The sequence below is a fragment of the Chamaea fasciata genome, unplaced genomic scaffold, assembly GCF_029207755.1.
Source record: "Chamaea fasciata isolate MVZ Bird 193981 ecotype frontalis unplaced genomic scaffold, bChaFas1.0.hap1 SCAF_10, whole genome shotgun sequence".
NCBI classification, from domain to species: Eukaryota; Metazoa; Chordata; class Aves; order Passeriformes; family Sylviidae; genus Chamaea; species Chamaea fasciata.
The window spans coordinates 26,555,243-26,677,138 of record NW_027094095.1 but is presented as its reverse complement, the minus strand read 5'-3'; the positions used below and the strand labels follow the sequence as shown (position 1 = coordinate 26,677,138).

The following is a 121,896-nucleotide window of genomic DNA, read 5'->3' as shown; positions in this document are numbered from 1 at the left end:
CCTTCCACAAGGCTCCTTTCTTTTGTTAATCTCTTCGGAACTGTTATCCCCGTAACCCTGAAGCTGCCTGATCGATGCGATCATAATATAGATAATGGCCAAAGTAATGCAATTCTTTTTTTCGGTATTGTGTATTTTATTCACAATATCAGTGGGTTTGGTTTTAGTTAATGGAAGAGGCAAGTAAATATTTATTTTGTTTATGAATTTTATGTTAATGAGCAAATTAAAGAATTTAATTATTTAGATCTAATTACTTACTTATGTGATTTGGTCAGAACCTGGCTCCTCTGAGGTGTGAGCCCTGTGGGCTGTTACTACTGTGGTACAACTCGCTGATCCCTGTGCTGGGGGTAGACGGCTGCACCCTGGCAAACCCTGCCTTGGCAGCAGGTGGAGAGTGCAGCTAATTGAAAACTTGGCGAGATATAAATTATGTTTTCCTCATCTTTTTTTTTTTTTTTTTTTTTTTTCCTCGAGAGGAATTAATGACTCCAATTCCAGCACACAGAAGCGATGCCCGCGCTCCTCTCGGCCGTTCCCGGAGCCTTTGGCGCCGGTGCGGAGCGACACGCCCGGGACCCGCCCGAGCGCTGCGGTGGGACCGTAACCCCGGGGCATCATCCCGTTCCACCCCATCCCATTCGCATCCCCACCGCCGGCGGAGGGCGGGCGCTGCCGCAGCCGCTCACCTGCGGGGGCGGCCCCTCCGCCCGGCCCGGCCCGGCCCGGCCCTGCCCGAACATGCGCCGAGGCTCCGGCTGCCGCCGCTCCGCACACACCATGCGAGGTGGCTGCGGCGGCCGCCGGGGAGCAGCAGCAGCAGCAGCAGCGCCAGCCCTGCCCGCCGCCCTCCCGCCCTCCCCTCAGCCGCTGCCCGTCGCGACGCCTCCATGGACGCCCGCCCGGCCGGCAACGCCGGCGCCCGGTACGGGGCTGGGGCGGGCCGGGGGGCCGGGCCGGGGGTCGCCGGGGCAGCGCCGCCTCCGCCGGGCTCTGGGGACGCTCCGTCCCGGGCGGGAGGACGGGCCGGGAGCGCCCGTCGGGGCGCCGGGCGGAGCAGAGGGGACGGTGTGAGGGCGGTGGGCTCCGGGCGAGCCGCCCTCCGGGCGCCGCAGCCGCTGAGGGCAGCTCGGGCCCCGACGGGCACTCGGGGCTGGGGCCGGAGCCGCCCGCGGCCCGTGGGCGGGGGCCACCCGTGCCGGGGCCACCCGTGCCGGGGCCACCCGTGCCGGGGCCACCCGTGCCGGGACCGGGCCGCCCCGCAGACCGCCCCGGCCACCGGCCTGACCCTGCTGCGGGCGGGGGCTGTGCCCGCCTGTGCCGGCTGAGCCACCCCAGAGCAGCCACTGCGCGGGCACAAACTGGTTCCTGCACTTTGAGGGGGTTTTCTTTTTTCTTAGACAAGAGCATTTAGCTTGAGCTAATTACATACCTGCGCAGCAGCCCTTCAGTAGTTATATGCAAATTGCCTTCGGGCTTCAAAGGGTTGCTGAAGAGCGTGTCATGTCTGTGGAAGAGTGTGGAAGACCAGGTCCTTTTGCTTAAGCTCCTGTTTGTGCAGCTTGCAACGCACCTTGACAGCGAAACGCTGGCGTTCGTGACTCTGTAATTCAATACCTTCCTGCTCACCCTCAAGAACGAGCTGCTGGTGGATAACTTTCTCCATTCCAGGTGTGCATTCCCACTGCCCCTAAAATACATAAACTTCCATTTGTGTGCTCGTGAGAGAGTTGTTTCTTCAAAAGCTGAATCAGTCTGCAAATAACATTCTTCCCCCGTGATGACGGCGTGTTAAATTTTTAGACGTGGCTGCGTTAAAGGTCAGCTTGTGGATTCTCTATTTGACATAAGACATTTATAATAATCTGCTTTATAATCTGTGCAGGAGTAGAAGCTTTTAAGAGTGCAGTTGTTGGAGAGGTCAGCAAGCTGTTGCTTACAAAAGTGGTAATGGCTCTGTTCATTGTTCTTCATTAAGTATTTGGAGCAGTGGTGTGCTCTCTCTCTCTCTGGCTGCACACTTTCCCTTTATCTTAAAGCTGAAAACAGCAAACATTTACCTGAGATTTTATTTCTGCTGAAGAAACCGTGCTGGAAAAAAACATTTCCTGAATTTTAGATTACATAAGCTGTACAATAGTGCTCTTTTTTGGTGGCATTGATATTAATGTTAAAGTTATTACAGAGACCAAAGGAGGTGGTCTATTGGCATTTAAAGCAACAAAGTCCTGTGGGATTTAAAAATCCAGAGTGCTAGACTTGCTAATGATCAAAAATGACCTGTCTATTAGTATTTATACATATATATATATATATATATATATATATATATATATATATATATATATATATATATATATATATATATAACCTCTACCTGGAAGCACTCAGGGCCAGGTTGGATGGGGCTCTGAGCAACTTTGTGTAGTGGAAGGTGTGTCTGCCCACAGCACAGGTTTGAAATGGGATAATGTTCAAGGTCCTTTCCAGCCCTGACCATTCTGTGATTTTTAAGAGCTTTATATAATTTTGTTGCCATGCTCTGTCTTGATCATTTTTTAATGGATAGCCCAGCAATTTTAAAAATATTTTTTAACTCCAGGCAGGAAAGGTGGGCTGTGTGTTTGTAATAATGTTGTTAAATTATATCATTAAATGACTTCCAAGGGCTCTGTTTAGCACTGACAATAGCAGCAGGCTCAGGGACTGTGGTTGCGTTGTGCTTCAGGAACATTGTATGTGAAAATATTTAGGAGCAGGAAGGAGCTGGGTGAATTTTGCCAGGTTGGGCAGGTAGCTCCGAAAGTCTGTGTTACTGAGGCTGCTGGAGCACTTGGTGCTGGCTCCTCATCGCCTTTCTGGAGCTCCATCTGCTGGAACCCGCTCTCCCATTCCAGGGTGACACTGCCCTGGGAGCTAAAGGGATTCAGGTGTTTCCAGTACTGCGCTACAAAGTGTTGAGAAGCATACATCAGGATTTGGGCTGTTTGTGGGAAAATATTGCTATTTCCTCATTGTAGTTCACATTTTACTCTAAGCACTCCTTTAAAACCCTGATGAAGCTCCCAGACAGTGTTTCCACAGATCTGAATTTGTGGTTTCTTTAGGTATCATGTATGTTTTGGGAATAAATTGAGATTATCAGATCACAGTTGGAGGAAAAACGATCTAGTGGAAGGATTGGAACTGAAAAGTAAACAGATTTTTGAGTGAGGGTGATGAAAAATGACCTCCCATTTTAGAAATTTTCAGCTGTTGTCTTCAACTTGATAATAAAACTTTCAGTCATCTGTTGTGAAAAAGCAATTGTCAGAAGAAAGTCTTAACCTTAGGGTGGTCATTCAGACATACTTGAATTAATGGCTGGAACCTCAGATGTATATCAAACAGAATGCAGTGCTGAATTGGATGTCATTTTCCATTTCTTTCTAACTAAAACTGCCATCCTGAACTGATGAAATCTTCTCACTGCATCTGCATTAAAGCTTTTACTTTTTACCAATCCTTGTTTCCTGTCAGAAAGGGAAAATTGACAGAAAGATCCCAGCCTAACTGAATCCAAGTTCAACATCAACCTCACTTGGTTTGGTTTTGTATTTGTTTTTTCTCCTCGGGTAGCTTGCTTAGTTGTTTTTGCAGTCTGAAGTGGGGAGGATTATAACTATTTTCTTCTTGAAGCCACTGTGCCAAAGGATAACTCTTCAGAATGGCTTTGGTGATGCTGAGTGCCAAGACAACTTTCTACTGGTACTTCTTTTTCTGTTCTTGAGTACTGATTCAGTGGGCAGGTTCAAGAGAGCTGTAAAGGTGTATTGATGTGCCATGCTTGAATTTTTATTTAATTGGAGAGAAAGTGGCATTGTTGTCGGTCAAGGTACTGTGAAGTATGCTTTGCAGACGACTTCTGAAGGATAAAGTCAGGTTGTTGGAAGCTCTCAGGGAAACAGTCTGGAATGTCATGTAAAGCAATGATTAAAGACAAAGCAACAATCCCCTATTTGTTCAAGTATTTTGTGTCATTCCTATATATTGTTTTTATGGGAGCCTAAGATACTGTTCAGCAGTGGAATGATAACAAAAGCATTTTTTTTAAAAGTTGCAACAAAACATGTCACAGAGTAATTTATTTTGAAAGTGCTTTGCTTAAATTTAATGAAAAAAAGGAAAACCAAACAAAAAAAAAAAAACCCAACCAGATGAAATAAAACCAAAGAAACCAGCTGAAGAAACATGCCCAGGTAACTCTCTTGTTACCTACCATGCAGCCTTTATCACTGCTGGGAAGTGCAGAATCCAGCCAAAAGGGGGAATTGCCTGACATCCCTCCCTAAATTCTCACTGAGTCTGATTTCAGAAGTAATACAGATCTCCACCCTGACCTTGCAGTCCTTAGGAAAACAAACCTCACGGATTTTCTCTGGCTTCTCACCATGAAACAGGGCAGAGTGAGTTTGCATTTTGCTTCATGCTGTATTTGTTTGTTTGCTGGGTACCTAAATATGCTCAGTACCATTGCATGACAGTGGTCTAGTGCAGCTCTTGCTGATTTTTTTTTCTCATTAGTTTAAGTGAAACGAGAATTAGACCTTTAAAAATTGAGAGTAACTATGTCAGAAGTGTAGGTGGACCAGAGGCAGTAAAACTGAAAAGTCAGAGGACTTGGAAAAAACAGCAAGTTGGTATTATAGGGTTGTCTAAAGACACTTAAAAACCCCAAAAGGAACAATATCAATCACACATGACCTTCAAAGTGACAGAGATTGTAGATCATCTGTATTAAAAAAGAAGAGCTATTAAAGCTTGCTAAATAGCTTAATAGCTAATAAAGCCTGTGTTCTGATTTATGATGAAAATTTACCCCTAATTGCAGCAATCCTGTTAATTTCTGTAATGCTGAATATATTTGTTTTATTTCAGCGTTGATCCTGTGTGAGGTAACCTTTTCTTTGTACATTCCAATGGATCACTGCTGTTGCAGGATGTTTGGGATTATTTTTGTAATATGCCAGACTGGATTGTGTGTCTTTATATATAATTTTCGTTCTCTCTGATGCAGGCAGTTCTGCTGGCAGGGAGTGCTCACCCTCAGTGGTGCTTTTCGCCCTCTGAGCAGCCATGGCAGCACAACAAGGAAAGGGAGCAGTAGAAATGACACCAGCACATTTTATTTGTCTGAACAAACCTATCTTAATGAATTTATTGCATTGTTTGCCCATTCAAATACAGGATGAGAACTGCGAGCCTAATGCAAACTAGATCCTGCTTGGTCCAAGTTAAACATGGTGGGACCAAGGGCAGAACATGAGTCTGCCAGTTCCCTGGTCTTTGTGCTGCTCACTGGGCTGGATTTGCCACATCCCTTTGATTTGTGAGCCTTTGCTGGAACAGAAAGGCTTTTTAAAAGACCTTTGACATTGCTGAGGTATCAATAACTCAGTGATTTGAGGGCTGAATCAACCTCAGAAATAAATGATGTCATACTCCATGTACAATTTGAAATATTATGATATCCTGAATTCCAGAATTGTATGACTGTTGTGTCTCTATGCAGAATATTTGGAGAACAGGAATATTGAAACCTTTCCAGTTCCTTTGCTGTTGAAGTAATGGCATTTCTGCAGCACCAGCCTTAGACATGGGCCAGAAAACTGTTCAAGAATACAGAAAGATAAATGCTGAGGTATTAACAGCTTGGCACTTAGAACAGGAAGAGATATGGGAGAATTAATTTTCTTGCATTAACTTGTTTGCTTTTGAATTATGAAGACATTTCTCTATTGTCTGAAAACTGAATAGTAACAAATTGTTGTGAGAACTGCTTATTTGTTCTTTTCATCCGAGATTATTTCTGATCTCTTGTGGATTTGGAAATGCTTGCAGAAGAAAAGAATTCTTCCCAAGTGATGTGCTTTTTTTTTTCTTTGAATGTAGAGATTTTTTTTTCAGGCTCACAACTTGTAATGCAGTGTTGCTCAAAGAAGTCAACTATTTAGAAAAGTAGTAGCGGATTTAAGAGTGACTTGGAGAACTGCAAAAGACTAAAGGAAGTAACCCCAGGTGTACCCTGTTATCTCCTAATGTCCCTGTGATTATCCAGCATTAGGAGAACAGAAAATGGTGCCATGGCAAGAATTTCCATGTTTCTATATCTTTTTGAAAACAGGCAGTGGGAAGGGCATCCTCATGTCACTGAGGTACCATGGGATGTGAGCTGCTGACCCTTTGCACAACAAAGGGCACAGGGAAGGACACCCGGGGACACAGCAGGGGCTGAAGACCCCCAGACTTTTTCCTGTTTAGACTGTGAGGGGATAAAACCCAGGGGTTCCCTTGTTTGGAGTCCCTCCTCGGAGGCACCAGCTCAAGCTGTTAGCTTGTTATTGCATCGAGATGAAGTAAGTTTAAGGACTGGGACATCTGAGACTCTGTTATGGGAAACCTGAGGCCGAGTCTGTCTCACTGAGACTGTGGGATGTGCAGCTGTGAAGGGGCTTCAGTCCCAGCTCAGGTGATGGGGGTGTGACTCCAGTGGCTCCTGGGTGGTCATACAGGGAAGTTTCCTTAACACTGAAATTGAGACCTTTGGGAGGCTCCTCACATCTGTGAATGGTTTAAGTGTTAGCACTGGTGAAGCTTAAATGGTGTTTGATTCTTTGTGTTTTATTCTCCTCCTCCAAGGGAAGTTACCCATGCACACAGCCTCAGCTGACTTATGCAGATAAGGTAGATTTGGCAGAGAAATGCATCCATATTTTAGGATATGACTGATTTAACTTGCTTTTAGTGTTTCACAGTACTGAAGGAGCTCTTGAGTTACTATTAAAAGCATTATTACAAAGGCACAAACCTCAGACTTACCTTTTTTGTAAAGTTCTGATAATTACTGAGGTTGAGTATTTTAGCATTTTGCACAGCATATGGTTCAAGATTTTTTTTTTTAATTGAAGAAATCTGTAAAACCCAATGACAAATCACAAAGCTTATGCACTACAAAGTCGTAGTAAGAAACCAGTCAACATCATGCACACAGTGAAATAAAATTATGCGTAATTAGGTAACTCCCATGCTCAGAAATCATGTGCCTTTCCTTTTGACCATAGAAAATATAGGGGTTTTTTTAATATGCTTTACTCTTTATTAATATTCTAGATTTTAGTTTTATTTATTTCTGCTTATTCATTTTGTTTGGTGCTGCTGTTGACATAGAAAAATCTGATGCTGAAGTAAAAGGGGCATTGCCTGGGATATTCCAAGGAACTGTGTCTCCAGCTAGAGACAATGGGGATGCAGTGGAGTAAGAAGAGCAGTACTTACTGCAACTCCCAGGATATACTGTGGTTGTGATTTGTGAAGCAACCCTACTCGTGGTCCCTGGGGCAGAGAACAAGGATTTCATAAATAACAAAACCACAAGGAGAATCATATGACTGTCCTTGCAAAACCTGCTGCCCAAAAGCAAAAAAAGGAAAGAACCTTGTAAAACCAGCGGGGAAATGGCCTAAATGTGGAAATGCTTCAGATCTGAGTTATTTACATTTGTTTTCTCTAGTTAAAAGAAAACATACACATATATGGGGAAGGAGAGGTTGCGTGTGGAAGGTTGTCTGAGCATATAATTGTTTCCAGAGAAATGGTATTCAAATAAAAATGTGGCAAATCAAGTCTTGAAGAACTTTGCAGGGACAGCCAGAGCCTTCACTATGCAGGACTTTAAGAACTATTTGGAGAATACAGTATTAATTAGAAATTGTACAAACAGTTAGTAAGAACAATGAAAAAACTTTTCAAAGTAGCCCATAATCCTGCCTTGGAAGCAGCCAGTTAATTTTAAGTTAATTTTAAGAACCAGTAGTTATTCCCAACTAGGGGGAAAAACCAGTAATGTTTTTTATCTCCTGCTGTGGCCCAGGTACACAGTGCTGTTAGGAACATATAGTGGAGTCATTATTGGGGTAGCCGGTGGATCTATTACAGTAATTTTTGTACCAAATGCAGCACAGGCCTTTCCTGTACAGGATGCCATAAAACCAGCAAGAGATTTAATCCGATATGTTAATGGATTCGGAGTATCTTCCTGGAGTTGTCCTTTGCTGGTTTATCATTTTTGGGTCTTCCTTCAGCAGTGTATGTCTGGTATTGGTGTATATTGGTATTTGTGTGATCTAGCAAACTGATAATTTCTGACATTAGATGCTCTTGGAGAAATTAATTTATGTAAGTAGATCATGGCTGATCAACTTCCACAGTGCAGCTCTCATAATGAGTGGAAGGACTGGTAATGCTGCTTGTAGTTGTGTACAGGGCTGGTACAGCTGATGTGCCAGCAAAGCAGTTCAGGGGAATACTCTGTTTCATTTTGGGCAAAACCAGCCAGATGAGCTCACTGCACTGATTAAATTGTTAGTGCCAACTCGCCTCATTTTCCATGGCATTAAAGAGAGATTGTTACAAAGAGCGTGTAAAGTCTCAGTTCCTCCCAAAGGTACAGGAACTGACAAAAAGCAGCAGTTTGGCTGCTGGATTGGAGCCTGTTGTGTGGAGAATCCTTGCTGGGAAGAAGCACTTGCTTGTGTCTCTCGCCTGTGCTTCTCACATTTGCAGCAATTACTGCCTGAGTGCCGCCTGTCAGCTGCTCTCGTTTGGCTCTCCGTTCTGGTTCGCAGGTTTCTGTTGTGGGCCACTGCCACATGCAGTAATTCTTGTTGTTTCAGGTCTGTAATTACAAGGGTGTTTGGCTTCTGCCTGGTCTGGACAGAAGAGAAGGTGGCTGATGCTGCTGCTCACTCCAGACAGGTCTGTAGATCAGAGCTGGGCTGGCAGCCGCCAGCCCCTCCTCCATTGGAGGTATCCTGCTGCGTTTGGACCCAGTGGCACACGAAGCTGGTGTGCCACGGGCTGGCTCCAAGGGGCCGGTCTGTAGGATGTGTCGGTGAATTAGCCATGCTCCCGTTCCAATCGCAGTGGTGCCAATCGCGGGGTGGTGCCGCAGGCGGGCGCTGCCCTGCGCTCCCACCGGCGCTGGCACTCGCAGCTGGCTCAGGAGCACCGGGTGCTGCTGATGTTCGAGCCTAAAAGCTGAGTGGGCTTACAATGACTATGTCAGAACACGCAGGAGACTCAGCAGAGAGGTGAGTAGCAGCACACAGCATTTTGCATTTGGCTTAGAGGCAGTCCTGATCCTGCTGTTGGAAGCAGGAGGGAATATGCATCCCACTGAAGCATGACTAATCAGTTTGCTGAAATGCTCAGCACCCTCGAGTTTAAAGTATTTCTGCCCAGTTGTTAACAGCGACAAGTGATGGTTTGTAGCATTTATGTGAGGTGTGTATTTTGCCCAGGTCTCAAACCCTTGACTTGGGAGCTTCATCCTGTGGCAGGTTTCCTTGGAGGATGAGGGAAGAATGCAGTTTGTGTTGCTGCTGCTGCTGCTGTGGGTAGCACTGTGTCGTTAATTGTTATTCCAGAAAAGATGCCAAGTAATTATTGTATCTTATTTCTGCTTTGAGCTTTCAGCAGTGGCTTTATTCTTTGTCATCTTTCTGTTTCAAAGGAATATTTTGAAAAGGTTTATTTGTTTTGATTTGGGTAATTCTCCTGGATGACAAGAAATGAACAAACAAAAAAACCCAGGTAAAATGCTAGTAGTCTAAATGTTTTAAAACAGGTGAAGATGTGCTTTATTCTTGTTAAAGATGTTACTTGATTCAGGGCCACAGATTAAAAAACAGGAAGGTAGGAGTTTTAACGCAATAAGCAATAATGGACCAAGTTTAAATTATTAAGCAGGGCTCAGAATAGCTCAGAATAGGCAGACACGATATTGCATTTTGTATGAGACAGATGCCAAAACTTGGTTAATCAATGCTTGCAAAGCACTTGCAGAGTGTCTTGAGTGCAAAAGGATTTGCAGTGGATCTGAAGTTGTGATGACAAAGCCACCAGGAAACAGTGTCGTGTAATGTTTCTCTCAAATTTAAAGTCCTGCTTTTTGTAAATATGATTATACTCTTTATTTCTTTCCAGTCATTATTTCTAAAACCAAAACCAAACCACTGCTGCAGTGGGTGGTTATTACTGATGCTATCTGCTTGTACTGTGCTCCCCTGCCTTTTCATTAAGATGTTATCAGGACTTTGCTTTCTGGTTTTCCTTTCAGCATTCTATGTTGTGCGTCTTTTTAAGGAACTGACAGGATTTCTAAGTCACAAGATAGATCACATTAGTTAGAGCTGTTCAGAATCAGGAACATGGTGAGGATTTGTTTATATTTTGTTGGAGGATGTTTTGTACATGCTTGTATACAATACATTAGTGCAGTGTAGCTCTTTGATCATTAGATGCAGATATTTCGACTGTCCTAACACTGGCTAGGTGACCTTAACTTCATCAGTGCAAGGCTTTATTGTTTCTTTTGTGGAGTTTTTTTTTTGTCCACCAGTTCTGGTAGTGATGAACTCGGGCCAAACTAACTCAGCTGGTCTGTATTATCCTGCTGCCAGTAACCTAAAGACCAGCTGAGAAGCCTTGTGACAGGTCAGGCTGACATCTGAATGTTGTAAAGGGGGAAAGTACAGCCAGAGTAAATCGCTGAGTCTTCTGACTGAGATACTGCAGTAGTTTTTTTGAGTGCAGTAGCACTCCTCAGGGACAGTGATGTTCCCAGGAACATGCACAATGGGAAATTTTAACCCACCTGTGAGTTTGTAGTGATTCCTGTGAGTTTGTAGTGATTCGTTGCTCAGGCACCACTCTGAACATGAGCTGAATGAAAGCAGATGTTCCAGCAGCAGTTGGTGTTATATTCTGATGCAGATTGACAGTGTCTCATCCTCAAAGTGATAACATGGTCATGATGTCACCAGCTGGAGTCTGGCAGCACTACAATGAGATGTGCATCGTCACCCAGTGCTTCTGTGCTCCTGGTACCTGAGCTCATCAAATTGCTGTGCTCTCACGTGGTAAATTCTGCACATCCAGGTTCTTGCATAAAGTATGTGCAGTTTGTCTTTTTTTTTTTTTTTTTTTTCAGGAAATAAAATACTTCAGTTGCTTTTTAACACGTTACTTGGTGAAAGCACAGTTAAAAAAAACCCCAAAAACCCAAATCCACAAACATGATAGGAGTGACTTTCACATTTTGCAAACACTAGAGATAAGACAGCAGGTTATGCAAGGGAATAAATCTGGAATTGAGAAAGGGGGGTTCAAATGCAGCAGTAATGCACTGGTAGAAGGAGAACAGATGTGCTGAGTTTATTATCTCTTCTGGCAGGTCATCCACATCAGACCTCAACGTGGCACTGCGTGAATGTATGGCAGCTCTGGATTTGTTTCTTAACAACAAGTTCTCGGATGCCTTGGCTTCTCTACAAGCAAAGTAAGTTGATAAGACTTCCTACTTTTTCTGTTTATTTTCCTTTGCTTTACCATCTCTCAGGAGATCTTGACCAGACAGCTGGGTCTCTTAATTATTGATAAGTCTGTATGGTTTTGGTTCAGAAGGGAGTGGTAAGTTAATGTGTTAAGTTTTGGGGAAGATGGATAAGTGCTCTACACTTGTGTGAGTAAATAAAATCTTCTTATTTACTCATACAAGTGTAAAGCACTTAATCTGTCTTCTAAAATTCTGGTATTGATGTCCAAAGAAATAACTCCTCAGCTATACCACAGTATGTGAGGTTCTTCCTCCTGGAAAAGTAAAAAACATCTTCTATCACATTTTATTTTTGTCTCCTTTCCCATATTTTTCTGCACACTGTGAATAATTATAGTTTTGTGTCTAAATGAGCAACTGACCATGAATTGAAGGCTTGAAAAACATTAGGTATGAACTCTTTCTTTGTTGTTGTAACCACTTGCAGAAACTTTCTCGTAGCTTATTTTGCAATTCAGTGTTATGGTCATGCACCCTGTTTCCTAATTATGTTGCAGCCCAACTTGTAATGAGTGGCCCAGATGCAAGCAGTGAGGTCAGGAAATAGTTCCTAAAAATTGTTTTGTCTTTGCCATGTCTGTGATCTGTCATTCCCTGTCCTGAAGTTACCTATGTTCTTGGCTTGTTAAAGTCTGTGGTTAACTTAAATTTCTTCCCCACCCACTCAATTTTCTCCATTTATTTTTGAGCCACCAGAAATTTGCATCATGCCTTCTTTTAGGACACTGGAATATGAAACAAGTAAAATTCATAGTGTGTATTTCATATGCGTCAGGGGTAACTACAATGAATACTACATATCTCCTTTGTGAGGTATCAGCCTCATATTTGATGCCAGGATCTGTAGCTTAGCCACGTAAGTACACTCTGGGAAAGAGATTAATGATAAACTGTAGCATCAGCTGTATTAATAATGCTGGGTTTATTCACAGCAAAGTTGTTTAGTGTTTCTATATCATCAGAAGATATAATAAAAATGGTAAGAAGAATAACTGTGTTTTCTTTAAATCCTGACAGTAAAGCCCCTGTGCCTCTCTGGGAAGGCTCACTCAGTGCTTAGCATAAAATAAGGGATATTTTATTGCAGCAGGTTTCCAAAACACTGCAAAAGCTAGTGAGGCTATGGGTAGGTTGGGTTTTTTTGGGGGTTTTTTGGGGGGTTTTTTTGGGGGTTTTTTTGTAAATCCGTTTTTTTTCTGTTGCGTATGGTTTTCATTCAGCTTTTGTTGGGCTCTGCAGAACATATTTCATGAGCTGTTACTCTGTTTTTGTACCTGACTCTATTCCACACTGGAAAACTATTTTGAAACTAATTTTTCATGTTAGCCTGTTGTTATGAGAAAGCCCTGATTCCTGTTGCCTTTGGCAGTGATGGAAATAGAGACTTATGATCTTTGTGAGTGCAATGAAGAAACAGGATGCTGAATTTCCCCACAGATGAAATCCATTATGGACACACTCCATCTCTTTAGGAATGAGCAGAGTTGTAGAGTGGGCACATGTGGTAGTAACTGAGTTATTTCTTTCAGAGCCTCAGTGTTCCCTTTTGGTGTGCTGAGATTTGAAATTAGTTTTCACAGTCCATAAACATACCATCACTGTTTAGAGAAGTACTTTTCAGTCTTTACATGCTTGTGAAGAATTTAATATCTTAGATTTTTGTGGCTTTAATGCTTCTGGTGTAGGAGATACTCTGCTCTGTATTACGTTAATGCAGATTCACTAAATTACTCACATTTGGCTTCCACAATAAGTGTATTTTCAACTAATTTGTACCATGTGAAACTGACAGCAGATTTGGCACAATGTGTGAGGCTTAAAATCTGAAGATATTCCTAGCAGCTTAAAAATAAATATCTGAGGATGGTGTCTAGACTTGTATTGAGGTAAAGCTCTTTTTTTCCTGTTAGAAAAGCAAATCCATCATAAAGAAAAGCAAACCCATTATAAAGAAGAGATCTCATTTCATAGAAAAAATGAATCCAGTGGTTTTGCCTCATGTTACATGACTTTTCTTGTTTCTTGAACTACCTTTTAGCGTCAGTTTTCATTATTATTAGCAATCATTGTACAATAGTGGGTTCTGATTATCTTGTGCCTTCTGCAGCAAGTTTAATTGAATTTATCTTTTATATGGAGTGCTCACACTGTAACTAAGAACTCTTGAGAAATTCCTAAAATTCAGTCATCGAGCCTGTGCTTGGGATTTTCAATACGTAATGAGTTAACTGTTAACATGCATAACACTGAAACTGTCCAATCACTGGAGCAGGGAAAAAAAATCTCATCTTCCTTCTCAGCCCTGAGACATGCAGTAAATCCATTAAATGCTGACTGGATTTTGGCCCTTGTGTAATTGCAAACAGACAATAATAAATTAAGGGTTGATTTTGGTGAGATGTCCCCTTCCCAAGACAAATGCTTAATATTTAAATAATTATCCTGAAGGAAAACATAGCATAATCACCTGATAGCTTGCTGATATCAGATCTGTTTGGAGAATAGTAAATTAGATAAATTCATGACAGAATTATCTGGACCATTGGATGAGGTGCACCACATGTGTTGCTGCTTGGAAGGAATTATTCCTTGCTTAAAGGAATAATAAGACAATGATTTGTTCCAGGCAGTTGACTTTATCCTGAAAATAGACTCCAAAAAGCACTTGGTGTTGTTTGGTGGAATATTAATTCTAGAGTGACTGTGCTTTTAAAGTTTTCCCTGGGAACTGATCTCCCAAAGATCAGGTGTGATTGACAAATGGAGAGTGGTGAAAGAATAGGGGGAAGCACACCCAGGTGGAGTGGAGCTCTAGATGGTGCATGGATAAATATGTTTCTCAAAGCTTGGGCTAGCTATTATTGTAAGGAATGTCATAACAAGAGCAAGGTTGTTATTTCTAGGGGACTTATCTTTTTATACCTGAGGTCTGGAAGAATGCAACCTTAATAGTCTTTGTAAATAAATTAATTGCAACCAAAACCTAACTAACTGTTAGTTTCTCCTCTGCTGGAAGAATTTAGCAGATTCTGAATTTTGGAAATGGCTTTGATTAAAAAGGCTCAGGGATTCTCTTCTTGAAGCACAGCCTTTGGTCTTGGGCCATCCTGATGGCTTGTGGTAGCAAGGGAGCTGTTATGGAGAGGTGGCTGACTGGAGAGGTTGTTGCTAGTTAACTTATTGCTGCTGGGGAGTCTTGAAGGAAAAGGGTTTTTATCAGAAAATGTCAGTTCAACAAATTTGAGCATTTCTGTGAAAGCCTCTGCTATAGGTCTGGTGGGTTGTTCGGACATTGGGTGGCGTCAAACATGAGGAAAGCCTTCAGGCCTCCTGTGACCATTCTGATGCAGGTTTGATTTGGGCATTGATCTCCCACTCTTGACTCCTCCTGAACGAACAGACTGGTCACTGGTCTGTGAAGGGTCTTTCCCTACTCTGTGCTGCTGGATTTAAGTGTTGGAAGCATCTTGATACAAAACCAACATATGGATTTGAACCTGAGGTTTCTGTAATTTAGGAATGCATGTCCTGTCTGCTGGATTACTTTAAAGGATCTACAGAAAAGATTTTGAGTGCTATTTTTCACAAAAGATTACGAGCCCTGGATTAATTCTGAGGTCAAACCAAGCCAAGATTTTTGATTTTCATACTTCAACTGGAAAGCTGTGACTGTCCTCACTTCAGCAGTGGTTTTAGAGCAGGAATAAAAGTTCTCCGGCAGCTCCAAGAAAGGGCAGTGCTGCAAGGTGATAATGATTGCACCATAGTTGGAGAAGAGGCATGTGGCAAAACTCCATAAGTGCCTAAAGATATTACTTATAATCCTCTTATTCAGTCATGTGATACCAACTACTGGGATAAGTCATTAATCACAATATTAGTTGCATTCATGTCATACGGACTTGTTAACTTCAACAATGTCCTGAGGAAAATGCTGCTGAGGAATCAAAAGAAGAAAAGTAAAAAGATACCAAGTTGCATTCTGTATCCATCCATATGAAACCCAGGCCTTAAAACCCATGGTAATTTGCCAGGATACAACTGGCAACTTAATTTGAATGGTTAATAGACATAGCATAGATAAATTGCATTTCTGCCAGCATCCCCACCCCTGAAATAAAAAGAACAAATTTGAATGTTGCTAAATACCAGTTGGCTAATGATAGACATTAATTATTCTCTCTTTTAAATATTAGAAGTAAAATAGATGAAACCATTGATTAGGGAGGGGTGGCTTGGTTTCAGAAACAAGTTACTAGAGGGGGAAATCCCTCTTCACCACATATATGTGAAAAGTACCAATTTTCCTTTTAGTGCAGTGAATTCAGTATTTATCTGCTTTGCTTTAGAAAGCAAATTTCTATAATTTTGAAAGGGCACTATTTCAGTCACTTCCCTGTGCTTTGCATTTGAGCCTCTGGAAGGGTTTTAGTTTAGTAAATACAAGATGAAGTGTATTTTTCTGTGCCCAGTGAGGCTGATGAATAATCTAATGAACAGAAACACTTCATCAGGCTGGCATTTTAGTGTGTTCATTTTTTTCTACTTTACATTATCAGTCTACTGAATGAATCATGATCTACAAGGCCAAGAAAGAGCTGTCCTAACTCCACTAGATTTTAAACTAATTTCTCTCTTCTCTGTCTGTTCTTCTTAGCCTGCAAATGAGATGGATGGTAGCATAGTCTGGAGGTTATAGCACTTATGGCATCAGGATATTTCCCAAAACAGCTTTTCAACTAGATTGATTTAGATGGTGAAGGCAAGTAGGAATTAAGGACAGCCACAGAGCACAGACTGCAGTGAAGTTTAAAAATATGCACTGCAAATTCTTTCAATGCAGCCATCCTGCTTTGTGCTCTGTGTGCTGGAAAAAGAAGCTCTTTGTTGTCAGTGTGAGGGTTGGGAAGCACCAGGCCCAAATCACCACAGTGAATTTTCAGATCATTGAGTAATGTAGGGTGATCTGAAATGATCCATTAAATTTTCTTTCAATTCAGTCCAGATACCAAAACTTAGGGAGGCAAGTGTATTTCTGGGGTGAGAAATTACATGGATTCTGGTGTCTTTAAAGCCTGGCTTTACTCCTTAAAAACCCCCACAGAAAAAGAGATGAGATTGGAAGGCACCTCAGAAAGTCACGTCGTCAAGCAGGGCCATTTTGAAAGTCTCCAAGGATACAGACTCTACAACTTTTCTGGGTGATGTGTGCCACTGCATGGTCACCCTGATGGTAAAAACGTGTTTCCTGGTGTTCAGCCAGAGCCTCCTGTGCTTCATGTTGTGCCCATTGCCTGTGATCCTGTCCCTGGGCACCAGTGAAAAGAGCCTGGCTCTGTCCTCTCTGCTTCTTCCCCTCAGGTGTTTCTATAGATTATAGGAACTCCCTGAGCTTTCTCTTCTCCAGCCAGAACGCTCCCAGCTCTCTTGGCCTTTCCTCATAGGAGAGAGTTCCGGTCCCTTAGTCATCCTCGCCACCCTGCTCTTGAGTGTGTCCATGCACTGAGGAGCCCAGAGCTGGGCACAGCTCTCCAGGTGGGGCCTCACCAGTGCTGTGCAGAGGGGGAGGAACCCCTTGAAAGAAAAAGAAAGTGAAGAAACACCTGAAGTAAACACATTGAGAACAGGTGTGCTGAGGGTGGAGATTTTGAAAGGATATCCTTGTTTGACTGCAAGTATTTTTGAATATTCCCTGCCATATAGAGCTATCTGATCTGTTCTAGAGTGCAAACAACTGAAATAACAATTGTTGCTCCTTGACAATATTTGTCTTAAGCTGTGCTATTTGTCAGGGGTGGATTAGCAATGTCTACAGAGAGTTTCTGTGTCAGGAATTTATCTGAGCTTGCCCTTCAACATATTTCTCAAGTCATCCTTATTAGACCTCTATGCCTGAAGATATTTTGATTGACTTGCAGAGAATTACACCAGACACAGGTGAATGCTGTAAATGTCTGCAATATGTAAACTCCTTTCCTGTCAGAGGAAAGGTGCCAGCAATGGCTGCACATAGGAATTAATTGTTTTCCTTGCACTAATGTCGAAGTTTTTTACTTTCTGCCAACGTGGCACTGTCTGAAACCCTATAGAATAATATTTAAGTTGATTGGGTTGGGGTGGAGGGTTGGCAGAAAGGGAGAGGAGAAAAAACTGCATTTTTTTTGATACAGACTAGTGCTTCTAGTGGAAAGATCTCTTTCAAGGAGATTCTATTTTGGCCATGGTTGTGGTATTGTGTTACTTGTCTCCTTGAGCCTGTACTGAGTAACTGTCCCAAATTAGAAGAATATCAGCTGGATTTGTGTCATGTGTTTTAGCATTCATTAGATAATAAAAAAACCCCACCATGATTCTATTGTTTCTGGATGGTGAGCCATGTGGTTAATTCCTGTGCTTTATGCTTGTTAAATATCTCTCCACAGCTCAGAAATTATATATTTTAGCAGAGTATGTAGAACTGTAGACATGATTTCTTATACAAATCTCAATCTATTACTGTTTCTTGATTATTTTGCATGTCCTTTGTGTTCGATTTCTAGCTCATTTAGACCTTGTTCCCATGAGGCTGATACATTTCTAGAATTGGATTTGTATTTGCTTTTTAAAAGCAATAACACAATCAAATCAGCTGCGCTTTGCACCTTGTGTTTTCTTGCAGAACTAAAGACAGCATGTATCATGCCCTGACTTATGCCACCATACTGGAGATGCAAGCTATGATGACATTTGATCCTCAGGACATACTGAATGCAGGGAACACAATGAAGGAAGCTCAAGCCACCTGTCAAAGGTAAGACTGGAGCAAGCCAGTCAGTAAATAGTTCCTTCTTGGGAAAGTTTTGAAAGATTACTGGATACTAAAGGAAATGTGATTGTACAGAAATCACAGGAAAACTGAGTTTGGAAGGGGCATCAGGAAATCATCTAGTCCAGCCTCCTGCTGAGAGGAGGGTCATAGCCCACAAATGAGGGTGTTCAGCAGTCTAGTCTTGAAAACTTCAGTTTACTCCAATATCTGATTTTTCTTGTCTCTTAGAATTTGTCCTACCTGTAGTCCCAGTTCTGCAGTGTCTGGAAGTTGTTTACACTGTTCAAACACTGCAGAATATTCCCATGGGTGATGGTTATACTGCAGTTGTCTGTCTGAGTCAACTGTGCTCCTACTTTTGTACCCACAGTCACCCATACACACACAAAATAAATCAAAACACCCCCTTATCCCTCACCTTCATCAAGACAGATTTCTGTGCATGAAGGGTAAGGGACAGATCCCGGGAGACCATGTTGGCCAAGTTCTCTATGGACTGTGCTGAAGTTTGTGAGTGTGGTGAGATGACAGGGCTGGTGAGCACTGGAGGTTAGTGGCTGTATTAGTGGCCAGCTGAAAGATACAGCTCTCTGTTGTTGATGCTCCTTCTTCAGAATGACCAAACTGACTTTTTGCAGATTTAGGAAGAAATCTACTGTAGCTGATTCTATCAACAACCTTGTGCATAGGCAAAGCCTTGAACATTTCACTGAAGGTAACATCTTTCAAATGCGTAATGTTTTCCTTTTTTTATTTATGCAGTTTGAATCCTGTAGAATTGTTCTCTCAATATGTGCTTGCAAATTGTGAATTCACTGACAAAATCACTGGTTTGGCATTTGCTGGACCAAATGTGAGTGTTTTGGCCATTGCCGTGTAACCAATCCAAAAATCACTCATCTTGTTGCTTTCTGACTCAGCACTCCCAAAAATTGCTGGGTAAAGAAATATCAGAAAGAAGCATTGAAATGCCTGTAAAGGCTCTAGATCTGGGAATTTATGGAAAGCACCAGAAAAATTCCTGCAATGTTTCTGTAACTGCATGTCATTTCTGTTTGGAGTTATATCAGAACAGAAATGAACTGAAACACTACAGTAAATTTGGAAAATATTTTTTCTCAGTTTGAACTCTGTGATCTTATTCCTACATTAATGGGCTAAGTGTTTTTTAATTACTTTTTGACTGATTGGTTTGTTTTCTTCTCTCTGTGTGATGTTAGAGGAAATCCATGCAGAAATTTGTTATGCTGAATGTTTACTTCAGAGAGCAGCACTCACATTCCTCCAGGTATGGATTTCCTGCATGGCTCCTGGGGGAAAAATACCATACAGGTTTCTTTTCCTAAATGAGCTGGTAGAAGACTATAGTTTGACCGAATGGGTCTTTCATCTGGATCAAGTCTGGATTTTATCTGGACTATATAACGAGATATTAGAGTAGTTAATTTTCCCTCATGATTATTAAAAAATACTTACCACACTTATTCCCCACTCCTTTTTGGATGTGTGAAATGCAACTGCAGCAAGCACCAATTTTCAAATGATTGAAATTGAATCAAACTTTTAAGATTTGAAGAAAAAAAAAAAAAAGATGAGATGGTCATTAAAGCTGTGCTGGAATACAAACAAGGCTTTTGTTTGAGTCTGGCTGGTGTTTGCTTTCCCAAGGCTGCTTTCTCACTGGTTTGTTCTTGAACAGCAATTATGGTCTGCATAGCTGTTAGGCTCCACACATGCTTTCTCCTTAACAGTGCTGTCTGTCTTTAACAAAGGGGAGCTCTTCCTCTTCTTAGGATTTTATCTGTCTGTCCTAATGAAGCTTGATTTGTTTGATGGAGCAACATTAGCAGTACTTATTAGGGCTCCAGCGTGCAATTTAAATTGTTACTCACAGTTGAAATAACTGATTTTTCTTCTTGGTTTGGCTGTACTTGCTGTATGAAAGTGGGCCTCTTCATCTACCAAGGGGATAATAAAAACCACAGTCAGAAAAAAGGCTGCTGCTTCTTGGCTCAAGGTGCTGATAGGAAATGGAATGCAGGTGGTGGTTTTATAGTGTTTGGGAGTTGCCAGGTGGGCTCTGATTTATGTTGCTTACAACGGTTTATGAACCATGTAACCTTTTCAGCCATCTGCTGAGTCCCTCTGCTAGAAACTATTGCTTCATAGCAACACCCATAATCAGAGGAGCTTCTAGTAATTTCTAGAGTGCTGATCATGGACTTTGAAATGACCCAGGTGTAGCTAGCTGTTTCCATTTTCTTTTGGGATGAGTACCCTGTAGCACTGGGGGCAGTTTGGGTGAGATCTGAAACTATGGAAGGAAGACTTTTGAGAACTTCTCTGTTATGTCTGTAGGAAAGGAGTGTTTTAAAGCAGTGTCTCTTGGTTTTAAGAACTATTTTTACAAATATCTGTTTATGAAAATGGTTATAGAAACATGAGATTTAAGAGCATTAAAACAATTTCTTGTCCTCTTTTGGAAAGGTCTCTTTGCTTCCTGTTCTCTTCTGCGTTTAATTTTTCATGAACACATGAACTAGTTTGAAAAATTAAACAGAGGCACTTGGTTCCAACAGCTACTGAAGTGGATTAGTTTTGATGCTTAGTAAAAATTACCAAATCCTGTTGAAAACACAAAATGTAGTCTCAGCATTTTTCAAGGACTGAAGATTTCTCACGTTGGCTGTCTCTGTTGTTGGTATCATTCTGACTGTAAACATTTTAAAACCGTCTTCCTCCTTGTTTCCAAAGGAAAATATAACTGAACCTTTACACATGGCTGAGTGTGCTGCACCCCTCAATATGCTGTACTTAGTACACCTAATTAATTCATCTAATCCATGTTCTTTTCTCCACAATGCCCTTTTATGATTTTTTTGTGATGGCATCTTCTGTTAAAACACATGGAAACTCTCTGTCTTGAAGTAACAGCAGACATCAAAACAAACCGGAATGACAGATTATATAAGTGAGGCAAGAAAGTGCCTCCAAAAAGTTATGAATCTAAAGACGCTCTAACTAATGGTTCCCCAGATACTTTGCTGTAATTTCTCAGTTTGTTATAGCTTATGATGTAACGTATTATTTTACCAGTATGGATCTCATATATATATATATTCATTCATATCATTCATATATATATGAATATTCAAACCAGAAGGTATCCTACATAATTTTACTGACCCTGCTTCACTCTTAGGATATGAAACTGCATTCTGCAGACTCTTGAAGACAGGCAGTTTACTTATGAACATTTCCTGGCTCAGCCCCAGATATATCTTAACTACACTCATGGGCAAATGAGAGAAAGCCATTTTTTGAAAGAGCCCCAAATGCATGGATCTTAGGTGACATCTATTAGCTGAGTCCTTGTGTTCGTTAATGCAAATTCAGATGGTTCAAACGTGACAAGGGCTAAATTGATCACAGAAAATATTAAAATAAAATGCCTGTATCTAAACAGAGTAAAAAATATTTTAATATAGAAAAGGAAATCCTAAATCCGTGTATTATGTCTTAGAGGCTTATATTGTCTGTGTCATGGTGGTTATGTTCTGGGTGTGTATTCATCTTAGGAAGACAAAAGCCCTTTATAATGCTTACAAATTCATACTGCTAATGTGTTTCCATTCCAACAGGATGAGAATATGGTGAGCTTCATAAAAGGAGGCATCAAAGTCCGAAACAGTTACCAAACCTACAGGTGAGTCAGAGTGATGATGTCATTAAGTGCACTCTATCAGTAAAAAGTGCTGCTGGTGAAATGATCTAATTCACAAATTCATTACTGTTGTATTTATTGAGTCTTTATTACGGGCCTCATGTCTACAGATTTTCTCAGCCCATACAGATTCTTCCTTTGCATAACAGAGGACATTAACATTATGGTTGATTTGTGGACCCTAGCTCTGTTAACTCCCAAGGTTTGCCTACTTCAAGTACTAAATCCCTGAAATTATGTCAAAAAATAACTGTTCTAAATGATGTGCTGTTCATTGTGTCTGCATAGCACAATTTGCAGGTATTGCAGGCATTAGGCATAATGAAATGGCATTTCCTTATAGTTCCAGCTGCAGCTTTTTGGAGCGTTTAATACCGGTAGCTGAAGCACAGTAAAAAGTGAAGGCTAAATATGCATCATATTTTATTTATTTTAGAATTCTAAATTTTGATTCAGAGTGGGCACAAAATGTCTTGTGTCCAGCAGACACAAAACAGCATCAAGTCCAGGTTCTCCAGAAGTCCACTGGAAGGGAGAGAGATGACAATGTCCATGTTTGTGTGGGTTGAAGGTGACTCTAAATCCAGGTGCATAAGACTGCATTACAGGGAATAGTGCTGAGTCTGTTGGCAACAACCAATCAATAAAAACATGACAGCCTGAACACAAATACATGCTTCCCTTAGAACTATGTTTTTCTTCTCCTAATAATTAACAAAATAAACTAAAACGGTAGTGTTAAAACCACATAGCTATAGAAAGCTTGGAGGCAAATTGATTTCAAACTGAGCTGGATTATGTGGGAAATAAAGTGACACTACAAAGCTGAGACCTTTAAAAATTGGAAAAATGAGTGAAAGTAATTTCTGATACATCTGGCCATTTTAGAATATTTATTACAGTTGTCTTTTCCTATACAAAACAGAATATTCTTTTGAACATGCACTTAATCCAGGGATTAGTGAAACCCAGGTCAAATTTGTGAATTTAAATTTAAGTTTTGTGCACTGCCCCATCATCTCTTTTTGCAGTAGCAGAGTTTGTGAGGCTCCCAACAGCCATCCTTGAAACATTTTCAGGCTGAAATGTGGTTGAATATTGACTGTGTCTGTTTGACAGGAATTCCTCTCCAGGATTCCATGGTAATGTGACAGAAATGATTTGTTGATAAATCCAACAAAATGTAGATGATGTTCACTTGAGTGAGATGACAAATTGGCCTTTTTTAAACTACTCTGTAGTTCAAGGTAATGGGGTTGCTTTCTTACTGAATTATAATCAATCATGCTATTTACTGACGTTGTAACAGAATCTTGTACGTTTCCAGGGAGTTGGACAGTCTCATACAGTCCCCACATTATGTCAAAGGAGAGAACCATCTTCATTTTGAGGGAGGTGTAAAACTTGGAGTTGGAGCATTTAACCTGGTATGTACCAACACTCTTACCCTGATCTGGTGTCCTGCTGCCTCCTGAAAATGACCCTAACTTGAATTCCTGAGAAGTTCTACTGATCATGTGGTTAAAATTAGGTGTGTGCTCTGAGAGTGCAGGGTCCCAGTGTCTGGTCTATTCAGAAATAAAGAGATTGCTGCCTGCAACGTGTTGTGGGGGCCAGGAGAAGCCTTGCCAAGGAGTTGCCTGTGCCTGTTGAATTCTACTTACTCTTTACCTGACACTTGGAAAAGTACCAGGATCTAGGCTGTTAGCAGGGCAGTTGGAAGGGGTGGGGTACATGAATGAAGTTTGGGGTGCTGCTCCAGCCACTGCTGGCTGTTGTTTCTTGTGTTCTGGCCAAAAAGCAGGTGAGCAAATGGTGCAGGATGGTTCCTAGGGAGGAACGGACCCTGAGATGGTGAGGGGTGATGTGGCGGTTCAGGGCAAGGGCTGCAGAAAGTGCCTGGAGCTTCCTCTTGCCTGCATTGCTTTGCCCAAATATTAGATTTACTGCACAAAGAATAGTGTGGTATGAACCCAGCATTTCTGAAACATCCAAGAAGTACTGGAGTTACTAAGCCTGTGCTGTGTAAACCTATTTCTGTCTAGAGCATCCTGGAGACACAGGGTGCCCACATTATTCTGTTTAAATTGTATGTGAAATATTGCAGGTGTGTCCGTTTACCCTGAAAATTGTCATATAGAGATGATTTTAGGAATTTTATTAATTTTGTCTCGTGCTTGGAAAATTGTAGGAGGCAATTGGTAGCTGAAAAGCAGAAAGCCTGTTACTGCATAACTCTTACATTTTTCTCTGTAGACATTGTCCATGTTTCCTGCACGGATTCTGAGATTACTGGAGTTTGTTGGATTTTCTGGGAATAAGGTAAATGTGAACTAAATATTATTGGTACATTCCCCTCACTCTTAAATTAAAAAACAGAGACAGTAGTTTCTGACTTCTTTCTCACATTAGCTGTAACCCTCTGGTATCACACATGTGCACTGTGGCACTGATGCTTTCATGCAGCTCAGTTTTGCTTTTTATTTCATCTGAACTATTGCACTTCAAAGGTTTTCATACCACTGTTCAGTGTTGAAACAGTTGTGAAACATGGTAAAGGAAATTACTAGTACAGGGATGTCACCATATTTAGGTTTTTAGTTACTGGTCTTTTGATGTAAGCTTGTGCTCAGAAATCTGTAGCCAAAAGTGTATTCCTAGCCTTTAGTAAATTTATAGAGCTTCCTTGGTGTAGTTACTGTCATTATGGGGTCTGAATGTTCCTGACAGGTTCTTGCATGATGGAGAAAAAAATCCATTTCATTTCTGCTTTAATAGCAACTGGAAATTTGAGTGTGGCACCTAAATTCTCCTGCCTAAGGAGTAAGTGCTTTTTTGCCTGTAGAGTCACCAGTCTGACCTATGTTGTTTGACCAAGATGTTTAAGGAAAGAAGTTCAGTAATGGAGCAGCAGAAAACTCACATGATGATGAGAAAGAGCTGTGCTACTGCTTTATGGATCTGTTGTTTCAAAAGAATACTATATTGGTGGGAGGATCTTGGCCTTGCTGCCTTGTACCTGCCCTTGTGTCTCTACGAGCAGAATATGAGATTCACTCAAAGCAGGGCTCCTGGGTTAAGAAAACGTGATGCAGAACATGATCCCTTTAACCTAAACCAATAGTCACATTTTTCATGAATGCTGGGTAGGATAAGTGTCTGATGCAAGCACTAGAAAAGCCATGAGAACTAGTTAAGTTTTAACACTTTTATAATACTTTCTATTTACAAAACAAGTTTTAAGGAGAAAAGTGTCTTTTTTTATCAGAGCTGAAGCCTTACATGGCAGGTGAGTGACTGTTATCACCATTTTATTGGTTTACAGGAAGGATCTTATATCTGAAAATAAAATGTCTTATTTAAAAGCAAGGAACAGAGTGTAGATTATAATGTAGAAATTTCCAGGGGCTGTCCAGGAGCTATTTCACGGCAGTAAAAGCAAAAATCAAGTATTTCTACCTGTCAGTTTCAACAATAGAGCATTTAAAGGAAAATATTCTCTTAGAAATGTAAAGGCAATTCAGGTACCAGCAGAGTTCTGAGAATACTTTGGTGAACACTCATCTTACTCCTGCAGATGAAAATTGTCCCTCCAATGGAGTTTTTATTTGGCCCTGGGATTTCTTGCATGGCTGTGAGTGGGCTGATATTTGTGTTGATGAGTCAGCTCCTATTACAGTTCCTTAATAACTCACTGAAGCATGATCTAGATTACCATAAATTTGAGCAAAACTCTGTTGTTTGCACACCATACAAAGGAGTATTTTAAACATGTTTTTCGAAGGTCATTGATGGCCATTTATTTTAACATCCTAAAAAAGTCTTTCCACATTTAGCATTTGTGAGTCAGGTGCCTTAAAGCCAAAAGCAAAATTGCAATTGCATGTGCAGTCCTTTCTAGTGGTGGTTTTCTGAAGTTTGCAACAAGACGGTAGACAAGAGTCTAGAGGGTGAAAGAAACAGTGACAGAGGAGGGGAGGAAAGTTTGTTCATCTGTGCTGCACTGGTCCAGGAGTTTTTCATACACCTGTGCTTGATGCTGCAGTCTTTTCCTTTAAATGCTTACTCTGAGTGTCAGATTGTGCAGCACAGTCATGGTTAGTGCCTTGAGCTGTTTGCAGATTACCTGGAAGAGATATAGTGCACTGCAGAACAGCTTGGTTTTGGTATGGGTCATGTGTTTATTAAAACTGCATATAAATTTGCATTGTATGATCCTCCACGATACCAACCTGCCTGAAAGCCAGCAGGTTTGCCCCTGGGGACTCTCCTTGTCTCTGAGTCATCTCATGGGGAACAGCAAATGAGGACATGCCCAAAGCTCCAGTACTTCTTAAGCCATTTGCAGGCACTGTGGACATCATGATCAACTTAACAGCAGTCTGGACTCTAAAAATATTAGGTGGGATAAGATCAACAAAATATAAAAAGTAGCCTGAAGCCATGGTTGTTCCCTTCCAGTCCAAGATGTGCCAGCTGTGCCCTTCTCACTGTTTAAGCTCCTTTCCCTTGCATCATCAGTCAAATCATGGGCTTGTTTGTGTGTGGTAGCACAGGCCCCACATTTGGGCAGGGAAGTTCAGTGCAGTTTTGCCCAGTTTTGAGAGAAGTGCCTCGTGGGCAGAGGCGTGTCAGGCACCCTGTGCTGGGGAGCACAGCAGCCTCACTGGGCAGTAGGTGGAGTGTGTGTCCCATCTGCACTGGGGTGTTTAACCGTGACTAACCTGTGATGTCAGAGCAGGAGACTCCTTGCAGTGTCTCCCTGGAAGCCTGAACCCTCCTCACTGGCTCCTCTGCCAGGTCTCAGGCTAATATTTACACTTGTGCTTATTTTATTGGTGATTACAAATGCTGTGCTGCTAAACTGTAGAACAGTTTGACATGAGCCTACCATATGTTAACTGCAATTTGTTGGGGGGTCAGATGACAGCTTGATTTCACGAGAAGGCAGGAAAACTGTCAGATAGAACCAATTTCTTTCAAATTATACTTTTTTTTTTTAATGTGGGAGGACATTTTTCCCAAAACTGAAGAATATTCTTGATGTGTCAATTTCTAATAAATTGAATTCCAGTTTCTGACTAAGTATCTTTTTTGAATTGCATTTTGGTCTCTTCAAATTTTAAATGAAGCTGAAATCTTATATTATTTAATGGGATACATCCAAATGCCCTGTCTATCACCTTAGTCTTTGTAAAGCTGTTATTAGTATCCATCCTCCTTGCTAAACCTGCAGCAATGTGATCAGGCCAAGGGACATGAGCAATGACCTTGTTTTGCTTTCATTGTCAAGATCCCTAATTAAAAGAATGGTTTAAAAATAACATCCAAGAACTTTTGCTTCAGGAAAGTTGATGGATTTTAGCCAGTAACAGCTGAAATAAATATGAACCACTCTCAGTGTTGTCTGATAATGATTTTGAGCATTGTCCTTGTTCATCCTGCAATTACTCTGGGAGTCTCTAGTGCTCACGTGGGGAGTCCTGAATGACAGAGCATTGGATGTCTTGGGACAAGAATTGAATCAATGAGATACTGATATAATATAATGTACTGACAGTCTTGGGAATTAGATTGCGGGATGTCATGAGGAACTTGAACAGAATTCTGAGTTACCACACTGGATCACGTCTGCTCTGTGCTCTAGCTTATATCCTTCAGGGTAGCTAATGTTTTGTGTGAAAATAAAACTGAAATGTGTTAGTGTCAATTAGGGAAATTACAAAAATGTCTTTCTGGAAAAATTACGAACACTTACTGCCTTGACATCTGCTTCATATTGTCGCAAAGTGCCCTCTAATAGACTTTGTTTGGAGGCTCATTCCTGGTGTTCTGGGTTTGCTTCTATCAGTTGTGACATAGGTGTGGGAGATAGTTATGGGTCATTTATGGTTAGAAGGTGTGTCTTGGCAATTAAATATAATGTACTCACTGGTGCCAGTCCCTAAGTGAGTGCAGTGTGTTTGCAGAGTTACTCCTTAGGCTCAAGTAGCTGCTTGTGATTTGGTTCCCAGATCCTCCATCTGATCCAGGAGAGCCTTACATTGCCCAGCTCCTGGCACTCCCTTGGCTGATGGGGATTGTTGGCTAATCCCTGTAGGCTCCCAGCTGAGTAAGGGTGGTGCTTGAAAAGGTGATTCGTGTGTCTGCTCCAGGCTGCTGTGCCAAAATGTTCCTTGGAGAAGAACCTCTGCTTCAGCCAGGCACAGAGGAAGCCTTGGGAGGCCAGCTAGGGAGTGTGGGATGTAAAACATGATTCCCAGTAACACCCTTCAAATTGCTATTTTCTGGGTATCCCATTGTAAGAGAAGCAGTTTGCAAGAGGTTTTTTGAGGAGAAGCATCTTTGCTGCAGTGTATTCTACAAGCATTATAATACTAATAACAACTACCTCTAGATTTCTTTTATTTGGGCTGTATCTTCTACTGATTGTTATTACTTTAAGACAGAAAGTTTGGGATATTCAGGTGGCAGAGTGAAAAGTAAACAGCATTTAATACCTCTGCTGGACTAGATAGGCTTATGGACATTCCACAGAGTGAACTAACTTGCTCAGTGAGCTTCTCATGCCTGTGTAACTACTCAGTTCAAGAATTTAGAATTAAGGGTGTCAGATTTGCAGTCCTCTTCTGATGAATGGGCAATATTCTTAATCCAGTTACTGCTATCCAGGATGCAGTCCTTTGTAAGGTGGGCGTGGGTTCATTCCTTGTCCATACAGATTATAACTTCGTGTTTGGCTGCACTCAAATATGCTTTTGAGACTAAATCATAATGGAGATCAACTTGACAAAGGTTACGTTATTTTATGTGACAAAGTCTGTTTGAATCATTCTTAGTGCTATTCACATTCATTTTATATATATTTTTATATAATACAAAAGATAACCAAATGCTGGAAGGCCTAGTGTCAGTAAAGGTTCAGTGAAATATCAAGCCTGAAGATTTTTCATGGCAAAAAAATGTACTTTGGAAAAATACTTTGGAATTTTTTTTTTTTGCCAAAATTCATTCCACACAACGTTTTGTTTTACTGCTACCTGGAAGTGCTACTTTTTAAAAGTACAAATATTTGTGGGTTTCATCTAGGCAGTTTGAAGAAGCTGAATATATCACATTTTGTTAATTATTTGTATCAGTCAAACTTTTCCTCTCAGCAGAAAATGAAACTGGTTTTATTTTGCTAAGTACTTGGTTTCCATTGAGTCACTGATTTTCTGTAATGGTTTCACTATCTTTTAATTTCTTTTGTAGTGAAATACAAGTCAGTATTTTCATTCTTTTGTCCCAACCAGATGTTATAAAAATTGATCTGCAAATATGAGTAATATTTATCCTTGTAGCAGTAATTGATGAAATACATTGAGTTTTAAAAATAAAAACAAAGAGAAGCAAAATCACAACCCCCCCCGTATTTAAGTGAAGACAATTAACTGCACTATTAAGTGCAAAAATAGATGTCTGAAGAAAATGAGAATATGATTACAGGCTTCAGTGTTACACAGTAAGCAATAAAGGCGTGGTGGTGTAACACCCCTCCCTCAAGGACACACAGGAGATGTAAATCTGTGCTGGGATCGTGCTCTGAGGGATCTCCCCAATGCCTTTCCTGGTGCCTCTGATAGACATCCCTCAGGGTTCCTATTTATAGTGGAGCTGGTTTGAAAGTGTGTCCTTGGAGTCACACACATCATGTTCCAGTGACCTTCCAGTGCAGTGATGGAGTAACTTTTAAACAGATTTTGTCCCAGCACACAATGGCTGTCTTACTGTGCATATTTACAAGTAGGCAGATCTCTTGTTTGATACATTTGCATATTTATATTCTTGCAGGTGATACTGTGGAACTAATCCTAGAATGGGCTGATAAACGCTCTTGCCTCAGGAACTTGAATCCCTAAAGTTGGTTATCCATCATGCTGTCATTGACTATGAACACAGTGTTATACTTGATTGCTTCAGTTCTTGCCAAAGGGAACAGAAATACTCTTCTTTTCATCGTATTTTTCCGCTGGTAGTAGTGGGCCAACATCACTGCAAAGCTCCTTTTGTTCTTGGCGTACTTGAAAATGTCTTTTTGCCCTTACATCTTTTGTTCTGCTTGTTGCAGACTTTATTTTCTTGATACCTTTAACTCTTCAGTGCAGTGAACTACAGCAAAAAAGAATATGTTGTACAATGGTGATGTGTGGGTTTTGTCTTGCTTTTCAAAACCCGCGTTTTGTTTCTGGAATACTGTTTAGCAGCACTTGGATCACAGTGATAGGTTGTCTCTTGTTTTCTTATGTTAACCATGTAATGGATCCCAAGTTGCTGCTCTGTCACCAGGTGTTTTCCAGGCTAAGCAGTAACTCCATGAAAAACTATTAGAGAAACGAATAGGTGTGTTTTTATCTTTAATCGCTGCGTAAGCAATCAGAGCCTTTTGAGGGATTTATCAGTGCCTTTTGGGGAATTTGGTGAGTGAGCCATCTGTAGCTGACCCTGCAGAAGTTAAGCCAGCAAAACACAGCCCTGGTCCTTTTCCAACACCTTGTCCCCCTCCCTCTGTTTGCACAGGAACATGGTCTGCTGCAGCTTCAAGAAGGAGCATCATCGTACAGCTTTAGGTCGGTGCTGTGTACCATGCTGTTGCTTTGCTATCATACTTTCATGACCTTTGTGTTAGGTAAGACTGTTTATAATAACTCTTGGATTTGATTCGTTCTTGTGGGACAGAAAGGGGAAAAAGATGATTCCGTCACCTGTTTGTTGGTGAATTGTTTGTTTGTAACCAGATTAGATGTAGCTCATTTGTGGGTCATTTTACAGTAATGATCACAACTGAAGAGCATGTTTTAATTTTCAAGATGGAAGTTAGTTTGACTCGTGAGAAGGGAGATACTGGGGATGGCCAAGAAACTTGTGAGAACTAAACCTGTTTTAGCCAGGTGCATTATTGGGGAGGTTGAAATAATGGCTGTAAGTGATAATTGCTTTGTTGACATCGGATTTTCTTTGGGAGGTGACAGCTTCCCGCTAATGTGTACTTTGGTGTTCTCCTGCTTAATCATTCTACAAAATATGTTTGTCTGTGTCTGAGTTTTCAAGTCAGGAAGCACAATGTTTTCAGGGCTTCCTGCTGCTGCCTTAGTGCAGTACCATCCTGTATTTATGCCTTACTTAGTGGAGAGAGGAACCAACATGTTGGCCAATTGAGGATGGAAAATCAGTACCTTGCGTTCCTGTTTGTTTTTTGGTTTTGTTTTGTTTTCTAACTATTTTTATCACTTGCATTTTTACACATTCTAGGGACAGGAAAAGGAAATGTTGAGGAGGCAGAAAAACTACTTAAGCCTTACTTGGCACGCTATCCAAAGGTAAAATGAATCATAATTTATTTGGTGTGATCCTTTATTGGTTTTGTGCCAAAAATCAAAGATCTAGACTGTATGGTCAGATTGAAAACTGTTATAGAATACTTGTATTTTTATTATTATTTATTACAGGGAGCCATATTCCTGTTTTTTGCAGGCAGGATAGAAACACTAAAGGGTAATATTGATGCGGTAAGTAATCATTTTGCTCTTGAGAAAATAAATTTCAAAAGCTTTGGAAAAATTCCTCCAGGAATGTTATTTCCTTTTTGGCTAATGCTTCCTCTGGCTTTAGCCTATATGTAATTCATAGTTTATTGAATTACGAATGAGAATTTTGTAAACTATTTTGACTAACTTGTTTCTCCACCTCATTTTGCTACCCTTCTCAATTTCCGGTGATAATCTAGTCCACCAGGATTAATGACACAGTTTTATCATTGTCTTTCCCATCCTGCAGCAGATTGCGTCCTTAATGAGACCCAGTGGTAATCCTGTGCCTTCAGTGTGAACAGAGAGTCATAAAAGACTTGAAAAATTTATTAAGATGAAGAATGCATGTCCAAAATACTCTGAGACAGAGTATCAGCTGGTGTGCAGGGCAGTAGCTCCCTTGAAATCCATTGAAGTGCAGCAATAAATGTCAGCTGAACATCTGTCCCCTGCCTTCAGTTTCCTAATTTCCTGAGACACAAACATTCATTTTGAGTATGCTTAGAAACATAACTTTCAGGAATGGGGAGCTCTGTGGCAGGGTAAACTTGCTAACACCAGCGTGACTGTGTAGCCAAGAACCTCTTGTGTGAAGCCAACAGATGTGATTTTGGGAAACACTGAGTTGTCAATAGCAGAAGCCATGCAGGTAGATCCTGGAGCCCCTGTGTGTGTTACAGCTCCTGTGTCTGTGCATTTACACCTGACTGAGGCAGTGTTTGGAAATCTCTGTGTGCAGGCAGTCAATAGGTACGAGGAATGCTGCGAAGCTCAGCAGTACTGGAAGCAGTTTCATCACATGTGCTACTGGGAGCTGATGTGGTGCTTCACCTACAAGCGCCAGTGGAAGATGGCTTTTTTCTATGCAGACCTGCTGAGCAAGGAAAACACTTGGTCAAAGGTAAGTTCAGGAGGGCAGGAGGCCCTGCAGTATCTATTGACTTTCAAGCAAATTGAGTTGACTTTTTGTAGCTTTGAAGGTGCAGACTGTAAAGTAAAACCTGGCCTGCTGTGACTGCTACAGAATGATGTGAATTGCAAACATTCAAATCTGAACAGATGGTGGGCAAGCAAAAATCTTTTGGGCCCAACTGGTAGATGAAGAGCAGCTTGTTTAAGATGCTTTGTATTGACTGGTTGTGTCATCAGATGTTGCAATTTGATGCAACGATGCAAGTTGCCATTTCTTTCATTATGCTATGGATAAAAGCTCTTCTCTGATGAGTGAGGTTAGCCATGGTGGTGCCTCCAGGGTAATAAATACAATTAGAAGTGGTGCCTATCCCTGTGCATCTGGAAGGGAGAAGCTCTTCAATCCAGAACCCTGGTAGCCTTCCTCCCTTTCTCTTCCCTTTTTACCTTTTTAAAAATGGGGGTTATATTTCCCCTATTCCAGTTAGTGGGAATTTTCCTGGACTGGCTTGACTTCACAGATATGATGGGCAGTGAGTTAGCAATGTCATTCACCAGTTCCCTTGGGATCCATGAATTTGTGCACCTTCAGGTTTGTTAGATGGTCTTGAACCCAAACTTCTGCCCTGGGCAGTTCATCTCACATTCTTGGCCTTTATTTCTGTGGCTTGGGCAGGGAGGCTGGGGCTCTTGGTGGTGAAGACTGAGGAAAGAAAGTCAGAGCTCCTCAGCCTTCTCCAGATCCTGGGTAACCTTGTCTCCTGTTTTTTTCCAGAGAGGGCCCACATTTTCTCGAGTCTTCCTTTTATCACCAACATACCTATGGGGTCTGTCCTTGTTGCTCTTTCCATCCCTGGCCAGACATCATTCCTTTAGTTTTCCTAACCTGATCCCTGGCTGTTCAGGCAATTTCTCTGTATTCTTCCCAGGCCACCTGTCCTTCTCTTCACCCTCTCTGTAGGTTTCCTTTTTGTGTCTTGAGTTTGTCCAGGAGATCCTTTTTCAGCCACATGGGCCTCCAGGAGTTTTTGCCTGACTTCCTCTTTTTTTGGGATGCATTGCTCCTCAGTTTAGAGGGAGGTGATCCTTGAGTATTAACCAGATTTCATGGGCCCCTCTTCCCTCCAGGGCTTTATCTCGTGGTACTCTACCACACAGGTCCCTGAAGGGGCCAAAGTCTGCTCTCCTGAGCTCCAGGGAGCGACTGTTTTCTAGAACCTACTATTTGGGATGTGTTACCAAGTTGTTATGGGACGCAGAGACTGTTTAATACTAGTTTTTTTTCTCTGAGCATGACCTTATCTTAGGTTTTTTAGCATGTGTTCCTAAGAGTATTAAAAACTTACTTTACTCAAGCGTGAGATTTGTTCTTGGAATTTGGACACAAACTATCAGCTGATACATACTAAGCAAACACATACATGATTTTAAAACAATATTCTGTACTCACTTTCTAAAATACTTATCTCTTACTTAAATTTTTATAAGACTGTAAGTAAAAGCAGCAACTTCTTCCTTTTGTGTTGCTGTTTTGTGCTTTACATGAATAAAAGTGATGCTGTAAATTCATTTTTCTGTATAGATATTCTTCATTGCATTTTCAGGCTACTTACATTTACATGAAAGCTGCTTATCTCAGTATGTTTGGACCAGAAGACTGCAGTCCTTTTGGAGACAGCGAAGTTGAGTTATTTAGGTAAAATTTGCAAACTCACAGTTACAAACATTTACTATCTTTTCGTGTCACGGTGTTGGGGGAAGAGAGGCAAAATTATTCATTGTGCAGATTTGAAGAATTGTGCAAATAGCATTGGATTGGTAAGAAACTGCAGAGTTAAACACCTTTAGACTAAAGTGGACCCTGAGTTCAGACAGCAGATTACTCCTGGCCATGCAGTGGCTGCTGCTGTTCCATGTAATACATTCTTTTTCAGTTGCTTCCTTTAATCAAAATGGAATGTAAGATGTGTGCCTTCAATGGATTGTGCTGCAAGATGTGTTCTTCCTTAGTGGGAACATCAGCTCAACTTGATTCTTGGGTTCTGAGTCTCAGAGAAGTATGAAATAATTAAATGTGCAAGTGAATCTGTGCATTATAAACACAGTGAGATAACCTCACTGTGTTAATGTAATGTTTAAACTCAAAAAGGCTTGCTGGGGCAAAGAAAATTTGGTTACTTTAGGGTTTACAATTTTTATATGAAATCTAATTTTTTTTAATGTGATTACATTATTTTTTTTAAGTTTTCTCTGTCTTTTGTAATCATTATAAACAGATTTCACTGGAGTCCATTATGAAGTGAATAGTTTTAGTCTTTGGGAGAATGGGAAGACAAAAGCTAGTTTGCCTCTTAGTCTGTGAAGAGAGATGAGCCCTTTATAAGTCAGGTGCATCATCTAATTTAATCTTTCAGTGGGGAAGAGTCCCTCTCCTCCTGCTTGATTAAAGAGGAAGCCTAGAGATAAACGTGCCCTGCATAAAGACAGCTTTTGTGAGTATGTATTGCTCAGCTTCCCCGAGGTAGCAGTAGCCCAGTGTGTAACAGCTTTTTTAAGTTCTCCTTGGTTTGATTTTTTTTTTTTTTTAAGTTTGAGTGTCTCCATCTCAGGGGTTCACGGGGGAAAAATTCCTTACATTTTCCTTTAAACTTTCAGGATTGTTCCCAGTCTGAAACTGAAAATTGCAGGGAAATCTCTGCCCACAGAAAAGTTTGCAATTCGGAAAGCACGACGGTATCTTTCTTCAAACCCCGTTCCTTTGCCTGTCCCACCTTTGGTAAGTTAGAAATATCCACACCCCCCCCCTCCCCTTTCAACATTTTTGTAACTTAGAGAAATAAACCCAGGATAATTGGAATAGTATCTTTCCGTGTTTCTAAGGTAAAACCTCTGCAGGAGACTGGAATGTTCCCAAAGTGAAGCCAGATGAATGCGAGGAATGCTGTAAAACTGGGGCATGCACCAGCCACGGGGAACTCAGCCAGCTGTTTGTGACACGTAAATGTGTTGCATGTGTAACTCATTATTGCAGCTCTAGAGTAGCGTGCTCCCAACAGCTTTCTTTTGGTTCCCTTTGGAGGAACTTTGCCCTGGGTCTCTTCTACCCTGTCACTTGCTAACAGAGAACTATAAGGTACAAGGAGGGGTGGTGTCAAGGAAACAATGGGAAGGTTTGGGGACTGCGTGTAAGGAGCTGTTTGATGTGCCCCTGAATGTTTGCAGTTTGGTGCTCTCCTGAGCAGCTCATGGGTGCTAGGATGAAACAACTGACTCCTTTGGCCACCCCAGAAAACCACTGTCACTGCTGGGGTTTTGTTTAATTTTTTTTTCTTTGTAATGCTGGCTTGTTCCCTGTGGCCAGTTGCATGAGGCACCCCAAAAAAAACCCAAAATAAAACCTGTCTACAAAGAACATGTCAAAAAGAACATAAAAGGGTTTTAAGTCCAGGGATTTGCCAAGTGCAGTGCTGTTAACACTTGCAGTGCTTTGAGCTGTTGTGTTTTTAAGAAAGGGATGGATAATTAGTAAATACTCTTTAAGGAAATGCCAGAACAAGGAGAGCCTCTTGGAGACCACTCCCCAGCCCACCAGGGGTGTGTGACACTGTGCCTCTTGAAATAGTTGTTACAGCAGAGCATGGGTATTCACCAGGGGCCCCGTTCCTCTAGTAGGACTGAAGTGAGAGAAATAATTAGGTTACTTTGATGTGCCTTTCAGGTTTCAGAGAGGAAGAAACGTACACACCTGGGGTTTGGTGGGGCTGTCCTGATGGGATTTTGGCAGAGCAGGTTTCTGTACCAGGAGTTCTCTGGCCAGGCACCACGTTCTTGGCTGCTGTGCAGTTGCATTTTCGAGGCAGCAGATGCCGCAGCTGAACAGATAAAAATACTTCATGGATGTGGAACTGAGGACAGGATCTCATCTGCAGGATTTTTCTTTTCATTATCAGGAGACTTGCTGGAAAGAGTGAGTCCTCAAGCAAGTCTTAGCTCAGAGATTTAGCTTGAAAAAATGTGGTTTGAATACTTCTGCTTGAAAACCATGTTAATGAATCTGCACTAGGTCCAGTAAGCTCAGCACAGGTTTTCCAGTCAACAGAGACCAGATGGTGAAAGTTAACATGCTGTTTCAGCTATTCTAGCCTGACAGCTTTTTGTGCCATTGTTCCACAATTCAGTTGTTCTATATAGAAATTTTATCCAAATGCTTTTAATTATCACGTACAGATAAGGTCATGTAAATAAATAGAATAAATATATCAGACACTGATCTCTTCTCTCTGGTGATCAGTGACAGGGCCTGAGGGAATGACATGAAGCTGTGTCAGGGAAGGTTTAGGTCGGGTATTAGGCAAAGGTTCTTCACCGAGAGGGTGGTTGGGCACTGAATAGGCTCCCCAGGGAATGGTCACAGCACCAGCCTGACAAAGCTCAAGAAGTTTTTAGACAACACTTTCAGGCACAAGGTGGGGTTCTTGGGGTGCTATTGGGCTGGACTCAATGACCCTGGTGGGTCCCTTCCAACTCAAGATGTTCTGTGATTTTATGATTAAATAATATGTCATGAAGGCTAGCTGTAAGTCTGTATAATATTTTTGTCTTTCACTTTGTGATTGGTAGGAGCAATGGGCACATTTGGTGATACACTCTGAGAATCCTGATAGCAAATAGGAATTCAGCCAATAGTTTTTAATAAAACTTACTTCACGGACAGTTGAATAATAAAGAAGCTACTTTCTCTGGGAACATCAAACAAACCTGAGGAATGTAAGAGGTTTACAGTTCAGATTTTAAATTCTGTCAGTTTGTTTAAAACCTGGCTTAAAGGTTAGAGGGTTTGGTTTTCTTTTTAGTTTGTTTTTCTGTCCTGAGATTTCATACTTTTTCTCTGGAAGCAGTACATTGCAGTTGTTTATGGGTATTACTGCATTTGCTAGGATGGAACTAAAAACCAGGAGGAGACCTTAATGAAGGGACAATTAGCTTTATGCTGTGAATGTTCTGTTTTGTTGGTACTTGCCTTCTTCTATAGTTGAGAATGTTTTTGCTTTCTGTTCAAGCAATCTCCTTTACATTGTGTGTAATAAGTGGCTCTTGAGGTGTCTTCCAGGGCTAATTTGTTCTGAAAACCAGTGTAACAAGTTTTCAGTTCCAATGAAAATACATTTTGACTAACTGACTTTATTTAAGGAACCTGTAACTTTTTCATCATGCAGAGATAAACTGAAGTACTTGACAAGTACATTTATCCAGTAATTAATGGTGCTGTCATTTCTCCCTGACCCCAGGAAATGATGTATATCTGGAATGGCTACGCTGTGATTGGGAAATGTCCCAACTTAACAGAAGGCATGTTAGAGACTTTAAATGAAGCAGAAGAAGCATTGGCAAGAAGTTCAGGTAAACCAGTGGTAGGATTTAAGCAGTTATTTTGCACTGCAATAGCTAGAGATATTATTTGTGAGTAGAGACACACTCATTAGTAAAGTTAATTAGGTCACAGGAGGAACATAGATAATGAAACCATAAACTGCTTATGCAGATGGGAATATTTTTTATTTTTAATGCAGCAATAACTCACAATAATCGTGAGTGATTTTCCATCCACAGGTGTGTGTTAGGAATGGTTTATGACATGTGATAAAGGCCTGTTTATTTTGCTAGATCAAAATCAGCAAATGCATTGACTTGATTACTTGGATCCTGAACCTTTGTTATCCTCAGATTTTGTTATCCTCAATTTTGAAGGATAAATAGGAGAGGAGTTGGTTTTTTGTTTTGAAAGTGCTGTCAGTTTGTGACATGACCTTTGGGCTGAATGTTCCGGTGTCACCAGTGTGCTGCAGAAATCCAGGACACCAGGGATGGCCTTCCTGTCAATGAGCACAATACGGGATTGAACTGAAACAGGCTCTGCCACCGCATTTTCTGTCCGTCTCTTAATTAGCTATCCATGAGAAAATTGAACTGGTGTTTATTTCTTGTCAGAATTTCCCAGTTCCTGTGGGAATGCAAGCAGTCTGCACAGCATTTCTCAGAGTTTTGCCTTGACCAATATTTGATCTTATTACTATTACATACAACCTTCTTGCAAAAGGATCAAGCCCCTGTTGACAAAGGAATATAGGCTAAAACGCTGCATTGCAGTCTTTTCTAGGGCCTTGGACTTCTGTGCAGTGAGTTACACAGGATTTGAAAGGGTTGCCTGAAAGACTGGCTAAAACTATCTCTTTTTAATTAATTGAAAAAGAGAATGGGAAAATATTTTCAGTGAAGGTGATATCTTAGAAAAAGGCCTCTGACCTTTTCCCCTTCTTTTTGTCACCCATTTTGTTTCATAATTTTAAATAAGTGAAGTATTTCCCTGTTCCCTTTTTTCTTAGATGGTGAATTGTGACTAAGGCTGCATTTTGCAGGGGTTTGTAGCAGTTTTGTAGAACACTATGAGGACATGTAATTGAAAAGTGGGATATATTTTAAACATGTCAACAATTTAAAGTGTTGTCTGTTCCAAATATTGACTTGATGTTTTCAGGCAGATTTAATAAATTGGAAATGAGCAACCAAGCTGAAGATTTTGCCTGTAAACTTTTAAGAGTAAGCTGCCTATATGGATTGGCTATGAAAAATCCAGAAATTTTCTTTGATAGGTATCATGCAGAAATTTTCTGATGGAGAAAGAGTGTTGATAGTAAGGGTTTTGAACTGGAGGAAGCTGGTAAGGCTCTGAGCTCTTAGAAATATAAACTCCAAAGAAGGTATGTTAAGATGTGAGATACAAGTAGCAAAGTTTCACATATTTTTATTTAGCCGAATGAAGGTAGAGAATTGACAAAATTCTTGCCCATGAATAGGCCATGTGACTACAGGTCAGGAAGCAGAAGAGCTGTACAGGGCAATGAAGGCAAAGGGTTGAGAGATTGTAAATTGGACTTCAGTATTTACAAAATGGACACCTTAAATTAGTTTTCAGTAAGACTGTGGAATTTTCTAAAATGTGCCATTTACTTCCTCCTGCAGCTACAGAACTACTGGCAGATGACCAGTGTGTGATAAAGCTGTTAAAGGGATTATGCTTCAAGCATTTGGGCAAGATCTCAGAAGCAGAAGACCATTTTAATTACATCTATTTAAAGTAAGTTTTCATACCTGGCATATAGGAGAGCTCTAGTTTCAAGTAAGAGGAGATGCAACCATGATATGAATAGAAGGGAGAGGACTGCAATATCTTTAGTGTTTGCTTCAAGGTATTTCAATTTTAATTTCCACTGTTATTAGCCATGTGTTGAAGAATTTCAAATCTTCCGTTTTTATTTTAAAATATTTTTATGGAGGTATTTTATCCTTTTTGGGGTGGACTGTAGGTGCACAAACTTTTTCAGATACCACTTGGTTTTTATTACCCCCTTCCTCTTCCCAGTCATGAGGAAACTGTACCCAAAAAGCCAAATGTACTCTGCAGAGACAGGTGGGAGCATGATTACCTTGGGAACTTCTGCACATCATGTGGTGAATGGCACCTCTTTTTGTCGGCTCACATGGATAGAGCTCATGATATTGCCTTCTTTTCTAACACTTCCCTGATAATAAAGGCATTATTTTCCAATCCTGAGATTATATATACTGTGTAGGATGCTAATGCAAAATACACATATAATAACCCAGAAGGGAGCTTTGGATAGAGAACATGACAAGTGTCATAATAGAGATTGCTCCTTCTGATCTTAGCTAGTCTCCTGTTTATTTGTATTTGGAGCTGTTAAGTGAGGGAAACAATATATCATTTCAAGGTCTCTAGGCTGTTTCTTTTCCAATGCAGTGAGAAGAAGATAAAATATGATCATTATCTAATTCCAAACGCCTTGCTGGAGCTGGCAATACTGTATCTGGACCAGGATAGAAGAGAAGAAGCAATAAAACTTCTGGAAAAAGCAAAGTAAGTGAAAAGCCGGTGTTGGTGTCTGATGGATCAGTTTGGTGTTTTACTGGTTAGCAGGAAGCAGAATAATTTCATTAATATCATGGAAACTCATTTCGTTTTTCCAATGGGAATGTTCATGCCTTAGTTTTGGTTTGGGCCTTTCCAGTGGTAGATGTTACATTTGCTCAGTCTTGGACTTGCAAAAAGAGCCAACAAAATTAAGTATCTCAATAGGAATGTCAAAAGCTTCCCTAAGAAATAATCCATGTGTAACAAAATGTAATAATCTTTGTAGTCTACTTGCTTATTCATATAAAAGATGTATTAAATTAAATCAAAGCTCTGTGTTATGGCTAAAATAGCATTAGCTGAATTGATGGCCAGCAGTGCCTGTTTCTTTCCTTGAAATACATTTAAGGTAATTCTTCAAGTTACATTTGGTATCTTTGTGTTGTTTCATCTGCAATAAGGCAACTAAAACACTTGTTTTTACTGTTTAATTGTGATTGATTTTTCTAGCTTTATAGGAAGTAGGACTTCATCATGTGTGTTCTTTATTATAAAATTAACAAAATATGGGGGTTGCCGCTGTTTGAACCTTTATTTCTCTGCTGGGCCAAAATTTTGGCAGTGACGGGGAGGGAGGAAATCCAACCCAAACAACTCTCTCCCTCTTCAAGCCTCCAGCAGCAGCAGGGTAGTTCACCTCTGCCTGGATCCTGAATGAGTCCAGATGTGCAGTCACTGCCACAGGTGTGAGCAGCTACAAAACTGATGCCTGCCCCTGGGTCCGAGAGGTCAGATAGAGTTTTTATGTTGCTTTTTGTCCAAGTCAGGCAACTCTGCAAGTCAGAGTAGCAAATCAAACCAAAGATTGTGCCAAAAGCCTGTCAACACAAAAATTTAAAATATTGCAATCCTTAATGTCCTGTGCTTCTGGGCCTGGTTCTCTGTAGGCTCGTGGAAGATATTAGGGGCAACAAAAATTGCATTAGCAAAGTGCAGTGGAAAGTGTTTCAATTGGCTTCATGTTCCTCAAAACACGCCCCTCCTGTCCTCATTTCCTTTGTTCAAATCTCTCTTAACAAGAGATCTAGAAATTAATGATTTGGAGGATTCCAGCTGGAACTTCTGTCATTGCTGCTTGGTCGCTGCACCTTTTTCTGGCAGCTCTGAGTGTCACAGGTCTCCTCAGGAGAAGATGTTTGGCTTAACAGACAGCAGCTCTGAAAAATGTGCTGTGCCCAGTGTATGAAAGCTGCTACTCAGATTTGCTGTGCTTGAAAACTGTAATGACCTGCAGAAAAAAACCAAACCAAACCAACAACAAAAAAACAACACGCAAACAAAACCACCCTCGTTACAAACCCCCTTGTTTCAGTCAGCCATAAATAACCATGCAGCTCTTACATTTCCACCTGTGGCATTAAAATGCTCTGGGTTGATGAGCTTTCAGCTACAAACACTGAATGTCTGAGCAGCCACGAGAGGGAGAGCAGAGGGTTGGTGGGGTTGGGGCTGCAGGACTCAGTTTGCAGTTGGCAGGAGAGCGCTTGGCTGGTGCACGACGCTTGATTTGCCTGACCTAAATCCATGTCCTGCTGCTGGCTTGGATCCTCAGCTCTGGGAGAAAGAGTGGGACGAGATGATAAACAGTTTTGGCTTGGTCATGCATGGAGATATTTCTATTTGTATGACTGTAAACTACAAACAAGAATATCAGTGTACTCATGAGAAATACGGGCTTGGCATGACAAAATCGGTTTCATTTAAAGGAAAAACTCCAAGGGATTTCAGATCAGCACACAGCAGAACCTGGCCACCTCCTTTTCTCAGTCAGCCCCTTGGGTGTTGTATACATAAAATTATAAGCTGGTGTAGGATGGGCATGGAATTCCTTGTTTTCATCAAGAGACTGGCACTGCCACAAACAGATACCACGCTGCCATGCTTGGTTTGAATTGTGAATTTAGAACTGAAATGCTGTTAAGATACACAGAGTTTAATACTTAATGTTATGTTTCTGTAAAGATGACAAATATCTTCTACTAGAAAATTAGCATGGTCTAATCCTCTTTTGTATCTGGATTCTGTATCCATCCTGTAGGAGCTGACATGTTAATTCCTACTAAGTAGGATCTGCAATTTCTATGCGGTCCTGGGGCAAAATTTCTTTTTTTAATATAAGCTTTTCCATGAAAATACAGGTTCTTCCAGTAACTCTTTAGAGCATGACAGAACAACTGGAAACGATAGGCAGATGACAGTGCAGAGCTAGGCACTAGATGTGTGTGGTGGAAACCCTGCCAGTCTTTCCCTGGGATGGTGAATTGCTTCTCAAAAGCCGATATGGAATCTGGTGTGTGCCCTCTTTCTCTTTCCAAGCTCTGGAGCAGCAAATTGTCTGCCTTCATATCCTACACACAGCATTCACATTGTTGGCAACCATAGGATGGAGATGGGGTGTTTCCCTCCCCTGGATCAGGACAGCTTCCCTTCTCTCTCTCTTTTTTTTCCCCCCTCCTCTTTACTTTCTTGAAATGAGTCTGCCTTATTAAAATGATTTTTTTAAATGCTGAAAATATTTGTATTCAAATCTGTCAGTTACACTTTGAGAGGGGGAAAAAATTTCCTCCTTTCTAAATGCAAACTTAGTGGATGTTACAGATAATTAATATGGACTCAATATTTTGATTGAGTGGACCAGATTCAATTTCTTACTAAGCTATATTTTTCTGGTAATTGCGAGACAGTGGAACTGGAAATAAAGAACAAAGAGCTGCATTGTTTGGCCAGGAACACATGCCTTGTATTTTAGAGTAGGCAACAAAGGAGCTTGTGAAGAAAAGATTTTTTTGCTGTCTACTGTTGTTTTGCTTAAAGCAGTAATACAAAGATAACTTAGAAATGTTTTAAAAATATATATTCATCGGAGTGGATCTTCTTTTGTTTCAGACAAAACTACAAGAATTACTCCATGGAAACAAGGACACATTTCAGAATTCAAGCTGCCCTGCACCAAGCCAAATCCGCCCCAGAAAATGGAATGCACTGTGGAGCCTCGGCAGTGTCGTAACTTTTTCTTCTTTGATGTTCTGTTTGTTGCAAACTTTGGTGCAGAAAATTACTGACACTTTAGAATTATTTTTCCTTCTCTTTCAAGTCAGTGAAAAACCAAATAACTTAAAATTTCAAAGGTGATGCATAAAACATTAATCTAGTGTAATAACATGGCAAAAAATCTCTCAAACCAACCATAACCCTGAAAAATATTGTTTTTCCAACAGTGACTTTTTGAATACTTACATCTGTGTAATTCATTTTTCAATCATGTGCCTTTTTCTTGCGTTCGCAACATTATGTTGTAGCTTGCTTAGTGAAAGGGGAACATTTGAAAAAAACCAAACAGCAAAACTTTAAGATTTCGAGATTTAATCTCAGTTAGCTCTAAAGGTTTGTTTGGATCCATGCTGCTAGCAGCTCAGAAGGAAGCATTGCTTTTTCCCAGTACCTGCTTAGGTGTGAGAAAATCTCACAGCAGGGAGGAGATCTGGATCCTGGGCATTTCTAGTTGTGCACAGGAAGCTTCTCTTTCACCAGCTTCTACCGGTCACATTTTTGCTTCTGTAAGAAACCTGCTGGTGAAAATAATGGTCTCTCTTATGCAAGTACCTTGACTTTTTCTTTAGTTTGGTTTTCCTGTCAAGTCTGCTGCTTGTAGCAGCTGAATTAATTTACTGAGGATTGCAGGGGGAAAGGTGGTGACAGCATAAAACTGCATCACTTCTTTGACAATGGGAGGTTCTTAGGAAATGCCTTTTGTCAGAATGAACATGATCTGAAGCTTATGTCAAATTGGAAGCACAAGCCTTTGATGGTCATTTAGGAAAAGGTAACACTGCATTCTGTGGCTGGAGCGATACAGGAGTTACTGTGACCGTCCAGCCCTTCCTACAGTGACTGCTCTCAGGATTCCCGAGCTGAGACATCCCCATTGCACAAGGCTGATGTTCCCTGTGGGAGGAGGCTGGGGCTGGAGCAGGCTCCCTGAGCACAAAGGACAACACTTTATCTTTCTGCTCTTTACTGATCTTTCGGGAGATTTTCTGTTTAAGGGGCTTTGAGAATAGAGCAATGAGCTGGGTCTTCTTTCCAATGCTGCCATGGAATGCCTGCTTTGCTGGAAGACTGCTGAAGTCAGTCGTATCACAGCTTTGCCTCGTGTTTGCTGTTCTCCAGGCTAGCTCCATGTCTGAATGCCTCTGGGGTTTTGGGGCACACTTCTACCTCCCTTTTGAAAGAGCTTCTTCCCCATTACCCATTCTGATGGGTGGAGATGGGAGGTCTTCTGACAGCCCTTTTTCTCCAATGGAGATGTTTGTCAGGAAGATTCATATCTATGTTCCTCACAGTGAATATCCTTTCTAAAGTGATTGTTCCCAGCAGAAGAGAAAATTGACAGTTTATAGCTCTGCTTTTGCCTCCTTAAAGGAAATAAAATTGTTTTATAACTGTAGATTAATATGCAAGGAGACAGAACCACCAGTTCCTCAACAAGGAGAACTTGCATTGTCTTAAAAATAGATACCCTTTATAAAAGTCTTTGCAAGTTAAAAATCACAGATGAAGAATGCATTTTTTAAAAGTGACTTTCTCAGATAAATTCAGTTCTGATAAATTTCTCGATTCAGATAAAGTTCAGTATAAACAGTTATGCTATTTACATGCTGCACATCAAAACTTCAGTGTAAAAATTCAGTCATTCTTTGTATAGAATAAAAAAAGTTTCTTGTTCTACTTCATGCATATAACGCCTCTTCTTCCAGTTGTGTCCTTTTCAAATATTTTGGCAGCTTTAGCATCTTTTAAGCAAGCAATGCCATGTGAAAATTAGCATAAATTGTACTTTGCAGAAAGTGAACAATCCTTCTGAGTGTAGATTCATTTCTCATCTTTGAAATTTCACCCACAACTCAGTTTTGCCTGGTCTTACATACATCACACAAAGGATGTACTGTGTGATATTCAGCCAGCTTCCCTGATGCTTTGCAGCAATGAAAATCCCAAGATTTTCCTAAGGTTTTCATAACCTTCCTAAGATTTTCATTGTCATCTTTACTCAAATGCCAGAAGCAGTCACACTGTGGACCTGATCCCCAGCTTCCGCTGAGTGCTTTGTAGTTCACTGTGATATTTCACTCTGGCTCCTTGGCTCCCAAGCTATAGCAAATAATCACCTTCCTTACGCAATGAGGATTTATGGACTCTAATAGCATGGATTCACTTGAGGAGAAGATGAATGTAAGGTCTGCTGCACTGTCACTGTGTAAGGTTTTTTATGTGCTACATTTGCAATTGCCTAACATGACTCTGCTCATCAGTTCCTTCATTTTGGTGCTCCTCTGTGGCAGGGATCCAAACCCTGCGGGGTCAGTCTGGGCTGGAAGGTTGATGCTGGGCTGGTTTTTCCATTGCTCCTCCAGAAGCTGCTGCACGGTGCCTGGAGCAGCTCTGCAGGACAGTAAATTGCTTCATCAGTCTGGAGTCCCAAATGCAATGAATCAGGGGAAGCACAAATGTGTGAGTTCTCACCTCAGGGTACTCACTTAGCAGAAAATAGCAGATGTTGTCATTGAATTGCACATCAGAGACTGAAGCATGGCCCAAGATTCAGGAAATGGAAGTATGACTGCAGATGGATATAGTCCACACCTCAACTGCAAAAGGAGCAGTTCCTTCAGCGTTTGAACAGTGAACTGTCTGAGCAATGCTTGAGAAACCTACTCTGTACAACAGCTTTAGCCAACAACTGCTGCAGTCAGCTCTTCCCCATCCTCAGCAAAGCCAGAGATGTTACCCAAAGACAAAAACTGGTAACTCAGCAGAAAAGTTTTCTGCACTTGGTTGGACCTTTATCATCAAACCTACAAACTTTATTTCTTTTTCTATGTATTTTTTTAAACTAGTGTGCGTTTTCCTGCCGGTAACTGAGGAGGGGTAGAAATTCCTTCTCAGTTTCCTGGATGTCTGCAGCAGCAGCTGTGGTGCCCCATGGGATAATGCTGCCACCTGAAAGTGGTGCTGGCAGGAAGGGCAAGGTGGTAAAAGGGGCATCCCTTTAATCATGAGCTCTGTTAGGTGGAATCCCTGTGTGCAGCTGAGGGAGGAGAGGGGTTGAAGAGCCAGCAGCTCCTGCTGAGGTCTGATCAGGTGCAACTGCATCAGCTCCCAGCTCCTGTAAGTAACACGAGATGAGACACAAACTGTTGGGTGAAGGATGTCGGGCTGGAGCTGAACCTGGGCACAGCTTTTCTAGATGGTCCAAAGACAACTTGATGTCACAAACATGATACAGAACTACTGTGATCTGGAAACACACACTTAGGATTGCTCAACTCCACCTGTGCCATAGGAGCCTGCTTTGCTTACTGGCATGCAGTTCAATTGCCATCCACAGCTCACACGTGCCATCAAGGGATGGATGGTTTAAGGACCGTCCCCTTCTGACTGTGCCTGGCCTCAGGCTGTTTACACCTCAAAACTTGGCTTAGGAAACAGCATTTTATGAAATACAGCAGCGTAGAACAGGATCATATCAAACATTTCCTCCCATTTCACACTGGTTTTGGCATTAAATTCTGTATTGAGTGCTTTAGTATTTTTAGTTATCTGTGGCCTGGGTCCAAGACTAAAAGCTCACTAAAAGCTCACGGGCTGACAGCTTTTGTGCCTCCAGCCCATCAGAGGCATCAAGTAATGCTTCTCCATGTGAGAAAAGGCTTTCCTACAGGTCAGTCCCAGACTGCAAAAAGCACTCCCAGGAGTTTAAATACAACACTAAGCCTCCACCTGCAAGATGCATTTCCTTCCCTTCTCAAGCATAAAAACACAGCAGCAAAGCAAATGTACATGAAATGACCAAAAGAACGCATTCAACGCCATTCCCCCTCTGGGAGGAAGAGGAGAAGATAAAGAGGTGAGTCATGTTGTTTACTGCTCTACAGGAAAATGGGTAATGGTTGGCAACATCGCTGATGAATGAGACTGGGCAACCTGAACAGACTAGAAATGAACTTGCTTCTTTTTTCATTATGTTCTGCAAATACGTTCTGGTGGCAGATTATGTGCAAGGCGTGTACCAGCAAGTGTCGTAATTGAATGATTTGTCATCATAGAATATTTTTTAAAGATGCTATCTAGGTTTGCATCAGGTGTTTTGAAAAAAAAAAATCCAAGTACTTTCTTTTAAGGACATGCCCAGTCAATCCCTGTCTCCAAGATTTATGAATAGCAACAGAGCTAATAAATACCTGCATTGCACTGTGGTAAAGTTCTGCACAGTATTTGCTCAAATTCAAGCATGACTGTAGGACTGGGCTGTCCTCCATTATCTTCTGTGGGTTTTTTTAAGCCTCAGGACCTACTTATTTTTATTGCTGGCTAAGCATAGGCAAGATGTTTATTTAGAATTATGAATTGCAGGGAAATCTACTTGCTTTCTCTCTCCTTGGCTATTTTACAGAAAGAATACAAAATACAGCAGTCATAACCCCCTGCACGCTCTTTTTATGGGCTGATTCAATTTTAAAAAAGGCAAAGAAAATTTTATCTTGTGCTAGTGAAGTACAGGAATGGCAGTTTCAGGCCTGTGGCCTAAATGTAATGTGGTGATGTGGTGGAAAGAGAAGTTAGGCAAAAGCTGCAAAACTCTGGACAGTTTTCCTCTTTCCATCCCTTTTGTCCTGCAGTACACAGGGCGTGAAAGTAAGATCATCCTTGGTGCTGGAGCTGTGTGGGATGTTTGTCTGCATTGCTGGAGCCCTGGGGCCAGGCTTGGTGTCAGTTTTGTCACAGGGGCAGTCCCAAGAGGAGCTGGTGCTTTGTGAATGTGGGGCTTTCCCTGATGTTCTGGGAAAGGTGCTGGTGTGAGATGCCTGCAGCTGCCTCTGCTCTGCAGATATGGAACTGTATCTCGGTGGAGTTCAGTAAATCATTCTGGGAAGTGAAGCAAGGCTGTTAACTCCAAAGGATCCTAGAATTTACACGGCTCATGTTCAATGTCATCTTCATCTGGGTTCAGTACCCAGCACTGCTCCCACCACCACTAAGGTTGTGCAGCTGTAGAGGTTTTTAGATGCCAACATCAGGGCCAGTTACAGTTTTGATATTTCATTCATAACATCAGGTTGGAAGGGACCTCAAGGATCATCTGATCCAACCTTTCTTGCCAAAAGCAAAGGCTAGGCAAGGTGGCACTGCACCCTGCCCAGCTGAATCTTAGATGTGTCCAGTGTTGAGAGCTCTAACATTGCCTGGGGAGAATATTTCAGTGACTGATGCAATTGTGAAAATTTTAGTTTGCCTTTCATTCTTATGGCTTGTGTCAAACCCAAGTCAGGTTTCCATTCTGTCATGCTGGCTGAGCTCACCACTGATGCAAAAAAATGTTGGTATTTCTAAGGAACAGCAGGAATTCCATGCATAGTGCCTTTGCTGCAGCTCTGTTGTTGTCTGATCTGTCTCACACACACACATAAAGAAAAGCATATATAAATACACATAAAACATCTACGTATGTATGTATACTCACACACAGTGGTAACAGGTTCTGGAGCCAAAGCTTTTTGAAAAGTTATCAGAACTGCTTGAATTATATATTAAATTCAGAACTTTAAAAAGGCAAGATACTTTAAAAAGAAAAGAAAGCTTTGGTGATGGCTGAGGAAAGGCCTTTACTAATGGTTTGCAGAAGGATCACACTGCAGGACTGTGCAGTTTGCATCCTTCTAGAAGAAATCCCAAGGCAAACAGGCAATGTAGCAAGAGCCCTTTAGTGAGATAACCTCACAAAAACGCAGTTTTATGCTCCAGATTTGAAGGGCATCAGTTTTCACTCTGGACTAGCAGAGCTCTGTCTCAGTGGGACAGTGCCTGGGACGGCTCTGTCCTGCTCAGAAAACAGTTTTGGAGTGATTCATCCTTTCTCCCCTTGAATTCTCGCCTTGTCTGCCTCCCTCAATCTGCTTCCCCAGCGTGAATCCTGGATTACACAGGCAGCTCCTGCTAACGTGGCAGAAGCGTGGGCAAAAGATGCTGAAAAGGTGAAGTTTGTCTCTCATGGTGCAGTGAGAACCCTGGCAGAAGTGCAGCGAGGGAGCAAAGCGAGGCTGGGAAAGTGCTCGGTGTGGGCAGCCAGGGCACACGTGGTGTGTGTGGCGACTCCAGTGTTTACTGCTGTGTGCAGAGCTCTTGAAATGCCTTCTTGGAAAGAAAGGCAAATGTTTTGGAGGGGTTGGTGCTGCAAAGAGCAGGTTTATGAAGCTTCTGCTGCTTGTTTTGCAGCTGAGAGGACAGAGGAGGGCTGGGGGCTCTCTGTGCACGCTCCGTGTGGCTGGGCCCCTCTTGCTGAGTAAGCAAATACCTCGCTGCTGTGGGAACAGACAGGGCTTTGCACAAAGGATTTCTTCGTTATAAACTCCTCTCTGCAGCTTTTACTTAGCAAAGTGTCAGAGCAGAGTGGATGTTGTAATGAATCAGTTGCTAGCCTGAAAATACAGTTATTTCTTTTGCTTAAATCAAAAAGATGCTTTAGCAGAGTACATTTCGAGTGTTCTCTTTATCACAAAGCATTAACTTTGCATTTCATACCATGAATTCCAAAGCCCCGAACTCTTATCCCAGAGCAGGTTTAAATGCAAGATAATCTGCAAAGGATGGTTAGCATAAATTATATTCTTCAAAGTTAAATGCTATATAAAAGGAAAAGTTAATCCTTGAAGCTAATTTTTATTCTGGGTATTAAGTCAAGAAGGGTTCCTCTGAACAGATTTTATTCATGTGTTTTATAGGTTATCAACTAGAATGTATGTTTTTAATAAAAATGTGGTATCTGTAACAAACTGTGTTTGTAATCAGCCAGCATCCACATTTTTTCTGAGTCCTTTTAATCCAGGATTTAACTGCTCAGAGACCCTGTACGTTCAGTTTCAGCCATCTTGTTATTTATTGCACCGGCAGTCTGACTCAAAAGAATTTTCATCTTTACCAAGATTGCACAAGGACAGGAAATGTCGACGTCCTGAAACTGTGGCAACTGAAGTAAGTTCAGGTATTTCATAATCCCTCAGCCCTCAAGGGTACAGAAATGTACCTTTCTGCCACTGGAAAGGGAGACTGTCAGCCTTCCAAACACAGAATTGCTTTCAGCCCTGGGAAGCTGCAAGACCATAGGAGCTTTTAAACCCTTATGTGGCTCATGCTCCTTGGAAAGAAATGCTCTGGGCTGGGTTTGTTTGTTTATGTATGATTTTTTCCCCAGATTTACATAATGAACTGGCAACAAGTAATAAGGGTTACCGTCCTTAGATGTAAAATGATTAAAGTGGTAATTCCTGCAGCATGCAAGAATTTTTAAGCATGAAGGTCTGTACAGAGCTGAGTATTCCTTACTTGTCACTACATCTCTGGTTTCAGGTTTGTGGGAGGTTTGTCTCCTCCCTCTCATGCAGGAGACAAAATCCATTTCCTACTCTAATGTGCAAGTGAAACCCAAGCACACCTTTGCTGTGCCTCCTGCGTGCAGGCCCTGCCCTCCCTCCCTGCACTTTCTGTTGCAGCTCTGGCTGTGGAGGGGACAGCAGTGATGTGGTGGCACTGACCTGGGCCCCGTGGGTTTCACACTCAGTGCTCCCTTGTGCTGCTGAAGTGGAGCCTGGTGATCCCTCAGCCCTGCTGGGTCTGTGCCAGGGCTGCTGTGCCACTTCCAGCTCCAAATTACAAATGCCACCGCTGCACTCAGTGTTTTCACCACACTGCACAGGCCCCATGAAAATGCTTCAAAGCGACAGCTCTTGAGGGCTGTCGAGCACCTCCCAGCTCAGGTACTTGCACAGTGGCTCTAAGAGGCTTGTTTGTTTGTTTGTTTGTTTGTTTGTTTGTTTTTTCCCTTCAAATTGCTTTGCAGACATTTTTCTATGGGCCTGCCCACCCTGGCATGAGAAGGGCTTTGGGTGAACAGGTCCAGGTGAGTCAGAGCCAACTCTTTCCCCTCACTCAGCTGCAGGAGACTCCAGCTGGGAACAGCTGTGCTCTGCTGGACTGTCTTAATGCGTTTGAAGTGCAAGTAATTTGTTAGACACTTCTAAGACAGGAGGTAAATATATCTTCATCTTATAGATCATAGAAATAAGGCATAGATCTGGTTCCACAGTTAGCTAAAATTCAGGTTATACATTACTTTGCATTTAATTTAGATCAATTCTTCTTTGAATTAGAAATCACCCAGAACAGTATTGTACCTAAAAACTTGAAAAATAATTTGATTTATTTGTTATATTTACACATTTGTTTTTAAGTTAAAATTTCAACCTTTTTTGGAATGTTCTTTTGTCATCAGCTCCATTTTTAGCCCTTCACACCTTTTTGCTATTTAGCAAGTGTTTTAATAAAAGTAATTTCTTCCCTTAGCCCAGTCAGTATCAGCGTTAAAAGTTCAGCTGCTCAGGTGTCAGCTGCCTAGGAAAGCATTCATCTCAGTAACCCATCACTTCCTACTTCTTTTAAATCTTTCTTAATCAAGTCTTGTAATAAATAAAGACTAATACCACCATGACAACACTGTTTTTTTCAAATTGTTCATTTGCCAGTTTTAACAAGATAAAGAAATGAATACTTAATGTGGACATTGTTTTACCAAAAAAAAAAAAAAAAAAGGAAAAAAAAAAAAGAATCCAACCCCTGAAACAAACAGACAAAAAGGAAGACACAAAGGAACACACATGGAATGATGAAAAAGGAACAATGATATTGCACAACTTCAGGTCTCTCTTCCCAGATTGTGATCCATGTAATTAGGTATGTATATGAATTCAGCAAAACGTTGTGTCCAGATAAATGTCTGGCCATTTGAGTGAATCTAGAACTGCAGAGTGTTTTCAGTTCCTTTTGACTGCTCCTTGGAGTTCTTCTCTAAGGGAGCAGGGTGCTGTCAGCTGCAGGAATAACAAACACACGTTGACTCTCTATTGTGCTGACCAGTTATCCATAACCCACAGAATTACAATTCTCCTCTACTGTAAATGCACTAAGTCCTCAAAGGACCTGGGTCTTCAAACACAACTTGTTGTATCAAGAACTCAAACTATAGCTGAAACACAATCAAAGAATATCCCCCAGTTTGCTGTGGTTAACTTGAGATTGTGTTCCATTTCATGAGACCAGGGCTTCTCACTGTGTCAGGGTGGCACTGAATGCACAGAAGTCACAGTAGGTACATTAAGGGAGTGGGGGAGAAGAAAAAAGGAAAAAATCATGCTAAGTGGAAAAAGGTCTTTACAGCTACAGTCTTTGCTGGAGCCTCTCTTAACAAGCACATACTGTTTGCTACAGAAATCAGGGAATTGTGTCATTCTGGCTATAGCAAGACTGTTTGCCCCTCCACTGCTACACTGACACTCTGTGTTTATATAAACTTTGCATTTATGTGCAGAACAAAGTCTATTTTTCTCCTCTCTGCATTCATTCCTGTTTGGTGGACTGATGTGTCAGCCAGCAGGGCTCAACAGATACATTTAATACAGGAGACTGAGATACAGTATGTTTATTCTTAACTTCTGATAACCTAAGAACTACAAGAACGAGAGATGCAGTATCCATTTACTATGATCCAAGACAACCATTTTTAGGGAGAAAAAAGTAGAATAAGTGATCAGTGCTAACACTACATTAGTTCCAATTTTTTTTTTTTCAGTTATGGCAGCTTAACTATTTATTGTTCATCCGGCCCACTTTTAATCTGATCAAGTTAAAGGTCACATATTAAAGTTTAAGGACTGTTATTTCATCAAAGCCAAAGGAAGTTATAAAAAAACCCCATGAAACCACAGTTTCACTGTAGGACTTGTGTCATATCTTCATAATCTGCATCACTTGTAGAAAAGGGATAATGCATCTCAGTTTGCTTACAAGCTAGGAGATCACTTTGAAGTCTGCATATTCCTAACTGCAAACAAAATATAGCACTTTTAACAGGTTATAAATAAACTGGTTTTCAAGCATAGAGCCAGCCCAACAATAACAATACACTATTAAAAAGACCTAAGGCAATGAATTCCATCTCCAATGGAAAAAAAAAAAAAAAGAAAAAAGAAAAAGAACTGTGCAAACAAGCTTAAAACTATTTCTTTGTGCCAGTGTTATAAAATGTAGATTTCAATAAAGCCTTGACCCAAATGCCAGGACTTGTGAAAAGAATCAGAACAAAACTGGTTACTTTATTTAGGAAAAAAATACTCTTATCTTGCTGCTAATAAAATTGGATACACGCAGTTTAAACATTTACAGTTGCTGTAACACTTTACACAATTCCTATATATGGGTGTAAGAACAAACATTAAAAGACAATGGTGGGTCAAGGCTTTACATTAAAAATAACAACCTACTTTTCTATAGTCTCTAAAATACTATGTTTTCCAATATTTGCAGCCATTCAGGAATAATTTTTTATTTATTTATTAGGAAATGTATACTTTGTGCATGATCTTAATTCCTAATTCCTGGCTCTTTGGGCTGAATGACAAAAGGATCAAACCCATTGAAGTGGATGGTCTCCTTGAAGGTTCAGTAGAGAAACCCTGGCTCAGTTAGTCTCATATGATGAAAGCAGTGCTGCATCCACTGGCTCCATGCAGGATGGACAGGTAAAGGATCTCATCAACCAGTCATCTATACAGTCCAGGTGGTAAATGTGCATGCACGGCAGAAATCGGATAGGGTCCCCATAAACAAAGTCCATCATACAAATGACACATCTGGGGGGGAAAAATAAAATATTTAAGCAGTTGTTACCAACCTGGAAATTAAAAACAGTGTAATATCTACTCCCGGATGCTTTTAGTATTTGTAGGTACTGTGAGGAGTACCCTTGTGTAAGATAAAGGAAAGAGCCTCAGATGCACGGAGCGGTTTGGGTTAAAGGGACCTTGGAGCCCTCGGCAGGGATGCTGCTCACCACCTCAGCCTTCTGCAGGGCTTTATTTTTTAAAAAAAAGCTACATTCAATTACAGTCCCTGAAAATAAGGCAAACCCAGGATGACAAGGTCAGGTTTCCCAGAGCAGCATCCCAAAGCAAAGCGACAGCCACACCCCATCCATCCAGTGCCCGGCACTTACTCTCGGATCTTCTTCTCGGAGCCGTCTCTGCCGGGGTCGTAGACTCCTTTGGGAAGGTGCTGGATGAGGCCGATGCGCTGCGCGATCCGGATCTGCTCCTCCTCCGTCAGCTGCGTGGCCAGGCGAGTCTGGCTCGGCGTGGGGTGATACACAGGGACAGGCACCTGCTCCTGAAAGCAAAACATTTCTGTTAAAAACCACCTCAGAGGCTTTCCTGGCCTTCCGCCGCGCAGTACAATTCACAGTCCTACAAATATTTGTATGAACTCCCACTCCTACTTGGCAGTTTTGGGGCTATAATTACAATGAGAACCTGAGAGAGAATTGAGGGCAGTATTTGAGCAAGGAGCTGTTCATGGTTGTTCTCTGCAAAAGCTTTTGATCTCCAGGAATTGTTCACACAGGAGACACATGGACAAAAGACTCCACAAGCCAGCAGGCAAATAAACCTTCCAGGCACCTGCTGAAGTGCTAAGCTACAGAATGGAGCAGTGTAAGGGCTCAGGGAGATCCCCCAGTATCTGCAACTGAAAGTATATCCCATGATTTTTATCTTCTTTTTACATTTAGGAAGAATTCTTTGGAAAGATGAGGACACTGCTTACTCTAAAAATTTTTAGAGAGGAAGGTTTTTTACTTATTCTGCAATAGTTAAAATTTATGTCAACTCTTTTGGGCCGCACAAGCTTAAATCTAGAACTGCATATTTCATTTTCATTTGTTAAAATAATGTTACCTGGAAAGCACAAACAACAGCTTAAGTAAATAACCCAAGTTTTATGTTTCTTCTCACACACTAATATAACTTTACAAGTTCTCTCAAGCTGGATTCAACTATGGATATGTTTAAAGTATATATTAAAAAAAAAAAAAAGCTATAAAGCAATTCTTCCTCAACCACATTCTGAGAAGCTTCTTTTGAATATTGATGAACTTTAGACCAGATATTTTCACTAACATTTATATTAACATGGTATTTAATTTATTTGCTTTTAAAGCATTTCTTGGTACATAAATACCAATTTTGAACAGGATGCACTATTAGGACAGTATTGGCCTGTAGTCATAAATCTGTTATTAACAGGGAGGCAATTTCTTGCAAGAGACCCATTTTAATAGTTCTTCTTAAACAGCAGAAAAAATTCAACTTATAGATGTGTCTGAAAATAAACCTGCTGCATCAGACACACAATGCACCGAATCATCTGTTTGGCAAATGCCAAATTTGCAGTTTCAGAGGACACTGGTGCAAGCTGAGCCCAGGGCAGGTGTGTGCGGCTGAGGCAGCACAGGTCACCTCCCACATGTAACACTGCATTTGTCAAACCCAATAAAGCCCTTCTCCTTTCACTGCCAGGAATCACAGCAAGTGGACAGCCAGCCAGGACTCCTGGAAGGCCAGAAGAAAGCTGTCCCAGGGGTGAGCAGCCTCTCGCTGGTGCCACGCAGCAGCAGAAGGCCTTGCTCGGGAGAAATGCTAATTACAGATAGAAGGCTGCCTGGCAACTCTTCACTGAACACAGTGCCTACCACTGGCTATTCAGCTGTGGGGTAAAATTCACAGTCATCTCTTAATATAGCTACCCTAGGATTTTCCCCTCTGATTTCCTGGCAGAACTCAGAGGAATTATAAGAAGGTTCAAAAGACAGAACGCCAGGGGTTCTCCAAGTGATTAATTTCCTGACTACTCTGAACCATATTTCACAGAATCACACAATTCTTTTGGATCAGCAGCCTTTTAGCGTTTTAAATTATCTAAAGTATTCTCTAATCATCATTTGGACAGAGAAAAGCACCAGCTGAACCTAGGGCTGGCCTGTCAGATATAACAGTATTCCGAAAGTAACTGCAGCCTTTGGTGCCAGCAAAATAAAGCCCTTTCCCCTGACAAATGCTGCACAGCCTCTCCACTGAACACTTCAGCTCAAGGCGGAGCCTGGTCCTGGTTTTATGTTTCAAGAACTGAGCACCACAAACTACCAGTAACTTTTTTTTTCCCCCCAGGGCTTTGCTGTACTTCTTTGAACAGGTTATTAAAGCACTAGCAGGACATTACTGCTACCTCCTTCACTTGTTACACAGATGTAGAGAACACCCAGCATTGGAGAGGGATGTACCCTCCTTCACACGTAGGAAAAAAGGAGGAGCAGTACAATGAACCACAGGCACAGCCCAGGCTGGTGCCAACGTGGGCAGGAGGAGGGGAGGGAACTGTACTTAACACAGCTCCCCTGGCCTGAGCCATGGCTGCAAGTGATAATGCAGAAATTCAAGGAAAGGCAAAAACAGGACAAAAGATCCAAGAAATCCTCAAAATGTCTGAAAATAGCAACGAAAACTGACAGTGAGTATCTGTAGCAGAAGAACAACAAACTGATGATCTCAGTGAAAATGATACAACGAAAGGAAACTACAGTTAAGTAAGAATCTGTTGTGAGTTAGAACGGTCACATCTGGACAAGGCTGAAGTGAGCAACAATCACACATTGCCCAATCAACAACTGCTTCGGCTAAGTTCTGGACAGGAAATCACAACTTTTAAACCTGTGACGGGCCGGACAAGAACAAAACCTCATTCTCTTGTTCTAGTCTTTCTCAGGCACTTGTGAATGACCACTGAGGGACCCTGCAGCTGTGGAAGCCACTTGTGCGTTACCGCAGTGCCGCTCTCCCCTGGGTGTCACCTTCCCCGCAGAGGGGCTGGAGGGACCGCCGGCGCCCTTCGCGTGCCGAACGCACAAACGCCGGCCCGACTGCCAGCGCTGGATGGAAACTCCTCCCTTTGGCATCCTGTCTCAGGTTCCCTCCCAGCACAGCCACCCCCGACGCGTCTGACACAGCCCATTAAGGCAGGAATTTATAGTCGCCAGCTGGGGGCTTCTACAATTTCGCATGCTAGACAAGAACCTCTTGTCAGAGCAGGAACTGGGTGAAAATGGTGGCGTCTTTCACCGCGATGTCCTCACGCTTGTGAACGCCGAGAGCTGGGGTTGGTGTGGCTGTTGTGAAAAATGCGGAACAAATGACTGTAAATAAACCACAGAGACCACTCGGTACCCAGGCACCGCACACGCTGCCTGGTGGCACTTTGATCTCCCCTCCCCACTGCTATTAGAAGTCTGCCCAAAGTGAGCCCTGCACACGAATGTACCAGGGAAATGAAGAACACAGCCGCACACACGTTGCAGTGTCACATTATAGGGTACATCGACACCGACCCTTTCAAACCAGCCCTCTCCCCTCCAACAGGTAAAAAGAAAAGGTGTATTCATAGCTGTATGATTCTAAAACTATTTTGAACTATTTATTGATGAGGATTGGAGAGCCCGGGTTTCTCTGGCTGCAAGGTGACATGCCCAGCTCCCTCAAGGGACCCCGAGCACCAGCCCTGAGTGGAGCCGGGCTCCTGCCCCCGCCGGCAGCCCCTCGGGCACACACCCAGCTGGCCCCGCTGGCAGCCACGTGGCAGCTGCAGCCCTGGATTTCTCCACTACCCAATCTCCGCAGCGATTTGGGGAGTTAAAACATCCAACAATAATTCCAAACTGCCGGTCCCGTGTGGGTTTATCACCCCTTTGCAAATCCTTCACAGTTTATAAAGGCTGCTTTCACTGACCGAGGTCCTGCTCCTCCAGGGTGGGTGCTCCAGGGGAACGACTGGAGACTTCACTCAACTCACATTTGTAGCCAGGGGCCCCTGACGTGTGTGTATATAAAAAAGATTGTATTACCCAAGTAATTATTATTTTACTCCAAAGATGAGCAGGAATTTATTGCTCTGGTGTATCATATTTCTCTTATCAACCATGGAAAATGTTTTTACAGACAAAATTACAAAATACTGAACTTCTAGCCAAAGTCTGTGTTATTTATCATTTGATAAAGATGTAAGGCACTTCCAACTACGATGAAATTTCATGCTAACACTATTACTACGTGCAAAAACCCCCTAAAAAGGCCAAAACAAATAATCAAATCCACATATTACTGTCAGGCCATGAAATAAAAATCACTTTCTGGCACTTAATTTGCCTTAGTCAATTATTTTTTCCCCATAAGAATTTAGTAATGATGAAACACTTCAGATGTCCATAATCCTGGAGATACACAACTTTCTCTTTGTTCACAAAGTCAGTGGTTTCCCTGGCTTTCTGTGCACAGAAATCATTCACTCCCAATGTTTATTCAACCCTTAAAAACAACAGCATTAATTCAGACTCAAGGACTACAGCAGCGTTTGTGTCTCCATCTCACCCCAGCTCCTCCTCCCTTGGGGGGGAAAAAAAATCATAGAGGGCATCTGGAGGTCTGCATCGCTCACTCCTAAGGAAAAGAAACATTTTCACACATGGCCTAAAAGGCCCAGAAACTTTCTACACACAGATTTCAAAGCACACTTTAGATTCTTGACTAGAAAAAGGAGGTTTCGCCAAGCAAGGTTTTTGAAGTTTCCTCATCAGTGCAACTTAGTTACTTGTATGGTGTTGTAAATCTGCTTTTCTCTTGTTTTACAGCCTTTTTGTCTTGTTTTTGCAAGTACGATGAATTTGTAATACTCTGAAAACAGGTCAGTGGTAGATCAGAAACTCTTAATCCCTGGATAAAGATTATTTTAAGATCCCTCTATGCCACATATCAGCAGCATGTCATCAGGGCTTTTGTTTGTTTGTTGTTTTTATAATTGCACCAACATGCCCAAATTATCCTTTCAGGACGGTCAAAGGTGAGATGAATAACTCCTAATATCGAATAGTTCCAGAGGTTAAAGCATCACTGCTGTCCCTGAGATCCTGTCTACAGCAACCTGCTTTCCTCTACTGACTGCTTTGCCCTGTTTTCATCTCTAAATTTTCTTCCTCACCTAATCCAGTGCCCTCTGTGTGTCTCACCCTGGGATATTAATTTGCATTTTATCAGATCAACAGTGTATCTGTTAATTCAGTCCGACAGAGGAGACAAACACCTCCCTAACTATGTTTATCCTACATCTTTTTCACACTTTTTAAAAACCAGTGCTTACGCTCCTTGTGGTTGCTGCCTAATTAATTAATGCAAATATAACAGTTCCATTTGCATTTCCCCAGCTGTTCCCACAGCTCTGTTCTGAAATCCCTTCGACTTGTAAACGTCCTGCCTGGAACAGGATGTCTGAAGGCAGCTGCCCTGGTTCACACACACCAGTCCCACCACACTGCAGCCCCAGTGCAGCACTCATCACCCTTACACACAGCTCAGCCTGGCTGCTCCCCAGCTTTCTCACCTCTTAAGGAGAGCAGGGAGCCCAAATAACTCACCTAAATATGAACAACCTCAGTTTACAAATGTAAAGTCAGGAGGTGAGAAAAATAAAAAAAAAACAACCTGCGCTCTTCGAGGTCTGTTTCAAAAAATTCCTGCTGAATTTGATGAAATTTTCTCTTCTCACCACTCTACTACTCACAAGGAACTTGCTGGGATCATGGTCCAGGGACCTTTTCTGTGAATGTCATTCTGATCAGGGTGAAAAAACTCAAACTCCATCCATATGTGAATACACATTCTGAAATAGTATCCTCCCCCAAGACACATTAATGTAAAACCACGCGCCATTATAATGTGCATTATACAACAACTACAGCTTACTTTAATAATCCCTAGAATATTATGAGCAGCCTGCCAACTATAAAAGCCTTTTTCTGCCATACAGAAGAGAGCAGTTAATTTATAAAGTTGAATAGCAGTTGCTATAAAACATCACGTAATGAAATTGTTACCCGATTTTTAAATACTTCTGCTTCCAAATAGTCACTCAGTACTAATAACTGCAACAGCTGAGCACTTAATACTAACAAGTTCTTCAGAAAGAAGAATCCTCTCCTCTCCCATCTCCCTTTTGGAAGGGACATCTGGGACAGGCAGATCAGATACATGAGCACACACACTTCCCACCATGGTGCTCCTAAGGAAAGATAACTGAGAATTCTGGCATTGCAGGAATAGGGCACGGCAAATACGGTTGGTATTTAATAGAACAACAGACTGAGGAATCAGTTTGCACACAGGAGAGGAACCTGCAGGATCTGTGCTGTGTTCCTCCAGCTGTTGACTCCAGTTAAGAAGAAACACCCATTTTGAGTCATGGATCACACTTCTGAGAGAGGTGTTTTTTGGTGAAAGCCATGGTGGTTCTGCAGAGATGGCACAGCCTCATTCACACCATAACCCAAACTGTAAAACTGTCTTGTGCATTCTTCACAATTATTCCACTGAAATTACTGGGAAATAAATGTATCTGAAGAGTGGGAAAAGAGTAACAACCGTGAAAGGAAGTGACTCCTGCCTGACTGCTGACTCTTAAAATATCACCTGTCCCCTGAGCTCAGCTTTGCTACCAAAAATAGGGCTGGGACAGAGAAAGGAGGCACAAAGTAGATGTATCCTGCCTGCTGCTTTCCTAGACAGTGACAAGGGCTGTGAGAAAAGGACTTTCAAGTTTCGTCTCTGTGCTGTCACACAAACCCAAAAAGGCTATCAACCTACTGCCAAGACAAACAGCTGGCAGGGCCCTTGCAGCCTGGCCAGAACAAACCCAGCCTCACCTGGCAGATGGAAATCACCTGAAGCTCTGCAGTGTCACCTGCTCTGAAATTTGATTAACCATCAAGGCAAACCTAAATACAAAAGACTAGCAAGGAAGAGTTGTAGGGAAAAAGCAGTAATTAAAAAGCAGTAATTACTCCCTGGAAGCACAATCTCCTGACACAGCCAGTTCTGACATTTCCAGGCTGCACAGCAGGTTTCTCTGACTCAAGGGCGTCAGCCTTGAGTTCTGATAGTTCCACTTGCTGATTTCTTGTTCACCAGCTTTGTGTCAGTTTTAGGTGTCCTTGTTCCACTCTCCAGAGATCCAATCAAACATCAGAGTGTGAATTTTTTCAGGAAAGTCAGTAATTTATACACCAACATGTCCCAGACCAGTAAATTGCTCACCAGAGAATTGATTCCACCCCTCCAGACAGCCTCACTGACAGCTCAACTTACAGCATCAGGCCACAACTTCTGAGAGATAACAAAGCCCTCTTGTTACAGCTCCCAGCATGTTTATTTTAATAGGCTTTTTTTATATTGAGAAGGGAAAGATTCATAAACAATTTATAAAAATTCATGCTTTTCTGTCAGGCTGCTGCAGTGAGAAAAGCCAGGAAAGAACAGTTGCACCTAAACATTGAATTAAGGACACTCAGGCAGAAAATGCAGCCTCCTGAGACTGGTACACCCCAGGGACTACAAAGCAAAGCAGCTGAGTAGGGAGAAAATCCAACAGAAGGGGCCAACAATCAATTCTGCAGCAGGTGGTGGAAGAACAGCAGGTGAATGTGGACCTTCCTACCCCATAAGCAACCCCACATTGGTGTCATTGGTACATGTTCTCTCCCACTTAGGCCAAGTGGTTCTTTGCAGAAACCCTCCTTAGGCTTGACAAGAGGAGACAGCTATTACAGTTATTACTGTGCTATGGCTGCATTAAGCGCAGCACTTAGGTTTCAAGTGAGATGGCTGCTGGAAAACTCAGAAGTAGATTTAACAGCAAATAAGAACCTGAACTTTTGGGGGAAGAAAACAGTTCTGAGGTGGAAAAGGCTGAAAACAAATATCTCAGACTGTCTCCTCTGCTGAAAAGTAAAGTAACCTACTGTGTGCCAGCCACTGACTGCTGTGGAACTGCTGGGTAGCAGGAAGCAAAAATTAAAAAGAACACCCCAAACAAAGGAATGGAGTTAACTGTGTTTTTGGAGGCTGCATTCAAGCACAAGACACGAGGGAAGGTATGATGGAAAAGCTGACAGAACAGGAGCAGTCCACATCGGGGAATCGTTCACACTTCCTTTAGACACATCTGCTTTCTGCAAAGGGTAACTATCAGTCAGTGCAACTTGTTTACAGTATAAATCGAAGGGGTAACAGCTAAAAAATGGTAGTATTGATCATGCTGGGGAACTCACAGAGTCTGCAGGCAGCGGTGACTCTCACTGAGCCAGGCCCTGTGTGCAAACAGGCTTTGCTCACACCCCGTCCTGCTCCACGATGTTGGGCACGTGGGACCTGTCCCGGACACTGTCCTGTGCACACCCCAAACCACCCCGAGGCCCTGACTCACCTCTGGGTACAAAAAGCCCACACGTGCTTCTGCCACCTGAGACACGGGCCTGGCCCAAAGCTCCCAAAGCATTGCATCACTCCGACAAGCGCATGCAAGTCCTCAGTAGGAAGGGTTGGGTATGGATCACTGGACAGGCATTCCCATGGAAGAGTACAGGAATATAAGGGACTTCAGGTGGGCGGCGTAAGGCACCAAGAGTGAACAGCAGTGCCCACTGTGCCCTGAACTGCTACTGAACCCACAGACTCAGTGCAGCTGAGTAAGCACACACAGTCCCTGCTTATGGTGCCATTTCAGGGAATTTGGAGATTAGGGCACAGCTGATTCCAGCTGGTCTAAAACAGCACTGCCTCAGGACTGTGGGTCCTGTCACGTCCCTTGCAATGGCTCCAAGGACACTGCTCTGACTGACTCTTCCCCTCATGGAAAGCAAACAAACCATTGCCACTGACAGGGAGATCTCTGCAGCTGCTGGGAAAGTTGGGAACAGGCACGCAAGAGAAAAATGGGAGGAGTGCCCCTGTTGGGACTCAAGCCAATTGTGAAAACCTGACTCCAAACACTTAAAAAATAGCAGAAGTGCTAAAATATGTCTTCTGGCAAGAATTAGGTCAGCTTGATGGCAATTCGAAGAACAAAACAGCCCTTCTGAGGAGTTCAGGAACAAGGTAGCAAAATTATGGAAATCAGCTCGAATTAGCCAAGAAAACAGACTGGGGACAAGGAGCCAAGGAGGGAGTAAACATGAAAATGCACGTAAGCTGAAGGCACGAGCAGTCAGTCCGTCAGGGGAGAGCTGCTGAGGCACAAGTATAGGCTGTACTTGAGTGTGTAAACTGACATGTATATGTGTGTATTTAAGGGTGCCAGTCTGAACTAATGTGAACACCATAACACACAGCATGGAAATATTATGCAGAACTAGGAAAGTATTTTTAAAAAAGAGTGAGTAGGGTATCAAAGGATTGGAGATACCAAGTGACGAATGATCTCATCTCTAGGCTGAACATTACTGTTCAACATTTGACAAGCACCCTCCTTGGGCAAAGAGGACTCTCCAGAACGCAGTTTAACAGCCTTGCCTAAAGCTCCTTTCCACAGACATCCAAAAGCATCCTATCAAGGAGCATAGATCCTCCAACATCAGCTTCCTAAACAGGACTTAAATAGACACACCAGTCCCAGCTAGACTGAGAGCATCACCCTTATGTAAGGTCTCTGTGAGGTGTCAAGTCGGCTTCAGATAAGAGGTAACACAAGTGACAAAAACAGGCACAGCAGCAGCTTCCTCAGATCATCTGCCCCTCATGCATTATCCTAGGCCGTGACACAAACTGCTGGTTTTGTAGCCACCCGGTTGTAAGCGAGCACCAAAAAGAGGCCTGAAAGAGGACACAGTCGTTCCTTTTATAGAGATACAGTCTGTTACCTCACCAAAAATACACAGAAGAGGAAATATAGGAGAAGGCTTCTGCAAACCGTGACAGCGACCTTCCAACCCGGGCCCAGCTGATGAGGCCAAGCTGTGCCAGAGCCTGGGAAAGGTGGGCCAGCAATGGGCTCCCCCAGCAGGGAAAGCCAAGCAGAAACCCGATGGACATTTTTCTGTCAGGACTGGCAGCAAACAGGGACTTTGAAGAGCAGGAGTCTCACACACTGCAAACCTCTGCCACACCTGCCAGAAGAATTTTCCATCAGGTTCACAGCAAACAGGGACTCAGGAGAGCGGGACTCATGCAGCACAAAGCTCTGCCACAGCATAAGGAGAGGAGAGAAAACAGATTGCTCTGCTAAGGATAAATGACTTGGGGGAGAAAAGGGGCAGCAGTCCACACGCTATTGCAGAAGAGCTTCAAAAAGCAGATGGGGCTGGTGATGAGCTGGGTCTGTGTAACCACAGAGCAGGAAAACCCGCAGCAGAGAGACTGCTGGTGTGGGGCGCCTGCTGCGAGACTGTGTCAGTGAGGCAGCCCGTGACAGCAGGGTTTGTTCCAAAAACCAGGAATCCGTGCTATACTTCACTGCATCGTAACTTTGTACTCAATTCGAAATATTTTAATTGCCTTTTTTAAAAAGCCATCCTCAATTACAGATGCTTGCTCACGCAGAAAGCTGCCACACCTTGGCAGTTTGATGGTACGCTCAGCTCCACAGGCCTTTTCATTTTCTTACTGGCATCTGAATTTCTAATGAACAGTGGATACCCCTGGGATCAAGGTGTGTGAGAAGCCCCAGTGCAGCAGGGGACTGTGCACAGGCAGCCAGGAGGCTTCCTGAGGCCAGTTAAAGGATACATCGACATGCTGCATTTTGCAACAGCATAACCACAGCTTTTTTTTTTTGTGTGTGTGTGTGTGTGTGTGTGTGTTTGTTTTTCTTTTAGCATGTTTCTGCATCAGCTTGCTGGAAAGCCACCGGCAGATGAAGCCTCACATACACCTGCCCTGCACTGGGGCACCTCAAACACAGTCTGAGTCTCTGCGCACCACTGTCCCGGTGTCACTGGTGAGGGTGTCCCTACCATTCACCCAGCCAACAGCTCCTCTCTTCCACCAGATCCTGGGAAACTGACTGGGGTTTTCCGTGATTTCAGCCACATCTTGAGGCTGGAACTGGGGTTTGAATCAGTGCCAGCAGCACCCTGAACTGCTGGGCTGTGCACAAGAGGCACAGCTCAGGGCACGCCATAGTGTGGACACTGACACTTCCCCCAGGTGCCCACTCGCTGCCATCTCCCACTTCAGGAAGAACGAGCACACGCAAAAAATGTGATCTGACTATTTGTTTAGTGTCATTTTGATAACAACATTAATTATTTCATCCCTGAGTTAATAAGCAGCAGCTGTAAACAGCCAGAGGCACCGAGTCAGCCTATCGGCTCATCTCATCCAGTCATTTATTAATCTTAAAAGAACGTCCCAGGCATTAAATGAATATTCCTAAATCTCCTGGTTTGTTGGGGTTTTTTTAAGCAGTTCTCTATTTATAAGCAAGTAATGACTGCATGAATATCATGGCACACTAAAGCTTGATGGAGCTCCACTTCTTGATGCAGTATTAGCAGTGAACACAAGGGCAATGTTTCTATTTTTTCCAGCTAAGTCTTGTCCTCGCAAGCAATGACTCTGCGTTTTCAGCTCGCAGGGCACAAATCCAAGTGTGATCTCATGCAACTGTCAAACCTCTTCTAACAGAAAAAAAGCCTGTGCCAAGAACAGGTAGAGAAATCATAAATAGCTCTCTCAGGAGTTGGTTATACAAGTGAAATATTTCCAGAACACGTTTTTCCTACTATTTAAAAAGTTTTAAATGCACAGAGACAGTTCAAGGGGCGCCTGGTCATCTCTTTAATGTGCCACCAGACAACATGGATTCATTGCACTGCTATGTATGAAGGAGCCAGTTGCTGGTGCAAGCAGGATCAATTGCAAACGTTCAGCCTCACAGATAGATAAGGTACAACCTCCACCACTAACTGTACATGCAAACACCCGGCTAATCAGCCTTTTCCATCTATGGTGTAGTGGGGCTTTTTACACTCATGTTTGGATTTTGCCTGTGCTGGTTTCACACCAAAAATACCCATGTCCCTTTCAGCACAGGTGCTTTTGGGATAGGTGATTTGAAGGGGGAACTGAAGCAGGTCCAAGGTTTTGCAAGAGTGAGAGGGAAGAACAGAGCCCAATCCAGCCTCTGCAGCTCCCATTTCATCTTGTTCAGCTCCAGTGGGATGAAGAAAAACCTCTGTTTTGTCAGACCGTTCCCCTGCTTACACCCACTGTCATAGAAGAGAGGGCTTTGTTTACATGCAACTGCCTTTCTGAAGGAAAACTTACAAGCTTCCACAATGGATTCATCCTACTGTCTGCATGGATCACTAAAATCTACCAATGCCCCCACTACAGCCTCAGTAGCACACTTAGTAAGGATTTCAGATACTACCAGGGACATGGCACTTGAGCACCTACTTAAGTACTTGCCTGAATTATGGCTCAGGCTGCCACAAAATCTCAGAAGAACAGAAAACTGTTTGAGAGGAGGGACATGAAAACAGAGAGGTCATTTTTCCGAATATGGACTGACTGGTTGGAAGACAAAGCCCCATTTCACCCTGACACACCCGCATGAGGGCAGCTGCAAAGCCTGGAGAGTTCCAGCCTCAGCTCATGCATCCGTAACAACCCATCCTTCACGTTGTGTGAGCAACACCAGAAACCCTAAACACTAAACACAGTGATACACAAGAGGCAGTTCTACAGCTGGGGCTGAGAAAGTCTCATGGAAATACAAAATTTGTCCGTGCAAATTTAAAAGCTCTAATTTACCAAGAACATTTACACATACATACACAGATGCAGCTCAGGTCCTGCACTGAGGTTTAACTCCATCACTCTGGGTGAGGTTCATGCTCCTTTTGTTGTCCTCCTGAGTCAGAAATGAGGGCCCAATGTCCATAACATTATGCTACCAAAACTCTCAGGCTTTATGAAAATATAAAGAAACATTCATACTCACTGTATTCTCCTGCATTAATGTTTAGGGTGGAATAACCATGTCCTGCTCCAACCTACACGCTCACTAAAATAAGTTTTGTCAATTTATACTCACACAGACAAACTGCAGTCACAACAAAACACCAGAATGGAGTAACACTGAGCTTTTTGGAAGTAAAAAAAAAATATACACACAGCCCCAGCAAAACAGCTATCAAGAAAACCTTTGAGTTCTTCACGTTTACCTTATGACATTTAGTCTAGACATTTAGTCTTGTTACCCTGGGAGTCACCAGGGTGTAACTACAGAGGTAACTGTATTACCTAGATAAGCCCCAAGAGAAAAAGCAGCTTGTTGCTCAGACTGTAACTTCATTAGCAGAAATATCATGACTCAATGACTATGAAACATTTTAGTTATCTTTCTAGACTTTCTAGCTCACCCTTTGATCCCTGAATGGAGACCTCTCCAAGAGGCAATGGATGCAGCAAAGTAACTTGGGAAGCAGATGGCATTTAGTGCCACTCCTGCAAGTCTACAGGACTAAACTCACTTTGTCTCCTTATGGTGGGCTGCAGTTAAGTGAAGTCAGGGAATGTGCTTCCCTGGGAACACCACAGATTAGCTGAACCAAACAGCCAAGGTAACAAGATGAACCTGAATTCCTGTCTTTAAATGGGTTACCACCTTTCTTATCAATGAATCTCCTGTGCAGTAAGGACATGAGTAGAAATTACTGCAGCAAACAACTTTTTGTTTTCACTTCTTGTTTTGAATCACACAGCAAAAACAGAAATGAACTGACCCTTCTGGGAGGTGGGCAGCTCCGTGTTCTTCCTTGGGGGCAGGAAAGGACTGGGCATGGCCTTCTCTGTGAACTTAAGCAAAAAGGAGCCCAGTGCTCATCAAAATGAAGTCTGCTGAACACCATAAGCAAGCACCCTGCAGCGTAATTTCAGACTAGAAATCAGGTTAAAGAAAACTTCTTTGCTCTGCCGAAGCTTTAGACTAAAATTAGCCTTGAAATAACTTACAGGCCTGGTTCTACTTTTTTTGTATCATTCCATGTAGTGCTGCGCTCCTGGCGAGATCTTCATTCATGTCAGGGAATGGTTTACCCCAGTGAGAGAGGATAACATCCAGCAGCACGTGAAAAGGTGCTTATCCCTTGGAGCTGCATATTCTGCAGATTTGGAGGTGAGTACTTCCTCTTCTATGAGTGACCATGACAAATTTACGGCAAGATGCCGAGCAGTCAGTCAATCACTTGACTGTCCATCACTTAACACGTGCCTCATTTTAATATTTTCTTTTTTTTTCACTGTTGTTTTTGTTTGGTTTCACTGACTGTAGAAGAGACATTTTGTTTTTCAGGAAAACCAAGTTGTTTGAATATCCTATCTGCTAATAAACAAAATAAAAATAGAAGCGTTAGCCCAGAAAAACAAAGGCTGAAAGGGATATAGGATCTCTAAATAAATCAGAAGTGTAAACATCAGAGAAACAACTAAAGACCTATCTGGTAGAAGAATAACATGTGCAAGTTTGCCATAAATAATCTAGAATTGTGAAATAAGCTCCTTGAGCTTAGAGCTCTTGGTTGATCAAAGAGGCTCCCTGTAGGGGTAACAGGGAAAAGCTTGACCAGTGTCTTTCAAAATCATCCATGGTCCGCAGAAAATAACCTCACTGAGTATATGCAATATTATCCATATATACCCTTGTCCAGACACCAGAAAACAGTCCAAATTCACACAATTGTTAATATGCAATTTTCAAGGCTGTACTGTAAACAGCTGTTATCCAAATTAATATAATCTCTGATGCAGTGTAAAAACTAGCAATAATGCCTGTCATGTTTAACTCAAAGCTAATTTAAATAAAATACAAAAGATAACGCTCATTAAATCCAAGCCTCATTTTGTTGAAGCCAAGTCAGCAAACACTGCCATGCCCACTTGGAAGTTTAAGACACTAACAAAACAAAAAGTTTAAATGTGGGAAAAGAAATTTTTGGGCAAATTCATTTTCCATTAGGAATTCTGGTTTGATCTCAGGGAGGGTTTTGATAGCCCACTGGAGGAAGATAACTGGAGCACAAATGTTCTTGGCCAAACCCTTTCACTGGCAGCACAGTCTACAGGCAGAAGCAGGAATGAAGGCAGGGCTGAACAAAAGACTTTTATAAAGCTGGTTTTTTTCTGCTGAACATATGCTAGCTGGAGGTTCCACTTGTGTTGCCTGAGTAGCACCAGGCAGCTGCACCACTAGTGAGGGTTTGGCCCATGGCAAGCAAAATGTAAGAACAACAGTGAACAAGTGTCCATGGCATTATTGCTGTCTGTGTCAATCTACAGATTGCTGGTAACCACTCTGCAATTAGGATTTAAAATAGTATTTGTCTTACTTCAGTTTGCTGTATTACTTAAGTCTTTTTTAAGGCAGAAAGGGCACTAGCTACTGCTCTAATTTAAAGAGTTATATTCTGTCCAGCTGAATTGAGTAACTGTATTCAAACTGAAACCTGGCCAGTATATTCTGTGAAATAATCCAAGGAACCTTAGTGGTCTCATTCAGAAAATGATTTCTACAGCTTTGCAGTGCCCCACAGCCCTGGCCATGTGGAATATGACTGACAAGGAAGGGTGTCCTCTCTGCCCCAGCAGCCCTATCTCCTGTGGCTTTGAGGGTTTTTTGGGTAGGTCTCCAAGCCAAAAACTAAGCCTGACCCAACATAATTAATGAGATGAAAAAAAGTTGTAAAGAGGATATTTACTGCTCATGTTCAATGTTCCTGGCTCTGAATTCAGACAGCTGAACAGAAAGGTTCTGAGCAAGGGGGATTGAGCTACATAAGAGCACAGTATTACTCCAGCAAGGAGAAAAATTGGTAACACTGCATGAGTGGATGCATGAAGAAGCAGCAAGATTTGCTTCTCAAATTTATTTTCTGAAACAGGGTTTTGTCCCTTTATTTGCCTTAAGTAAGACTGGCTTCACCAGGATACCAGTGGCCTCCTCTGAGTGATGCCAAACAAGAATAAGGAGATACAACACATAAAACAGGATAGTCAAATTGAGGCAGCCAGCCTAGCTCCTACTCTTGCACACTTCTAAACATTTTAGACAACAGAGAGGTTGTGTTATTAGAAGCCACAGACACTGGCAGTCCTCACATACATATGCACAAAGGTAATCAAACTCCTAACAGCACTGACAAAGCTTGCCAAGCAACATTCAGACTTTGGAAACCATCCACGGAGTCATAACTGGAAGGCTTGTGTGAGGGAAGAGGCAGAGCAGCACCCACGACGCAGATCAATGATGTTACTGTGGTCACTTGTGTCCCAAGGGGCACCACAGTCTGCTGCACAATATGAACAGGCTGTCAATGTTTTCAGATACTCCTACTCTTACCGAGTCTACTCATGAACTATTAGGTAACACTAATGAAGCTTCCTTGACAAGAAAAATAGCAAAGAAAAGCACTCAAGAATCTTTAAAGGTGGTTAGGGTAGACAAACTTAGATTGTTTTTTTTTTTTAACCAGAATGATCACATTCAAGAAATAAAGAATTAAGGCTTTGTCCACATCAGACATTTGTCCTGAAGTAGTAAAAACCCTTCAACTGAAATCACCACCCTGCTGAAGTAAAAAATGGCAACTTTAGACTGCATTTCATGCACAGACCATTCCCAAATGCACTCACTGCCCAAACCAGTATCAGATATTCATCCTGTGCATGCTCTGGTACACAGTTAAGTCCAAGTATAGACATAATTTCAACATGGAAAAGCCAAAGCTTCCCTAATACTTGGTAGTAATGGCATACATCTAATACCTGACACCTCCAGATCATCCACAGATGCTACTAAGTAAAATGCAATCTACAGGTGGCAAAGAGTGCTGATAAATCCAATCTTCACCAGGAAGTCAGTTCATTTCACTAATCTGACCAGAGGAAGAATAAGAAAACCCGTTTCAGACGCTTGAATGGTATGAGCTGACCCACCATGGAGTGTCTGCAGAGAACATGGCTCCATGTGGAAAACAGGAGGGAAAAGTGAAACAATCCCTTTTTGGCAGCAGTGGATGGTTAGATCAGACCTCCTTGTCCCAGAAACTTCTCCACACACAACACTGAGCACATTTTTCCCTGGTTTCAGTCCGTGGTCTGCTGAACACAGAGACAGCCTCTGAGCCTCTCCTCAGGCCTTGGCTGTGATCATTCCTGAGCTGGGCCTGCTGAAGCCATTATTTTAAAGTTCTGGAGCAGGATCCTGGCATCAAGTTAAATGAGCACAGATGCTGCTTTCTCCACGTGCCAGAGGTTACACAGCCCACCACAGGAGCACCAGTGGGTTCCACTGGCACAGGCCCTGGTGAGGGGAAGGCCCCAGGACAGGAGGATGTGGTGTCCTTAGACAGTGGCACTTTCTCTAGGGACTTGGAAAGTATCCTCCTCTCCCCAGAAAGGTTGCAGAAGTCCAAACTGCTCAAGTTGCTGATGCACTCAGATAAACTCTCCTGTATCTAAAAAAAAAGCCTTATGCTGACAAAAGGACAGGCAGATTTCCCTCAGTCTACAGTACCTTCACCGCTTGACTCATCACCCTGAGGTGGAAACACTTGCCTGATCTCTCAGCACCAGCAGCCTGTTTGGTAGCATCTGTTATGTAGTTGTTACTACCATTTTCCCACTTTTTGCTTTCCAATAAAAACACCACAGTGCCAGCAGTGCTGCTTGGAGGAGTCTCCATCTGCGTGATCTGACCGGAGCAAAGAACACACTGACCCCAGGATATCACGTTCTGAGTCCTGTGCAGAAACTCCTGCTGGCACTAAGGCAGGATCCAGTTCACTCCTTTAACAGAGCTAGTTGGTCGTTTTTCAGCCACAGCACACTGAGGAGACACAGAGACATGAAATTCAGTGTTATAGCTGGAAGTTGCGGAGTCTGGCCTTCACCTGGCTGTAATCCAGTTAGTGACATGTGCGTAAGATAGATCCCCCCAAAAAAGGAGTGATAAAACACCCTCCTTTCCTACCACAGCCTGAAACTTCAGCTCTTTTCTCTTTCAGTTCATCAGCTCAGAGTAAATGACGGCTACATAAAGACACTTCAGGAAACACTATATATAGGGTGAAGTGAACTTTTCCCCAGGAACCTCTAGATCTAGGTCATCTTGCTTCTTCTGGGAGGCAGGAAAACCAGGTTACTCATTCAACAAGAATACAGTTTCTAGAGGAAATAAAAGATTACTTGGAGCATGAAATTTTGTGTGGATAGTATCTGTTTCCTAAAAGACTTTTAAAAACAAAACTCGCCATTAAACACTGTCTCTTCGACTACCTGACTCCATCTATTTTAAACTGAGAAACCACTATATTTACAGAAGGAGTGGGCATTCTTTGGTGAACTTACTTTTAGTAGTTTAGCCACACAGTAAAGTAAGTACAACTTCAGGTCTCAGAAATTTCAGGGAGTTTGTCTATATTCAGACATAATGTAAAATCCCTCCCTGCATCTCATTTGTGATTCCTACTGATGGCTAGAATGATTACACAAAACCCAGCCCAGCTCCAGACGAGCCATCATAGGAATCCACTCAGATGGATTTAATACCATGTTCCCACTTGCAATCGAGGGCAGGTGAGAGAACAACCAAGCATCTCACTCAGGTCTGGGCCAAGGGCCACCATGTAACTCAGCCCAGGGGTAACTGGCCAGCTCAGCCACTGCAGCAACACAAAGGCGCCATTAGCTGAAGAGGTGGGAGACCAGGGCATGAAGAGTTTTCTCAGCTCAAGACAGACCTTAGTCCAACACTACCTATGCAGTGCTCCTCACCAGCTTGCAATCAATAGATCCCTAAAAATTGTCAAGTGCAGGTTGGGCCTGAATTTCATTTCAGTGACTACAGAGGGGGTTTCATTAGCTCTTGTGAGCATAATCAAAACAGCCCACAGAGACTCGGAGAGCCAGGAATTGAGAGGGGAAAAAGCACTAACCAAGAAAAGAATTAACAGTTTCAATTTAAAGTTAAGTATTTTTGCTAGAATTTTAAAACTGATTCTGTTCCCTTCCAAGAATAGTAATACACTTTCAAGGACACCATTCTCCATGGGACAATCCACAACTGCCTCAAGGTCTCCAAATATATAGATGCAACATTAAAGAACTCTGTGAAGCAGACACTAAAGCAATGTCTTAGTCATATTTCATAAGCTAAACTGAAGATATATGGATGCAACTGCAAGACAAATAATAATATTTAAACAGAAAACAACCAAGGGAAATCCCAAAACATCAGAAACTGGCAATGGCAATTAAGCAAGTACTACTACAGAGCATAAAATAAAGTCTACAGACGTTAAAATATTAATTTCAGTGTCTTAACTAAATCTGAATTTAGAGCATTAGTTTGCTGAGCCTTTTATGTATTTTCCACTGAATACAGCAGTTCACTGCTTTTTGTTAAGCAACAGTACAGACCAAACCAGTTTAGCAGTTTGGTACGCCTGCAGTCAAGCAATGCTTGCACTCATTTGTTCAAAACCTGAGAGCAATCTCTTCTCTTCCTGAACTTTAAATAAAATTAATGTATTCAGGCAAAATAAATACTAGTCTTAATCTATATTGCAGAATTATACAATGTCTGAATTAAAGATTTCGACAACTGTATTAATAAAACACTGTGATTAATGTTCAGTGCACAGAACAAGCTCTGCATCTGGCTTTAATTACAGTGATGAATAAAAGTCAGACACAGGCATCGTCCCGGAGTATTCATGCATTATACTGTCCCATAGATACTGAAATAATGGAATCTGATGCACTTTGATCCCTTAAATAAGCCTCCCACAGCTCTAAAACTGAAAGGGCAGGAGCACCCAACCTCATCCAATTCTGCAATGTTCGCACACTGAGATGTAAGAGATTTGTATCCTCACTACCAGGATACATCTTCTGGGAATAAATACAGAGAAATACTGCTCCATTTTCTTCTGGCTAGAGCTTGTACACAAATCATCTGGAGAGCCACACAGAGTGAAAGGGGTGAGGACTACAGGGGCACCTTACAGTCTCCACAGAGCTATTTATACTTGGACAGTAGTTTTGTTATAACATATTTCTGGGATATATTCTAGTCTGATTTTTTCTTCTAAAGCAGTTTTGCCACAACACAGGTTAAAAACTGGCAGCATGCGGTAGATGTAATGGTTTTAATCATGGTTACAGGATGGTCAATTCTTTGCTTTTGTCCAAACCAGCACAAACTGACTCATTTTTTGCTTACAACTGCATAGTCAAGCAGCTTCATTAAATTTTATTAGTCATAAACCAAGTGTTTCCTTGATGTTTCTAGGACCTCTCTTAGCAGTCCAAACTCTACTGGCATGTGGGCTAGTTAAAATCCCAAGCTCTGGGAAACTCAGCCCTGTCAGCCAGCTGAGACTTGTCTTTGAGGATGAAGCTGGACCTGCACGAGCTTTTGGCCTTGGAGTGCAGGGCACTACATGCAATGACTGCCCCTGAACCGTGCCTCTAGAAATACAAATTGCTCCCTTTGAGCAAAAAGCAGATGAGAGGACACAGAGGCCACTCCAGTGTCCAAAAATACAACCAGGGGAACCAGGTTTCATTATTGCAAGCATAATAGTCTGCACATTCATCACTACATGCTGGGGGCTAAGGGAGGAACTGAATTTCCTGAGCCACAGTTTCTCTCATCCTTACAACAGTTTCAGTCCTCCCCCGGACACCTCAGGTCTATATCATCCCTCAACTAAACCAGTGGCTAAAACCAGAGGGAGGACGAGAGGGCTCAAAAATCAGCCCAGCCTTTGACAGAGGGTAACGCGTGCGTGCAAATGTGCACAGAGCATGCGTGAGCGTTGTGGTGGATCAGCAGAAATGCCCAGTGCAGTAACCCAGCTGGTTGTGATTTGGCTGACGCAACTGCGGTTAAAGATGGTTCTTTTATCTCCTCCTGCAGTTGCCGCACGCATCTGCTCTTTGTCCGTGTCACCGTGTGTGGATCCTGGCCCAGCAGCTTTTTATGCCACCGGCATTCTGACTTTCTTCTCCACTGATGAGAAACAGAGTGGTTGGCAGATTCCTATGGAAGGGCTGGTAAATAAAATAATCGCTCTCTGTAACTGTTTGGTCTCTTGGAAATTGTTTCATTAGTTCGTAAGAAAGTCACGGTTGATGTGCTCTAGTCCATTCCACAGATCATTATCTCTCCAAAACATAAAAGTGGTTTATTTTCTGTGGGTCAGAAACTGACTCCAGGTGCAGAGCCAGCAACAGCTGATCACAGCACTGAACCCGAGGTGCATACGGGAAACAGAAGAGCTTCCTAAATGCATGGTGGTCCCAGATTTTAGGGAGGGTGGTATTGCATGTTTGGGTTGGCTTGTCCAAAGGAATGCATGATCTTGCAGCATAGCAAAGATTCATCACCCTGATTAGGCAAGATTTCTTATTACCATCTCCACAGACTCCTCATTCCTACTAATCAAGCATCTGGAATGCAGGCTGCCAAATAAATGCTGAACTATCAGATTCCAAAACAGATTTTAGGAGACTTATCTACTGCCTTATACAGATCTTCTGATAAAGCTCCCTCTCTGCAGCATCAGGTTGGTCATAAATTTCTGCAGAGGTTCCTTTTGTAATAGAGGAACATTATTTTATTAAAATCAAATTACCACTGAACACTTTACAAACTTGAATTAAATTACTAAGCATGCCTGCAGTAAAGATAAACTTTATTACTCCTTCACTCCTCATTTTACAGTGAAGACGCTAAAGCACAGACCAGTTAAGTGGTTTGCTAAAGTTACAAACAGAACAGAAGACATTAAATAAGGATGATGATAGCTTATCCTAGGGCTGCTACAGTAGGGTTTTTTGGTGGATTTTGTTTTGTTTAGTTTTGGGGCTAGGAGTTTTTTTGGTAAAAGTGCAATTTTACCCATCAAGAAGTTACACAACTCTACCTCTGCTATGGTAGCTCCCCAAGAGGTGGGCAGGACAAGACAGCATCCTCTACAAAAACACATCCTACCTTCAAGGGAGCATGACATAGCTTTGCTTCCGAGACCTTCGTAATGTCAGGGTCAATTTTTCTTGTGGTCTAAATCAAGACTGAAGCTTGCTTTGCCTTTCAGAGTCAAGAGAACGGTGACTCTTCAGCTTTTTCCCCTGAAAAGGTTTTGCTCTTACTCAACCAGGACGTCTGTAAAATCCTGCTCATTTTCTAATTCTTTGGTCTCTGAGGAACTGTTTCATTAGCTCATAGAAAAGTCATGGCTGATTTGCTTTAGTCCATTCCACAGACTATTACTTCTCCAAAATACAAATATGTTTCTCTTTGTGCATGTGGGGAGGCAGAAACAAGGACAAGCACAAAGACTGGGAGACACAAGTCTGCCACAAGCAAAAGGTGTTATTTTTAGTTCCTTCGCCTTACATTCTGCAACCAGTATGACTACAACCATTAACAAGGTCTGCAGAAGTGCTCATTAAGCTGAGCTTCCTCCCTTTGTTGAAGTGATGAACAGGGACATGGAAGACAAGGACAGACTCCGCAGAGCATCTTGATCCAACTTCAGACACTTCCTGCAGAAATCCATGTGGAGCAGAAAGCAATACTCTGTTAAATGAGATTATAAACATATTTCATTCTTTTCAGAATTCCCCTTGGAAAATCTTCTGGACAGAGTGGTTAGATCCTTACCAACTGCCAACTTAACAACAGTCAATCTAGAAACCAGCTCTAATTTTATTATAAAGGTGGTAACACAGACAACTCAAACATCAGCATACTCTCCCCACTACCTCTAGCCATGCCTAACACATTTTTAACCAACTGTAGTTTAAAATCCATTTTAAGCAGATAAAGCATTACAATATTCAACCAATATTAATTAAAATATTAATTTGAACTGTTTATGAATGGGTATTTTCAAGACTGAAGTTACCTAACTCTGTGATACCATCTGGTATCCTTTACTTTCAGGCCTGTCTTCCTTTCTCTCTTCTCCCTCTGCACCACCAGCTTTTTTCACCAGCAAAATGAAAACAGTCCCATTAGCCAGCGTGGTAGGCTATGCTGAAACCAATATGCATTGAGACAGGAAACACAGGTGCAGGTTTTTTCTAACTGTTGTCTTGAAAGGAAGTTGAGACTTAGCACCCTCAAGAAACTTTTCACTTAGAACTGATTACCAGCAATACAGTTCTCTAGACAACTTGCTAAATTCTCCAGCTATGGAAGAATAAGTGTCATGGCATATTGTTCACTAACCAAATAATCTTGGATGCTACTATAATGACATTCATAATATATATACTTCATTACTGTATGGAAAATGAACTGTATAGCCCTATACTGATACTAAAAAAAAAGGTTTCTTGCACTGCACATGCAAATAATTTACCAGAACTGCAGCATAAAACATGGAACACTTACAGCTTTTCTGAATGCAGGTCTAAATTGTGCCATAACTATTTACCAGGAGTGACTTTATCACTTAATGCTTGGTCTTTCACAGATAAAATGTTATTCCAGAAAACTACTAAAATACTTCTTCATTTCTGAGAATGAATTACATAAGGTCACTCAAGCAATCTCATCCTTGAAGAGAAGCACCAAACATCACTGGCTACTCCACCATTTCTTATCCATGCAGCAAGCTCTCAACTTCAGCTCTTTCATCACTTTCCCTCCTCACTGCAGCTGATCTTCACCCCCGGCACTGCTGCCAGAAGGCACCAACCAGCAACAAAAACAAAGGGTTTGAAGCCCTTTGAAGTTTCCACCAGACTAAGGAATTGTGGACAGGAGTGATATTTCAGTTCACATCCCCAAGTGCAACTGTAATTCATATACAACATCACCAAGATGTGAAGGACAAGCCGAAAAAAGGGCAAGACATGCATAGGCAACTTTAAAATAGATTGCTTTCTCTTATATGAAAGTAACCCTGCTAGCTGGTTTGGTTTTTTTCATGGACAGCTTTCTGTATGTAACATTTTCCCACTGCATCTTTTCCCCTTTCATGGTGTTCCAAGAGACCAAAAGTTCCAGCTTTGCACAACCACCCCACGGTAGGTTAGAACCTGTCACACTACTGCAGTCTTCCTTCTTGTACAATATACGCAGTCACAGACGATAAATCATTTCCATTGGGGCCCAAGGGAATTTTTGCTCAGCTGTTTCTGTAAATTGGTGCAATTCCTAGATCAGAATTAATTTGGCTAGCAATTTTTAATTATATTAATTACCATGCCTTTGAAAAGACAGCATCAGAACACCGATGTAACATATTGCTTAAGTCATGAGGAGAGTGTAACAAAGGCTTGGTTTCTCTCTTGAGCCAAAAGCACCCAACACTCCCATCCACAGGGCAAGGTTCGTACAGAAATGCAATGGACTCTTTTAAGAACATTCTCTGACTGTTTAAACTGGGCAGTTCTTCAGCATCTCCAGGGCCGCACCTCCTGTGCTCAGGACAGGCTGTTGCGCCACCTCCCTGAACTGGGAACAGCTGGAATGAAGCACACAAGCCAGAGGGATGAGGACGTGTACACTGTGTACAGGTGACACTTCAGAGGAGGCCCAAGGAGACTATTGCAGCAACCTCAGTTTTAAGAGAAGCCACGAGACATCCTAAATTACACTTTCAAAACCTGCTGTCCCCAACAGCTTTTGGAGGATTATGGGAGCACAGCATTGGGTTAAGCTCATGTTTGTGATCTCTCGTCTCATTTTGTGCCTACAGCCAAATCAAATGAGTATCCAGGCCAAAAGGTTTTAAATTAATCCCTCCAAATAAAAAAAGAGAAAAAAATCCACCATATCCACTGAAACATTTTATCTGGGCCTGTAAGACAACACAAGGTGGTATGAAGTACCAGAGGGTGCTCTGAAGCTCTTCAGGTAACAGGGTAAAATATTTTTTTATTCTATCTGCCATATCATGCAAAACAAGCTTTTATGAGGTTAGTATCAACACCAAGATCTTGGGCTTATTTCTCATGCTTTTAGCTAAGTAATTTAGCAAGTGTTATACATCTTTTTTAGAAGACTGCAGTGCATTTTGTCCACAGTAACACTTTAGAAACTTATGGAGAAAAGGAGTAAAGCATTTTGTACTTTACTGGGTAAAAATTCCAAAATTGAATAAAATGGCAAATTATTTCCAATAGCTATTAAGGATCTATTCCGGAACAGAAGTATGAGACAATGATTAAGAAAAGGGACACATCTGTTCTTCAAAATAGAGTCTCTGAGAAGAACTACTAGAAGTAAGAGAAACTGAAAAAAACCCAGTGAACTTGTACAGAAAAATAGGAGAAGGCATATTGCCAACAGATGGTGAAGAAGTCATACACAAAAAAGGAAAACAAACTTGAAAGTATACTCAATTTTGAGGACTTGAGAAAAAAAAAACAAAAAACAAACAAAAAAACCCAACAACAACAACAACAAAAAAAACAAACCAACAAAAAAAAACCCAACCCACCACAACCAAAGCTAACTCCTTCCTAAGCACAGATTTCCTGGTTAAAAATGGAGCTGTATGTTCTTAACACTTAGAAAAGCAGTTGTAATTTCTGGGTTCTAAAATGGAGGCATTCAAAATTAGCATCTGTCTATGAAAATGTTGGTCCAGTCTCGAAATCACTTCATTCCTCCATGCCATGAAAACACACACTTTTTTTGGTGTGTTTTCATTATTTCTCATGTTACTTATTAAGCTCAATGCACTGGAAAAATATCTGATGCTTCAATGGACCACTTTCTCATTAATTCAGATACCTGTTTAAAAAGATGCTTCCTCTCTGAGGCTTTTCTGCAGCAGCTGGTAACAGGTACTGCCACAGGAACCAAGACACAGTCATTTGCTTCTCAATGGAAGTTATTCCCCATTACTCTATGTCTCCATACTGTCAATCCAATTCTCAACCTCACTTTTGAAAGCAGGAGTTTCACACAGCCAGTTTAATAGCACTCGCTGATGAAAGCAATTTGACATGCTACACTGCAATTTTTACTGGGGGTACATCTTGAAGGTAATAAAATAGGTAGATAAAAATTCTGGCATAACAAGAGTCCCACACGAATGCCCATGGCACAATCCTGTCAGAACACAAACAAGTACTTTAAATGTCAAAATAACACAGAAGTCATCTTCTACAGCTGAGTACCTTCCCCCAACAAACCTCCTTCCCTTAGTTTGCATGCCTTGCAAGAGCCCTTCAGGATGTTGACACATTGTTGCTGCAAACCCAAGAGCAACAGACGCATCAGATTTTACTCTCTTCCAAAATACGTCCGCTTGCGGCTGAAATTTCAGCAGCTGGCTTTAAAACTGTTCACCTTCCAGTTTCTTGAGGCTAGTTGCCACAACTATGTTTTCAAACTTGTTTTATCCCCTTCCTTGCTTTCATTCCTAATGTCTACACATTATGCACTAACTCTGGTTAAGACACTGAAAGAATTACCAGGAACAAGGGCACAACTTTCACATTTGTAACACTGACTCTGAGCTGCCACTTGAAAGTTAAAATGAGTGACTTGTTTCTAGCACAAAAGTAATGCTGGAGCATCAGCAATTGTTCACACTTCGAGTTTGGAGTATCTTGTAAACACTAATTAATTTAAAATTATAAATCCCCTCAACCTCAAAGTACACAAAATCCTGCATAATATTGTAGCTAAGGCCTATTTTTTTTTTTTTAAGTCACAAACCATTGTGGTTTAAAATCTGTGGAAAGAGTAGCTTTGATTTTTGACTACACTAAAGGCTACCCTAAGGTGAAGCTTTAGGAACTGCCAGGATCAGTGGAGGAGCTTTCAGGACAGACAGCGATGTTCGCCACAGCCAAGTGCCTGTGGGCACATCACCTGATACTGCACAGGTCTCCTCAGCTGAGGGAAGGTTTGCTATGAATGCACTTCCTCGATAACAGACACCTGTGGGTTCATTTATTTTACTGTCTGCCGTGGTCTCAGTCAACCATCCACACTTACAGACGAGTTCTTCACCAAGAAAAAATTTTAAAGACCTCTGACAGAGGAAGGGTCGTTATCTACACCAACAGCCACGCCAGAAGGCCTGCGGAAGGCATATACCTGACTGGTGACTCTCACAAGAGCTAACAGGTTGTTTTCAAAGGGAAGAACAAGAATAAAAAAAATCTCCAAAAGTCTTCCTAGAATCCCAGATAGAAATGCAATAAATTGCACAGTCAAACTTTTCATGCTGATTTGACAAAAATACAATGCATTTCTAAACCTCATGGACCACTCAGGCTTAACTTAGAACAACACAACCTTTTAAAAACTTGATCTGCCACCAAGCACTTTCTATTCACTGGACTTCAGCAGACATAGTTCAGAAAAAAAAAATAAATTCCTCACATCACGGAATTTATTGTGACATTCAGCTTTCGCACCCAAACAAAACAATCAGGCACACACTGCCAAGAAACATCAGTGCAGCTTCAGGGCACCAGCAAGGGCTGCGACGTGTAGGGCTTCTCTTCAACACTTACGGGGCTCCTACCAGGGTGGAATTCTTGAACTTGCTAAAGCATTTGTAGATTACAGGCCTGTCCGGTTAGATACTTCCTGCAATTTTGTTAATTATACATCAGGGTCTGCAATTAGGGAATGACTCCCATCCTAGAAAACACAGAGCTCTCAAGTCACCCCCCTAGAATGTGTGTCTCGACTGCCGTTTCTACAGACTCCTCTGGAATGTACGCTATTATCCCAGAGAGGAAAATACTTTCAAAACTTGAATAGAATGTGCAGTTCTACCGCTGGATGGTTTTCCTTTCCATTATTCAGCGCTGTAGACCGCTTGTTTAGGCCAATACACATTTCTATAGGTGGGGGTGGAGATCCGGGAGCAGACAAGTGCAACCCCAAGTTCAGGTTCCCTTCCCGAGGCGGCCAAGCGCAGGCTTTCGCATCAACGCCATCCCCCTTCCCCATCGGCATTACCCTCCGCTTGTCAGCAAAGCCATCAAAGCAAATACCCGGCCTTCTCCTTCTTTCCCCCTGATTCGTCATCGAGATGTAAATTAACAGATTCTCTCAGAGAGAGAGAAAAAAATAAAAATAAAAAAAGATCCCACCGCACAATGGGAAACACTTCCCCGCCGGTGCCCCACAGGACGGAGGGAAACAGGATCCCCTGCGCTGGGGGAGTTACTAAGTGGGGATCAGATGCTGCTAAAAATACGGGAGCGGTGCGAGCGGGCCCGGACAAAGCCCGGGCTGGGCCCGCGGTCCCCGTCCCGGAGCGTCCCCGCGCCAGACGGTGATGTCACCGCCGGCGGCAACAAAGGACGCGGCACCGGCCGGGTGGCCCCTGCCCTCCGCCCCCCGCCCCGCCGGCGGCACCGCGCCTCCCGCCCGCCCGGAGCGCCGGCACCGGCCGAGACAAAGCGGCTTCCCCCGCGCTACGTGCGGGCGGAAAGGGAGAGGTTCGGGCCGCCCAGAGCCGGAGCGGCGGCGGCGGGGAGGCGGCGGTCCCCGGGGCGGTGCGGGCCGGCCCCCGGGCGAGCGGCCCCGCGACCCCCGCCAGCCGCGGCGGGGCCCCGCTGCCCCCGGCCCCGCGCCCGCCCCCTCCCCTACCTGATATGGCGGCGGCGGCTCCTGATCCGGCTCAGCCCCGTCTCCGTAGCTAGCTCTGTCCGACTGGGACTCGTGGAGCAGCGAGATGTCATCCGAGGTGGGGGACTTGAGGCAGTTCCCCATCTTCCCGGGGGGAGCGCGGCCCCCCCTCCGCCTCCTCCCGCTCCGGCGGCGGATCCGCGCCCTCAGCCTCCCCGCCGCAGCGCGCAGCCCGCAGCCGCCCCGCCGGGGAGGCTCATGCCAGCCCCGGCCCTAAGCGGCTTAGCAGCAGCAGCAGCAGCCCGGCCGCCTCCCGCTCCGCTCCGCAGCCGCCCCGACCCCCGAGCCGGGGGGGGCGGCAGGACGGGCCTCCCACCCCCCGTGGGGCAGCGGGCTCCGGTGGGTCCGCCCGCCCCGCGGCTTGCCCGGCGCGGTTCTGCTTCCCGGTCACCAGCTCCCTGCGCACTGGGCTTTGTCGCACGGGCCGCCCTGGCTCCTCCTCTCACCCCTCCCCGCCGGGCCCGGGGAGCCGCCGCGGGGCCTCGCCGGGCTCCGCGCCCCCCGGCCCCGCCGCGGGGACAGCCCTGCCCGCCCCCGGCGCGACGAGGCGGGACAGCACGGGCTGGGGGACCCAGCCGCCTGCCGGGCTCCCCCGGGCCCAAAATGGTGGGAGCCGCTTCGCTCCGCCCCCGAGCGCGGTGTTTGTTTGTGTTCCGGGCATGGCGGAGCCGGCGGCCGCCCGGGCCCGGCGGGGCGGGACGGGGACCCCCGCACCACCCGGCCCGCCCCGGCTGAGGGGTTTGTGCGGGAGCTTCCCCAGGGTTCCCCCGCGGGCGGGGACCCAGCCAGGGCAGGGGGTTCCCTGGGCTGGTGGCTGGCATTACCCGAGGGGCACCGTCAGTGTAGGCGCGGGGCAGTGAACCCCCGAGTGTGGCAAAATCAGCAGCAGGCACTTGGATTTTTGCGGTTTTGAAGGTTTTTTATGCGATGACCAGGTACTCTAATAAGCCATATATTTAGCTCCTTTTTTTTCCCCCTCATAAAAATGCATTCATACTTGCGTATAAGTATAGGTAAGTACTGATAAATGCAAATTTGAGGACAGTGAATGCCCCTGTGTCACTGTGTTAGTGTGCCAGCACTGACCCACACAGAGGGGAATATACGATGGCTGCATTAGTGTTCTTTGGTTCCTCAAAATGCATCCTTGGCCTTCAGATTCACACCGTGGAAAACACTTCAAAATCCAATTTTTAAAGTGAAGTATTTTTTCAAGTGAAGCAAATGTGGTGCAGATGAGAGCAGCTGCAAAGTCCAGTCTGTAAAGCAGTACAGCGTGGCTGCTGCTTATCACCGAGTTCTCTGCTGATACAGTTCAGGCCTGCTTTGCACCAGAGCTGCTATCCTGGGTCAGAATATCTACAGAGCTGATGTTCACAGTGATGTATTTGGCTCCACAACCTTTGCTGGTGGGCCTCAGTCTGGGATCAGACTTTTTGCTGATAATCCTTATGAGTTCATTCTTGGAGATTTTGTTTTATTACTGTTTAGGGTGGTTTGTTTTGCTGCTTATCAATGGGTAAGTTAAACAACCCTGGTGTAAAGCCTGTGATTGCTGCCATTTATGGTGTTCTAACATGGTTCCAGGCTTTTCAAGGAAACTGAAAATGGGGCAGGACTGTGAGTGTTGTTCAAGATGGAGAGGATTTGCAATGGTGTGTTGTAAATAGTGACTATTGTACATGGCTTGCTCATTTGGGTGTTTATCCTATGAGTCTGTTGGCTTGGTTTGATAGAATTAGGCAAGCAGTTGTTGGAGGGGATCCAGCGAACCACTGCCTCACCCTGTCATGATGTCAAGGTTAAGGCAATGTCAGAGCTGTCTGTTGTGAGAACCTGGTGATGAAACTCCAGCATTGTCACTGGTATTTTCAGTTGTGCAGTGGCACCATTGGGAATGAGATTATGGGCAACTACAAAGACTTATTTATTCAGCTGTTAACTCATGTTTTGTTTTCTCTGTGAGGCTGAGGCCTGTGTCATTGATGTAGTTCAGGGAAAACCACAGGTCACTCTGTGCCTTGGTGTGAGGCTGTGATCACAGTTGTGATCTTCTACAGTGAGGAGGTCTCGTGGAAACCTGTGGTGCCTCCCTGCCGGCTGATGTGCCAAAATAGCCTTTCTTTAGAAACCAGAGTACAAACTGGTGTCATCTTGGTATGCAGTCAGGACATAGGTGGGATTTCCTCTGCATCTCATGGTGTAGATGTTGCATTTTTTTACCTTGGGGCAGATCTCCAGAAGGAATTGCTGCTAAGCCCAGTTAAAACTTTCCCCTTAGTAGGTACAGGATGCCCCAAATCTGGGCATGTTTTTAAAAAGTGCAGACTCGTCAAGTGCCAGAAGAGATCTGCTTTTCACCATGGAATCACAGAGACGAAAGAGGAAGCAGAGGTTCATGTTTGGCCTTGCAACAAGACAGACTGCACCTGTGAGAGCTCTGAAGGGGGAAGAGCTACTGCCAGTCATGCCTGGATTCTTTTAGGTAGGGGTGATTGAAGGCACTGTTTTTCTCAGCCACTCACTCCTGTTATGTCAGATAGGTCATTAGTAGTGGCTTTGCACCACCTCAAAAGTTGTACAAAGGTCCAGGAGATGGAAAAGGGGAAAATTTTTGTGTTCACAAATGTCTTTTAATCTCCCTGCGTATGCTGAGATGTAGCTGTGAGCCTACTCCTTTTGCTACCACACGTTTTGCAGGTTGGGGACGGGGAAGCAGAGGGATGGGTCCTCAGAGGATGTGGTTTATGAGTATGGTTTCTTTGTTTTAGCAGAACCATAGGGCAGTTTAACTGATTACTTCAGTTCTCTCTGGTTTTTACTTCCTCTGCTTGGTTTGGGGAACAAGTAATAATCAGAATGAATTTTCTAGAGCCTTAAAATGCTCCTATAGAGGAAGAAAGATTCATGTAGTGGTTTAGGGTTACACAGATACTACAGATGGGAAAGATAATGCAAATACAAAAATTTGTGTCAGACTAATATTACAGAACTGGCAACATAAGTCAATAAAACTTTTTCTCACCTGTAGACATTTAAACAGTTGGCTGTAATCTGTTGTCAGAAGGGCAGTGGGGATGTTCTGAAGTTTGCCAGTGTACAGAATTCGTGTTCTGGTACACCCTGATAACAATGTCATACACGGGCCTGCCCTCATCACCTTCTGGCAGCTGAGATCTTCTGAGTGAAATCTATCTTTCAAAACAGAATGGAAATTCAAGAAAAAGGGTTTTAAACTATGCAGACAAAGTTAATGTTTTATTTTACAGGCTTTTGATATGAGGGAAGGGAAGTGACGTATTGATGTATTCCTAAGGCTCATACAGGCAGCCAGAGATGATGAAATATTTTATTGAAAAATCCGTTTCCTTTTGAGTTAAAAATCTAAAATCCATTGAGGACATAAAAAGTCCTTCTTGTTAAGAGTTCCTCTGCAAAATTGACGTCATAAATTGCCTAATTTTTAGATGAAAGACCCTTTGATAGCACCATTTTACGTGATCCATGCTCATGTTATTGTTGGACAACATTTTGGATAAGTTTAATATGTCATGCTTAACAAAAGTTTTTGAGAGACCTTTTCTGTCCTCAGCATGGAAAAGTTTTTTCACTTCCTTTTCTTCCATCAAGCTTATTTTCCCAGCACTTACCCTCTCTCATTATGCCTTATCTTTCTTTTGGATAAGATTGTTTTCCCAATTCATACACAGCAGCCCTGTTGACTTCTGAGTTCAATCTTTCCATGCCATGGTACCCAGAGGTTCAGAGATAACTCTGTTTGCTCGGGTAATGTTGGTGAATAGAACACAATGCAATTTTAAAACCTTTTTCTGGGAGGAAAAAAAAAAAAAGACTTTGTATACCTCTGGAGAATGGAAGTAAATTACATTCTTCTATTATGTATGTGAATCTGATTATGGGAATGGCGGAATTAATTTATCTGGTTATAAAGAACATGGCATCTTCTAAAATGCACATGATTATTTTTAGTTTTGTTGATTTTAGCTGAACCGTAGACGTTTCTCAGTGTACATTACAACTGCATATTGCTTTCTGAGACAGAGTGAATGCAGCACTAGAAAGCAATTATGGAACTAATATATTTCTCTGAAATGTACTTTGTGATGCAGGACTTTACTCATGTTTCTAAAAATTACTTAAACTTCTGCCTAAATTATCTTGGTATCACAAATATGCCACTTATATCAATTTATCCCAAAGATACTATCTTGGTAAGGAGAAGTATTCCATTACTGGCAAGAATAACTTGCCTACCATAATAACAGTTTTCCCCAGGTCCAAAGTATTTTTTCAGTGAGGAGTGTAATGCCTGCTTATTCTGTGCACTGGGGCACCTGCACTGTGAGCCACAAAGAACAGAAAGAACATGTATTTTGGCACTAAAACACCCAAACAACAAAGCAGACAGTCATCATACAAAAGTAACCTCTTCAAACAAACCCTCTGTCACCCAGCTTCCTGGTGAATTTTGTGTAGGAATCAGTTTCCCTTTTTCTCCTTATACCACAAGTTGCCACAGTCTCAACTTCAAGAATGATCAGAGACCTATAAAACATGATCTGAGGGGAAAGATTGAAAGAATTGGGGTTGTTTAGTCTGAAGAAAAGGAAGGTGTTGGGAAAAATAATAATGATCTTTCAAAATGTAAAATGTTTCTCTGCAGAGAGAAGCGATAACCTTTTCTTTATATTCAGTGGGTCTAGGGCAAGAGGTGATGGACTTGGAGATTTAAAGTAGACATTTGGAAATTATTTCGATGTGGTTTGGCACTGAAAATGATTATCTGGGAATCTCATTTGCTGAAGGCTTTGAAAGGCGGATTAGGTCACATGTCTCAGGAATGGTTTTAGTTGCAGTAGATTATATGGAGATAACCCCAAAAGGTTCCTGGGTGGTTTATGATATTTTGTTTCTCTCAGGTGATTTATAGCAGATGCTTTACTGCTGTGTTATTTTGATTCTCACTCTTCCTTATAGCCTCAGAAAATGCCAGTAAGAAAAGATGTCAGTAGGTAAAAAATTGAGTAAGTAGAATGGATGGGGACATTCCCAATAGCAGAATACTAAGAAATCACAGTTCCTGCAGGAAAAGTGGTGTGTTTGAGCAGAGTATGACATGCTGACATGTCCTCCTGACAGCCTTTGGGACACAAGTATTGGGCTGGCTTTCAACAAGTGGTGGTTAGTCAATACACAGAAATTTATGTTTTAAATTTTAAATTTTAAATTTTAATTGAAGCTTCACCTTTTTCTGTGCTCAAGTATTTCCTGAATTTGCAAGGTGTGAACTTTATTCACGGTTCACCAGTAGCCAGTTTGTTAGACTTTTTGTTCCTCCAGTTCTCTGCAACAGTAAGGTAGTATCCAAAATGCTTGTGATTATTTGAAACAGAGCTGAGGAATTAATTGATTGTTCTAGTTAAATATACATTCTACTGCAAAATTTAAAACACCTGTTGTTCACCTTCTCCATAGTCTTCCTGGTTTTTGGTTTTCACCATTCTTCCTGTAGCCTAAAATCTCTCCTTTCTTCCTGTAGGTAACTGTAGGTCTTCTGCAATAACAGGGTGATAAAATGACACTTGAATAGATTCATGAGAACCTAGGGAGTATGATCTGTCAGACACTGCCCAAGTCCAAGATCACCTATGTCTTTGTTATTCCTTGACAGAAAACTGTTGAAACTCTTCCTGGATACTGAATGATGGCTACAGGTACTGTGTTCTAATTCCTTGCAGCTTGAAAAGATTTCCTAAGATTGCTATAAGTCAAACTCTTTATTATGTGTTCTGTTTGTATTGTTAAAGCAATATTAGATATCTGAAAACTGTTCCAGTGCTTTGTTTCAGTTTTTCCGAATGGATCGTGATTTGTAAATCTCTGAGATGTTTCACTGTCCTGCAGCCTCCTTCTTTGGTACACTTTTCCAGTAAGCATGGCACCCCAAGCTGCACAGAGCAATCCACTTAAAACCTCAGCATTTAATAAAGAGAATGTTATTTAGTGTGTGCTCTATTGCCACTGATCAAAATTTAGTGTCCTTCCTTTTTCCTAACACATCGTTGTCTACAGTTTGTAGCTCCTGTCACTCCCTATCCCTCTCCATGTAATTCCTGCCTACTCAGATTTTCTTATTTTATGCTTCTCTAGATGATTATTCTGAAGGGCACTATTTTGCACTTCCTGTTGAAACTCTGGTCTGTGACAGCTTAGCTGGCTGAATTGCAGCAGACAAGTTACTGGAGACTGAACAGAAGGAATGTGAGAAGGAACCATTGAAGATTTTGTTCTAAAAGTATGAGGTGGTTTTGAATGACTGCCCTTGGGAAATTGACTTTATCTTCTGGCCAGAAATGTTTCTTCTTAACATTTAGTTTTATTTTTTTTATTAGTCTGTGTTTGTACAGTCTCCTCTTGGAGGCACAGGCTGGAAATTTGTACCAGTGTTTGCTTTTGCATGCTCAAACACTACTGTGATTCCTGAAAAAAAAACCTAGAAAACAACATGCAGAAAAGAGAAATTATCATAAATTAAGCCTCTAACGGTATGAAAAGGAATACAGGAAGGTAATTGTACAATCCCTTAGTCTGTTCTGATTTTGATTGTGTGGAGATTCCTATAAGACAGGAAAATCTTGCTTGTTTACTTACATGACAAAAGAGGAGACAGGCCTTTTATTTTAGCAGAACATACTGTTTAAGCAAACACCACAGTGAAACAAGACAGCTAAGGGTACTGCTAGTCTATTCTTTTTTTTTTTTTTTGGTAATGTTTTGAAATTTTTGTGTCTAAGAAAAACTATTTTTCTTTTCATTTACTGTGAAGTGCTTGCGTAGTTAGTTTTTGTAACAGCAGACTGTTCCCTCTTTCAGTTAAGTTTACAAAAGTTGCACACTCTGTGGAGATACTTTAACTTTTACTTGGAGGTGTTATCATCTTAGCAGTGGACTTGCACACTGCTTCAGAAATTCTGAAGGCTGCAGACTGACTTAGAAAATGTCTCAGAAACCACAGGCACTGCATTTGGTGTTTTGGTCTGTGTGCTGTTCCACAAACACTCATTTAGACATAGGGGACTGCACAGAATCTCTGCAAGACACAGGGTGACTGCAATGGTGCATTTTGCCTCCGCTCACGAGCTGTACACCAGCACTGTGCAAGGGTTAAGGACAAGATAAAATCACTTGCTGCTGTTTTGATTTCGCGATGAGTTGTTGCTTTTACATGAGAAATGAGGAATGCAGTGAGCACCATTCCTGTGCCAAAATTTCAAAGTATGTTCCTGTCAACTGTGTTGCCACTCATAGGTTTTACATCAGAATCTTAAATTTGGATATAAAGATCTCTGTTGTAGAAGCCCCATCTTGTGGACAACCAATCAATGACTGCTTCAGCACAACTGAAATTTGAAATACTTAGAAAATCTGAAGGTATTTTGGTAATTTTTGCAAGAAACTGGAGAGTCTTCATATTTCTGGACAATATAGAAACTTCATTCATATGTAGAAATCAGCATGTGCTTTTCAAAGACTATTTCCACAGGAAGAAATTGTGAATTGCAGAGGTATTAACATTGGGGTGGAAACAAGGATGGTGCCCTTATAACTCTGTTTTAAGTCCAAATTAGCTAAAACACAAGCCTGAATCCTACCTTGAATTCCCAAAATAGTGTCCTGTAGCACTTGGATAGTATAAATGAGTCTTTAAGTGGCAAAATTATATAAGGGCAGAAGGATATCCTTTGAAAAAATTGTTAAGAGAGAAAGAATAGCAAAGTATGCATGAAAACTGAATCTGGAAACTTTGGAAATAACCTTAAGGAGACTGTTTGTTTCAACACAGAGTAATGGAAGAGGTCAAGAAAGTCCAGACTCAGTGAGTCAACAGTAGGAAGAGTGTTAGGAAGGTAAAGAGTGTGAAAACAAGCCTGTGGTAAAAGCAATTTTCAGGTTTCAGTATGACATTGGTGGATATATTAGATGTATTCTATTAAATAGAGTAATATATACATATGATTAGAATGTATTTTTGTTGCTCTGAAGAAATTGGGTTACCCTGTGATCGTTTTCTGTTTCTTCCATAAGAAGAAAGTAGGAACCTTCATGATAGTTTTGCACATAGTAATTGAGGCTGCAATGAAGGAGCCAGAAAATGTGGCGACATCTAGGGCAGGGTTGGCAGAAGTGCCTCCAGCCGAAACACTTCCCACTGAAACTTCAGCCACTTCTTCTTCTGTGAAGGTGGTGTGTCCAGGGAAAGTTTTGCTGGAGTGACTTATTTGGAAGGGCTGCCAGGAGTAAAGAAGATTCTGGCGTGTGAACACGATGCCATTGCAGCCCCTTTGATGGGAGGAGGACGGGGGCTGCTATTCCTACACGTGGATGTCTGACTGGGCAAGGGGATTAATAGAGGCAAAAGTTCAGGATCTGCACATTATAAAGCCAGGAAATAATTTCTTAGTCCTTACCAATAGTAGTCTGGATGAGATCTTAATTTTTAAGACATACCAGCTGCAATATATTTTACTATTTAAAATTACCTTGAAAAGTGAGTGTACGTCTGCCACTTTAAGTTTAAAATAACTGTTTCTCTAGTATTGACTTGAAATAATTAGGTTTGCATCATTCTATAGTCTGGGAATTTCATGAACAGCTATATATTTGTAACATATAGATGTGAAAAAGTCACCTTAATAAGATAACAGATACAACTATAAATACACATTATCAGTATATTACTAAAAAATTCGCAGAAATATCTGATTCCTTTTCCTTCTCGTATTCTTTTGGAATAGAATTCTACATTTTTGGTGAAAGGCATCTTTGATGAATTGTCTGAGCCAGTTCAAAACCTTTTAGAAAAATGTGTATTCCAAATTTTTACCTCAGTCTTCTCCTTAAGGAAGAGAATATTAAAACTAGCAATATACAGGCCTACAATTTTTACCTGAGAGCAAATTCTGCTGGAACCAGCATGTGCAATCAAAATCCAAATCTTTCTTTGTGTGAAGTGAAGCCATGAAAGGATCTTTGCAGCTCCTTTCTGTGGAAGTTGTTTCTTCTTCAGGAGACAGGGAGCAGCAGATGCTGGTTCACCCCTCAAGGGAAGAGCAGATGAAGTGGGAACAGCTACTTAGAATTCCCTGCACTTAAATAATGAAGCATGAACAGTTCAGCAAGAGGAGTACAGACAGATATTAGTACGGTGTGAAATCTAGAGGAGCTGTAGCCTAGGAAAAGAAAATGAAGATGTCACAAAAGGTTGTTGGAAAGGAAGGATTTATTCCAGCAGTGTCAAAGGAGGCAATAAGGGCTGCTCAATCCCTGCTCCATCAAATGAGTTCATTGTAGTACAGAGGAAGGACAGGTCTTAGTATAAAGGACAGACTTGCTCTGAGCAGAAGGCTCTAGAAAAAGTAATTATTGGTAGAAGCAGTCTCTGAAGGAGTAGAAGAAAAGGGTATCATTCAGTGATACTTCTTCTATTGGATTGTATTATAAATTACAGGTATTTGTTTATGCCCATATGAGAAGAAAGGGAACTGATTACATCAAGAAGAGCAATTTGTTGCACCTTCTCTGCTTAAGTAAATAAAATTTTCTGTTGCAGAGGGTTCATTGCTAGAAGTTGCTGAGTAGTATTTAACTCTCATACTAATAGATTTTTTCAAGAAATACAGCAGAACTGGAAACTCAAAGTTTAAGTGTAAACCTGCAGTGATCCACTGTCAGATGAATTGTGTAGGTGTATAAAGTTGATTTCAAAGGGAATGAAGAGGTGTGACTTGTGAATTGCTACTTTATAAAGATAAAGAATTAGTTCACATGTAGGTCATGTTAAAAAAAGAAAGTAACTTTTCATCTTTATCTCTTTATTATGCACATTTTTATAGATGTTTTCTTTGGTTGCCTGTAGCCTTTCTGCTATTTTAAATATTCCCAAAGTTTTATTGAGATAAAAATGTTGAAAGATGTAATAATACCGATATATCAAGTGATTTAGCATTATAAAAGACAGACTTTCAGTGGCCATTTGAAAACAAGGCTTGATGTATTACGTCAATACAAAACTAAATCTGTGCAGCTGAACCTTGAGCACTTGTGTTTGTAATGTATAAAAGTGTTCTTTTAAAGCTGTCTCTGTCTTGTGTCCCTTCCTCTTCCAGCCCAGTCCCTTTGTACAGAGCTGTGGTGGTGCCACATTGCTGTCACCCCCTTGCACCAGTCACCAGCATGGGATTCACTTCCCCAGGGATGGATCCTGGTCCCTGTGCCATATCAGCCAGGTGAGGAGAAGGACAACCCGAATCTCTCCTGAGCCTTGTCCAAAAAGGTTCAGTCATTTACAGTTCCTTATGGCAGCACACTTCTTCTGCTATTGTCATGAACATTTTAAAATGTTATCAGACAATAATTGCTATCACAACTTTTAATTCTGTGTTTCTGTTTCAAATTTTCCTCAGTTCAATCAGAACCAAAAGTTAATGCCCGTTGGCTAATTTCCAGTGCATGCCTCCAAAGAACAACTGCTGCCTTTAACTGGTGGAGAGATCAAGGCTTGAACTGACAAAAGACATCTGTATTTTGGAAAACAAATTAATGTTTATGTTTTAATTTATAAGTTCCTGGCTCTTTTATGGTTCCTGTTTTTCAAGTAATGTCTCTTTGGATCCCTAGCTGATGGAGAGTCAAAATGGAAAAGGCCCATGAGAAAATTATCACAATAGAACATCTGGTCTGCATTGGAAAAAGCTGAGAAAGATATTCAACATCTCTGAGACCGAGGCAGCCATGAGGCAGTTTGAAAGTCAGTCCCTGAAAAATTGTGCAGGTTGTGGCCACCTGGGCCAACCTAGTGTTGTTTTGGGAAGAGCTATTCTGCTCATGAGCATCTGAATTTTAATCTCCCTTAAGCATGGATATGTGAGAGCTGGGAGTGGTATGAAAGGTGTTTGCTTTCCATAATGTTAATCTGAGTCCCAGAACTGTCCTAATTATATTGTGGGGTTTTGCCAGTCTCCCAGATTTCTTTTGAGCATGTAGGCTGGAGTCAAAAGGCTTTCCCAGGGCTTTTGGCATAGCTTTACAGGAAAGTGGATGGAAAGGACTTCGTATATTTTTGGAAGAATATTTTGCATCCTGCTTTAAACTATTCCAGAAGGTAAAAGAACATTAGCTAGACTGTGCGTTGGCTCATGTACTGCTATGTCACTAATGGCAAGGAGTTTTATTCCTGTTTTCTGCAGTCACAGACTGTAAGAAATGCAAAGAAATCATGGACCAACCAGGGGGGTAAAAGTACCCCTGGATTCAGAGGGAACAAACTCCTTCTACCACATGGAACTTTGGTCCTTTAAGTCATTATAGCTCATGCAGAACAGAAACAATTTGACATGTATAACAAGAAACATTGCAAATTGTTTGCCAAACAAATACTTATACTGCAGATGGAAGAACTGATGAAAACTGTTTATAGATGGGGAACTAAATGTAGATTTTTCAAGAACAAGGTTGCCGTCTTCCTTGCCAAGACAAACAAATCTGATAGACCATCTCATTGCTTTAGGCTGCCTGAGGACCCACTGGAAAGTCTATGGACCTTTTTCCACAGAAAATTTGTGTATTGTCAATACATAAGTGTATTGTCCACATTTACACTGTGGCAGCTGCAGAGGAAGTGGAAGGTTCTCAGGAATACATTAGGGAGAACTGGATTTTTGGCTTCTGAAACAGTGTGGAGTGCCTTTGGAAACTGTGGAAGTTTATAAGCTAGATGTTACTGCTAGGAAAGGTTATCTGTGAGTTAAACATAGTAGCAATTAATCTGCTATCTTTAGATCTGAACACTAGCAACACAATGAAATTGAGAATTCCTATCTTCTAGAATTGCAGTTTCCAAGATGCCTTCATTCCTGTGAACGTACCCTGGTCTGCCTTTAGAGATTTTCAGTGTTACCTTTAGAGATCTGTGCACAGATGTTTTTACAAAGTACTGTGTAATCATCCCAAACAACTGGTTTTAATGGGCCAGTTATTAGGAAATCATGTAGTGAGAGCATAAATACAATCCCTGATACTGACATAAAACATGTATTAGCAAAATAATATCGTTTTTATTTCCCTGATATAGAGCAGACCCTGAAAATACATAATTCATCATGTCCTTAAAATTCTGTTATGTGTGTAAGCATCTATCTTGGCAGAGAGGCCCAGTATCATCCTGGGCTGCATTAGGAAGAGCATTGCTAGGAAATCAAAGGAGGTGATCATTCCCCTTTGCCCAGCACTGATGAGACTTCAGTGGGAGTGCTGTGCCCAGTTCTGGGCTCCCCACAGCAGCAAGGACATGGACATGCTGGAGTGAGGATGGATAAGAGGAGCATCTGTCCTGTGGCTGCCCAGGGAGGTTTTGAAGTTGACGTCGTTGAAGAAACTCCAAACTCAACTGAGCAAGGTCCCGACGACCCTGCCCTGGGTGATCCAGCTTTGGGCTGGGCTTGGACTGAGTGATCTCCAGAGATGCTTCCACACTGGAATATTTGAGGCAGTTTGCTTGGGTCTTGTCAGTGTTTTAACTGCAACTCAACTGTGGAAGAATCCTAAGAAGAGCAAAGGCTGTGACCCTAGAAATTCATCCAGATGGCCGAGGCCCAGAAAAGGCATAATGGGAGCTGCTAAGTATTCTGAATGTCTCATCAGAGTGATATTTCACTTGAAAATACAAAATAGAAATTACTTGGGTCTTAATGACACTGAATACCCATAGTGTTCTTTTGCTTCAGCTGGACTGCAGATGGTAACAACTTCTGTCTATCTGAACACACTTATTTTAGTTTAATCCTGCTGTAAAATCTTAACATATATTTTACTCTAGAAGTTAATACCTGGTGCTTTATGGTGCAGAATTTATTTGCTGGTTTGTTCCAAACTTTCTTTCCTTACTAATACTGATATTAACAAATTGCAATCTGTTTTGACATATTACTTCAGTAATAAGCACGTGCTGTGTCTCAAGGAGTTTAGAATATCATAATTTGGGCAAGGTAAAATCAAAATATGTAATGATATTGCATATTCTATGGCACTTAGTTTGTAACTATTCTTACAGTGCCTTCAGAATAAGAAGGATGATGAAATTCAAAAAGGGCTTTCAGCATTTAAAAAGATTTTTGTTGAAAGATTTATGTTGAAAGGCAAAGATAATTTTTTTAAATCAGCTGAGTAGTGGTAGGAAGATTCACCTGTGGTTTTTCTTGATGAAAATGCCAAGGAGATAACTTGCAGTATTGAGAATTCCCAGATCCTCCTTCTTTTGAAAATTCTTTGTCGTTTATATTGCCTCTAAGGAAAAAGGAAAGCACACTAGGAAACAAGAAATCGAGCAACATTGCACAAGTAATTAGGAAATAAATAGACTATAAAGCATTTTATTTCATTTGCTTGTGCACTTCACCAAGTGAAACAATAAGCAAATAACCTGTGTCTTTATTATCAATATATGGAGTCACATTGGGTCTCACAGACCAAGGCATAAATGTATCAATAACACCTGTGACAATTATTAGAGGACATCAAATTTTGCTGGGGATGAACCCATAGTGAAACCACAAAATTAAGTCTTCAGACAAAAATAACACATGAAGGTCAAATGTACTGAGTCATTGGTTGCTGTCTCTGCACCACTTTCCCCTGACTTAAAGCTTTTACAGCACATTTCTGATTCAGTCTCCTCTGTACTGTGTGGGATGGGGTTTTTGGTGGGGAGAGTATTACTTTAAATTGACACCTCTAGCAGCAGTTCCTACTTGTACTGATTTCCTTTTATAAATGTGTAACCTATTATATCTATCCAAGCCTGGCTGAGCTCCAAATCACCCATTTCTCAGTAATACAGGAAATTAAATCTAATGTCTAATAAGCATAGAGGCTTATGCAACCTTCATTCCCTGTAAAAAGTATTAAATAACGTAATAATATTACCTTTTCTTTTGATAGCTAAAGAGTTGTGCACTTAATTTTTAGGTAGATTAAACTGGCTCTGCATTTGGGCTTGAGGAGTCTGGGTTGATCCATTCTTTTTTGCAGACTTACTGAATTTCGCCTCAAAAACTCTCCTCTTATTAAAGGACCCCCTGAAATGTTCATGTGTAGGGTTTGGTCCCTTTCTCCACTTGTTCCTGTGGTAGGAACCCCCTTTGTTCCCACTGTGTCCCCCATGATCTCATCCTGGGGGTGCTGCTGCTTTCTCATTCATTCTTTCTGTCCCAGGATTTTCCAGCCAGAACAGATTTCTGCCTGTTCCATCCCATTTTCTGATAATACCCACCACAGCTCTGTGTCAGTTGGTGCAGCCTTTAAAAATGCAGAAATCTGACTTTAGGCTATGCAGATTAGCAACATAATTTCAGGGCTTTGTCTCCTGCATGTACCAGTGGATTTATACTGAATAATTTTGAGCTGTTACAGCCTTCTGAAACCATTTCTCTCTTGCTGCTGTAATACATCAAGTGACATAAGGTCACTGATGCTGTGGAAATTGGTTTTGGGGTTGATAGGCTAATACAGCAAGAAATCAGTTCTGGCAGGAACGCAAATAAAATTATTTAAATCTAGTGCCATGCTACTTTGTTGGCTTTTAGGAAGGAGATAATTAAAGTATTCAAGGGAGTTTCAAGTCTGTGGAAAAAATACCATTTTTGAGATTTAAGGTTATTTTTGCCTCACAGTTTATTAGCTTCTTTTCTGAAATCAAGTAAGCTGAATGTGATGGACACAAATATGACATTTTCACGTGGAAAAAAAAAAAAAAGATATTTTTTAAAACTGAGTTCTGTATAAGAATAAACTTGGTTCAGTCTTTTCTGTGTCACTCACCCCATGTTTACAGTAACTGCTCCTGCAATTTTGTGGATGAGAACTTCCATGCAGATACATCCAGAGCCATTAATGAGGCTGCATTATGCAACTGATTGCAACGGGGAACAAAATTACATTAATGGTGCCTAAGGAGAAAGAGAATTCCTGCACTCAGCATGAGTAAGGGGTAGTCAATGCCTTATTTTCTCCAAAACAAATATTTAAGTTAAATTGAAAACAATAGTTGATCTCTGAGAATAATCACTATGAGTCTGAAAGCCCTATATTTTTTTTCAAAACACTGCACTTAAACTAAGGAATTTCCAAGCACAAAAAATAAAATAACTGTAATGCTTACTGTTTGAATATGCCAAAGGGAAAAAAAATTACCAGCATAGACTCTTTCATCTTTTTGAGATGAAGAACAGAGGAAATAATAATGCATTTCTAAGGAATATTTTTTAAATGCCTGAATTGTAAACTTAGTGCTGTCATTATCATATTTTAAAAGATACTTTAATTTTATAATTAAAGACATTTTGCCCTCTGTTCTTTCATAAGACAGGTACAGTGCTGCTGTTTGCAGAGGAAGGACACCAAGAGTAGTGTTTGTTCTAGAGTGAGGAATGAGCTCCACTAGAGATGAGTTGCTTTCCCTGGTTGCAGTGCTCAGTATTTCATTTTAGCAAGTCTGAGATTGGTCCAAGTCTTCATCTCCTCCTGCGCTTTATGTTGGTGCAGGTACCAGGTTGTATATTACTGAAGAGAGAGAAATAGAAAATGCCATTCAATGTTTTATTTCATGCTCCCCAAGTTCACTCAGACACACCCAGAGTGAATGTGTGCTACACTCAACTTGTGTTATAAATTCTGGCTCTCCTATGCTTTCCTGCTTTGCCATTGAACAGACAAGAGAGTTCATAACAGGAGCACCCTGTTACCTCAGCTGCAAAAGGTTCTGAGAATCTAATGGCCAAGAGAGTGGAATTTACATTTATTTTTGTTTGGCTTGTGTTTCAGCAAGCATTTAAAAGAGCCACCAGTTTATATTTGTCAGAGAATGTTTTTCTTTTGGCTTAGCTTGAACACCAATCTCACTGTTGAGTTTACATCTATGGAGTAGGACCCAAGGTTTTCTCCATGTGTTCAGTATTATGATTTGGACTTTGCAAGTCTTGTTGTTTGGGATAGGTGTAAAAGTCATGTCTTCATGTACAGCAAGAAGAGAACTGGGGTTTGGATGCTGCTACTTAGTCAATTGAGAAGGAACAAAAGTAGTTTTGAAGGCTGCCTTTCCTCCTGGCTGACAGGCAGAGGGTTGGTAAAAGCTGCAAAGACAACTGAGCACCCTAATGATGGTATTTCTTATACGTTTTATTTCGTAGGTGAATTTTGAGGAATATTTTTTAAAATGTAGTTATTTCACTCTCCTTTAGCAAACCATATGTAACCATAGCTGTTTTTCCAAAATGCCTGGTTTGCTTGCTTTAGTTGGCACGCCAGTCGAGTTCTCACTCCACATAGTAATGTCCACAAGGTGGTGCCACAGCTAAGAAGTTTGCAACAAACAAGGCAAAAGTAATTCGATAATTCTATCTGCTTTTTGTATCTGCATCATTAAAGAATCAATAATTATTTCCTAAGCCAAATATCACAGGTTTGCGAGCTCTTTTTTTAAAATGCTTGTGTGAGCAGAGATGGGTCTGTCTGCTGAGCAAGGGCAACATCCACATGCCTGTGACTGTCCCAAATCCTGTACAAAAATGAAGAGACAGCTCAGGGTTTAGCAGCCAGGCTGATGAAGAGCTCTGTATTTCCAAGCAGGGTTACCTGGGCCAACACTGGCATGTGTCTTAGGTTTTCATCAGGGTCACTTGAGCAGGAATCAGCCTGAATCCTGACAAGCAGAATAGTTCATCCACAACTTCAGCCAAGACAGCTTCCATTTACCCTAGAGTGGCTGTGAGACATCAGACCCGAATTTCCTGAGGTTTTTCTGGAGCAAGGAGAGCCAGGCTCCCTGTCCTATGCTAATCTACAGTTGACTGTTAATTCCAAAGGGGTTTGAAGTGCTTGCAGATGGATCTGCACTGATGCTCAACTTTACAAGCATCTTTCTAGAAAAGATCAGACTAGAAAAAGTACAAGGCAGGGAATGTCAAGATGTCAAGTGTACTGTCCAGTACAGAAAGGACAATGAAACTTCCAGGGAAAAGTTGTTTGTATGGATCTGGATGGCTGCACTGACTTGTATGTCTCGGAAGAGCTGAAGTGCAGCAGGACTTGGCCATTCCCCTCAGAAGGTGTGTGTCAGTTCTTCGGCCACCCTCGGCCACATGGCGCTTCCTGCACCCCTGCCCTGCTCCCCTCTGTGACCTCTGCAATCCAGGTATGCATGCTAGCACAAGAAATACTCCCTGTCAGCTTTTGCAGTGGACAAATTAAGTTTGAATCATTTATTCATCACATAATTTTGTACCAAAACCAGCAAGAAAAAGGGGTACTTTCAAATACCATTCAGACAAGCAGTGACTTGCCTCCAGCTAGAATGTCCCTTTAGTAGGCCTGCATCAGAAAGAGAAAAATAACAGGGTTCGCATAATATGTTTCCTCTAAATTGCTACATTATTGTTTTAAAACATACTAAAATTCTGGCTTATAAGAGTCTCAATGGAAATCAGGTGTACCCAGGAAAGATGGTTTGTTTCCCAGTTATAAAGTAGAATGAGAGTTAGAAGCCTATTGAGTCCAATTCTAAAAGCTGTCAAATAACACAATGGCCACCTATTTTTTTAAAGGATTGTATCTATAAATTATGTTTTAAAGTGGTTTACAGTATTTTGAAACTTCATATTGGTTTCAACATTGGTTTGGAAAAGTCATTATCTAACCTGAGAACTAACTAAAAATATGAAGTCATGAACAGATCAAGTAGATTTAATTTCTGAGTCAGTCTGTTGAGTTAACTTGGGCTGAATCATGACAATGACATTGTCAGAGTATTCTTGTAAGGTTGTTCTGAGTGTATGGCTGCAATATGTCTTGCAATTAAACTGACATATTTCTGGTTTAGTTTGGATTTTGCTTTTTCTTTGACTTTGTAAAGTTTCTTCCAAAAATGTTTATTTTTCAGATGTTTTGCACAGAGAAAAAATGATGCTCTCTTCTAAAGGGAGGGAATGTGTATTTAAGATCATACATCTAAGTCTCCATGGTGTGAAAACCCCAGGTATGCATTATTTTAGGAATTTAACAACTGAATTTAAATCCTGAGCACTCTCCCTTGCAATTTTAGTAATTTAACAACTGAATTTAAATCCTGAACACTCTCCCTTGCAATATTTGCTATTATTTTTGTGCTTTTATTGGAAATCCCATAAGTATTTTTAAAATACCGGATCTGTTTTTTCCCCTTAAGCCTGATTTTCTGCTTTCCCATTTAGGCCATCATGACCAAAACCTGCTTCAGCTCTGTGCCTAAATCTTACTGGGAGGAGGTAACTTGCAGTGCTGTGAGTGAGAGTCAGTGTGAGCAGGGCTCAGAAATCCTCCTGCAGAAGCAGGGCGCTCACCGGAAACAATTGAGGATGGCAGTGGTATCCTGCAGGATGTGTGCGACGTGCTTGGCGGGGGCTTGATTTACACAGGGACACATTATAGATTATACATTCTGGTAATTGTGGTATTGTTATTGCTGGGCTGGATCTAAGCACAGGAAGTACATATAAGCACATTTGAAGTGATAACATCCACCCCTGTTTAAAAAGCAATATTTTATTCTCGTACATAATATAGCGTTTGCGAGGGAAAATAGATAATTTGCTAACTAGTACTTAGTGACTTTTAGGGATAAAGCTGATTCATTATGAGAAAGCCACAACCAGCATTTACAAATAAATCCACTTAAAACTTTTAATCACTTTAATTTTTATTTTTTTTTTCAGTATGGACTGTAAGCCAAGATCAGGAAGGAGACAATGCATTGCCATCTGAAACACAAGAAAGATCAAAATAAGTTTTCAGTGTGCCACCAAAACCACAGTGCTAGGTTTCTGTTAAGGAGCATGAGTAATACCATTCTAGTGAAGTTAGTTCACATTCTAGTGGAGTGTGAAGTTGTTGCTGTGACTGGGTAATAATTCCATCTGTCTGATAGGGCAGATTGTGTATTCTGCAGGAAAATAAACAATCCCAGGTAAAATCTTGCCCTGTTTCTTCAGCTCAGTAAGAAAGCCCACGCACTGTACCCACTTAGAAGTTGCTCTATGCATACTTGTGTAACTTTAGGATTCAGGAGCAGGTCTGTTCTCCGTCCTGCATCCCCAAACCAGCCTTGCTCAGGAACACATTGCCTCCAGCCTTGGTGTGGAACGAGGAATCTGTTCCTGCTGCTGCTCCCAGGATGTGGGATGTGGGTTGACCCTCAGCTCTGCAGCTGCAGGCAGTGTGTGTGTCAGGGCCCCTCTCAGAGCCTCTCTCCCCCTTTCTCTTTAACAGTGTAGGCTTCAGACCTTTCTGTGCACCCAGGGAAGTTACTGATCAAGCCAGGGCTCACCCAAGTTCCCTCCTGAAGGGGGATATGAATCTGTTCAGAAGAGGGATGCAATAACCATTTCAATTTTTGTGTGCCAACCTATTCTCCACAGACAACACAAATTGACAAAACACAGGTAACATATTGTGCATGCTGTACCTATTTCTTACTTTGTTTTGCCAGGGAAAATAGATGAAAATTGGTATTAAGTTTCCATTCTTGTTCCTCCCGTAATAGAAAATTACCAGGGAAGAGAAAATAAGACAGATTTTGTTCTCTAGAAAAGCCTTCCAGCTAAATGGGTTTTTTTAATGTTATGAAACATTCTTGCCTTAATGGATGAGAAAAGTAACAGTAGAACTGTGAAACAAATTGATACATCAAAAATATTGACCCCTGGACCACAGCTAAATCTATATTCATATTTGTAATAGTGTTGCAGATCAATAATACAACGCTATACTGATGCTATACTGTATACATTGATTTGTTGAAATGGTAGTTATAGGTGAGGTTCTAAACAGACACTGCAACATATAATAAAGAACTGACCTACTAACAGGTCTAATAATAAAACAGATCTAATAAAAACATCTAATAAGATGTGATAAGCACATTCATGAAGTAGCCCAAAGCCTAATGATTTGTTTCACAGTTTCATGCAAAACTTTTTATTGTTTTCTGTCTATATTATTTAACATTAAGAATACATTTTCCTTTATAAATTTGAAATGCTACTGGTCTGAAATTTTTGTGCAGACAGTCTAATTAACATTGAAAGTAAGTATAGGTTTTCCAGATGTCATATTTAGAAAACTTTGAAATTATAATCCTGCTGATACCTCCTAATATTAATATGCCCTTGCATTGGGGTAGCCTCATTACAGTCTTGTTTGAAAGTCAGATTTGTTTTACAAAGTAATGCTAAGATATGTTTAATTTTAATTAAGATCTTCACTATTTTCCTGAATAGGAATCTGTGTCCCTAGATTTAACTTGTAATACCCTGTTTAACAAAGGAGTAGCTTCAGTCATACTGAGAGTATTTATGCAAGTTTTCACAGTTGATTGCTGGAATGAGAGCTGTAAAAACAAAGATCAGGTGAAGATCCTTTCTTGGAACACACTAGGATATGAGCCTCTATTTTTATTTGTAGTTTATAAGTCTACTTATTAAATAGACAATAATAAGACAAGATATATGTCTATATAAATAGACCATAATAACACCTACATGGCTGCAGCATGTGTGAATCTTCCTGCAGTACATTCAGGTTTTGGCTTTCATTAGGCAGTAAGACACGTTGGCTGCAAAAATACCACACAACTTGAAAAGGAGACTCTAATTTCAAATGGGAAATGTGTTTCATCCCTCTTACGTGCACATCAAAATCACTGTGCCTTTGATCGTGACTATGGAAATGAAAATACCAGGCCACAGGATTTGCAATTAACTTGAGACATCCAGAGGAAATTCTGTAAGTTGCTTTAGTCTCTTTATTTTCCCTTGTCTGAAATCTGTCTGATTTTTATAAGAGCAATTGTTAGTGGAAATGTCTGTGTTTCAATTGAAGTGCTCTAACAAGCTTTCTGGTCTCACTTGAGCAGTGTAACAGAACACCCGAAACAACTGAGATGTCTTTAGGTCTTAGATACTTGGTTTAAATATTCTATTAAATACTCCAAAAGGTAAAAGTTCCTTAAACATCAGAAGGCAGAGAGTTTAAAGATCAGACTGAGCCATGCCTCCTGCATTTACTTCTCCAATACATCTGTCAGGACACTGACCAGCTGGGCTGCCAGATGTACTCCTCCACATTTTGGGTAAGTAATCACTTGGGCCTGGGATCTACTGGACAAACTATGCCTGAAGCCATTTGGAGTTATTTTAGATGACATACTAAAGTGGTCAGCATAAGGCTTAGAAGACTTTATCCAGCACTTTGACAGCATGCCAGAAGAAATTCCTTGGGATTCAGAGTCTAAGATTTCATTTCAATTAATTGTCAGGATGATGAATATTATTTATTCCACTCTAAGGCTCATTTTAATCTAAAACATGGTCAGATAGGGTCAATGCAGGCCAAATGGTATTTCTTCCTACATAGAAGCCCATCTAGATATAATCCAGTTTGCTCTCCTGTCTCTAGATTTGGTCTGCAAGGATAACAGGAATGGAGACTGAAGCTGGCCTAGGATTCCCTTGCACTTGAACCTCAAGTCATTAGGCAAGTCTACTTTCCCACCAAATAAAATTATTATAAGCAACAATATTATTAATTGAAACTCCTCAAAATTGTTAAATTCTGCCCAGTTTGGAAGAGGAGCTTTATCAGGCAGATCCTCAGCGAGGCATTGGAGCCCAGTGGGCAGAGTGCTGGACAGGGATTGAGAAATCTGAGTTCTCTTCCAAACTCTCCTGACTTTTAAACAACCTTGAGCTGTCACTTCTCTGTGCTGCGGTTTCACAGTCTGTATGAGCAGGATAATAATCCTCCACAGAGGTTTGAGAGTTGCTGAAGGAAGGATCTGTACGAACACGACATTTCTTGCACTAGCCTGAGCTAGGTTTAGAGCAGCTGTGGTTTAGAGGTGGCCAGGATTTGGTCAATTCCTCATCTATTCCAAAAAATCTGGGAAATTTTCATTGTTAGACTCCTTGCCTTCAGTTGTCTGTCAAAACACATTTTCATGTTAAAGGTCTTTCTTATCTTTCAGACCATTACAAAACATCTCCAGAAAATTTCATTGTATTTAGTTATGCATTAATACTCACAGTTCTGTTACTGGGAACTGCAAAGTGCCTCTCAGGATCATACAAATAATGACCTAACATGGATAATGTATCTTTGACCTAAAAAAGAAAATACTTTTGCAACATTATGATTAGTGTACGTGGGGAAAAAAATTATCTATTGGTTTATGTTGTAAGATATTTCAATTTGACTTTCAGTTTGAAAAATTCCCCTTGAAACTACAAAAATTTTTTTTCAAATTATATCTTGATTTACACATTTTGTGTTAATAGACAACAAGCTCTGTGCACAAAAAAGAACAGTCTACTTTCAAAACTGCTGAATGGTTTGACCTCAAGGGAATAGAAACTGTTGACTCATTGTTTTTACTGCATATAATATTAGTCCTTTGTCACATCCAGGGAATGACATCATCTTCCTCATTGTTAGCAGCAGGTTTGAATAACAGAAAAAGTGCAGCATTAGTTGTCTGCTGTGTTTGTTCTTAATAAATGAATGGATATCTGGTACCAAGAATCAGATTGGGGGTTTTGAGTAACATTTCGAAGAAGTTTGTGCCCAGACCCTGCAAAGAGCTTTGCTCCTGGCCACCATCTGCAGGGCAGTGGAGCTGGCAGGAGCACGGAGCCGGCAGAGGGAACATCACTGATGGTTCTGTCTGCACCAAAGTGATAAGAGGAGGCAGGAAAGAAGAGACTGAGCACAGAATGAAACAGATCTGTTCTTCAAGGTCAGCTTAGTAAAAGGAATCCTTGCACTTCTGTGAATCATACTTCTCTGGAATCTAAATTTATGCAAAGTAATTATCTGAAAAGAAGTCATCTCTAGGACACGCAAACAAAAAGGGAACTGGTTATCTTCAAAATGCACCATTATAAGTATTTCATCCATTCCAAATTTTTATTCATGTCTATTAGTCTTCTACTCCCTGTAACTGAAGTATCTATGTCCTAGCCTCAAAGAGTAATTCCTTACCAGAAGTATTTGGTTATATCTGCTTCATGGAAGAAGGATACATCATTGTAGAGAGTGATCAGGCTGGTAGAAGTCTTCTTTGATGTGATAGACCACCTTCTTCTATGGCAAAGAAAGTTTTATGTGTTGCTTCCTGAACAATAAATATTTCCAGTGAAACAGTTTACTCAGGGAGAGATTCCTTGAGTGTCTGACAAAGTGCCAAATCCTAATCTGCATTGCCCACTGCCTCTAAGTTTTCCCAGGAAAATGTGATTATTTAACTATAAAATTATACCTTTGTGTTTCCAAAAATATTTATGCTGAAGGTAAGCTCCTGTGTTGAGAGAACGAATCAAACTGTACTTTGAAAAGCTGAAATCCATGCAGCTGTGAGAGAAGCACCCAGGCAGAAGGCTGGGAAAGCTGGAGGCCATGGGTTCAGGAATACAGGATGGCTTAATTACAGAGGTCCACATACCAAGAGTGGACTCAAGGCAAAGGCTACACACATGGAAATGCTTCTAGGATACCAGAGCTAAAAATGAAAACACAAGCCATGCTGTAAAAGATAGATCAGACCTTGCTGATTTTGAAGCAGAAGAGATCTCATGTGTGGACCTCTTGCTCATGCAGGTAAAGAGACCTGCCTTGCATGTAAGTAGCTCAGGTTAGAGCAGGTCCATCTGTCCCAATTCCTATCCCAAACTTACATCCCAATTTTCAGATTTATCTGTTATGAGAAGTAAGAAACACTACACTTTTTTTCTTTATATTTCATATGTTTTTGCTGTTTTCTGTTCCAGTCCAGAGTTCGTCTTCAATCACCATTTCCGAAAGGTCTCAAGTAACATGAATTTTTGGGGAGGCCAAATCACTTGATTTTCCCTTACCCTGTTTAGAAGAGGCTTTACTTGGACAAAAGCAATAATGCCAGCCATTTCCCTTCATCCTTTAAAATTACTGGCCACCTCTAAAGAACTTGGCCTCTCTTTTGTGTCACTTTTTGACAACTCATTTGAGTTAAACAGGTTGCTGTAGCCAAATTAAATGCTTGGGAAATGGACCATACAATTAATTTGCAATAGTAAGTTGTCTCAGCATCATTTCTCTTCCTCTCAAGGGGAACGCTGGCTCAAGCAAAAGAAAAGATTAACGTAATAAAAATATTCTAAAGACATCCTGTTAATTGTCCCAAGCTCAGATGGTATTGTCTATTCTTCTGTTGTGCACAGCCAGCAAACAGTGTAAAATCCAGAATTCCTTCCCACCATGAAAGCAGAGCTTCAGTGCTACAGGATAATCCCTGCCTTTCTGGAAAGCAGATGAAAATGTGGTGTGGCAGAGCTTTGCTTTGGGTTTCAGAGGTGAGCTCAAATTTGCCCCATTTATGAATATAATAATAGGACTTTTTAATTTAGACACAACAGCAGCTTTACCTGAGAGAATAAAGCTTTGTGAAAAAAAGGAAAATTGCAAGAAGAGTAGCACGAATTTGGGGGATTTTTTTTTTCCTTCTGAATATGCAAATGAGGCCTCTCATGTTTGTTTGGGGACAGAAAACACTTGAGGTTTTAAATTCAGCCAAACCAGAAACTTTCATTTACAAACACATTTGCAGTGTTGACCTTGAATATCACATTAAGTGGCAGCAAATCTCACAGAAAAATAAGTTAATATATCAAATAAAACTCAGAAATATTCACAAGTGACTGAGTGAACCAAAGCTTGCAGAAGAGTTAGATTAAACAAGAGGCTGTAATTCTCTATTTGCTCTAAAATTTCCATAACAAGAACAAAGTCTGATTTTTGCTTGTATGAAAATAGTCATAAAATATGTAAGAAAACACAGAATGTTGTTTACTTCAGTTCCTGTAAACTAATCAGGCTGGATGATGACTCTTCCTGTAAGTGGGAGCACTGCTGAATACTATGCATGAAACCCTGTTGCTCCCCTCATAAACAGCTCGAGCTTTGCCTATGTATCAGTGCAGAAAAATAGGTATTGACTTATTCACAAATTACTTTTTAGGCTCTGGATTCCCAGAAATATATTTGTATAACAGCATTTAGAAGCAAATGGATGTGTTAATAACCAGTTTTTCTTTCATTTTATGGCCTTAAAGACACTTTGATCTTATAAAATCATGTTTGTCATCTCAGCTCTGGTGCTCACTTCCTACCTCTTCTTCTAAAATGATTTTTTGACATGAATTCAATATGCCCCTTTTTATTTCAGACTGCCAATTAAGATGTTTCTTAATATTTTATCAAACAAACAGGTTTCCTACAAGATGCTGATTTGTTCTCGGGGTTGTTTTTTTTTTTTTAATATCTTTCCAAAATGAAGTATTTTGGATGTGGTACAGCTTGTTCACGTGTCAAATGTGGATATTTTAATTCTGTCACTCCCCAGGACAATAAAGAGGGAAAATAAATCAGATGTTTTATCTGATTGTACTTTGATCAGGTTTTTCTCTGTTCTCAGAAAGAACAGTGTGGAGCTTCAATTGCTCTACAAAAAGCATTTTTAGCTCTGAAAATATTTTAAAGATATATCAGGAAAGCCAGACCGAACACTCAGAATTCTACTCATCTTTAAAAAAAGACTCTCACTGTTTTACTATGGTCATAAATGACCATTTAGGATCTCCTGGTATTTAATCTCCACTACATTAACTGAAAAAAACTTATGAGCAGGTGCCAAAATTGGACAAAATTTCACTTGCCATAATACTTCTATCACTGTCCATCACTGGCATAAGTGGGTGGTGAGAAATGTCTGTAATTGTGCTTCTGGGTACATCCTGATACGTGGCAATCTAGGAAATACTGGCACTGTGTGTGACACAGGTGGGAGAGATGTGTCAGCTTTCCCATCAGGGAATTTTGCTGGGTTTGAAGTACAAATTGAAAGTAAAAATGTTCGTGGTTAAGTTCATGGTGACCATGGAAGGCTAGAGGCCGTGGGAGGGCATGTGGTTTTTAACAGAAAAGGCAGAAAAGGCAGAAAAGGTTGTGGGCAAACAAGAAAGTAATGCTGCCTTCCTTGTGTGCTACTCTTGCTATAGGCAGAGGATGTTGCAGATTGTTCTGAACATTGAGTAATTCAAGAAAACAATACAACTGTGAAAACCCAAAAGTTAGATTTCAACTGTTTTCCAACTCCTTTATTACCTTCTCAAATTATACTGCAAAGATCGAGAGTCTAGACCTGTGGGAAATCTCTGAGGAAAAGTCTGAGGAAGGCATTCTTCAAAATAATTTACCATTTAGTTTCCTCAGCATGGTAGAAACTAGATTGAGCTGTTCTGCCTCCCCTCAGTCTTTCCATTTATAGAAAGTACCCAATAATATATAAACCTTTTTTGAAATGTTTGGGAGAGTTCTCTGTGCTCCAAGGGAGCTGGTGTTCTCAATATTTATGATGTGTACCCAAAATGATTTCTCTCTTTTAGTTTATCCAGTGCAAAATCGTTACATTGCCAGAAATAAATTAAGCCTAACTTGTGGGGGAAAAAAACTTGGATTCCATTGTGTATTTCATATTGTACCATTATGAAAATGGTATATTAAATTCAAATACTTCAATTGTACTATTAGATGTTGTCATTATGTGGCTGGCTAATTGATAGGTTATTCAAAGGAACATTATAATTTTAGACTTCTTAGAAGCATCCATGTGAAGAATTTCCAAACTTCAGAGCAGTAAACTGGGTGTTAGGAAGGAAAAACATGTACTGAGAATATTTCCTAATGCATGTCACTGAAAAATCATTACATAACTGCCGTGTGCATTCCAGGACTTGGTGCAGGCTATTTTTAAGACCCGGTATGAAAGAACTTCCTGCTACTTTTTCTCTTTGAAAGCTGCCTTGTGGTTCATTAGATCATGTTGTTAGGCCAAGTTTTCTGCTATCCTTAAATGTCAATTTTTCCTGCCTTTTTGCCGTTGTTTGTTTTTAGTTTTTTTTTTAAGGAAAAGGGAAACTGTATCAGAAGGAAGAATGCGCTGAGCATAAGATACCTGTGAGAGTCAGGTAGATTTTGTGCAAGTGTTGCAGTGATCCCAGAATTGCACACTGCCATACCAGGCCTAGTATTAAACCCAAAAAGAAATCTAAACATAACAAACACAGGCATATTTAAGAAAGGCAAAAGAATTTGTATGCCAAACAACACCGCCTAGTAAAAATTTTCAACTTTCTGTTTATGAGAACACATTTATTTTTTTAATTAGAGTAGTTTTAATTTCATACTGATCTCCAGTGTTATCCCAGATCACCATTTTGACCACAATTTGGATAATCATGACCATTAACAAAAAGCATTTTTGCCTAAATGCAATGAAAAATTTTCAAACACAGGCTGTGCAAGATTTTTCAGAATGTTTTAACTGCAGAGAAAGTTTAGAGCATTGGTGTAGTTTTGCTGTTAAAATCCTGGACAAACAGACCGATAGAGATGAGATGGCCACAGGGACCAACATTTTCACCTCCTCTGACTTCCTGCAAAACAAAGGCCTTAGGACTTCCTGAATTAATTTATTTTCAAGCAAGAACATACCTTTTAGGTAATGGTACAGTCAAGTGACAGAGAACCCACTAAATCTGCTAAAAGTATTTAAAAGTATTAATTTTATAGACAGAAAACAATTGTACTTGTAAATTTACAGGCAGTTCATTGTACATTAGAAAGGGCCTCTGTGACTCTGACTTCCATCCCTAGCAGAGGAATGGGATGACAGTTTTTGGTGCCAAACAGCACTCGGTGGTAATTGCTGTAACTCTTGCTGTGAACCTGCTCTGGAAGTCTCTGGCAGGGAGGCAGGGGAAGGTGTCAGGCCCAGGGCTGGAACAGGTCACACCTCAGCTGCCCTCGCTGCCACGGCTCCCACAGCCACCACTGCTGCTGGGGAACGGAGCTTTCAACACAGGGAGCAGCTCCTGAGCTGCCTCACTCTTCACAGAAGGGAAACAATCAACTATGGGACATGTGGAGCACTTTTGGGGGCTGTTAGATGATGCTTTCCTTGGGGATTGTGATGGTAAACTGCACTGATGAGGACATTTAGGAACCCGAGGACATTTAGGAACATTATCCCACCAGAAGCAATTCCTTTCCCCCTTCACTCTGCTGTCTCTGTAAAATTTCATCTTCACAGAATACATTTTGGATCATTTATTTCTGCACTTTTGTAGATCTTTCAAGTTGGTTTTCTTGCCAAAGAGAATGATCCAGCTCTCAACTGTAGTGCTCCCAGTCTCAATTGAGCACACGCCCCTCTCCCTCTTCACATCAGAACACTCTGGATTTATTTTCCTTTTTTTCATTTTTATTTTCAGAGGAAATATCTTCACCCAAAAAGGTGAAATCTGGCTGAATTCTGCTTATTTCAACGTAGTTTTTATTAAGAAATTATTGCAGGTCACCTAAAAGTCTTCCACTGCTCTGCTTAACCTTGTCCAGCACTTCATAACAGCATCTTGTTTTCAGTTGCTTGTCACTGTTTGGGCTGGTATTTTCCAAGCCAAGCATCTGCCTCAGGTCTAATTTTTGGCAGTTGCCAGCTAAACCACTGTAGTAATTTTCAAGAACAAGGTTAAAAAAATATTTTGCCCATATTAAAAAATAATAATCTGGTTGCTTCCTTCATTCAGAAATGTTGGTATCCCCATTACAGAAGGAATTTGAAATGCAACACCATCACTGGTCTACTTTCATCCATGCACCTTTCAAGCAGCAGCTTGGAATTTGGCAGCACCACTGCTGTGGTTTCACAGATGTGCATCCAAATGTAAAAAAAGGTAAAAGACTCAAAAAAATTAAAAAAAAAATTAAAAAAAACTTTAAAATCTCGGTTTGCAAGTAATTGGTTAAGAATCATTCACCTTAGTAATTTTGCTGAATTTTCCAAAGGCCAGCCCAAGCTGACTGAGCACACTCTGTGTTCGGGGGCACAGTCTGTGCCCACGGCAGTGAGGACCACCGGTGTCTCTCCCTTCCTGGGAGATCTGGGTGCCTTTCCTGTGTGCACCACCTCCCTTCTGCTGCTGCTGCCGAGAAAAGGAGGATGGGTCACAAGTATGAGAGAGTTTGGGACGAGACCTGCAACCAGGGAGCAGAAAGTGAGAGGAAGGAGGAGATGAAGACAGTAGAGTCCAAGGAGACAACTACTGGAGACCAGAAATAATTCTCCTAGGACATCGTGGACAGAAATCAGTTGTGGAAGCAGTTCTGCACGATTAGGGAATAAAAAGATTATACATATTTACATAAAGAGATCCTGCTATGCCATGGGAAAAGGTACGATATATTGGGTTAGGAGATTAATAAGAATCATGGAGATAAAGATAAGATGCCAGAGGAAATAATTAAGAAAAAATAAGAGGGTGGATGTGCAGCTGAAGCAAGGGAAACTAGGAGTTGAGAATAGAGTATGAAGTGTCTAAGAGGGCAGGAGCCAGGGAATGGAAAGATGGATAAACAATGTAGAAGAGAAGGAGCTGGGAGTTACCTTAAAACAGCACAGAGGAGAAAGAGAAGGCAGGAGCCAGGCAGAAGAAGGAGCATCAAGGGAAAGAAGGGGTGTGAGTACAGACTGAACTCTGAGAATAGGCTAATCTTCTGAGTCAGACATAGATGCAAATTGTGATTTATCTGTAATGGTATAGGAACAGGAATCAGGTATGACTAACATCTATAGCCACATTTTCTTTTCTTGTTAGAGATCTTTATCGCATATTCTGGATCTCTTGAGCCAGAGCCCTGGAGTTAAGGTGACCGCATGTCATTATCTGTTTATTTTTCAGGCTTCCTCTCTCTGATTTTGTTAACAAACATTCAAGTGTCTGAAGTAAAATATACAGCTTTTTTTAACCACAGTAAAAAGTATCTCTGCAAAACACATTTGAAAATGCTACAAGGAATTTTGAAATGATGGGTAGGGCTGCCAGCAGTGTCTCTCACTGGCAGAGCAAAGCAAGGCCTCACATGCAGCTTGATGGCCTTTCACAGTCGGTGTTTGTCCTCTAAGAGGGCTTGCTCCATCCCCATTATATTGTGTTTAATTCATCACAGGGGTCAGCAGCACTGCCTTGGCAATTTTACCTCCCAGCAGCCAGGAGCACTGCCTGGAGATACAGGAGCAGAGGGTGGGAAAGGGCTGGGTGCTGCCCACAGGCAAAGCAGAGGTTGAGGTCACTGTGCAGCAGCCAGGGAGGGGAGGGGGAGGTGTCATGCCCCGTGGTACTGCTGGAGCTGCAGAGACACCAGTTCTACTGCTCCAGTGACAAAACAGGAGGAAACATTGACATTTGCCCCTACCATGGTGATTCAGCTTGCAAGCGTTTGCCATTTATGTTAAAGAAATTCCAGGTTTTTTAATATGAATGGCAAATGCTTCCCCACAAACTGCGTGTTTGGTCTGTCACATTTTTTGCAAGCTGAAGGCAAGCTTTGCAGAACTGAGCTTTACTTTCCTTTTGAGAATGAAAGCAGCACTGCTGTCAGAAGATTGAGTTGGTGGTGTGTATCAGGTGATAGGAAAAATTACTCTGCACATGGTCTAACATAATTTTTTTTAATATATACTTGGGATCTGCAAATGTTGATTTGCTGTCTGTTTATCTGTTTGTCATGCTAATAGCTTAAATCCACAAACTACACTTCAAATAACAACTCCTAGGGATAAGGTTACTTTTACTGCTTGGTTCCTCCTAAAGGTTAAACAGAGCTTAAAGTTGGTACATTGACCTATTGCTTCTTGAGGCAGATCTCTGTTCAAATTCTGACCTACGTCCCAGCTAAAAATGTGTTCAATCTTTTCTTGATTTGTAGTAGATAGTTGTGTACATTACAAAATCGTCTCACAATTTGGCAAATTAAGTTGTCTGTGGTTAGCTCTGGAATTGCAGAGATATTGCAGTGCACTGCAGCATTGCATAATGAGGTTCCCCAGACTTTTCTTACTTGAGTGAGTAACAGCAATTCTTATCTCTAGCGAGCATCAGATTCGTCCCGTTTTTGAGAAAAGAATTAGTGTCAAATATACCATGGGCATGTTATGCCTTGTGGCTGCAATGTTGTTTCAATTAACTTCCCTGAATATACCACAATGAAAAGTGTCAGCTTTTTGCCTCAGAGGCCTATAATTAGATTAAATGAATACTGTTAATTATCTACTATCTTCTTTACACAAAACAGTATGTTTCCATAAATTACAATGCTCCTACAGGAAGGAGATTGTTGTTCTCTGCAATACATCTATACAGTGCCGGATTGTATCAGGTAAAGTGTAGCACAGCTCTTTGTCTACAGCCCTTATTTTACAGGAGTTAAAACAAATTACATCTGAAAAATCCACAGACATCACACTATTTTAAAGCATACATGTTGGTGCAAGGAGGTGATATTACTAAATGTTACAGTGCTCATTAAACAAATACACTTCTCTCTTTAACAGATGTTCTCTATAAAATTCTCTTAGAGACATTAAATACAGCTTTGTTTGTGTACCTACAGTCACACCCTCAAGGACTATGTCATGTACAGAGAAAAAATTGCTTTTTTCTAGCAGAGTGTACTTCTCCTTTCAGAAAATTTTAAAAAGTCCATTCTGTAGGAAGCATTTACAATTAACTTGGTTTCCAGGCCTGTGTATATTCCAGCTAGTGTGGACTGAAAATCTCCTCTGCCTGTTCTCCAGCATTACTAGATGCAAGCAAAAGTTCCTGACTGATCAATTCAGTCCCATCCTGGCATGCCTGATTTGGAAGTGCAGATTTTCAAATGGTGGTACGTCACCTCTAGGGTAACATATCTGAAGCAGAAAGCACTCTTTTTGGTTTGACAAAGTGTATCCCAATGTCCCTATTTCCATCAGAATAGATGTTAATAACTTCGGGCCTGAACATGCGATCCTCCCTCACCAGAAAATTACAATTAACTTTAGCAGAAGCCCTCATTCCGGCCTGCAATATACTCCGCATATAAATGTGATCTGTACCCAGGATTGCTCATGTGTTTCATTAAGGTCAAACCCTGAAAAGCTTTTGAATACTCAGTGTTCCTACAAGGCATCGCATTTTATTGTGGTTAGTGCTGTGTATCTTTTCCTTTAGATGTTCATTAGCTCCGTGTATAAAAGTGTTCATTAAAATATCATTGTGCTGGTAATAATCTTAATATTGAGGAGTGAAGAGGGCTGTGTTGCAATATAAATGCTGCCCCATTTCCTGCTCTCAGGGTGTAACAGGAGAAAGAAAGACCATCTTGATAGGCACTATCTGCTGAAGGAAAACTTTCGCAGGAGCTGTGAATCGACTTTAACCTTTTAGTGGCTGCCTTGTGAAGAAAATGTTTCAAGCTTCCTACCCAGAATTAGGCTTCTTGAATTTAAAGGCTTCATAAATGCTAGTGGCCCTTATAATGACTGCTACAAATATCAGAAAACAGTTACAGAGGAACAAAGAAATGCAACTGGAAACATGGTTCAGTGGATTTGTACTTCCCTGAAAAGCTGATTATACTTTTGGCTGATTCAGTTTCTTTCAGAGGGAATTTACCCTTTCTGGCAGTTTGAGTCTGGTTGCACCAACGGCACAAAATCTATCTGGGGATGAGGAAATTGGCTCGGGGTCCTGTGTGTGTTAAACTGACATTTGCCACCGAGCTCTAGATTTTGTCTTTTAGCCCCTGAGTGCCCCTTGTTTTGTCAGATTCAGAAGCCATTTTAACACTAGTTTAAAAATAGAGCGATTTCATTTGTGCTTTTGCAGGTGCCTTGCCCAATTCCCTGCTTTCCCTGCATGACTTATCTTGTAGGATAAGCACTAATCAAAGGTCAAGGTTATTCTGAAGTATCCAACATAGGAGAGTTCTCTTTCTCGTAGATCCTTAAGCTGAACTTCGCACAATTACAACTGATACTGTGCTGAAAGGTAAATCAAACAGGGAAAAAGTACAAAATGACAAGCAGGAACCTTTGACACTGTAAAATGCCCCTGGTGATTTGTACTTCGTGCTTTTTCAAAACGCAGAAGCCATTTTACCACTCAGAGCCATGGCAGAAGTGAATTATTTTTTTTTCCGAGTGGAGCTCTGTAAATTAGGGCGTCAAAGCCAGGCTTGGCACATCTGGCTCTCAGAAATGTGTCATGTACTTTGCAGCCGAAGATAATTTTCTCCCCTCTGTGACACAGAAGCCAAGAAGCGTGGATTTTTCCTCCCCCCGTCTCGCCTGTCTGATTTTAAAATGTAACACAAGGTCATGAAAAGCTCCGGCTGGGAGATACACCTTGCTACCCATTTTTTTAAGGAAACCTGACGACAAACCTACTTGGTTTTGCCTTCTATATGTGTGCTGCGGTGGGAGAAGATGCTTCTGCATCCCTGGACGCGGGGCTGGGGGAGGAGAGCCCGGCGCAGCAGCGGGAGCCCCGCCGCCGCCGCCCGGCAGCGGCCACAAAGATGTGTTAGAAACATCCCCCCGGCAAGACGTGGGTCCCTTCTCTGTACTCACTGCGGCTGCGAAAGCACCGGAGTTTCGCTGAGGAGACTCCAGTCTCGGTTGCGGGGAGAGGGAAGAAAGAGAGGGAAAAAGAGAAAAGGAAAAAAAAAAAAAAAAGAAGGAGACTGTAGAAAAAAAAAAAAAAAGGAAGAAAAAAAGGGGGCGCAGTGCAAGTTGCGGCGGCGGGAGAGAGGCGGCGGGGGCGGCCGGGGTGTCCGAGCCCCGGGGCCGCGCAGCGCTGCCCGGCCGGCGGCCGCCCCGGGCCTGTCGGCGGGGGCCGGGACGCAGCGAAGCGGCGGCGGAGCCCGCGGAGGAAACTAAATAAATAAAATCAGACTGTTATTTAAGGCGCGTAAATTTAAAATTATTTGGACAGGAAGAGCAAGGGGAGCGGAGCCGCAGGAGCCAAAGTAACGGTTTCGGAGCCGGGCGCGGCCCCCCCGCCCCGCGGCCCCGCGCCCCGGCGCTCCCCGGGGGCCGCCCGACCTGCCCGCACCTCGGCCGGCGCGACCCTCCCTCCTCCCCGGGGACCCCGGCAGAGCCCTCCGGGAGCACCGACATTTTGAGTGCCTGTGTGGTGGGGCAGGCTGTGCTGAGAGCCGGTGAGAAATCTTTCTTTCTCTCGCTGTCCTTCTTTCTCCCTTTTTTTTTTTTTTTTTTCCCCCTTCTCCACCCCCCCCCCCCCCCCCCCCCCCGCCCGCCATGCACAGGATAACAGTCCCCACAGCTAAATGCAAAAGCTTTCCTCCCCTCGCTTTTTCGAGGGAATTTCAGCTCTTTAGTCGGGAGATAATAATGTCTGGCTGCTTCTGGCTGCCCAGTGGATTCCCAGGTACATGTGTGGAAGAAACCCTTTTCTTTATTTTAGAAGATGAAAAGTGATGATTTTCTACTGTGTTAACTCTTTCTTCATGTGGACAATGCAAGACATTTCCTAGGGAGCTAACATTTTACCCCACCATGGAATAAACCATTGAGTCCATTCCTCTCCCCACACTGAAAGCTGGAAAGAAAGTATTTTCCTGTACTTAAATAAGCGGTGGCTTATTGCACTGGAGAATTCACCTTCAAATACCTTCTCATTCACTCTCCCCCAGCTAAGGGCAGGGCAGTGCCAGGGTTAGCCCTGCACCTCTGCCCCTCTCTGCCCAGCACCCACAGGTCGGGTATTTCACCCTTTCACGGTGCTGCTGCCGCAGATGAAACTCTCTTCGTTCCCTGTAGGATCCCCTTTGGGATCTGCCCATTTCCAAAAGGAGTTCAGCAGCCCCCGCCGTTGCTCCGAGGATAATTTAGAAACAAAGGTCAAGTGTAACAGCTTTGCTCATCCGTGTAACTGAAATAGGGGAGAGGGCTGTTGCCCCACAGTTGTGTCCTCACACAGCCTGGTCACTGTGAATCCTGGTACAGCTACATTTTATGCTCTATTTCTTCACATTTTTTCTGCGCTTGCTGTATTTGTTTCTATTTTTACCTCTCATCTCGATACTGCACTGTTTGCTGCCGATTCCTGGGCTGCTGCAGGGCGATCTCTGCTCCTGCCTGGAGACTTACTTGGCAGTTGGTTTATGTCTCAATAAAAGTTCTCAAAAATCTTTAGTCCCATCTCACACGCTGCAGTTTTGCATCTCTGGGTAAATATGGTTGTCGAAATTTTCAGGAACATGCGAATTTTTGAAACTGAACTTTTTGATGTTGCCAGAATACTGGGGGGAAAGCGCCAAAGCAATTTCTGACACCACATGCGATATTACAATCCTTTTCAGATGTCAAGATTCTCTATTAATGAGGCTTGCTTTATATTATTTTCTCCACGCTCAGTAAATATAAAGACTTCTGGAGGAAAGCCATTCCCCAGCAGCCAGGCACCTTTTGTCACTGACAAAACCTGTAAGGTGCGTGTAACCCACCAGCTGACTGATTTCTTTGGTCTCCCAGAGGGTCTTTGCACTAACTATTAACTTCCTGGGATAATAGAGAGCGATTTTTGCTTTCCAAGTATCTAACTAGGAATTTCAGTTGATCATCTTGTTTCCGATAGATTGAAGGGCTCACAGAGAAAGCGCAGCAGTGAAATCAGATAAAACGCACCTTTAAACCTGACTATCGCCCGTGACTCAGCCGCCGAGGCTTTGGGCATGGCCGGGGGGTGATTCGTCCTGGCTTTAACCCTGAACTCCTGGCACGCAATAAAAGCCGCTATTTCTGACTAGGCGGGGCATTTTTCTTGGAAGAGAAGTCCTGTTAAGTGCTATTAAGCCACTGCTTAAACTTCGCCTTAGCATAAATTAAATGGTGATGAAGTTCCAAACGGGCTTGGAATGAGGGTTTTTAGTGGCACAGGTGAAAAAAACCAACCAAAAAAACCCTCCAAAAAAAAACCCCAAAACCAAAACAACAACAACAAAGCCAAACAAACAAACGTGAGAAAGCTGGATATTACCTTCTGGTGTAGCACGTAATTCCTCTTTGTGAGAGGAATGGAGAAGGAAAAGGCTTGGAGCGTCCTCCAGGAAATGAGGAAAAGAAGATGGAGAGCAACACTGTGATTTGGGTCACTTTACCTCGGGGACCTGTGGATTACGTTGCTCGGTTTAATATTTTAGGTGGTTTAGTACTCTTTTTACCCGGAATTTTGGGGGTTATTTCCCCAATAATGCTTCCTATGTGCTGTGCTGCTCCAAATAATGATCATGCACACAAATTTTCATGTTTCACAGAGGTTTTTAATCAGAACACAGCAGTGTGACAGAGCTTATAGTAAATGTGACAGACAGTTTCAGCAAATTATTTTTAACTCAGAAAATGTAGTAACTGATTTTGTGGGGCTAATTAAAAAAAAAGTTAAAAACTAAACTACTGTATTCCCTCTCCTTTTTTAAGTGCTATTTGAAGTAGTATCCATTTTACTTTGATTTAAACCCTTCTATTTTGCACGATTGAAATTTAGATTATTCAAAATTAAGCACTTTGAACTGCCCATCTGCCCAACAAGTAGATCCTGTACAAATGTTAAAAGTTTCATAATAGATTTTCCCGACACGGTGCTGAGCATCGTTAGCTCCTGTTGAGGCTGGAGAGGCAAATGAGTTTCAGTCTGGTGAATACGCTCAACTGTGTTGCAATAGAAAATTTCCAATGGTTAAATTGTGTTTTAGGTGCAAGCAATAACTTAACTTCACAAATATCGAAAGTGCTGCTTCCTAAATGTCACTGTATTCAAATATTCTCCTTTCGTGAGATGCTGTCATTAAAATGGTTTATTTCCAGACAAAACAGAATAGTTGGTGGAAAGCAAATATTACTAGGAGAACATCTAAACTGCAATCAGCAGATGAAGCGACCAGAAGTCTTGTATTGCAGCTTTCATGTCCTCTTGCTTTTCACAATGGTTCTCTGCTGCTTGTTTTGAAACTAGACAAAACATCTTCGGCAGTGCACAGTAAACACGAACTACTAAACTGAGCTGTTTAAAACCTCTGGCAATCGAAGAAACACCCCTTATACTGTTTCTGGTAACTAAATTCAAAACCAGATTGGTGAAAGTTTAAATACACAAAGAGGAAAAGTGTCATCTACATTTAGAAAGTAAGTGACCTAGTTCTACAAGCTCTTGTTAGTGACAAAATACAGTTACTGCCTAAAGCATCTAAATGCCATCCACTGTCCTCAGGCCATGCAGCCTTTGACTTCCAGCTCTGCCTGTGCAGGGGCTGCAGGTGACCCTTTATTTAAAGGATGTTTTTATCTAAAACAGGACCTCAGACTCTTGAGCCTGACCGAGAGGGGTGGGGGGAGTGAGGAGAAGGGAGGGCTGCGTACAGAGGTGGGAGAAATCACAGTAAACTATTTCCTTTTCTTTAAAAGTCCAGCAATATTAAGCATGTGAATAGTAGCTCTTGTATTAATGACTTGATACGAATGACCTAAAATAAATTGTAAAAGTTGATACTGGAAAACTAGATATGAGCAACCAACATACACACGGATGAGCCTGGGAGTACTGTGTAAAGTGAAAGGTATAGGAAACTGCTGGGAGCATGGATTTAAAATGTTTCTGTTATCTAAAAACCCACCTCTGGAATTTCTTGAGACTTACACTACCAGCTGTTCAGGAGAAGGAAAAAAAAAAATGTAACGTGGCAACAAATATTGGTAAAAAGGAGGGAAACACCCCAAGAAGTCTGCACGCCCTCACGTCCAAAAGAGACCTCGTCCTAGCGGGGTTCAGTCCATGCTGGGGGAGAAGGAGCTGCTGGCCTCCAGGAGCTCCACCACGGCTGCCCTCCGGTAGAGCCTGGCCAGGTCGTAGGCGGTGGCCCCCCGCTTGTTCTGGTGGCCCACCTTGCACTCGGAGCGCGCCAGCAGCAGCTCCACCACCCGCACGTGCCCCTCCTGGGCCGCCAAGTGCAAGGGCAGGTTGCCGTCGTTGTCCTCAATGTTAACATCGGCTTTGAATTCCAGCAGAGTCTGCAAAGTGTCCAGAAACCCCTCCCTGGCTACGTCGTGGATGACAGCGAAGCCGGTACTGTCTTTCAGGTTGGGGTTCGCCCCGTTACTGAGCAGCCGCCGGGCGATTTCGGGGTTCCCGAGTTTCATCACCTACGAAGGAGAGAGGAGAAGTGGATGCCGCGGGTGGGGGTTTGCTCCAGCCCTGCCTCCCGTCCTCACTTCTCATCCCTGGCTTTCGTCAGAGTCCAATTCTCATTTAAAGCAGACAGAGGAGACTCGCTATAAAACTAATGACACACCAGAACATCTAGTTTTTAATGCATTTGTTACTGAACTCGGTGAAATTGTAAAAGATGTTATCACTTCGGTGGTCATAGCTTTCTGCCTCGGAGAGATTAATGCCTGAAATAGCATAGAATGGGATATAACATTTTTTTTTTTTCCTAACGAGGGTCATCTCAGTTTCTTAACATATAAAAATTAAGTATAGTTCAGTTTTATTTGCCTAAGTATTGGGACACCTCTGCATTACTATTTAATCTTGTTAAACAGCTAATATAGGGTCTCTGAGGAACAGATATTTTACCTCAGCAACAGCGAATGTAGAATGTGTTTTTACAAGCTTTCAGGTGTTTACACTGTCTGTGCATTATCATAAAACAAATATTTGGACTGTACCATAGCTCTATCTGTTGGGAAACATAAATGCTAAAAGAAATTCTTCTCCCCAATATTTGTGTTTCTTTAGGTGACCCAAAAAGGAAAAGTCAAAAGGAATGTTTCAAAGTGACAGAAGTTCTCTTCTAAAATCAGTGTATTATATTATACTTTCATAATCTCTCTATAAGTAAACTGAGGCTATGTTCTGTCGTTAAAACATCCCTAAAAAATACAACAACAACAACAATAATTGGATTTTCTGACTGTTTCTC

The 121,896-nt window shown here is 41.8% G+C and overlaps 3 protein-coding genes across 3 annotated transcripts in view; 1 reads left to right on the top strand and 2 right to left on the bottom strand.

The window, feature by feature from the left end:
* Positions 1 to 850: 850 nt before the first annotated feature.
* TTC39A (tetratricopeptide repeat domain 39A) lies at positions 851 to 45,168 on the top strand. Its single transcript, XM_066192800.1, has 18 exons — positions 851 to 928; positions 11,276 to 11,380; positions 18,096 to 18,227; positions 18,884 to 18,960; positions 19,466 to 19,533; positions 21,887 to 21,951; positions 23,297 to 23,396; positions 24,226 to 24,291; positions 30,529 to 30,637; positions 31,261 to 31,328; positions 31,458 to 31,517; positions 32,278 to 32,439; positions 34,055 to 34,146; positions 35,106 to 35,226; positions 37,739 to 37,850; positions 39,471 to 39,585; positions 40,270 to 40,386; positions 43,327 to 45,168. Exons 1-18 carry the CDS (start codon positions 894 to 896, stop codon positions 43,445 to 43,447), a joined length of 1,725 nt encoding a protein of 574 aa, XP_066048897.1. The 5' UTR covers positions 851 to 893; the 3' UTR covers positions 43,448 to 45,168.
* A 6,816-nt stretch (positions 45,169 to 51,984) lies between these two features.
* On the bottom strand, positions 51,985 to 83,472 carry RNF11 (ring finger protein 11). Its single transcript, XM_066192799.1, has 3 exons — positions 82,843 to 83,472; positions 54,542 to 54,711; positions 51,985 to 54,179 (listed from the first exon to the last, which is right to left on the bottom strand). The coding sequence occupies exons 1-3, from the start codon at positions 82,963 to 82,965 to the stop codon at positions 54,008 to 54,010; spliced, it is 465 nt and encodes a 154-aa protein (XP_066048896.1). The 5' UTR covers positions 82,966 to 83,472; the 3' UTR covers positions 51,985 to 54,007.
* A 35,750-nt stretch (positions 83,473 to 119,222) lies between these two features.
* CDKN2C (cyclin dependent kinase inhibitor 2C) overlaps positions 119,223 to 121,896 on the bottom strand; it is a 6,828-nt gene continuing 4,154 nt past the window's right edge. Inside the window, exon 3 of the mRNA XM_066192798.1 lies at positions 119,223 to 121,114. Within this exon, the coding sequence (XP_066048895.1) occupies positions 120,740 to 121,114 (375 nt within the window). The 3' untranslated portion in view covers positions 119,223 to 120,739. The remainder of the gene's footprint in view (positions 121,115 to 121,896) is intronic.

What these genes read in the sequence shown, in the direction of transcription:
- RNF11 (XM_066192799.1), bottom strand. Translation starts at nt 82,965, where the DNA reads ATGGGGAACTGCCTCAAGTCCCCCACCTCGGATGACATCTCGCTGCTC. An exon ending in AGCCGCCGCCGCCATATCAG is followed by an intron (nt 54,712 to 82,842) that starts GTAGGGGAGGGG and finishes TTTTGCTTTCAG; the next exon opens with GAGCAGGTGCCTGTCCCTGT. An exon ending in TCCGAGAAGAAGATCCGAGA is followed by an intron (nt 54,180 to 54,541) that starts GTAAGTGCCGGG and finishes TTTCCCCCCCAG; the next exon opens with ATGTGTCATTTGTATGATGG.
- TTC39A (XM_066192800.1), top strand. Translation starts at nt 894, where the DNA reads ATGGACGCCCGCCCGGCCGGCAACGCCGGCGCCCG. An exon ending in GCTCAAGCCACCTGTCAAAG is followed by an intron (nt 18,228 to 18,883) that starts GTAAGACTGGAG and finishes GACTTTTTGCAG; the next exon opens with ATTTAGGAAGAAATCTACTG. An exon ending in TTGGATTTTCTGGGAATAAG is followed by an intron (nt 24,292 to 30,528) that starts GTAAATGTGAAC and finishes CTGTTTGCACAG; the next exon opens with GAACATGGTCTGCTGCAGCT.